Source organism: Ooceraea biroi, chromosome 10 (genome assembly GCF_003672135.1).
Source record: "Ooceraea biroi isolate clonal line C1 chromosome 10, Obir_v5.4, whole genome shotgun sequence".
Taxonomy (NCBI): Eukaryota; Metazoa; Arthropoda; class Insecta; order Hymenoptera; family Formicidae; genus Ooceraea; species Ooceraea biroi.
Genome location: NC_039515.1, coordinates 11,991,500 through 12,113,395, shown reverse-complemented (window position 1 = coordinate 12,113,395; position 121,896 = coordinate 11,991,500). Strand labels below are relative to the sequence as shown.

Sequence of the window (121,896 nt, the reverse complement as noted above, 5' to 3'; positions counted from 1 at the left end):
AAAACTTCGTAAATAATCAATGCGTTACTATTTCGTGTGAAAGTAAAAAAGTGGAAACCTTTTTTATTACTGATATTGCCTCGACCAAACAATTCGAAGGGTCATTTATTTTCTGGAAACGAATGGCCAGACTTTCGACTTAAAATACGAATTATACAGCGGATCTTTCGGACTAGATAGTGCAGTGAAATTGGTATCGGTTTCCGTGGACCTTTTTACCTGACTGCACTTTCTACTTTCTTTTTTAAATTATCCACCTGTTTCAGACAATCTGTCACTTCTAAAACACTTTCCTTTTTCTTTAATCTTATATATTTGACATTTTCGATTGTATAGCTACAAAAATCACGATATAAAATGTTGTAATATCGTCTCGCTTCAGAAGCATTTAAAGCAATAGAGATTCCTGCGTTATAGAACAAATAACTCTTTTATTTATCATTAGCAGAAGCGACAAAGTTAACACGACGCAATATTTCACTTTTGTGCTCGTCGCTCCCTCGGGATGCACGTTCAACACAAGTTAAACACACGCGAACAGCATAACTTAGGAAATTATGAAAGCACGCTTATACGCGGTTTATCCTCATTAAGCCCTCTGGCTAAACTTAATTTTAAGGCTGCTGCAGCTAAAAGCTCGAATCTCATTTTTAACGCTGTTTTTAACATTCATACGAGTATCATGTTTTTATGTATATGATCTTAACTGTTCACAATGCCTATATATGTCCTCTATTACTTTATGGACTAAATTGCAATTTTGTATCATGATAATAGCGGCAAACATGTGCAATAAAAATAATAGGTCATTAACTAAGTAATTCAGGTCGCGTCTAAATGGTGATATGACTGAATGTAGTAATGTTTTGGAGAATTTTGGTTTTTGTTTTTCCTATTCTGCTATAAAATTAATATACGACTACATTGTGCTGTCATAAGTACGTGTTTAATTTGATTAATCGCCATCTAGACACGATCCGGATTATTTAATCAATAACCTAATACATATGCATTATTATTAACATATTTAGAAATCCAGCTGAAGATATTCAATCACAACATATTATTTATTTGAACATTTTATGCCTTTCTCGTCGGTAAAAATCCATTTTTATAGGATATTCATTTTGAGTCATTTAAAACATTTTCGTGGGAGGTTTTCGGAAGCCAATATTTAGATAATCTAAGATATAAAATTATAAAACTATATAGTATGTTCAGTGTATTAATTTAAATAATCAAAATCATGTCTTGAAGGATTAATAAAAAGACATGAAGAAAAATATCACAAGTCACTCACCTTTAATATAGCTGTGTACATTGTGGTGCTAGTAGAGGGTGGTGTGGATTGGTAGAGGGGTGGTCAGGGGGGCTCCGATGCAGGGCGTACCCCTAGTTGCCCCCCTCTGGTCCCCCACCGCCCCCTTGCTGCTGATGCGCAACCGCTGCTGCTGCCGCTGCCTTTTGCGCCTGCGCTTGCTTTTCCTGCTCGTTCAGTTCTTTGATCGCCTGAATCTCTTTCTTCAACTTCATTCGCCGATTCTGGAACCAGATCTTGATTTGCCGTTCCGTCAGGCAGAGTGCGTGTGCCATCTCGATCCGCCTCCGCCTGGTGAGGTAGTGGTTCGTGTGAAATTCCTTCTCCAGTTCCAGAGTCTGATAACGCGTATAGGTTTGTCGACCGCGCCTGCGCATTCCGTTCGCTCCTGTGAACAACAAACCCAGAATTTGCAGTGATCCTTTTGGTTCATTTTTATGCAACTATTAATATGTGTATCAGTCACAAATAAAACACAAATTGAAAATATTGCATAAAATATATAGATGCACACATAATATATTGTTTTCCATCGATAAAAATATATTATATTGTGAACATTAAGTTAACACTAATGCAATTTCTTATTTTATAAAGGACATTTTATACGCGACTTGTACCTATGCAATATTGTAGACGTAATCACACTTTAAAATTCAGAAAAGATAAAAGACAATTAAAATAAAAGACAAATTATTCTTTATAAACAATGCTGGAGAGATAAGTATGCAATTGAAATACTTTGATGGGAGTCGAGCTTGTAGAATTCGTCGGCTCATCATTCCATCCCCGCTGCTTATCTTGTATAAGGCAAGTTGTTATCTTTATGAGCTGCCGCTTAAGATACTTATTAAAAGAACATTCTAATGAATTTCTGATATCCCGCAGAGTTCCAGAGTTGCAAATGTCAGACGCAGTGATACAAACGAGGCTCGTGCCGATAAAGAAAATGTGTAAACGGTTTAAAATAAAACGTAGCATGAGTTGTTTCGGACAAACGAGAGAAAGTAAGAGAGTATACGACAGCGAATAGGTACTGTCGAGCAGTCACTTGGGTACAGTAGCGAAGTAAGCCCCGACAGTGGGAACGCAAGCTCACCTTATCGGCCATTACTGCCTCGTAAAAACCTTCCCGTTTCACCTCTGCCACCGGTATCCAACCTAAACCAACCTTTCTCCTCGGCCGTAAGCACCTTCCTTTTTACTTCGGTTTTCCTGGCATACGGTGCATGGCCAAATGTATAAATATCCATAATATTATGATTTTCGCTCTATCGGCTTATTTTTCCGTACTATACTTCAATCGATCAAAATATGCAATTAGTCAATGCCCAAGAATGAAGATGTTGAAATAGAGATTATTTTATGTTTCTGATCATTTTTCTGATATTATTTATATTATAGTGGCATATCAAAATGCGTATCGGTATAATGTTTATTATCGTAATATGATCAAACGATCTGTCGTCCATGCAAGCTACTACAGGTAATCCTATAACGCGGTAGATACGTTCGTAGAAATCACCGCGTTGTAGGAAATCGCGTTATAAGAAACATTAACTTCAACAAAAATCGGGGTTCGGTTCTAAATAAGAAAAAAATGTTACTGATTTTTAAACCGATCCAAAATTTATATTTTGGTTTGAAGCGAGATAAATTTTCTTTTGGACGACGTTCTCTTTTTTTTCATTTGGCACTTTGATGACTAAAATGTTTTTTAGTTAATCAGTTTGGACTATAGAAAAAATTATAAACAAACTTATTGTGTATGTATCTTGAATTAATAAGTTAAATTGTTGATTGATGTAAAACAAAAACATGTTAGCTCACTCAATTATGTTTAAGAACTGGCTTCAACGCCTCGTGCTCCTCCCGTTAGTTCAGTTTTAAAATATTCGGCGATCGGGACAAATGCCGATCGCGCCGCGCGCCGCGCGTGAGACACATGTGTGTAAATTTTATAGCATGATTCGCCACAAAAATATAAATTGCGTTGTAGAAGTACCGCATTGTAAGAGGGTTACCTGTATCTCTTCAAGCACCTCTTTTCGCTCCTTTTACTGTTTTGAGACATCTCCATAATTTTCATATCGAGTTGTTATATCTAGCTCGTGCCGTAAAGAGGCGTTATGACACATTTTTAACGGTTATTTGTCATATCAATTATATCGAGTTTAACTTCTCTCTACCTTAGAGCTTAATATCGAATTATCTCCTTCTTATCGCTTCCTGATTTTAGCAGAATTATCCTTCATTGACGCAACTTTATTAAAGCGCGAACGCGAGTTAAGGCAGATGCAATTTCTTTTTCTTATTTAATATAAAATTGTTTATACTTCTTATGTGCGATGTATTGGGTCGTCCGGAAAGTTCATGCCGATTTTTAATAGATGACGTTGGAACATGTCTGAATATATCAATGTTATTGAAAACATACGATTTATATACATATGCTTAAAGGTGACATTTCAACGCATCTTTAGGAAAAAAGTTGTTTCAGATAAATTGATTCGTGTCAGTTTTGTACTCTTTTGAAGATGGAAGAAAACAAAGAACATTTTAGACACTTGATGCTTTTCTATTACCGGAAAGGCAAAAATGCCTCACAAGCAACAAATTCGATATGTTCTGTTTACGGAGAAGGCGCTTTAGCTGAAAGAACCGTACGTAAGTGGTTCGCTAAGTTTAGAGCTGGTGATTTTAACCTTAAAGACCAAGAACGCTCGGGCAGACCCTCTACTACTGATGATGACCAAATCAAGACACTGATCGAGAATAACCCGCGCTACACGACACGTGAATTAGCAGAGATACTGAAAATATCGAAAACCACTGTCCACGATCATGTAGTGAAGCTTGGTTACGTAAGTCGCTATGATGTATGGGTTCCGCATAATTTGGCCGAAAAAATTTAATGGATCGCATTTCCATCTGCGACTCGCTGTACAAGCGCAACGCAAACGTACCATTTTTGAAGCAATTAGTGACGGGTGACGAAAAATGGATCATTTACAACAACGTAGAACGAAAAAGATCCTGGGGTAAGCGAAATGAACCAGCATTAACCACTCCGAAAGCCGGCCTTCGTCCAAAAAAAGTCATGCTCTGTGTCTGGTGGGATTGGAAAGGAATCCTATATTATGAGCTCCTACCACACAACCAAACGATAAATGCAGATAAGTACTGCTCGCAACTGGACGAATTAAAGACAGCGATTCAGGAAAAACGTCCAGAATTAGCTAATAGAAAGGGCGCCGTGTTTCATCAGGACAATGCCAGACCTCATGTTTCTTTGACTACCCGACAAAAATTGTTGGAGTTTGGCTGGGATGTGCTACCTCACCCACCGTATTCACCAGACATTGCACCTTCAGACTTTCACTTATTTAGGTCTTTGCAAAATTCTCTTAGCGGCAAGAACCTCAACTCTTTGATCGACATAAAAAACCACCTTGAGGAGTTTTTCGCCGAGAAACCTAAGAAGTTCTGGGAGAATGGAATCTTCCAGTTGCGTGAAAGATGGACAAAGGTTGTGAAACAAAACGGTGCATACATAAGTCAATAAATATTTATCGACATAAAAAAATGTTGCCTTTGAATTTTCCTTCAAAATAGGCACGAACTTTCCGGACGACCCAATATTTTGGAGATATGTCTAGAAGTTTTGCGATAAGACTATGTAGATGAATTGTAATTATAATTATTATGTAATATAGAACTTATCTCCCTTTTCGCTCTCTTCATTTAATAATTTATTTTCGAGAACCTATTTATTTCAAATTCATGAACTACTGATTCTCACCCCGCGTGACGTCACAACCAAGAAATATTGCAGGCCTGACAGAATTAGGGATGAAATATCAAGATTATATCGTAAAATAAGAAGAGCGCATGATTCCTTAATCGAGAGGGTGGATAAACTTTATTCTGAGCCCCTAAAACGCTTTCATTTGAAGGAACAAAGAAGATCGGCAAGGTGCGGAGAGGGAGCAAAGAATAGCTTACCAAACAGTAACTCGAAAAAACCGTAGCGCATGTTAAGAAGAGTGAAAAATGTTTCGATCGTAATTCTTATTTTTTCTGAGGAATTCATATCCTAGAAAATTTTAACCCCACTTAAATGTAGACCTTTGTCTCATAAATTGCGCGCAGTTTTGCAGAAATCTAAACAACGAAAATATAAAGAATTATACATTAAGAAATATATAAATATATAAAATCAATTTCTTTTTATTACACAAACTTTTGAATTGTGCATTTTCCAAGACCTTTTCGAACAGCATACAATTTCTAATTCGAGTTTCAATCAATCTCCTTAAGTTGTTGCAATAAATGCGCACTTTCGAAGAAAATAATTCTACAAAATAATAGCAGGAAAGAGTAAAACGCGGGAGCTCGGTTGAACGGAAAAAGGAAATTTTGTCAAGTAATCAAATGCTTCTTTCGGCTCGTTGAGAACAACTTCAAATGCGAAAGGGGATGCCAGTTGAAAGAGAATCTGCCGAGTTTCGACGTATTCGACCATAAACTGAGGCAGGGAGACTTAACTGGTTGCCAACTCTAACAAGAACAGCCAATACGTTGATTGCTGCTGGGGATTTGCCGGTATAACTTTGCAAAACACGATGCCAAAGCCTGCCTTCGGTAACCCTCACTCTCCCCCTTTCCCGCTTCTCTCTACTACACGTACGCACATACGTAGTCGAATCATACACGAAGCCAATCAAATCAAAGTAAGTGAATTGGGTCCGTAGAGGACTTCCTAGATTTCCTCCTGAGATATTTCCTATAGGCTTTACCCCCCTCGAGTTTCCGCCACGTTAGATAGTTTTTGTACGGAAGACTAGCAATGCATTAGCTATGGACTGCCTTGCGTATCTGAACCGTTTCTGATTTAAACATTAATCAGAATTACTATATGTACATTATGAATGCTTTACGCGAACGTGATTCTATTTCTTAAACAATCTCCTAAATAATGTATCTACTAAATAATGTATTAGAAAATTAAGAGAACAAATAAATTTTAGAAGAAAATCATATATCTTTATACATTGTAATTTAATCATCAGTTAAAAATTTAAAAAAATTTACATCAGATTCTCTAGTTATGCCATTTGCGTACGTGGATATATGTGGTAACATCCCGTTTCTCTTTTAGGCGTACGAAGTAACGATATTCTGTCTCGTTTGAAGTCCTACAGTCTGTTCACGTATCACTAGTTTCGGTCTTCCGGTGCCATCCGGAGCGCGCTTAGGATCTCGAAAGAACCCTGTTTGCACGCGGCACGGGAGTACCGGGGACACTTGGTATGAGGAACGCGTAGCTACGCAGCAAGATCGTAGCTCAACGTGGGATATACCCTCCTCCAGCCTTGCCAAGGTAGGTAATCCTCTCGGGGGCGTGAGTTACTGCCTAGCGTCCCTCGCGCTCTACTCTCTTCTCTCCCACCTTCTTCCATACCTTCTAGGCCCCCTCCTACGTTTCCCCTCCTTTCACGCTCTACCAGGACCTTCGTCTCGTTTCTGCCGGGGCGTCTCCTCCTACCTATTCTCTCATCTTACTCTCTTTCCTCTCTTAGGGGCTGCCGAGAAAGTACCAGGAGAAAGTTGGAGGATGGTTGGTGGACGAAGGGGGAAGGTATGATGTTGCTACGTGGCACAGCTGGAGCGCATTAGTCAACCGTAATTAATAAGTTATATACGGAGACTAACGAAGAGCGCGACGTTACACTGCCGACGCCGTCTCTCCTTTAGGGGAAAGGCAGCGTGACTTCGCAGGGTATGACGACGAAAATCTTAACGATCATAAATACATGTTAAAAACCTAGCGATATAAATAAACTGAGGGTTGACGCTCGCAAATGAGAAACAGCGAAGACTTACATTTTCTCCACACAGTTACTATTAAGACCAGTAGCGAAATGGAGCGTTTATGGATAAAACTGAGCCGCTTGCAAATGCAAACGTATTCTGAACACTGTAATCATGCTTTTTAATGGGCTTGTTCATAATCAGCAGACGGGATAATTGCGATTCATCATAAGTAAAACGAAGGCCGATAATAAGTCGTGTCATCATTCGTGCTATTCATCAAGATAGAACTCATCCTGTGAGTTTTAATGGAGAACGTGATTTGGTATGCGAACGGAGTATCATTAACACGCTTCAGAGTTACGTTGTAATTCATTCAATGGCGCATCTGACGACATGGCGGAGAGATTCTGATTGGCCGACATTCTGTTGAAACGTGCAATTAATTGCGAGCAAAAAGTAACCAGCGGAGATCTTGACGATAATTTCGCGCGTGTGCTCCAAGAAATTTAATTAACGCACACACGCGAGCGAGCGACCCCTTTTTTCTCTTTTTCATCTTTCGTCTCATGACACTTAAACAACGAGTACGGGACAAAGAAAGAAAGGGAGAAGACAGGAAGAGAGAAAGAGATGATAGGACGTGGCTTTTCCGCAACGAGCCATCTGCTACTCACGGTAATCGTAATAATTATGCAAAGACCGAAAGGACGCAACGGTGCATCTCGAGCAAAAGGGAAGAGGGAGGACGTTCCATGGAACGGAGCACAAAAGGACCAAGCTGAGGTAAGATGGTGGTGGAGATGGCATGCAAAGAAGGCTTGCATGGGTAAGCGAACCGAGCCGGTTGTAAGGCGACACCTCGTGGCTTCATACATCCTTCTCTTTCTTCCTTACTTCCTTCTACCGAGCAGGAACGATAAGCTTTTCCTTTCTTGTTGTTGCTCATCTTGTCAAGATTTTCCACGCTCTTCCCGAATCACTATTGTGTTTTTTTCTTTTGTACAGAAATCATTCTCTTGTATAGAAACTTGTTTGACGTTTCTTTTATTGTTCCCGCTTTTATTATCTTAACTATCCAATGTTCAATGTTGCAATAGTGGATATTGTTTAATTGACAAATTTAATCTGTTTTATAAACAAATTTAATCTTCTTAATACATTTTATTGCGACAAATATTTGACAAAATATTCCGCTGAACGAAAATATCCGCTATAAAGGAGGCAACAACCTAAAAAAAGACACCTTAAACACAACACAGTGGTAGAGAGTGGGCCCGATACAGGTGGGTAACGTCCCGACACTCTCTAATGAAACGGATCGTCTGTCTTACTTACATCGCCATGCATCTATAAACTCACACGCCCGGTACACGCACACGCATCCAACACGTGTGCGTATCCGCTGTTGTAAGAGGAAGGGGGGACATGGTTACCAGCGGGCAACCGACCCACGAACCATCCATATATCTGCGTCCTAAAAGGAATCCAAGAATATATTTTACATATGCTTTATTGCCGCCTTATTTTCAACTCTACGAGCACGATTCTCGAAGAGATCACAGTGGGTGCGTGCAAATGCATTCTTTTTTTACAAAAGGCTGCGTGAATTCATGTGCAAAATTTCGCAAATTTTACGCCTCAATTTCATGCGCAATCAGTTTATTCAAATTATCAGATTTGCGTTATTCAGTAATAAACTCTGTAATAAAGATTGTCCAGAAATTGATGGGGGATGATACAGCCATATCATTCGCTTTTTATGATTGTCCGGACATGCTCACCCGAACACATCTCTTATTTAATAAACTGCTAAAAAGCGTCCCTGACGTTGAAGATGAAGCTATAATAGTTGGAGATATCTTCGATGTTCTAATTATAGATCCAGAAGAACAGAGAGGAACGATGTAAATCTCTCACGTATTCCCTCGTGGCTACGCGTCTCAAGGTAATGACTTAATTTATACACATTAACAAGTATCAGATTAGATGATTTTATAATTTGCAAGCAGGGATATGGATTGCTGGCTCCTTTTATCTTCTTTTGCTACACGGGGGCTCTTTCCAGAGCGGAGCAAGACATAGAGGGCAGATCCTTCGTACTTGTGATTCGACGAAGCCCCGGGGGGCCTACCAGTACGTACAAGCACAGCCTGGACAGAGGGTGGAGGGGAGAGCCGGTTTCGACGAATAAGACGCCATCGTGCGTTTAACTCGGAAGAAACTATGATTATCGTCTGGTTGAACTGCACTTTGATTTTCGGATTTTCGGAAACGATACGTTAGATGGCATCGTGATACGCAATTATTAGTGATTGCTACGGGCGGCTTTAAAATTTTTTCAGGAGAATAAATTACACTTGACGCATCGGGAATTTAAAACGCGGAGCGCGCGATAATGGCGGAGCACAAAACTCATATTTAACGAGCCGCAAAAAGCCGAGTGCCATCGCATATTTTTGCGACTTCGTGATTTTAAAGAACCATGACGCATTGCAAATATTGCAATCTAATTTTATCCGAGAATAGCCGACAATGCAACTAAACTATTATGTTTGTATATTGCTCCTGTCAAAATAAAATAAGCCTCTAATAAATATTCAATGTAAAATGCAGAGTTCAACAGAAGAATTCGCTTCATTATTCAACGTATTCGACTTGTAGTTTTCATTTCTCGCGTGAGAGTGGGAAGAACGGGGATTACAAACGGAAGTGCGGCAGAGGCAAAAGGCGCGATTGTTCCGTAGCGCGAAAATAATAATAAACTCGCGTAAATCAAGAAAGTTGGAGCAAACTAATTCGCGGAATACTCCATTCATTATATCCGCAGAAGAGAGCTGCCAAAAATATTCGCCACGTTTCCAGAATGACGGATGATAAACGGATGACTTTGCAAAATGAGTCTGAGTACTCGACAGACAGGTTATCGAACTATGCGCCTCGCCTGCATCTCGTCTTCTCGAAATGTTCAGGATTTCGGCTGATCACCTAGATATCTCAGGATTATCCAGATTCCGCGATCCCGCACAAAAGAGCGAAAAAATGGGAAGGGTTGATTCGGCGGACGGTTGGCTGTTACAGGTTGGCCGGTCTCTCGCGTTAAGATGAACGAGGCGGCGTACTACGAGATCTTATCCAAGCGCAGCAGCGGCCACTGAATCATCCGCTTTGAATAGGGTTCCGCTTCACTCCCTATATTATATCTATGGATACGAGAACCTCATACCTACGTCGGTGTCCACGAGACAATATACCCTCTTTCGAGTGGGTATATTGGGAGAGAAAGTGCGGGAGACAAAAAGAGAAAGGAGTGAAGAATCGAGAGTGAGGAGAGAGCAGTTAGATCAATCACGAACAAACGATACCTTTATAATGAAGTAATTCCCTTTTTTCAGAAACAATATAAAATATCCTTGAAAATAACGAAAAACTTTATTAATTAATATGTCCCATATGTAGTACTATGGTTTATAATTACACACAAGATAGATAGTATTTTTGATACTAGAATCTTAATTAGCATAAATCATATCGAATTTATGAAGTCTTTAACAAACTCTTGTGACTCTTGAAAACCGATAGCAAAGTAATCTTTTGGAAGAATCTTCAAGTCTGGAACTCTATAAAGGAGTTAAGAAATGGGTAACATAACATGTGAAATAGTATTGTATTACACTAGGAAAAGGAGCTTTAATTAAATATAATGGTGCATCACTCAATTACTGTACCTTTCATAGGAAATGTAACGTTTGTAACGTAATGCGTTGTAAATTACAACTCTTTACTACATATATGAGAAAGATATATGATAAGCAATCCTTGCAAATAGTGGACATTAATATTAAGTATATGAGTTCTTATCGCGTCATGCACGTGCATGAATCGTTTAGTATGACTCGATGACTTAACGCTTTGCGTTACTTCACCCAAGATCACTAATTAGTGATAAATTCGTTAACTCGGTGAAATATAGCATAAGATAGAGCCCCAATCTATGTCTTACTATCTCTCGATAGTAACCGGCGCAGGGAGAGCAGAGGGAATAACCCGCGCTGTGTGCTCGAAAAAGAGGTTCGTGCCGTAATTGTAAACATTGGATTAATGCAAATGCGCGCTTAAAAGCTTAATTGCTTTGATAAAGCATGGCGGTGCATTAAATTCAAATGCATGTAAATTAATTCAAATTTATGAGAAATAGGTGGACGCAGAGCACTTACTGGAAAAGAGGGAAAACAAAAATTAGTCCCCGCGGGGCCAGCCCTTCCGATGAGACTCTTTTTTCGTACTACCCCCTTCCTGCCCCCTTTCTCTCTCCCTCCCCCTCTTTCCCTCCCTCTCGCACTACCCCACGCCTTCCAGTTCCCTCTACCGCGTCCCTCGATTTCACCAACACGCCATGTTGCCAACCAGATTGGCTGTGGTGCAAGTCTCGCCGATAAATTTCGTCTTCGGCTTTCGTCCGATAAACGTCGAATTTTAACACATCGATCGGCCGCGTCGGTAATTAACGGATGCAAGCTTCTTCACCCAGCTGCTTGGGTTAATTGAAATCAAAAACCAATACGTGTTCCGCGATAAGGGCGATTAATTAGGGACTGTTTAATTATGCTGGCGACTGCAATTTCCTCGAACGATAGCAGTGGTATGCGTTTAATAATACTTTTAATGGCGCAGCAGCATCAAATGCATTCCTCTCACATGCGACAAATTGTTGCGCGTGCTCGTAACAACATGAGAAATATGAGACGAGTTTCCAATTGTGTCTTGAGATGAGCAGTCCGGATGTTCGATGCATCGTAGATATTTATCGATCTCAAAAATTAGGATTAAAAAAGAAAAAGATTAGGAAAAAGTCTTTAAAGTTACAGTTACAAAAGGAAGATTCTTTCTATTGACATTGAACTTTAAGTGAAGTGATAATGGCACGCATTCCATAACTGCGATAATGACGGCCTATCAATTTTGTTAAGGTCTAGATTAGATAGGATATGATTAATTGAACTGGTTTATTGTAACAAAAACACGACTTGTCCTGTTGAACACCTATCAACTATCGATATCACGGTAACTTTATCGTTATTACTCACTCGCGTGCCAGAGTTACTCTCTCCCTGGAGGGATTACATAACTCTCTCTTGTACCGGAATATTATCTCCGTCTATACAGGCTCGATTGACGATAAGCGCTAGAGTGTGTTAAAACACACTTAAATTAACGTCGCGCGATTTCTGGTGCTTTAAAATCGGATATGTATGGCAAAACTTTAATGAAATAATATATCATGATTTCAGATTGAAGAAATAATTTAGAGAAATATTTAAATTAGCAATAACAAAATTCTTAACAATAGGTTTCTTATATAATTTTCATTTTATTTTTACTTTCAGAGACGTAACACATCTAACAAAAGAAAGTAGAAATGTCAATAAAGATGATCATGACGACAAGTGCATGTGTAAAGATTTTTTTATCGTAAAGATGGTAGCTTTACGTCGTTATTATAAAACGTTATAAGAGATAAATATCAGATAATAGCGTAATGCTTACAAGACATGAAAACTGCACAGGCAATTTATAATGCTACGGGTGGACTAGGAATAACTTGATTCAATCGATACATAGTTAAGCATTAACAAAATTACTCCCATAAGCTGCTGTAATCGTATGCTCCGCGATAAGCTGCGTGTATCACGCTATTTGCTGTGATTATTGGCAATCTCGCTAATATTACGGCATGTACGAAATATTGCAAGGCCGCAATTTTACTCTGGTATAATTTTGGAAAACGAGTTTTTTATTTTATAGTCGGCTCTTACTTCGCAACATGTGAAGAAACAACTCGTCTCACGATAATTATTCTCGTTCTCGTCCCAGTTGAGCGCGACTCACACCATTACGCCGCTGTTCTTCCTTGCTTCCATTTCTCGCCGTCCCTCCGCAATTTCATTCTACTGATCTCGTGAAGACACAGCTATGCGAGTTACCTAACTAAAAGTCCTTCTCGTAAATTGCTAATTATCGCGCACATCACGTTATGTTTACCAATGCGATTGTCTTTACGCCGTTTCATCTTTCGAAACCTACCCTCCACAGAATTTTTTGGTTCACTTTAATTTTATGAATGCTTTATTGATGAGTTGGCATTCAATCCAACAAATGATACGAGTTGTAGTAAATTAAAGCTATTAAAGAATATAAAAGAAAATATATATAGGTCATTAACTGAGTAATTCGGGTCGCGTCTAGATAGCGACGAAACTAAATACTTTTAACTTAACTAACACTTTTTAGTTTAGAAGTTTTTTTTGCCTCTTTTGTTATAAAATTGATATAGGATAAGCTATGTTGTGCTGTCATAAGTATATGTTTAGTTTGAGTTGCTATCTAGACATGGATCATTTAGGCTAATGACCTAATAGATGGAAAAAGAGATTACCTTTTCCAAACATGACAAACTTACTTCTTACAAAGTTGATAGAAAATGATAGAGTAATCATGTAACCGCGAGGAAATGAAATGTTTCATCACTTCCTATATTATTTTATTCCTGGTTCAATGCAAAAAAATATAAGTATACCTAATTAATGTTCCATGAGCACATGTCAGTTAAAACGATGCGGAGAATAGAAACCTATCAGACCTATCAGACATAGAGGATGGCGAGAAAAATAGAGCACAACGAGAAGAAAAAAGAGACAGGGAGATCGGATACAGCGAAAAAGGACATCTAATTGAAGAGCGAGAAAGAGAAGTGAACGTTTGAGGAAGACAGCCATGGAGATGATGGAGGGAGAAGGGTAGACTGAAAGGCATCGCGGAGCGAAAGAGTGAAGCACATGTACGAAGAAGAAATAAGGGGGTAGATGAGGGAGGCAGGAAGAGGGGGGATATCGAGAGCGGACCTCCCAAGTTGCGGTGAAATGGCGGATCATCATCGTCGCATCATCCGTGAGCCGAATACTCTCGTACCACGGTTATTAAACTGCTTGAATATTATGTATTCCGCTCGTCGCCGTGTTAAAAAATTACTGAGTCAAGTATCCGAAATCCCCACTTGCGTTACAAACGGGTTTTACGTCGTTGTGGATCCTTTTTAACCATCGACCACAGACTTCCGTAGACTTCGTGATAATTGGACTTCGAAGCTGGCGTCAGCGAAGTTTTTGGAAGACGCATGTTTCACATAATTACAGGAACTATTATAAAGGACTTCACATTTTATACCCAAATTGTTAAATTTTTGTAAAAGTAGACAATATTATCTCTTACAAAATTTTTGATGCCATTATAAGATAAATAAAATTATAATATAAATAAAAAATAAATAAAATTCTTTGCTTTAACGAAGATCTATAATTTGCAACAACGATTCCGTGAATCCTCAAAGCATATGCTCAAAGTATCCCTTAATAAAGTTATAAGCAATACCATGCTTTCTTACGTTTCAGTACTATCAAGTCGCAAAGTTACTATAGGTACAAGCGGTCGATGGATGATATTGAACCAACAGATATTAATTTTGGGGATGTACGAAATATTTCCAGACTGGGGGATTCTGATCCCCAGGCGTGTAAGGGGAAGATAAGGCACGATGTGCCTAGCTCGTAATCAATGGCTACCGAACAAACTTATAGCATGGATGACGTGTAAGCTCCTGCAAATTTGCGTCTACCTAATGTCTCTTGTACAACAAAATTGAATCACTAGATGATTGGTACGAATACGATGCGACAATGTGACGCAATACAAAAGAATTAACGTGCATTATTAATAGCTAGCAATTGTTTGCAAAGTATACATAGATTTGCGAAAGATGCTAGAGCCATACAAGAGATAATTCATAACATTCTCTAAATATAATCCAGATGATTCTTTGGATGTCGCAATCGATGCTTTACGAGTTTCCTGAGTAAATTGGTAATTCAATGGAGAACTGATCAAGGAAATTGTGAACATGGGTCATCGCTATTGGTATGTGAAATAAGCGCGTAATACGATACACAACACCACATGCGTCTCTAAGCATGCGACCATTACATCGGGGCGTCTAAATTCCCTACAGATTACGTTTTTGGAACGTCAATGTCTGCATCTGGCACATACATCGAACAGTCTGAGAAGAGTCTGAGAGAAACAAGATTATTAGTTTCTCTTCAAAATCGCATTATCATATTCAGAAAAATTAACCGCTTAACTTTATTAACTATCTCTTAATTCTCTTTCTTAAACTGTTGCTAAGAAATTTAATATGAAAAGATAGAGTTTCATAAGCTTCTCCGATTCGATATATCGCATCTGTGGTTTTGGATTAAGCTCGTCCCTTCTCGCGACTGAAATATAGATTTTATGAGTGTAATCATTATGAACAAAATTCGGAAATCCCTACGGATGTCCTGACAGAATGACGTCAGGGTACGCCATATGCTGCCCATTTTGGTGAAATTCGTCCGCTATGGTGACCAGACGGCGAATAAATCTTGCGGTACCCTCTCAAAGGGGCGGGCTGATCGGAAAAAGATCGAAACTCCAAACGCAAGGAAATTATGGCCGCTCTTTCTTCTATTTCAAAAACTTTGAAGAGAGTTTTTGTCTTTTAATCATTATTAATAGCTATATTTTATCAAATTTATGCTTCAACTCGATAATTAATTTGTTGTTATAATATATTATAAATTGAAAAATAATAGAAAAATAAATATGATTAAAGTAAGTTTGTATAATGGTTTTGTTACAAAATATTCAATAGAATCATACGTATATTTCAAAACAATATATATATATTTCTAAAAATTATATCGGCTTTATAATTTCACGCAAGCTGAACCGTTTATTTACTCGATTTTCTATTTGCAAATTTCGACACACATTGTCGTCAAATAAACAACATTCTTTCGGCTTCTTATGAATAAGCAATAAGTACTTTCCTTTTTCGCTCTCCTCTTTTATTCTTAAACGTTATTCCTGTCGTGACCGAGCATTCTATTCCCAAGCGCTATTCTAGACTTGGATTGCCCCTACCCTCATAGTATATCTAGATACACTTCAATATTAATGTCTTTATTAACGATAATATAGTTCTCTCTTCTCGATCTCGCATCTCTAATCACAATAGCATACATGGAATCATTATTATTAACGCACAATTCCAATAATGCTGAATAATGTTACCTACAACTGTAATTACATTACACAAACACACGTACATTCTGTTAATGATGGAATCAATTAATTAAGTAGCTTTGGTGTATGTCATATCATACTACTGTACATCACACCATATCCCATATCATTGTCATTAGCATGTATGACATGATACACATCATTCTCATTTTAATATGCATACTCTTATATCCATCGTACTGTTATGTACTGTTCACATAAATAAACTGCATTTATTGCGAATCAACCATTCTTCTAAAATCCTTTTGCTATCGATCTTTGATATCTATTTTTGTCTTATTTTGCTCATTCCTGAAGAATTACGAGTTCAAGAACTGTGAGAACAGCACTATGGAAAGACGGCATATAAATACGCGGACGCGCCACGTATGATCATATTGCGCCCATTAACATGGCGAAAAGTTGCTGCCACTACCTGGAAAGCAAGGGAGCAGCAACCACGAAGCCTTTAAGCCGTGGTGCAGGAAGTTTCCCCACTGATCCTCGGTGCTAGGCGAGTTTAAGCCCCGGGATTCCGGAGTTACTGCCATCATAGCACACCATGCACCACCGCTTATAGGTATAAGTATAGCCTCTAGCGTGCCAGAGCACCGAGTGTACTTGTAGCCAGCGCCTAGCGTTTCATTCCGCCTCTTTTTCCCTCCCGTTGCCTCCACTTTCGTCCATCCCCTGTTACCAACCCCTCCCAGCAACCGCTCACCTCCCACTTGTTCCGATATCTCTCGGTGACTCTCTTTCTTTCTTTGTCCTCTTGTCTCGCTCTAGCTTTATCCACCTCCCCTTCGGTGTGCGCTTTCGTTGCTGAGTCGTGCAACCACGATCTAGTGCATCCCTATCGCGACAACGATCGTTCTCCGGACCACGGTAGCTGATATTTATAGCCTTTGCGGCGCGATGTTGAAGTAGTTAAATTGCTGATATTAAATGAGAAATCCGTGAGAAACTGCTCGCCCAGGGATAATGCTACATCCGCAAGGACTTGCGGGCTACCGAATGAGTATTCCGATAAATATTGGACAAATCATGCCGCCATTGCTTAATATAAATGCTAAGTAAGGTATTTCCTGTATCTAGAGTCAGATTAAAATTACTTTATCTGCAAAATTAAAATCGCGCATAGATACATACTGAAAGATTGGCGAAGTAAAAGATCAGTAAAGAGCGCAGTGTTACGCCGATTGCGCAGTTTCTAGTTTCAATTCGAGATCGAAGTCTCCCCTCTGCTTCTTTCTCTTCTTCATTGTCTCCATTGCCAAGGAAAAAGGGAGAAAGGACGAGAAACCAACCTGTACATCGTGAAACGAATTCCCGGCAGAAGCAGCCCCCTTTAAGCTTCATGCAAGGCAAATCAACTTCCAGAAAGAAAGACGATATCCTCGGATTGTGCCAGTAAAGCCTTTTACTTATATTTAAATTCGCGCATGGAATGAGTGAACGTGTTTCAACAAAGCGTCTAGGAAACATCCGGGATAATTCTGAAACACATTCGCACGCGGATATAAATTTCAAAGAGCGCCTTCTCTTGATCAAAGTAATCACTTGACTTTTCGATTAATCTACAGTTTCGATTAATCTACATTCATAAGAAGTAAACTTGATAAATAAATCATTTGACACTATTAGATTGAGTCACACTATTAAATTAAGTCGCATAGAAAAGATTTCGTCCGGTAACAACTTATGTAAATATCTGAAGAGGATTCATATAGTACGATATACTCAAACCGCTTTATACAATGAGCGCAATCGCTCAATCGAAATCGATTCGAGATACACTTAACCGAATTGCACCCAGCAGATAAATCATTGAGAATTGCGAGATTGATTTGCATATCCGACGGAGCATTCTAGTATAGCGCTTCCGTCTATGCGGTGAAAGGGTGAATGAAAAGAGGGATAGGACAAGGAGGAGAACGGGATGTAAACTCAGGGATGAGCATTCTCGAGATTGGCTATATTTCAGAGCAGCCAAAATACGGCTCTCATTGATTGAATGTGTACGTGACGGAGTGCGATGAATGCGGAAGGGTATTTCGCTCTATTGTATATTTCAACAATATATGTAATCTGTTGTAATCTGCGCATACGAAGTTATAGAAAGATACAGAAATTTTTTAAGCAAATTTAATCTAGAAATATATACGTAATTTTATAAAAATAAAGACGACAGCAGTAGCAATTCTAAGCTATTTGCGACAACGCGTTCAAAAGTTGCGTGAAAAACATTGGTAAACATTAATTAGTACACAGAAAGAAATTAAGGGAAGGAAGATTAATGCAGAGGGGAATCAGAATGCTCTTGGGCAAACCCGTAAAACGTGAAGCAATAAACTGACACAGGATGTAATGGACTGAACGTCTGAGAGATCGATGTTATTGGATGCTTATTGGATTACCTGTGGCCAGTATTTACGTACGTGTTCTTCAACAAGAAACATTTAAGATACTAGTCAACTTATAATAATTATTGCATCTTTGCGATTATTATTATACTATATCAGTTATTGTATGTACATTAGGAAATATTAAACAGATTCACAAATATCTCTCTTCTTCCTTTCCGTCGTATATCTGAGATATAACACACATAATTGATAAATTGTAATATAAAAAATAGATATATGCATTATCCACATATTTATTATATTTTATTTCTATATATAATATTCATTTATATATTTTTTCAATTTTTGATAGTAAACTATGCGCATAAATAAAATAATAACTAAATAAATAAATAATAAATGAACTTGTAAGCCAAATTCCAAAATATCAAAACATAAGCAAAATAATGGTGTAAAAATCCAACGAAATATATGAAAATGGAAGTCACACGAACACGGAAGCCGCTTGCAGTCACATGGTTGCTCATAAATATTGTCCTTTGTAGTCTCCTTTTTTGTCCCCCTTTTTTAGATTTGTGTCTAGCTCGAAATCGCGCAAAGCATGCATTGAAAATACAAGTGAAAGTTCGAAACAATACGAAGAACCTTTAAGTTTCCTGAACATTAAAGAGAAAGGTTGGGAAAGGAAAAAATAATCCATATAACAAAGGGGAAAGTTCATAATAGATGCAGTGATGTAAGCTATGAAATAACTAGAAAAACACATAAGTCGTAAATACTTTTCAGTTCACATTTTAAACATAAAATTTGCAAGCAATTATTCGGTTGTTAAAGTGAGAAACTTAATGAGAATTAAAAGGAGGACAATTATTAACACAAGTGCAACACCTAGGGTGAAAAGGTTGGCTGTTTAAGATTATTGATTCTTGGGTATAATCCAAGTAGTGGACGATATATCATAGAGCGCTGAACGGAGGCTCAGAAGAAGCGCTGAAGGAAGAACAGAAGACCAGTCCTTTAGCCTCAGGATTTCATTAATAGCGAGTACTACGTTCATGGTACCATTATTCACGCATCTTCACTTGCGTGGGTTACTGTCAGGCAAGATGAAATATGAGGACACTGCGACGCGAACCTGTTAACGATCGTTAATCGCAGACTTTTGCAAGGTTCAATATGGAAGAAACGCAATTCACATGAGTTATACTCAACAGTGTTTACCCAGAACGGAAGTTTAGCAATAATTACATGTATTCTGTTTAGCGAGACTGAAGAAAAACAAAGTATTAATAGTAATAGAATAGTGATATAATACTATATGCTGTATAAATCAAACATACTGGTGCAGCAATGCGTTTGCACAAAAGAACGCAAATCAATAAATAATCGAAGAAGTAGAAGCCGACTACTTCCAAGAGAACCGGGGACAGACATCACCCTCCAAGGAAACCCAATTAAGAAATGTTTTGTCCGAGCAGCGAGTAGGTAGTAGGCATTGAGGCAAGAAGAAGGAGAAGAAGAGCGACGCGGGCCGAATAAGAGCACGAGAAGGAATGAAAAAGGCCATGCCCGATCGAATATCCCAGCGTGAGTCCAAAGGAGAATCGAATCCTCGCGATCGAGAATTCGAGGCATATATACTTGCTGTATAAACCGGGGGTTTCGCATAGGCGGCAGAACGGCAGCTGTTTGAGCCCAGCAAATTAGTAGCCGGCGCGTGATTGGTCTGTTGCCGCCCCGTCCATATCGCAATACCACCGTCGCCAACACCGTTATACTTCCACGACTGTGAAGACGAGCCAAAAGGCTCAGTGAGTACCTCCTGTGCGTCCACCTTTATCCCTCGTTTCGTCTTTTCCTCTAACCCTCTTCGTCGCGCTCTCAGCGCCCCGAAACCCTTTCGCGGCAATTTAATCGCGATATCTTTATGCTAGGATTTATGAGCAGATAATTATCGGAGGGATGTTCCGACATTTTTCGATCAAATTATTATTATTTTATATTACAATGCCCCGCGGACAGAGATCTAATGCCTTCACTAGACACTAATTAACCCAGGCCGACGGCCGATATACCGGCGAAAATGACTCTATTATCAAGGTACTCGCTAAAATTATCCGAGGACGACAATACGCGCATCTAATACAAGTTTAGAGTAATCGCTGAGCACGTCAGATACATTTGCATCTACTCAAAAATCATGAATATATATATACATTTTTATAGTGCATTAAAAGAATATTGTAATTGTAAATAAAAATCAGTGGCTGTAGCTAACTCGATGTAAACTTCTGGTGAAATCTGACAATGCTATGATATACAGTCTATAGTGCTTTCACCTTCCTACAAAAAATACTTTATTTTCAAATATATTTCAGATAGCTATATATTCCCCGGCTGAAGTACATCACAGGAAAGCAAAAGATGTGGTGTTGCGCACAATTAAATCACTGGGATGCTTTATGATCCCCGCTGTTCCAACTGCCTCTTTTCATCTTGCTCCGGGTATCTGCCTACCTTCTTTCCCTTATCCCTGTCCTTCGACTAACTTCGTGTACATGTTTCTTTTTTCCTTCCCACCACCTGTCTGTTATTCCTTTGCCGTGGTGCGCGATGCTTCCCGGAATTGAGTGAAAATAAAACTCTGAAGAGTATCGCACGGAGAGGAAGAAAGATAAAGAGGAAGAGAGAAGGATTGTAAAGGGAATGAGGACGGAGAGAACGATCGTCACGGAACTCATGCAGCGTGAGTCGACCTAAGGCACGATCGCTGTTGCTGCTGATGCTGCTGTTGTTGGTGCACTGCGAGAAGCAGTGAAGCGATATCTACCTATCTTGATGCGATACAAGCAACCACTTTCTATGCGATATAATCCCATTGCCGATGGGATCCGACGTGTTGCGCTGTTGAACAAAACCGTGCTAAGATAGAGGGTGCCGTAAATCCTCACTAGCTACCGTGGCGGTATCAATGAGCTAGGTCTCTTTGCCCTTATAAAGTCTAGAATTCCGATTAACACTACATAATGTTTCTTTCGAGATGAACTACGAGTTCGACCGAATTTATTTGGTTTAATCTAAAAGTTTCGCAATTATAGTGTTAATCGAACATGAAATAATAAAAACAAAATTTTTAGGTAATTAACGTCAGTAGTGATGGTTTCCGGATAGATACCGCGTTCCATGACAGCTTGGTACCGACGTTTTTGGATAATTTCTTCATAAATTTGATAACAGGATATAAGTGCTTTTATTGAATTTAATTTTATTGAACCTAAAATTATTTGTAATTTTAGGTGCTACTTACGCAAATTGTGACAGCATATAGTGAACTCAGCGGAGGAACAATGCTTACCTGCAACAGTGCAAAAAATGATTGTTATTAGACAATTTATTAATAAAAAATAGTTTTGTTAGTAGTTTTATATTTTCTATGTTATTTGGGCGACCAATAAAGTTAATAAAAAAAAAACGACATGTAGAGTATAAGAAATTATCTGATCTGCACATACACGCATGCTTGTTACGCATTCTAGTAGCACGTATCTTTATCACAGTAGTTACGCATATTTAGCTACGCATCGTTAACGATAAAGACTTGTACCTATACCTGTGTGAACACCTACTTGTACTTGAAGAGTAAAGTTGTATCGACTATATATTTTTCCATGTAACATCATAAAACTATTATATCTATGCACAAGTGTATAAAATTAGTCTTCCAATTAACTTAATTTTAATTTTGTTTCTGTTACCATTTGTACGCTGCAACGCAGCTATTACTACGTTGTCTGTAAAGAAGAAACCAAATCTGGTATTTGCGAAATTGACCATATTATTCTCACAGGAAACCCCATTCCACGATGATCAGCATCAGAGGCGCATTCACGAGTAATTTCGGGGAGGCAACTCTGAACATGCAATATAGCGTTGCACAGAAGAGAAGAGAGAGGGGTGGAACACAGCCTTTCGGAAACCTGGTATTCTGGCCCCCTACTGGAAAAAGTAGTAGGTTGGGCCTGTTCGGTCGCCATCTCCGTCGGCGTCACATCACGTACAGGGCTTTCAATGGCGGGCCCGGTATAACGATCCGTCAGCATGCTGGCGAGAAAAAGTTGGACGATGCCTCTCGCGTACCATCGTGCCACCGATTCTGGCTCATGAGACGAAGAAGGGCCAGAAGAAAAACAGAGAACGAATAGAATGAAGAGCGAGAGCAACGATGGTAAGTGAAGGCAGAAGCAAAAGGGTAAAAATAGACCAAAACCTCATTGGAATGGCTTCCAGCTTTCGTTCCTGGCCGCATTCACCTAAGGGGAGGCCCCAAGCCGGGCTAATGGGGACGCAATTAAAAACGATTCGTATCAAAGAGCGCCGCCGGTCGCGCTCACGGGAATGTCGCGAACTAGATGGCGACGGGAGGATGCTAAGGATCCAGTTCATTCGCTCCCGTGGACGAGTCTAGAAAAATCTCGGCCACGTTCAATTCCATCTCATTAGTGGAGACGGCTGCTGATGCTTGTCTTCCTTGTGGTCCTAGCGCAAGAAAAGGAAGCCTTCGGAAGCCATGTATGGAACCGGTCTCCCTTCTGTCTCCCTGTCTATACACCTCTATATACTCCACGGTAATATACCGGGTGTCGCCCACGTACCTCGTATTTCTTCTCATGATACAAGCGGCTGTGAAGATCTAACGTTCTTGTACACTGACTGTACTCTAAACGGGATACGATGCAAAGGATGAGGAGATATTGAATTAAGCCGCGAACCTCCGTATCGAGATTCGAGATGCCGCGTTATCTATTCATCTACGTTACTCGTAAGCGAATCTCTATAGCAATCTTGCTACCTGTTCTGCTGCCAGAGTTCAATTAGTGATTTAGCTTTTGTTTCCATTAACTACTTAATAAAATTTATCAATACTGATTTTTATATCTTGATGTTCTTAATAACAAAAACGTCGTAGAACTCATACGTCAAACGATTTAAATGTTATCTGTAATTTTTGTTTAATATCGTATCATAAAACAAATAATATTGAGATAATATTATATAATATACAACTCTATTCTCTCTTTAACCAAAACACACCCCTTACACCTAGCTACGCTTATATTCCGTACGCGCATACATTGTATACTTATATAGCGTAACCCATACCTGCATACACCATGCACATGCATGTGCTACAAAACAAAGCGAGTTCGTTAGGAGGTACATTGCAACGACTGCACTCTTTGCTCTCTCGTGCATCCCACTGCTAGATCGATCTGCAGCTCCGATTTGTTCGACTTAGCTGGGCTTGTCTTTTTGAACGTTTTTCGCAAATAAACACAAAATCATAATTAAACCGTTTGATTTCGTACGAGTAATCGTACGAGTTAGCCAAAAAAGTTAATTATCTCGAAATTTTTCTTTGATAAACCATGGAACGTATATGAATGAAAAAAGGCGATCGTTATAAAAGTGGATTGCATAAAATACTTTTTGGTTAAGTATAAAATATATAGAATCTTCAACAAAATTCTCTAAAACATCGCTACAATATTTGTATCGAAATTGAGATGCGATCCGGATTATTTAGTTAATGACCTAATATATATAAATCATGGAAACTTAACTTGCAAATCATATAACATTAACATGTACAACATCCTACATCCGATCATACAAATATGTATTTTTACGATTTCACCATAAATTTATATTATCTAATATATTTATTATTTCAAAAAGAACAATTAAAGAATATTTGCCATCATTCAACGAGATACATTTGCAGTTACGACCTCAAAGAGATGAAAATATTGAAGAGCGAGAAACCAGTAGCCTTAAGGTCGAGATAAAATCCAAACACTGAGATATTGGCTTATTAATGCCGACCACTTCATTAACGTCAAGCCTTCACGCGTGCACGGTTGATCAAGGTGGTAATCAGTACCCCAATAAAATTATTTTCAGGCTCGCTTCACGAACGGAGATCGCTTTACTTATCGATAAAGAGCGGATCCTTCATAATCTCGGCTAACCACATAACTCTCGTGTTGGCAGACAAGCAGAATAAAACAATATGGAAGGTGATCGGCCTTTCCTCAAGGTAGAGTCATGCAAGCTGACTTGTAGACCTGGTTGTGAAAAAAAAGATGGAGAAGGGCGGCAGAAAAAGAGAAAAAGATCGACTAAGCTTAAGGTGGAATATGTGAGAAAGAGAAGAAAGAAAGAAGGAGAGAGAAAACGAAAGAGAAAGAGAGAAAGCTTCGAGAGAGAACCAACCGAGCAGACATAGCTCTCGAGTTTGCACGACGAGTTTATGCGATTTTTACACTCGATCTGATTTTTTGGCGGCGCCCCTCGCTCTCGCAAGACAGATATATGTCCCATGGCCATACAAGAGCCGCGCGTATAAAGACATCGAAGCGAAGCCAACGAGAATTTCTCATCCCATCCCCTGTGCATTTCTCTTCTCCCCTCGTCGGTCTCCTCCTCCTCGTTTCTCGTTGCCCCCATCATCCCGTTTGCCACCATACTTGGTATACCCTTCTTTCCTACCAACCGCTTCCTTTCACCTCCTCCCTTTTCACCTCCTTCTACTCTGGGCCCGAGATGGGATACAAGAAGACGAAGAATCAAAGGGCCTCGCCCATAACCGGTTCAGTCTTTTTCTCGTCATCGCGCTTTCCGACTCCCTCACGACTAACTGCCGGCCCAACAACATGCTGACCTGCTCTATATAGACTATAAGCAATCTACTTTTCAGTCAATTGCGTGTATTATTGAACATATACACATCTACTAACACATTGATGATAATGCGCGCTCATAAAAAGAAGAATCAATCTTGTTAAACAACCATACTACAATTGCAAAATTTTAACGACAATTTTGGATGTTATATAACTCGTTATATCTCTCTCGATATTTTTAAATACCCAATAGAAATTTGCGAATTTCGTCCTCAATTTTTAATTAATTTTTTTCGTTAAACATATTAATTTACATTTTACAAAATAAATATCTAACTATTGATATAATATTAATTTGTGCACTTTTTTATTTCTCGTTTACTTGTTTACAATATTTTAATGGGTTCAGTCTCTTACGCAAAACACAAAACAATAAATCGTGAATATTAGAATTGTTAATATCGTTCAATAACTGAAAGAAAGAAAAAGAGAAAGAACATAGGTATACAGACATGTACCATACGTATTACCAAACGTTTCTACGTAAATAACTGATGACAAGAGTGCAAAAGCGAGACCACAGAATTAAAAGAAGAAGCACATAGAACAGCGTCCACTCATCACGTGGCGTGTAACCGGCTTTTATACGACTTGGCGGTGAGAGCGAATGCACGCTTTTACAACTCAATGCTGAATACTGAAGGCTCCTCGAGACTCTCCTTTTCTCTTTCGCCTCCCTTTACATCCGTATTTTCTATGTCCTGTATCTTACTTCGACCAGAAAACCAATGACTCAGAAAGATTCAATTTGCACAGAAATCGAAACAGGTTGACAAAAAAAATCAATAGCTCAGCAGAATCCTATTATCTTGCAAGATTTCTTTTCTTTATAGATTTGAAGATATTCTGATATCTATCCTAAAATAAGTTGCAATCCCAAAAGCATTTAAAAATTTTCATCTCTTTTTTACCCTTGCGATAGTAATAAAGTGTTCGGTATACAACATGCTAAAAATGGATATTATTTTCTTTTGTTTTCAAACATATATCAAACATGCGTACGCGTGCAATAAACATAATCAATCTTTACAGATTTTTTCAAATAATAAATTAAAATGTCAATTTTCAAATTACGCATATGTGAGTAAAGCTAAACATACCTGTATATCTAACGTATATGTATCTAAGACTAAAAGCATCTTTTATAAAAGGACTTTTTAAAATATCTTTTCATCCATTTTTTACATATATTGAATAATGAAATAAGATTAATTGGCCATATATGAAACAAAATGCAAATTTTTAAAACTTAAGAATAATTTTTATTTTGTTCTAATTTTATTTTTATATCTACTTTGTGATTTTCTCGAATAAGATATTTTATTTCTAAATATAATTTAGAGAGAGAAAACGTTTAATTGAATAAATATTGCCGTAAAAGAAAAAACCACTCTAATTATATACATAATAAATATTTAGTAGAAAGAGAGAGAGAGAGAGAGAGAGAGAGACTGTATATTTAGGAAATGTAGTTAGATTTAAAAAATTAATTATTATAAATTTTTATTTTATAAATTCTAAGTATATAGCATGCAAAACTAAACAAAATTCAATTAAGTCACAATTTCTAATCTTAATTAATAAAAACTTCAATGTTTAATGTTTGCTCAGTTCGCAATATAAAAGATATACTAATATATTCAAGAAGAAACAATTTTAAAATCGTAACAAGTTTTAGTCAAAGTAAACGCAGTTTTATCGTTGTTTGCCACGATTCCGACTATCCAAATAAAACGGACTTTCATTTACATGTAGAGAATTTAAGAAAGCACGACGATAACTACGCAATTAAAATGCTGCAGCACGTATACAAATTGTGGACATAATATACGGAAGAAAAAGTTAATGGTTGTTACTATATGAGATTACGTATAAAATGCAAATAGCGGCATTATCATTCAACAGTACTTCTGCTAAGTTTTTGCGGGGTTGCAAATAACGAATGCATAATGAAACTTTTTGCAATCAATTCAGTTGTTTCATACCGCAGTAGGTACTAAATGCGATAACAAATTGTTTGGCGCTTACTTAAGTCCGGGAGAACTAATTACGTTTTTTTGCTGCTAAATTAAATAATTTATTTGACATTGATCTTAGTTTTTCAAACAATACATCTTCCGTTTTGCACTAATAATATAGAAATACACAAGTTTCACCCATATACACACACACGCACATGTACGCGCGCGAATTAAATGTAGGCGTGAACTCAGGTAAGATGGCTACAGCTGCTGCGTCTCACGCTTCGATTGGAAGTTTGCACGATCAAACGAATTACATACCACTGTCGATGTCCAATCAATGACGACATCGCGAGCAAGCCAGTAATCGTCTAAAATCACCGTGTGAAACAGTGAGAAAATTGACTCGGTTAAATCCGCGAGAGGCAAGTTGCCACAACGACACAGCGGCCATCTTGAAAAGCCTCGCCCCTCCCCGTTAACCAGTGACTGCTCGAGCTGCGAGCGATCATCCTGCCACGCAGCGGCGAACCGCAGCTTTAATCGCATCGACCGGGCTCCGTCCTGCTGCAGCAACAACTTCCATCCCATGGCACGCTTGTGGACTGGACGAGTCGCCATATTGGTAAAGTGCGATCATGCGCAGATTGGACGCTGATCCGAGTCAAGTGTCCAACGGATTATGCGTACGTCATGTGTCAATCATTTTGATTCGTTTGACAAGTCCTATACAAAACAAATGCCTCGCAATACGACATTCGCCTACTAGTGTTCTCATGAAATGCAGTGTGACCGCGTATACGGTAAAGTTCTCTGGAAAACAGCTGTCTGACACAAATGCATGCTATGGTTAGGACTATGTAATTGTGAGAGAATTGAGAGTGTACACACGCGTGCTTCCAAAGTGTTGTGTCTGCATTGTGATCTAATTGTCGCAAGTGACTTTATTTAGCTCCTAAGCGACATGTGAAATTTCGCATGGTTATTTCGGTGCAAGAACTATTTCTAGTATGGGAATCTCTAGCTGCAGATCGGACAGATGGTTGCTTCATATGTGATAGTACGCCTGCGCCATCGAGGCGTTCACGCACATAATAGGATGGACATAGAAAATTTGGTAATTCCTGCGAAATTTTGTTACAAACAGTAACAAATAACTTCCTCACAATATCTACAACGAAATTGCACGATTGTTTCGATCCAAGGAGATTTATCAAAAGAGAAATCAATTAATATGATAATCTTTTTCTTTGAAAATTAAAATTAATGAAGCTGTATGAACTTAAATACAATACTACAGGCGTTAACCCTTTGCGCAATTTTTACAGTTTCGTTTCAGCTAGTCCGCGCTACATTCGCAGTTTCCTACCGCAGCCGGTCAAAATATGTGACGCAGCTCTTATCTTATCTATTAATATCAAATTACATCAATATATACACAAAGTGTATACGACTATGACACTGGGAAATATTCTTAGAATAACTGCTATATTCAAAATGTGATGTCAAATCACACTCGACATAGGACTGCAAAGTGTTAAAGGTCGGCGATAGGCGTACGATTTTGAGTGAAACAAGTGCTTGCGACTACTTGTGTTAAAATAAGTTTATAAATTTATAAAAAGATTTTCGAAATTGATATCTCTCTTGATCAGTCAGATCAAATCAAATCAAATGCGGCTTAGTACGATAGTAAATTACATACTTATGATCTTGAGAAGTCACACACGTAATAAGAATAAAAACATTTCCATTAAATTATTTGTTAAAATGAATGATTACTATTATCAGCCCTAATTTCATCATGCAGAAAGTATTCTGTCAAATATGACAGAAGTAATACATAAACTTCTATATATCTAAGTTAACGTTTTACAATATTTTATCAAATAATTTGAGCTTGTATTCTCAAGGATGGGAATGTCGAGTCCACGTCGGAGTTTGTAGAGCGAAAATTCGAGTACCTGGCTCGTCTTCGGAAACAACGGTTATAGCTTCACCGCGAACGGAACCCACCGGATAGTTTCGCGGGCGGAGCTAATTTACGTGAAGTCGGGTAATAAACATCGCGTCTCTCACTAGAGAATACCGCCGAACGTATACATACACCAATACATATACTAATCCACGCAGCGAAGGAGCGAGAGAGAAAAGCATCGAAGTGCGTTCGTGTGTATGAACGAGAACCATACGCACGTAGGGCGCAACAGTAGTCGTAGCGCTGGTTAATTAGGGTTTAAGTTTATGAGGTGCAGGGCGCACGCCCTACCCCTACCTGCCATCTCTCTCCTGCCCTTCCCCCCAAACCCACCGCAACCCCAACGTCTACCCATCCCCTATGCACTAACAGCAAACCACCACCAGAAACAGTGGCGTCGCTCTTTGCATTCTATCCACGCACACCTACTGGCGCGCAACCGCGCGTATACATGCGCGCCCGGGATATCAACTTCACACGCGAGAGCAATAATAAATGTTGGACGTTCGCAGCTTTGCAGGTTTATCGCTGCTGTCGCAGATTTACGTGGATTCACAATGAAAAAAAAAGCGTTGGACGTATAGGACAATGAAAAGATGGTGATTACAGTTTCCGCTTGCTTGCTCGCAACGGTGACAAAATGAAAAACTCGATACGCCGTTGTTCAAAGCTCTTCGTTGTTTCAAATACTGGGCATTAGAATGCGATACAATCCTCGGTTCAAACAAACATGTTTTAGATACGAAAATATTGTTAGATTAATAACTAAATAATCTGAATCGCATCTAAATGTTGATGAATCAAACTAAACACATAGTTATGATAACACAACATAACTTGTCATGTATTAATTTTATAGCAGGATAGTTATCTATTAGTATCAAATTACATCAATCTTTAAAAATTGTTCTTTAAAAAAACCAAAAATAAAATTCTCCAAAACATCGCTATATTGAATTATTAGGAGTGTGAAAAAATTTTAAAAGAAAAATTGGCTAAAAACTGCATTTATTTTCTATAATTTTTTTTCTATTTTTCTGGCAATAAATGAATTCAGCGCCGATAGAAAGACTGATTTTGAAGTAATCCACTCATTGACCTATTAATTATTGATTTTGTTAAAACTACGAAAGTCTTCAAGGACATGTTGCATCGATCGGAACAAATGAAAATCAGAAAGTGCAATGTCGGGAGAATACGTGGGGTGGAATAAAACTTACTTTCCATCCCGTGTATAGAAAATTTGAGTTTTAGTAATGTTTGCTTGGCCACAGAAGTATGTAGCCGAGCATTATCATGCAGCAAAATCACTTTACATCGTTTACTAGCTATTGGTAGTCGTTTTTGTCCAATGTTTGCTTCAGTTTGTATAATTGTTGTTTATAATGATCAGTTGCAACAGTTTTATTTGGTTTTAATAAAGCTCATAATAAAGTACACCTTCCTGATTACCAAATACAAAGCATGACATTTTGACCATGAATATTCCTGTTTTGACATTGACATTAACCGGATTGACCGGGATTCACCAATGACATTTTGCGTTTAGAATTGTTGTAATAGATCCATTTTTTATCGCCAGTCACAATTCGATACAAAAAGCTCTTCCTTTTCTACTTATCCATTTTCCTTTTTTTTTAACTTTTCCCATGGCGTGTAAACATTTAGGCCCAATTCCACAAAATCGAACTTAAATCGGGCTTAACTGAATGACACATCTATATTAATTACATTTAACGCCATGATTATACTTGTATTGCGGTCTACATCATGTTTTTAACTGTAATTTAGCTAAACGTATAGTCTGTACGAAGAAAGTGTCAAAGGTTTCTATTTTTTTTTAAACATCGAATGTGATTAGTTACTACGTTGCTAATAAATGAAGGATAAGAAGACGAGAACAAGGATGCATACTGGAATTTTGTACAGGTTGTGTTTGCTCAATTTCTGCTAGCATTATAGTGACAGATTTTTTGGATAAACGAAATCGCACATGAAAATCGACGTCGTCAAATTCTTCTAAATATGATGGTCGTCTTCTTATAATTTTTGGGTGTTGATAAATTAAATCTTCATCTTCAGATGACGATAATATATGTTCTAAAGCCATACTTTTTAATGAATTTATTCCTCACTTTTTGTACATATTATTTTCTAATTATTGTTTGGAACATTATTCAATAAATCGCGATACTCCACCATTATAATCCCGAAAAGCTAGACAAATTTTGACGCTGAAATCGGTGGCGTACAGTATTAAATAGTTACAGTATTAAACTTCGTTTATATTCATTAAACGCCAAAAATTTGGCATTTAACTTTAACCACAGAAAATCGATGTTAACCGTGGTTTATAGCAGTTGTGAAACATGACATTTTCATACAACTAGGTTTAATGACTTAAACTATGTTTGAAGTAAGTTGTGGAACTGGACTTTAGTAATTGTGGTCCGATCAGTATTTAATGCCTTTGCAAGTTCAGAAGTAATTTGTGCCGGATTTTCGTTCAATGATGCTTACAATTCGTCATTTTCAAATTTCCATGGTGCTCAGAGCGTTCTTTGTCGTTCACATCAAAATCATCGGCTTTAAATTGTCTAAACCAATACTTACAAACTTTACTTTTCGAAGGAAAACAATCAATTTTACACATTTAGCAATTATAACGATACATTACCAGATGCAATCCGGATTACTTAGTTAATGACCTAATATTTACAAGTTTAAATCGAGATGTATTACTTTCTCATGAAAATCAAGACATGTTGGCTAATTACTCATGAAACTCGTGACCGTTCCAATTATAAAAGAGAAATCTTATATCTATGGATCTCAGAGAAGTCGTTATTTTCTTGGAATTACCGATTCTGCGAGCCGTTATCAAGCGATGGTGTTATTTGGAAAAACGTGATGCATAGGTGAACTATGTCGCCAGGTTAGTCACCATGAGGAACGCGGGCCATTCGAACCTTCTTATCAATCTTTCTTAGCTTGAACTCAGCGCGTTTGCGTGTTACGAGCCACCGCTGTCAGGTAGAAATCTCCTGTCGCAGATTGGTCTCGCGCGAAACGTGGCTTCGCGTGCTGCTATGCTACCGCAGACAGACAAAAAGCAACCAGAGATAAGCCCGCAGTTCCGAGAGAAGGACAGAGTTTTAAGAGACACGTAATATATTTGGCTTTCGAATGCAACGACGCAAACGATCCCATCAAAGAGACTTGGAGCAATTAGTTGCCCTTTTCATGTAACATCTTTAATATTCTTCGATCACACACACATGTACACATAATCGTGTTAAAGTATATATACGTTGATGCGCTTACACACATATACATGCGCATTAAATGTATCAAACTTTCATGAATATGGTGATGTTATCGAATATTTTTTTCCCGTATATATATAATCTGTGTGCGCAACACATATATACGAAGAAGAGAAGTCACCACGCCCTGTCAAGGGCAACAGGAACTGAGGAAGAGGATCGAATATTTTTTTACGTTAAGCGCCGTGCCGGTCACCGGTGACTAGCGGTGAACTTTCCGTTCAGACCGCGTCGGTCAGCGATGACCGGCGACATTGTATCGCTCAAACTGACGCGCAGCGTAAATGAAAAGATAAACAGAATGAGTTCGGCACTTAACGTGTGTTAATTAAGCTAATTCTATAAACTGTGAACTTAACTAACTTTGAATAAGTAAAGTATTACAATAAAATGTTAATATTTTTATAATTTTAATTTATTAATATAATCAAAATATATAGATATATATAAAATATAAAAATATATTTATACACAAAATCTCATAATGCGTTGTTAAGTATAGAATTTTTATTCAATACTCAAGAAAATGAGTACGCAATACAATACTAGAGTCCGATGCTTCACTTATTATTAGGCATGTAATACTTTATCCGGGGAGGATAAAAAAGGGGTTGTAGACGTACATGTACGCCTGGTACGCCATAATATATATCCGGCAACGTTGTACAGCGTAATTAAATCATGCCGACGGTTTTGCAATTAAGCTCGATTATTTGCTCGACGCTAGCCGTCCCACACGGCCGCGATTTAACTCTTTCAAGCCCTGCGTACCTACCCTTCGGCGTGCCTCATACATACTCAGAGGGCGAAATGATCTTTATACTCGATTATGCATGGGGTAATTTTAAACGTATTCTTTAGAAGGTTCAATATTGTCTGGAAGTGAAGTCTATTTGAGTAATTATAAGTAGCTCAATTTATGTTAGTTGACTCGATAATATCTTCTTCTCGATTTTATTCAAAGAATGCCAATTATGAATGCAATATTTCATTTTGCAAATTAAACGGATGCTATAGACATATTTTACGATATTTACGCGAATACAATTGCGTATAAATAATACATCCAAATGATAAATTTATTTTCTTTAATATCTTCATTACTACTTGATACAGCAAGTAACTTTTAATATACCAGTTTACCTTTAGGCAGTGATTTGCATTCTCGAACGTAACTGCGAAGGCTACACTATACCAGCGGGTTTTTACATTTATTTATGAAATGCCGAACGCGTTATAACGAGCAATAAAATATTTATGCTGTAATCTCATCAAAGCACGACAATGCTTTTAAAACATTTGTCAATAATTAATTACAGATATTTTAAAGGTATTTTAAAGGTAAATTATTATTAGCGTGTTGTAAATATATTAAAACCTTAACAATGTATTATAATAAGAATGACATCTGTTGATACATGAGTAAACAGTCTCAATTTTCATGGACCATTGACGATAGTGTTCCATGTTCTTCAACATCTAGGAAACATAAGATTAATGGCAAAACATTCGGAAAATAAAACACGAGCATCCTTTATAAGTTTCACACTTTCTCCTCGTTTCGTCGTATCCTTTTTTTGTATAAGAAAATGTAGAGTCTACCCCTATTAGACAGATTGCAACTTTCACTGAAGAGTCAGTTTTTGTCTTTTATGAGCCTTTAGGTAAAAAACTTTGACCGAAAGAAGTATCGAAAATTCTGCGATCATAAAAAGTAAAAGTTAGGATAGGCTTCCTGTTCATTCAACTCACTCCTCTCCTAAACAAAGAAATATATAAGAAATATGTTAATATAAAAGCGATATATGAAAATGTTCACATTCGCAAAGTCGAATCCTTTCTTATGTTTTACTGTTTGCATATTTTGGTATGTTTGTCAGTGCAATGTTCTTAGCCCGCTATAAAGACGTTTTGCAGCTGGAATATTATACATTCGACATTGGACGTGAACTTAGCGTCAAATTAATTAGAAATTCGATGTGATTTAATTTGATAGAGATTGATAACTTTGTCTCATATACCCAAACGCTAATTTAAATATAAAATAGTAAGTTTTTTTAGAGAAGTAAAATGCATACCGATTCCAAAAGATCTTTTATAGTATAAGATAATATAATCGACAGAACATATAATTAAATCTGCGACTGAATTCACGCTATTACATTCTGACCTGTCTTCCTATATTTTGTTCCAACAGCGTATCTCTTCCTTGTTCCGTTTTGCGGAGTCGAGAGAGCAAAACGGAGGATGCGACAATATCCGGCATCCCGGCGTCCGACAACTGATAACGCCAAGGGATGTTTATGTGCATGTTCATAATACAACCGCACATTTGAATACTGAAGTTAATACAGATTAGTTTAGAATGAATTTTTGATATTATAAAGAAATTAAAATTAACAGCTCGAAGAATCATTGACAGCTAATAAATGTGAAAAAGAGAACCATGCAAAAATAATCGAGTAAATAATTGACGTTACATAAAAATTGAAGGAAGTCTCATTTATACAGTGTGTGCTATTTAAAAGTAATATGACAAATACATGAATTTGCGAAATGACACAAACTTGATGATAATTTCGTGCAGGCAAATTTTATCGATGTCGAATGAATCAACCTATAAAAAGGGAAGTACTTTCCTCTACCAGCTCAATGGGCTTCGTATCTATATGTAAATAAAGTAGAAAGAGCTGGTGCGGGGGAAAAGAAGAGGCAGCTATTTCTCTCCACGGAGCGTCGCGTAATTTACGTGAGGACTGAAGATAGCGAAGGGACTTAATTCACGTGCCACCATCGAAAAAATAGGATGGTCCCCAGTGTGAGATTGAAACAGCATTCGCTACTCTTAATTTTCTCAATCGCATAAAATTAGCAGCTGTGATTCACGCCGTCTTTCTTGTATTAAATTTCGATTACACTTCAGAAAAGATGCAAGTATATAAGATTTTATGAAGATCTTAAAAGAGAAAGAGAGAAAAAGAGAGAGAGAGAGAGAAAGTGGCTGTGCTAATGTTCTCGTAAAAGATGAACAGTTTTCATTGCCAACAATTATTACATTCGACACAGGGCCAAATCACCATTCACAAAACATCACGCGTTTCGCGCACTCACAGAACTCCTTTTCCATTTATATTATCTACTTCAAATTCAAATTTTGTAACAATTTCAGTACAATAGAGAATTAATGGGCACCTGCAGTTTCCGAAATGACTGAAAGAAATAGCAGCTCTCTTCTTGCATAAAACGGTGCATAACTCAGCCATTTTTCACAATATAAGAATATGTAATGTACGTTTCCTGATGCCGGAGGATCATAACATATCTTTATATCGAAAGACTAAAATAATAATTCGCTATGGCTGCCACACCCAGTATTGTGGTGTATATACGTGTTTATATGCTCGTCTCACCTTATATCCTTGCTTTGGCATTTTACGTAGGATATGCCAATAATATATACACTACATCGAATATGTGCACACATCAGCAGGTACATAGAAAACTACATATAAAGATCTCGATATATATATATATATATATAAACAGGAGCGTAGAAGTTGTGGAGCATTCGAAAAGACAGCAGGATGCGAATGTCGAAGGGAAAGAGAGAGAATAAAGGGAGTTGAAGTCAGTCGTGGAGGGGTTGGTAGAGGGGATGGAAGGAGACGGAGGTTGGTTTCCCAGAGAAGAAGGAACGTGGCAGAGAACGAAAGAGGGTTGGCGGGGAGGCGGTGGTAGTTCTTCGTTCGTTCACGTTCGTTTCTACGTCCCCGCAGACGTCCGACTGCTGATCTACGATTCCCTCGCGCATAGCGAAGCACATAACTTTCGCCTTATACCTTCTCGTGAGATCCGTACGATGATATTGCTATCCACGTGTTCGAGGGCAACCCCAAAAACAGCAAGGAAGATACCGGAGGAGAAAAGAAGAATGACGATTTTTCGAATAGGAGTCGCTAAATCCTTCGAAAGCCTTTGCCAGAAAAGCGTGCATGCTGGAATCCAGTATTTGCCGCAAAACTACAAGCTGGAAAGCGACGATAAACAGCAAAAGCAATTTTAATGAATCATAAAGAAAATATATAAGAAGCATTGTAGATATTTGGTCATTTACTATAGGTATACTAATAAGTAATCTGGATCGGTCTAGATAGCGATACTTAATTTAACAATGTTTTGGAGAATTTTATTTTTTAAATCATCGCGTAAAGGCTATAAATTAATTATTAATTATTAATATACAACAAGCTATGTTGTGCTGTTATAAGTTTATATGTTTAATTTGATTCATCGCTATCTAGACGCGATTATTTATCCGGGTTACTTAGTTAATGACCTAATAGTATATTGCAATTGTGCATTTCCGCGCGCGCAAATAAATAAAAAACAGAGAGTCAACATTAAAAACACACGGAATATTGAAAATTTATTGCTTATTATAACACCACAAAGATTATATAGATCACAACCGCTTTTCGCAGACAAATATTTTCAAGCTGGTATTTATTAATTCGCAAAGATAATGCGAAAAGAAATACGAACATACAATTTATTTGAGGATTATTCTCTTCTGGTTAAGATGCGTTTTATGCAGAATAAGAGATAGCGTTGCTATTCATATTCCCTAAACTCTTGGAAAATCTTGGAGGTACAGAGCAAGCGTTTTGTTGCATCACCGAGGGAGGCAGAGAAGAGTGGGAAAGTGTCCGCCCCTTTCCTCGCCCCGGGGTGGGCTCGGGCAAGCGGTTAACGCAGCCATTTCACGCCTCGGGAAGCATCCAGCTTCCTCATCCAAATTCTAACCGAATCCACGGAAACCGCTCCACCGACCGGGGTACGAGGATTTCTATTTAGCAGCGACTGGAAAATGTTAGAGACAATTGAGCAAGATAGGAAATGAACACATTATCATTCTACAAAACCTTGGAAAATATTGCATCTTTGTGTAATAGTAATAAAGGTAATACTAACTATCTGTTATTCTAGAAATGCAAGAGCAGCACTCTTCCATGAATTAACAAATAGTCAAGGGACTTCAATAACACTATTTAGATATTATTAAATAATTTTGTGTAAAGATATCTCACGGGAAAGATAATATTAATATGTGTATTTATATGCGTATACATGAATATTATTAGTGAGATATTAATAACATATCTTTGCAATGTTCGGAAGCAAAATTGTTTATTAATGGATCGATAAATTACCTAGCTCTTTCAATAAATTACCATTCTATAACAATCCGATAGCTATTGCAAACTACTATCAATATCACTGCTCTGATGTGTTAACCAACAATAATTTATACATGGTGCTGTAATTCTCTGATGTTACAATGAAATTATCTCTTTCCTATATCATGAAATTAATATCAGATCCAGCAGTATTAAGTCACATTTTTGTTCAAATTTTTAAAAAGACCGTAGCGTTTATACCGAAATTCCGCCACTTTTTACAATTTATTCGAGTCGCGAGTTTTTTTCCATAAATTGAGTCGATTCTTGCCCTTCGCTCGGTAGCAGAACAGCTTAAAGTGCGTATCGATCACAGAAGCTGAAGGAATTACGATCCGTGAGCGATTCTCCATTGCCTATACCAAGTGGTTATTTCTGCCATACGTCGTGTGCCATAGGAAAGGGGGCGGCAACCGCAGCAGTATGACTGTCCTCTTTCTCTCTCACCCTCCGCCGACGTACTCGGCTACCCCAATTTCACCCCCGAGAGCCAATATTTATTGATCACCCTCGAAGGCATCGTTCCGTGCACTTTCTCTTTTCGCGCGTTCGGCGTGTATCCACGCGTTTTCGTGAAACCATTAAAAAAAAAGAGAACAGACGTCGTCCTGTGCCGTAGCATCGTTAAGGCACCCGTAGCTGTTTTACGCGATCCGTCTCCGTTCTCTCGCGAGGGAAGGTTTCGCTTCGACTCCCTAGGTTGAAAATTCACCCCACGATTCTTTATTCTTGGGAGCTCACCTCCCATGTCGCTCGGGAATGTCGGCTGGGATGGAGGAGAACGAAACTCGGAAACGGAACGGGAAACATAACATCTGCGTGGCTCCAACTCAAGTGGAATAAATTTCGTTGGAAGAAGCCGTTCTGAATTTTCGATCTTTCAATCAGTACGTCTCAGAAAGATGGAACAAGAAGGAGATGAAGGAATTGTGTTAGATAATTGCGTTATACTCTATAAAAGCAACACTCACCTTATAACCATGTCCAATGTGGCTTAGCAATATTATCCTTACCTGTAATAAAAAAAAGAAAACTTTCAAATAAAACGCTCTCGTATGTACGAGTCTCTGTCTACAAAATTTTCATCTTTTACTTTGTTTTGGCAGTGAATCGCTTGAATCTCCAAATGGAAATACTGCCTGCATCGTTAATAACGTCGTTGTGCTTTTACGACGTTAAATTATTGCGCATTAAATTATTACACGTTAAAAAACGCTCATCACGGCTGTATTTCACGGCTCGGTGTCACGATTCGTTTTTCTGGGTATCATGGACAGTCGCAGAGCGGATTATATAATCGTGATAGCGCATTGTTGCCGGTGCATGTGCGCATCTCACGGCCGCGGGCCGCCAAATGATCCAGAACACCAGTGGGAATTGGTTCAGCGATGGAGAGTCGGTGGAAGGGAGAAAGGGGTAGAACCGCTGTTATAACTAACCGAGCTGATCTACGACCTGTTTAGTAGTTCTATATCAGCCATACTATGCTCCACTACACGCAATCGAATCGTCTCCTACGCCGATAATATCTAACTTAAGTAGGCAACCACCAACGGGGTCCGCGCGCGCGCGCACACACACACATATACACGAGAGACCCATGGCCGGTACACCTTACCTTATACGTAAACAAATATATTTGATATGTGGTCCAGCCGCGTGCGAGGAGATAATGTCGACGATAGAAGATTGCAGCAATTTAGCGCATACACATACTATCGAATGCGAACGCGAAAAATTGCACCCTGCTATATTACACTTCGACTACGACCATTTCTGCAATTTAACCGTAGCCAAATTGTTTCGTATTTCGCGGATACCCAATTTATGTCCCGCACGTAATTTATATCTCTCATTAGAGCTGGTATCAACAATTTAGACAAAAAAGATACGTTGAGTAATGCTGTACTGATGACATGATACTCGTTATCTAAAATAGATTTCGATCCAGCGATCGATATTTCATCGCGCTTACAAAATTCTCATCAGAAAAAAATGCGAATGATTGTCAATAATATATAATCCCGCTCGATTGATAAGGTTAGGTCGCTAATTTCAGATATAAATGCTTCGTACGCAAATGTACAATTACATTTGTTGAGATGCGCGAACACAAAATAATATTATAATATAAAACAATTTTATATTTTAAAAACCAAATTTGCTGATTACGATTTCTGCGTTTTTCTCTCCAAAAATACGATTAGAATAAAAGCTTGGGATCATTACTATGAACATTGATTAATAAGAAAATAACATGTACATTAAACAGACAGTAACTTATTAAAAAGATAAAATTTGAGATAGAGATAAGGAGAATGTATATCGTGAGAGCTATCTATTCATTTATGGCGACCTTGGCCGTTTGAAAGCGCTCGCTGGTAACTGAAGATCGTAAATCGGCTGCGAAATCTCATATTCCTATCATCGCGCGGAACATCTCGTTCTTTCGCTGGTCCAGAAACCGTTCCTATCCGATGAATTGATAATCCAAAGAGATTCCCGTTATTGCTTCCGTTCTGACCGCTGGTGAAAATCTGCAGACTAGTGACTTACGACACATTGGCGGTGAATGGTTATTAGATTATTGACGGTATCGACAGCTCATGCGTTGCCTACTCGTGTAGGATTGGGGAGTATAGGTTGGTAGGGATCACCTCTGTTGGTGGTGTCACTGTTGGTGGCTCTTGTATATACCACGTATAAATGGACGAGTTCAAGAGGGGTACGAGGGAGGAGGTGGGATGGAGGTGCTGCAGTACAGTGGGGCAAAATGGGGAGACCGTGATAACGATAACGTACGATCGGCATTAGCTGGTGGCTTGCTGTGGCTGATGGATGCGCTAATTATCAGCAAGCAGGAGTTACAATGGTTCGCGTACATAGTTCGTGCGTACGGTAATCGTCTGTTTTCGGGTGTAACAACGTAAAAGAAGTACTCTCAAGAAGAGTTAAGATCTTTTTGTCGCGTTATATCTCACATGTCACGTGATGTGAAGGAATAGCGAGATATGTTTCTTCATTATGTTAAATAAATGGTGAATATCATATTCCAATCCTCAAAAATTAACATTATGATAACTTCCGAATGTCACTAAATGTTAGAGTACTAAATCGCTTTCGAGACAATTTTCAACAACGCGACCGGCCGGAATTGCGCGAGAATCGCTGCCCAGTAATGAACATCGCGCTTGTTTATTTAATGGGAAATTCGGTGACGCCATAAAGCTCGAAGAAGGGGTGAAACCTATTAAATTTATGCTTTTGGTTTACCCGGTCTGACGGATCGCAATGCCCGCACGCATCGACCTCCAATCCCCATCCCCATATAGCTCAACGATTCCCCTACCCTCCAAGTGCCATCTCTGCCATCTACTATCCTCTACCCACATTCCTGCACACACGTACAACCATCTCTTTCCCTCTCGTTTATTCCAATCCATCCTCTCGATATCTTTCTCTCTCTCTCTCTCTCTCCAACCCCTCTTTCTCTCTCTTCTACCCCCTCTTTCTCTTACAACTGTAGCGCATCGTGCTTGTGTTTATCCTATTGGTAGCTCGGTGTAATCCAACGGAGATATATTCTACTGCCTAGGGGGTACGGTCAGAGATTCGTGTGGTTCGCGCTACAGCGCCCATCATGACGGACAGCGACGCGTCAGCGCGTAAAACGTCGTCACAATTCTGCGGTTCTGAGTGTGCAGAATATGCGTTTTACCGACTATCATGTTGAGCATAGACGTAGATGAAGAAGTATGCTAGCTTAGAATCTGTTTTCGCCTTTAGTATCTTATCTTCCTAACAGAAATCGTTCGTATCTTGTCCTGACATTGTAAAATTATTTCGTAACTTTGTTGCGCGCGTCAAGAGAGATATTATTATAATAAACAAAGAAACAATGGAATATTGCTAATTCTAAAAACTATCGTAAAGATCGCTATAAAAATTCACAACTTTGCTCTACTTCTCCGGTTAAGAAGATCCTACTCAAAGTACCTGGCAACTCTCAAAGAATCTGGCGGAAGAAAAACGACCATTCAACTTTATCCCTTTTGAATCCCTCTAATTACCAAATTTTCCTCGTCCTTAATTTAGTGTTATAATTGCTTCCTACCCCTCGCAAGGGTTCGGCTGGTAACACGTCGCGGCTCGTGACTACTACCCCCTGCAATTCCTTATATCCAGCCCCGTCCTCGACATCTTATACGCCTGCGCTTTCTACAAAGTTTATCTTCCCTCTTTGTCCTTTATTGCGGTTCGCAAATAGGGTGATACATCTTCCCTCAACGTGCATTTCAATGATCTTGATAATTCCATTGATACTAACTGGTAGGCATAACATCAAATCATTCTGCTATTTTTGAGGCAAGTGGAAAGCGTAGATAATAAGCTTTAGAAAGAATTATCACGTATCGTATTATCGTATAGATTACCGAGAAAGATGCGTATACTTATTAACGGGCTCACGTTCGAAGCAAGCCTGTAAGTTTTGCACGAGCCAAGTATCTAATTATAACTTCATCTGTAGGTCAGAAACGCACTTAGTTACGGATATGCGAAAAGACGGTGCACGTGCAGCGCGTGCCGGTCTGTTAGCTGTACAGTCACGTTTCCGACCATTAATGTTTGTGCAACATCGCCACCGTACTTATGAGTACGTATGCGACTCGTTTTTTGTGTTGCTGAACGCGTGACTATAATAATACCCGCAAAAGGTTCTTCGTCAGAACGCTTAATACAATGGTTTCAACGCGCAAAACCCACGTATAACATCACTTTATTTCAAATTTTGACATCTTATGGACGAGGAGTGAATGAACGTTGTTACGACTTATTTTTGGAACCAAATAATAGGTCATTAACTAATACTCTGGGCGTTTAGGTGCCGATGAATCAAACTAAACGCACACTTATGACAGCACGACACAGGTTGTCGTATATTAATTTAATAACAGCATAGGCAACATTAAAGAACAAAAAAACAAAATTCTCCAAATCATCGCTACATTGAGTTATATCGCTAGGCAAGAGCCGGATTATTAGTTAATAACTTAATATGTGAACACGTAAATGCATAAAGTGCAAATAAGTTTATTTTTCTGCTATTTCGTATAAATCTGTAGCTAAATATTTTCTCCTTCTCTTTCAAATTTTTTCGGTTGTTGTTTGCGGCGGTTCCATTATTGTCCAACTTGTCTCATGGCTCGCTATGCGCGGAAGTAAGTATGCCGCGCAACTCCGGATACATTTTTGTCTGCTACTAGAACTTTCAGCCATTCGACTGTTTGCTTTGGTTTACTTTATATACCACGTATGTACGAAGACTCACGGTAAAGAAATAGAACGCTCGATCCATTGGCGAGTCGGAATGGAGAAGAGAGGCTGAATAGCGCCATATAATATATTATTGTGGCAGTAGCAGTTGCGTCTGCTTATCCTTCCATGTAACAAAGTAAACCGACTTTTATATAAACTATATCACACACAATACATTGCAATGTTATACCAAATAGCGAATATCCAAAACTTACGGCACGTGCATAAAGTGCATCATGTTTAGTGTACAATAATCTGTATGCTAAAATTATGTCGATCGCCCGGAACCTTCAGTTCTTTATGACCTTAGCATCGCGACGCTACCGCGTCGCTTGATTCTTAATGGTCTAAGGAAGTAGTAATAGTCACTTTTAATGACATATTTTCGTCGTGTATGCTTGTCTACTTTTCGCTTCATGCGACATACATAGTCTTTTTAGATCTTAGGTTTTTTAGGTTAGATATTTTAACTCGCGACAACTTTGTTACCAAGATAATTACAAAATTACAGTTTAGAACGTCTATATGATCGATTAAAATGCGAGCGTAATAACCATTTTCTTATGATTTTATTACGATGATTCCTGCAGTACGATGACGATAGTGAAAATCGCACAAGAAGTTAAACAGCCACGGATTACGATCAATGCGTCTGAAAATTATCGCTAGGATAATGCTGTCGCCTTTAGTAAAAACCCAGGCATAATGCAGCAGCATTGGAAAGAGGATAAAAAGCTCCATGCCGAGGCGAAGTTTCTTCGCGCAATGTTTTATTTCCCGACTGCAGGCGGTAGAAGAGTTAAAGCTCGCATCTACCGCCGGCCAGCAAAGATATACCCAAGTAAGTACCGGGCGTTAGACTCTGTAGAAGTGTATAAAGGGCCGTGCCCAGTCACCACAAACTTCTATTCTCACCCCTGCACCGCCTTGGGAAAGGGTTCGTAAAAGTTGGGGACGCCCGGGATATTTACGCGTTATCGTAAACTGTACGCGTCTTCTTATTTACTCTGGAATATAGCCGCGCCATTTTCAGTTGCCGTCAGATACAAATCGCTTTCATCCAAGATTATGATGCTATCAAATAACTCTATCAATTCTCAAAACTCAACTAAAAACATTTTAATACGATTAATGGAATGTTGTGAAGTAAGCATATATGTGTATGCGATTATTGTGTATAATTATTAACATAATGTACAGCTATTTGTTTTACAAAATTGATATCTTGAAATTTCATTAAACAGTTATCAATCAATATAAATTGTTTTAAGGGTAAATGAGATTGTATAGTATGAAAAATAAAGCATAGGAGAAATTTTTATAGAGCTATTAACCTTTATACAGTGGCGGAATTTAAGAAAAAATTATATCTGAATTAAAATTTTTTTTCATGCAAATTTTAGTAATGTTTTAATTGCATAAGAATGAGAAAATTAGGAGTACATGTTCTATTTATATAACATTATATAAATCGCAGGTGTCTTCTTCCTTACCCTAAGGTATAAGCATTCCTTTCCTAGAGAATGCTGTAGCTAAATCCCTTTTCTTCGAACGTAATTATCCTACCAAATGGGCACATTATTTTACATACTAGGGAGACTAAATTAAATGAAATCGCACGTGGCGCTTCTCACGAAATTACATTAACACGGAAGAGTAATGCTTATAAGAACTACACGCACACATACATAAACTATTTGCGTATTTTAAGTCATCTAAAAATGACACTTATCTTGTAAACTTATGGTATATTAAGATAACTTTTTCAATTTACCAAAATAGTTATAGGACGTGGCTATTGTTGCAGGATTTGATTCTTTTGAAGCATTATTTGCATTAGACACTATACATTCATATGTCCAAGTAATCAGCAATGTAAATATTCATTAATTGGTTTGCTTCTTCTTAAAAGACTCGGATAATTAAAAGATTGGATTAAATGACAAACCTTCGAGATAAGTGATTATCTCAAGTTTTAATAGTGGACATTAATTGTTTTTTGTCTATTCTATTCTAGCTTTTATTTCTAAAAATATAAATAAAAATAAAATATAAATTTTTATTAGTAAAACTTATGTTCATTTCAAATTTTTTAAATTTATTAAAGTTTCATTTTCTCGCATAAATAAATGTAGCGTTTAATTGTAATTATGTTTAAATGTATGTACATCAGTACTACAATATTCTGTAACAAAAATATTATTATATTTGTTACCTTATATTTTGTAGTAACTGCATCAAATCTGTTTTAATTTTGGGAATCTCACAAGAGTTAAAAAACAACACTACAGAATAATCACAAAGAGAAAACGGAATGATGACCGTTGCATTCTGCTAATGGAACAGTCGATCACACTACTTAAAACGTAGGGATATAAATCTTGTACGAATGGACTGGAGAGTCGGACTAACGAAGCGCCATGTCGCTTACTCACGCGGCCAACTGCGACTATCTGCTCTCTCACCTTTCGAATTCCAACGGTTGTATATGCATTGGGACTCGAAATGTACTGTCATTTTGATTCCAACCTACCAAGAACCCAATGTGCCCATGAAGAATGGAAAAGCCATGTTAGATTCAAGCATGGCCGTAAGGGTGTTTCCCAAACGAATGACCTGCCCCTTCTTTATTCTGGGATCCTCGAACAATTCAGAACCCCTCCTAGTGTATTCATAATACTCAAAGTACTTTACACTCCTTACACTATAACAATGTTAAAGTTTTTAGTTTGAGCTTGAGAAGAAAATTAATCGACTCATTTTCCAATTGCATTAATGCCGATTAAATCTGCCCTTATTGTTATATGTGTATTTCTTGGAACAATGATGTTCCATATATATATATATTTTTTAGATAATATTTTATGATGCTATTACTAAAAAGCCGAATTCTCGTAATAGTTCAAAATTGTTTTGCTTACATTTTTTAATAATGTTGTAAATGATTCATAAAATTGAATAACGTATTTATCAGAAATTATAATGTGCTGTTAAAATTGATGTAATATTATTATATCCTTAATTTATTATGTGTTACATATAATTATTTAAATGCAGAAACAACAAATATTTTTAAATCAATTATTAAAAGAGCTGAAAAATTTTAAGATAGTAAAAGAAAAAATTTTAGGTTTCTCACTTATTCTATATTCATTAAGTATGTGTATTAATACATTATAAAATATTTTTTCTTCACACTCCAGAAAAGTTTTCTTCCTTGTATTACAAGCGATATTACCGATTGAAAACATTGAAAGACAAAGTATGCTATAATACATGATAAACTGCATAGATGGCGCCTGTGTCTTCAGGCCACACCCGGTTCTCTCTCATTCGTGATACATGTTATTCGAAGCTTCTTTGGTTAAGGATTATTGGTTACATATCTATGATTTTTCATACAAATGTGACATGTAAATATTTTACAGAGAATTAAATAATTAGAATTAAATAATAATTACATAACAAAAATTATGTTGTAAATAAAAATGTTCCAAATTTATGAGACTTATATTTTCGCATGCCTAAATAAAAACTTTTTCATATTATTGCATTTGGATATTGTTTATGGATATGTTTTATAATGAACAATTTGAACATAAAAAACAAAAAGTTATTCTCCAGTTTCATACAAATTCATCGAAAATGATTGAAATGGTTAATATGTATTATATATGTATAAGAATTACTATATTATAAAAATTAATGAAGCCAAAATTCATAGCAATATAAATTCTATTAATTTTTATTCCATGAACAGTATTTTTGTGATTCTCGTAAAAGTAATTAAAAGTCATAAAAATCTTTCTCTCTCTCTCTCGTTCTCTCGAATGATCGCTGATGGTTAAGCACAAATCCATTAATGAAATCAATTAATAGAGATCCATTTATGAGTACTTTTAAGCATCCAACTACGGCGTTTTCAAGTTGTGACGAAATTAGGTCGTCCATAAAACGTAATATTATTTTTAGTTAGGCACCCTTCTATGTTCTCACCAACTAGCACTAACCATAACTTTTCGTGGGACCGCGTGGCGTGACGCTGGCTATCCATTCGCGCCCAGAACTATCACGCATACAAACTTCGTTCGCAATACTAACTCCGTCCTCTATCCACTCTCATTCGCACACATTTGTTTTTTGTTTCTTTTGCCTCTTTTTCTCTCTTTTTTCTTTTCTCTGTAGTATTTCATTGACCTCTAAACTAAGCATTAGCATTAGCGATTGTGTTTCTATCGAACTTATCGTAAATATTAGATAGAAATATTAGATCAAAATTTGGAGAAATTTGATCGATGAGTAAAACTTTTTTATTCTTGTTCTTATAAGCATTATTTAAACACGTGCAACACGGAACTAATATAACTCGAACATGACTTGTAAAAATTATTAATAGTAATTCTACAATATTTGTTATTGTCAAGATTTTATTATAATATTAACATAATGGAAAGAAACAATAGAACAGTAAAAAATTTTTTCATAGATTTATTAACTCTTTTTATTAGAATACAATAAAATAAAACAAAAGCAAAACGTATAAATATTCTTCGGTCAGTGATCTTCATCATCAGTCCTTGACCTTCCGCAGGTTTCGCCAGTGGCCGAAGCATACAAGTACATACTTTCGCCACTGCAAATAACTTCACTGCTTACCCTTCCTCACCCTTCGGCATTTCGCGTCGCGCAATTAACGCATGTGCGCAGGCACGCACGTTCCAAAGGGACTGGCTACGGCGATAAATCTCCAACGCAGGCTCCGGGGAGATTTAAAAACATCCGCGCCCGTCGCGATGCACTATGCGTTCTGGGATGAACATCCATGTGGTATACGTTTGGACCATCACGGCAAACGAATTGCTCCACGGGGCAAATCAAATCTCTTATCGGAACATCAATTTTTGTTTCCGCCGTTATTTGCCGTTTGATACTTATTATTCGATGATGGAAGAAATTATGAGAGACCAACTTGCTATCAATGCTTTAATCCGTGATGGAAAGTACAAAAATTTACATATTTGATATAAAACATGTTTAATTTTTAATTGTTATTTTATAAGCGTGTCTATACATTCTCTAAATTTATTACCCGACTGCAACGAAGTAATAAATATGGGTTTAAAGGATGCACCTTAAAAGGCATGGACCTCCGGGCCGATTTCGTGGGTATACGAACAAAGTATAGAACACGTCCACCAGATGGCACGATACAATGAGCAGCGTAATATTTATCGGATTTAAATGAACCCTCGTCGTGTAATTGCGGCGTGATGCATGTCGATGATTTGTGAGCCGTCTAAAGCCCGCCCTCTACTCCGCAGTGCTGCACTCCGGCAAGAAAGTGATTCTAGGTACACCTCGGACATGTTTGTTCCTTTTCTTACATATCATTCCCGTAATGGCGAGTTATTGCCTACGACGCGTGGAACGTTCGGCTTTCTGAAGCGCTTTCTTACTCTAAGGTCGAATCAAATTCATCGAAGTACCGTTAATCGATTTCACGATTAGTGGAATTGATAGAACGTAAGATTATAAGCAGCTAGTAAAAAATATTAAAGGGTACAATATTCTATATAAAGTAGCAAAATTATTCCTAACGTCTTAAATGTGTTGTAATTATAGATAATGGATTTATATCTGATAATAATATATGTATGTTCGTGTGTACTTGTGATATTAATATTTTAATAAATATTAATATAATAATAAATATAAAATTTTATACGTATTTTATATACGAAGATAGATTGAAAAGTTTCCGACCTAACTAAGAAAAAAACATTTTTTTGAACTAAATGGAATTTATTTCTCAACAAAGTCTCCCTTTAATTCAATACACTTGGTCCAGCGTTTTTCTAGTCATTCCTGTTAACCTGTCATTCCCTCAGTATAATAATTTTACCTACATAATTCATAATTTGCATTTTACATAAATTAAGTACATATCTAGATGGACGGTGACGAATGAAAAAGAGAAATAACGATATGATTATTTGAATACAAATAATACAAATAATATAATTTCCAAATTAAAAAAATAGCTAACTGGGAAAACATTTTCGTCAGATGCTGAAGTTATAAGTGCCGACTCTTTTTCAGGTTTAGGCAAAAATATGAACGTCAATGAGTACGTCTACACGGCAACAGTAATCCAGTTTAGTAACGCTGTTCCAATTATTGATGTTACATGACTAGTATAAACAGTCGTTTACGCCGATGTTATTGCACTAGTATGGTAATAACGTTACGCTAACGCTATAAATCCTTGCGTGTAAACGAACATCACTTATAACTACGATAGTTACTAAACCGGATTAATGTTACCGTGTAAACGTACTCTATGAGGTTAAGATCAAATCCTAAGTGAAGGTCTTCGTCCAAAGTCTCAAGATCCGGTTGAAAGCGGCCGGAGAATCGTGCGAGCCCTTTGATGTTGTGGCATATCGACCGGCCGATCGGCCGACGCATCCCTATAAACAAGGGTTACTCGAAAGAAATCACAATAATTTATACTGTAAGGGCTTAAGCGGCGATCGCGTGTCGCTCGGTACCTACCTACCGTGTGTTCCGTGTATGCATGCACATGTGCTCACACTGTCACGTGATTCGACCATTTTCGTTCCACGCAAAGGCGAAACACACTGGTGTTTCTCAGTTAAAAATCAATCAAGCGCAAACATGACGTGCATATCGGCACGAATCACTCGTATAATTTCAACTTCTTATCAACGCCTTTGAAAACCGTCGATTAATTTGAAATTATGCTCAAGTAACGATAAAAATATGGTGTAAGAAGACCATTAGATTGTAGTAGAAGATTATTATATTCTGCATATAAGCTCTAATATATAAAACTTTGTTATATAAAACATTAGAAAGAACAATATTATGATATTTTCTACTAGATAATAATTTTAGTAATGTACCGTAAAGAATAATGTATAAAACCCAAATATGTTTAGATTTCTTGTTGACGTTAATGAGAAAATTTATTGCGCGTTAATAGAGGTGTAATTTAATACGGATATGCATTATTCAAATAGTGTAGATGTTGTATTAGATATGTAATTTATACGTTGCATTACACTTCCGCATTTTAATTACAAATAATAGAGATCAATGATTGCATTTAAAATTTAAATAGTTATGAAGAGATATATCAGAAAAAAATATAAAACATAAAAATATTATTATGAAAATCGCAAATCAGCCCTCATATTTCCCGAAAGAGCATGGATATATGTAGAAAAGAAATTTATAACTCCCAACCATAACAAAATACAATAAAATATACCAACTATTTAAATGCAACAGTACTGTCACTCGTATTTTCCTTGATACGAAAAAACATTGTAGAACAATCGAGAATACGAAACTGTATCATACCGTTTTCAATAAAAATTTGCATTTGCATCAACGTAGATATGATCGTACAGCGAAATAAAATTCGAGATTTTAAGAGATGTGCACAATCAAATCATAAATTACGGGACTTCATTCGGATTCGTGAAAAAACAATATTTTTACCTTGAGCCGAATAAGCTGTCAATTTTGTCGACATTGGAATGCTGCCAATCCTTTTGGAAGGTGACCAAATTGTCCTCCGAAATTTGAAGCTCGCTTAAAGCATTCTGTCAGTCCATTAAGATGCATATTAAGAGAAGCAATGTCTAAAAAATTAGCGTCCGCTGCTTGTTTGTTTGATAGAGATTTAGATTACAAAATTGTACACCGATAACTTTCAACAGAAATGTACTTTTTTCAAATAGTATATTACTTGACCATAGCTCACACGGATTAATAAAATAAACATTTATACATATTGGAAAACACACGGCAAATGGTACAATAAATAGTATTTCTATTAAAATCCCATGTGTGCCATGTTAGTATCGTATTCGTGGTGGTCCGACGAGTTTCTGCAGAAGGAATGCAACGTAACAGGAATAGTTTCTCTAGTCTCCCTCCTTTTTGCTGTTTTTGTTATTATTATTATCGTTATTATTTTTGGACGGCTGTGTTCCGATGTTATAAGTCCGATGGAAGGTGGAGTTCCCGATGCCAGGTAGGAGCAGAAAGGAGGGCGGACGCAAGATGGGGACAAGAGGGAGAGAAGGGGGGATATATGCGTGTACCGCCATGCATCATCCTTCGTTCGTTTGAGAAACCAAAGGCCACCACAGGGTGCGTTGCCTCAGTTGCTTTGCCTATAGGCACCTAAAAGTGCTGCGGAATTTTATCTGCATGCGTAGATAACAGAATCGTAATAATCTCAGGAAATACCAAAAAAAGAAGACTAAAAAAAAGAAACGCGGAAGTCTCTTAAAGCTATAATAATTATTATAGCACACGCTAGATATGAACTCGATAATCCGTAAATATTAAAATTTAATCGTATTATAATTCACTTGCTATAGATATGCTAATCAACATTGTAACTCCTTCTCTCTTATAAAGAGAAAAGAGTAAAGGAAAACTAGTTTACCAGGAAATCACAGCTGCCAAGCTGTATTTTTAAAAAATGCAGAAAACTTCTTGGTTTCCATAAAATGTGATCGAATAACGAAGAAGTCCAGTGGGGAAGTTTAATATAGCACGTAATACTATTTCCAACCGAGTGCAATCAAAGTGAATTGTTTCGTATGTCGAAAGCACAGCAACCTATACTTCGGGATACGAATATAATACGAGTTCGACTATAGAGGGTTTGCGAGTTCGCAGCGTGGTACCATCAGGCCACGGATAATGAGACGGCCCCCGACCAAGAGAAGTTGATATGCCCGTGCCGCTATAGTCTCCAGACATAGCCATAGACATAGGATTGTGGCCCTATCTGCTGAATAACATACGCTAACGATTTCAACAGGCTTCCATATGTAAAATAATGAAGAACTGGGAGAACCGTCGAACGTTTTTCATCTAGAAGAAAACTCGCCTTAATCGCATTCGTAGCTTCACTATATTCGCGGGAATATGCGTAAACGCGTAAATGTAGTGAACTAATGCACATTCTGTGAAAGTTATTTCTTGTTAATTACGCTTGTGTAATCCATAATAAAACAGTGTAAATATTTTTTGCACGACCTTGTGGAGAAGCAGTCACCAGCGTAAATGGTTATTCCAACCCAGACAGGGACTAATCTGGTTAATCTCACCAGCGCTGCCCGGTGCATAAATACAACACGGCTCTTGGAATTGGACTAAACGCTGGCACGATCTTGTAATCGGCGTGACGCGAGAGTCCTTCGGTGATTATGATGCATTGACTACAAGGATACTGAAAAGAACTCCACTTCAAATTCAAAAGATTGCTGCCGCAATTGTGTTGGATTACAAAAAAATCACTAGAATTACCAGCTGTGTGCAATAAACGTGCAAATGACTAACAAACAACCAACAGAGCAGTTTGCCATGGAAGCTATCTTCTGAAAACGAAGAAATACTATGGTCAGACAGAGCAAACATTACACCAGCTCTGTAATTTTTCGATGATGACTGGTGGAATTAAATTAACCGTAATTGGCACGCGCATCGAAGCAATCAGTCGATGAAAAACAAAAAATATAATTTCGTCATTATTCATGAGCTACTCATGGACAAATCGTTCATGATTTATTATTCATACTAGAGTTATTCAATTCTCGCACTACTATTATTTACGTTTGATATGTAGATAAGCGAGAATGTCAATAAAAAAGGATTAAATGCAATTCTCCGCGATCAGCAAGGATTATTACGCAATATAATGGTAACGCAATCTTACATTTACTAAATATACATGTAAAACAATAATATGTAAATGTATTGTAGTGCATGACTTGTCTGACAATGGAAGGATAAAATAACGTTTATCAATACTGATCAACGATCTATTGTTACTTTATACCTCTGAAGTTCCATCGAAAAGAGCGAGAGACCAGAATGAGAATAATACAAGGTTTAAAAAGTGTAGAAAAGTCTAGTGACTTTAACCACTCTGCTATGGCCGAAGTAACACGTTCGGATGTGTACGTGCGGTTATTACGTCGTGCAAAAGCATGTCGAAGATCTTGTACTTCTTCCGATAATGAGCCCAGTAACTTGCCGAAGCGAAGAAAGCCGCCAGGCTTTTGCAGCAATTTGGTCTATGTTTAAGCCGCAAAAGTTATTGTTATCAGAACCTTTAGCTTTTCTCTAGAAAGATAAAATAGGACTACCTACTAGCCATTGCCGTATGAGTCATTCTCGATCCAAAGTTCACAATTCATGGAACTGAAGAGAATAATAATTACACGGATAGGTAGAGCGAAATATGAGTAATATATCGCAGTAACGCTCACCTCTTGGCACTGGAGGTAATTTATAACAAATCCGTTATTTTCGAACTTGGGCCAGCAAAGGCCAGCAAAGGCCAGTGTTGGCTTTATAAAGGTCGCTGGAATTAAGAAGACGCAAATGGAAAATTGTCATCAGTGTTTATTTTTATTTATGTATTCAGTATTTAGCATTGAGTAAATTATCAGCAACATACAAAATTATCAGCATTGATTTTATGCATTTTACAATGAAATATATTTTTATTATTGTAAAACTACTTTTGTAACATAGCAAAATAGCCATTAATGATTCTACCTTGCTCAGCAAGACGAATGAATTCATGACTATCGAGCCATGCACACGGGACCCTAATAAACTCAGCTTCGGCTTTAAGCGAATTTAAAGGGAGGATCTATCCCTCTAAACAGCACGATCGCACTTACTAGCAATTTATCCACCTCTTTCCTATCCAACGAGGGTAGTCACCTAAATCTCGTCGACCCAAGTTGTAGTCAATATTGTGACCGAAGGAATAACGTATCGCGTTTCACTTTCGCCTTTTGTTTCTCGCGCGCTCGTGTCTCGTTTTTCTTCCCGCCGTCACGTCGTTCTTCCAAGCGCAGTTATCCGAGGCGCTGATTTGATGCACGTTTCAGATACGAACATCAACCAACCGGACGTGCAGATAACGAGCTGCTAATATCGTGGCCAAGACTTATGGAGGAGCGTATTGAAACTTTTGTTTGTATGTTTTTAATACTGCGGATATTCCCATATTCTGCCGATGCTATTACTTACATGTGGAAGTCGCCGAAGTAGCATAAGTTGTGAACTCGACGCAAAATCAATTTGTAGAATCAAAACAACACTCTCATGAGTATATTTTTGATAATGTGTGATCGTGTGTACATAATAAATATTATCTTCCTAATTATATAAAATTTTCAAGAAATATAGTGAAACTATATATACTTGGCAGCAACCTAGCCAATGAAAATTTCAATTGTTTTATTTACTGTAACACTGTATAAATGTTTGCATGGAAAGTTATTTAAAAATAGCATCAGCAAAAAATATGTATACATATATATACACCAGTAATTTTATTCCCGAGGCTAATGGAGCAAACATCATTAAAGTTCCTGAATATCACGCACATAAAGGGCAACAACCATAACCTAATATAGGCCAAAGGACGCTCCCGCACGCAGATACGTTAGATGCCTCCACACATTCTGGCCGTTATTTTGTAGATTTAGTAGGCATACAAAGGACGGTCTGCGCTGATAATGCTGCTTCAACTCTCACCCAACTATCCGTTTGTATCCGCCATATTAGGGATGCGACTTTCCCAGATATCGTCCCAAATTAATCTCTCAAAATCCGCCTGGCCGATTCATCTACAGAATTTCACGCGGCAAGTTTAAAGTTGTTTCCATCCTACATTTAACTTAGCGCCAAAATATAGTTCAAGTTGAGATAAGCATATAATTTCCTATATATATGAGGAAAGAAAATATTTATGCATCAATTTCCATGAAAGATTTATTAATTACAAGCGAGAAGTAAATAACATGATAAAATTAAAATTTCATTAAAAGTAAGTTGCGCAAAATAATTTATGACGTCGGAAAGCTTTTCTTTGGTTTTTCGAATTATGTCCTCTTTTTCTACGAAATCAAGTAACGTTATCATGATGTAAGCGGTAATAAGAGCTAATAAAAAAAGATGAAACCACTGCATGAAGGTAGAATTATGCAAAATCCGTTTCCATAGATGAAGGGTTAGGTTAAGTGCAGCTGCATTCTAACCAAGATTAATTTCGCAGACATGAATAATAAGATGCACGTTCAATTTTGAGTGGCGTGCTACGGATCTATAACCGGTCCGAATTCTTTATAGTTATATAATATTTTATTTTAGCTTCATGTATGAAATGTTTTAATATAAATTATGTAGTATTACCGAGTATGTAAAATGTTAATCTAAAGTACAGTATTAGTGAAAAAAAGTTTTAACAATTCTTTTAATCATGAGAGACTTGTTAGAATTTATCATCCCACATACTTATGTTTCAATTTACAAAAATTAAACAATACTCCAATTATCTGATACTGGAAATTGTGTATAAATATATAAAGCGTAAAAAATATAAAACCTAAGAGAAAGAGAGAGAACATAAAGGCATGCTTGCGTTTAGTAATGGTTGATGGCTGTGTTTCGAATACCTGAAAGCGTGTGGAAGAAAGGATCTTTCAACCAGGTTAGTGGCGAAAATCAATGATGGACGGAACCTTAAATCGTTTCCTCAATGGTTGTTCACAGTTTCACAGTAATAAATTTATATATATAAGAAATATATAAAAAGGAAAAGAAAAATGTTATATTGATCGTTAAAGATGATCTTGTATTACATTGTAATGACAATGTCTATTTGTTACATTAAGAGTAAGATACATAAAGATTAACTTAGAAGCTACAAAGAATAAACCACTCTCAAGAAACAGGACTGCTTCTCTTCTGACCTCGGAGGTGCTTTACAATTATATGACTCCAACAATTTGTCTCAGTGAAAGAACAAAAAAGATGTAATAGGGATCGTGACCCAATGTAGTACGATAATATCGTTTAATATAAACCACATCCATGTACTATTCAATTCATGGAATTACATGCTTCTACGCGAAGAAACAATATATAAATTTATCAGTGCATTTCTTTTTTCTTCTGGAACTTTAATTTTTGTAGAAGGTATTATTATATATAGAAGAGAGAACAATGTTTTTCAAATATCAAATATAGATATTGATACATCGTAAAAGTCAAAACATGATATACACGTATATTTTCACACCTGCGATTTCATTATGGTCGCAAACATAGCTACTACATTTCACTTCCTTCCCAAAACACATGCCCATACGCTCGTACAATACTTTGCTCGACATAAACCGAACTTCGACCGGCGTGCGACTGGAACGTCCGCGGGTTACTTCCCCAAACTGGTAAAAGAGCAAATAAAAGATACACCGCTCTATTAGCATACGATTGGCACCGTCCATCTTAATTCTCGTCCCTTTCCCATACCTACCACCACGTGCCTCTTTGTTCCTCGTGCGTGTATCTTCCAACAATGTTTATGCCCATGTTCTCTTTGGTATGCCGGTTGTAAACCGCGCACGCGCCTTTGCCCACTGAGTTACTGATTGCGAGATCACCACCGTGAATATTTTCATTGCTGCACACACGTGCCCGGTTACACAGACATGCACACCGTTGCTTTTTCATAATAATCGATAATAAAATATAATTTCACTGTATCAGGTTCATAGGTGAAACGAAGATGATTTCATGTTTTTAACGATTATTATGTACATTTACGTATTACTAGCGAAAAAGTTATTTTAACAACTGAGTTTTCTGACAACTTAAGAAATAATGATCCTTCATCAATGCATATTTCCATTTTTCATATTAATAGTAATATTTATCTTAAATAAAAACTTTTTTCAAAGTAATTATTATTGCTATTGTCATAATGTCGCCATTCTAATCATTAAGTTGTTGCTTGGATACTCGTACAATGAAGCCTACATCCTATGTTTTCCAATACAAGATTCTGTAGAATAAAGATTTGAAGAAAGGTTTGAATCGATAAAACTATATATCATATACAAACTTCATCAACTAATTAAAGTACGAAGTCAAATTTACAAGCGACAAGATGCGATTATTAATATATAATACGAGTATATAATAATAATAATAAGTAGAATTGCCGAAGAGTATTCTTCTCAAACGTCTTGGTTGCTAGGACCGAAGAAGAGCCACTGTTGGCAGTTTGCCCTCTCTTCCGTTATGCATTCCTTATTACCTACATCCCTCATCCTCCCATTTCTTGTAGCAATTTCCGTAACCTTGCACGAATGCAATATATTAAGATGGTTATCATCAGTCATTAATTTATAATGCCTTTAATTCAGTTTATAATGATAGCATCATCCGATAAGATTCATTATATTAGAATAAACACCTCCTTCAAGTGAGTTTCTTATAATAAACATTTGCCCGAAGTTGAAGAATATTGTTATAGGAATATAATGTTATATTATAAAATAATGTAAAAGAAGTTATAATATAAAAGAATATAACTGTTAGGCGGAGCAATAATTGTTTCTGCAGATTACAATGAAGAAGAGTCACTGTCGATAATTTGTCGTTTCTTTCACCCTACACTCTTTATTATCCCCAATCTCTTCTGTCTCTTCTAGCGAGCTCCCGTGATTCTGTGCGAGAGTCCAACGTTTTGGGGTGGGGTTATCATATTATGTCGAGTCACGAACTCGTTATAACGCAGCAAGACAGATCGACGCTATAAAACCACTCAGTTTTGGTTTAACCAAAGGGTGTACACGGTATAACTGGTTTATATTCCACCACCTCTCTCTTTCTCTCTGCACATTGTGTTTTCCATAGCACCCAAGATTTGATTCTCTCATACAGATACGCGCGGTAGGTAGGTAGGTAGAGAAGCTTGGTGTACGGTGGAGAAAACGGAATAAAAAACCAGCAATGGGTAGGAGGAGAACCGCGGTTAGTAGAAGGAATCGAGATGCGAAAATACAATGTAGAGAGAAGGATTGGCCTGTGCTGCGAGAAAAAGAAAATGCAGAATTGATGGATATAAAAACAAAACAAAAACCGGGAGGATAATGAGTATGGAGAAGTGCAGGAAAGGAGATGGAGTGTAGAGACAGCAAAACAGAGTGGCGCAACAACAAAGAAGGCTAAGTATAAGAATGTCTATGGGTAGCATACTTTGCGGCCGAAAAAAGAACGAGGATGTGAAATACTCAAGCGTAATGGAGAAAGGAGAATACATTCCCCGGAGGGAATTGGAGATTAAAAAGACGCAAACGTAAAAATGGATAATAACGGACGCGGGGAATCCAGAGAAGCGTGCATGCGGGGGAAAAAACATTCAAGGAAAAAAGAAACGCACAGAATGATTTTTTACAATTCGGAGCCTATTTTACAAGATTTGCGCAGAGCGAGAAGCAGGAGGACTCACGAATCCGCGTCCAACATCATCCAACACCATCCTACAGAAACCAGCATTTTCGTTTCACGCAAATTTCAAGTTCCGCCGGTAAATTGGCGTTTAGCTCTGTGTTCAGTCTCACCCTGTGAGAAGATTTTCGATGGCGCGGCCTGATATTCCCCTGAGGATGCAGTCGAATCATATGTGCCGAACCAGTTCGTGATCTTGTTATTATCGCAACTGTTGCGAGGTCGTCAATAGTCGAAACGTTCGAATCCAAGAGGGAGAGAGATGCGTGTCAGGAAACGTCCGTATGCACGGCCGCACGCGTTTGCGTATGCACGTTTCTGCATGCCGTTGCGGATGGCCGGGAGAGAGAAAACGCGAGAGATGTAATTTTAGTTACGGAGAGTAAGTAATGAGCGATCGACAGTCTGAATACCAATTCCGATGCGCGATCATGCAGCGTAGGGCAACATGGTATCTGCATATTATATGCACGCATACACATTCTAACATCGTTGTAACAAATGCATCGATACGGGAAATTACAGGATGTATGGGTGGAAGCTTTTGCGTGATACTTCACTCGCCGATTCTGTGAGTTGAAATGAGAAATAAATCACGAAGGTTGTCTATGAATAAAATATACTTTTCATACTATTTATTATTAAGATAGCATTCATAAAGGAAGATTGTCGAAATCTGTTGTTGCTCAATACTCTCGCGATTGAGGTTATACATGAAATATAGCAAGCAATACGTTAACTGTGAGAAGTGATCTTGCGGATATGCTAAAATCATTTTCAGAATGATTTTAATGTATCGAATGTGCGTAGCAACAACGCATCGTGAAACGTGCACGACGCCCGGGTATCCCCGGGACTGTTAACAAAAGCAAAAAGCAAAAATCCATTTAACATGCCAAGGCGCGGCATGGTAAACCCCGCGGGGCGATTCTATCGTGTGCACGTCGTTTTTAATTTTTATCAAACGGAGATAAGTACGAAAAGGGAAAATTGCTACTTCGAAGATACATCGCGGGCCTGTAAGGATACTCTACCGGGCACTGATTATGCTGCGGGTTTGCGTGGTGGGAGCTGAAAGAGGTGTTTCCGATCTTCAGACCACCCACCCCCGTTACGTAAGGCTTGATTCGCGACGCTCGCGGGCTGAAGAAGAAGCGAGAATTCGTAGCCGGGCAAAACTGATGAACGATACTGATTATCACTGGGCCCTACTTTGTGGTTCCGTGTGGCTCCACTCCGATTCAAATCGCATTTGTGAAACCCATTCCTGTACTCACGTTTCTTGCACGCATATGCTTCTAACTTCACTCACATAGATTGTGTCGCAAACTCGTGGGCGGAGCATAATGTATTTGCACTGGTGTCTAAGATCATGTGTGACTTGGTTGAGTCAGCTCTATTTCCATGACAGATATTCGTGTAACATATCAACTACGTTATTCTCTTTCGTATGCTGGATCTTAATTAATCGATACAACACTTAATATATTCTCAAAACATTGTACGCACGATTTTTAAATGTTCAAACAAGCGTGCTATGACTTGAAAAATGGAATGGCGAAAACCTAAACAACTTGAACTAATTCACGAAGCGAAGCGCGTTCGTCTGCACTTGAAGAAGCACCCGTATAATTTCACTTCCTGCGAGATATAAACTAGCTGTTATTAATGACTTTCTTGACTCCCTCAACTACTTCATCATCATGTAAGTGCACAGATACAATCTAATCCGTTGATACACAAGTTGTTGAGAGGTGCTGAGATATGATAGATTAAATTCACAGCTACACGATCTTCTATAAGAAGTAGCGATCGATGAGGCATCGACGACGGATTGAGTTGGACTGACAAGATCAAACTAGAAGACGGACTGGGATGAATCCGAAGTAAGCCTAGAACGGAAGGTAGAAAATAACAGTTGTATTCATTGTCGTTAGCTCTGACCGCTCTTTTTTACGACTTTTTCGGTAAAAAAGTCCCTAACGGTTTCTATCTTCCTTCGTCGCTATAAAGATACCATTTATTGGTCAGAGCAGTTGGGAATATCAGTGTGTCTTAGTATTAGTTTCGTGCCGACGTTCGTCCTCGTGTCGTGTAAAATGACAGTATTTGGAGGACGAACGTGCCGACGCGCTCGTCTCACCAGTTTTATTGCTGACCAAGGCAACCTGCGGTAATATTCGGGACCTTACGCAATTTCGGCAGATTTATGCACCTATTACGTTATTTACGATAAAAAAGATCCTACTTTTTAGAACGAAATATAAATGTGATTTTAAATGTGATTGCGCTGTGGTGTAGAGTGTAATATATAATATATAATATATTGCGCACTCTCGGAGGCAAGACCACTTTTAACCGGCTTATAAATCAAGCAAATGAGTACGTGCGTTCCTAGAGAAAACCTGCTTCAGCAAATAAAAATCTCGTCTCGTATGGTGTTGCTGTATCATCTAATGCTGCTTCTAGCTTCAATAACCAGCTATTGTGTAACGATAATCCTTAATTGTTCTTAATTCTCGTCAAAGAACAAGATTACAGGAAATTTTATACGAATTCATCTTTGTTATTCTATGAAGAATTGTTTTCTACGAACAATTGTTGCAAAACGTAGAAATATATACACCGTCGGCGTTGTATTTCCTATTAGCAATACAAATTTTATCGTGAATCGTACGTGCAATTTATTGCAATCAAACAATAATCTTAGGATACCGTTGCTCATTATAAGAGCGAGATTGTAGAAGATTGTCTCGTCGAACTAGATATTATGTACAGAGACAGGACAAAGGACAGAAATAACGAGATGCAAAAACGCGGAAGCGGATGGAGGGTAACTTTAGACAATGCAGTAGCCGTAAGTTATTGGAGCTAATGGTGCACAACAAATACTTTTCCGTACATAAGTTCGTAACGGCGGTTCACACCAACTTAATATCGTCCGTAACGTTTAATAAATATGTCACGAAGGCGATATATCATAACTTTTACGCCTACGTACGCGTACATGAGCTTATGCATGACAGTCAAGCAACGTGACGTTGTTGAATTACATAATGCTGAACTCGAACGCTTAATCGCTATACAATGTTGCCGACTCTCTCTTTCTCTTTCTAGCTGCGTCTCTCTTTAACACACTCTCTACGCATACCGATAAAATAGGCGCACGTGACGAATACGTAATTTCACTACAAACGCTCTCATGCATCGTACATTTTCATTAGCACAAAAAGCACTTGCGGATTAGAATCTCGGTGCATTTCGTAGATTGTTCATTCATAATTGACGTAAGTGTATCAACTAAGGCTTTCTCTTATCAATTGGTTGACTTAATTTCTAGCACTTCAACATAAATCACTTTTTTTCACTATGGATTTATCAATGTATCGCTAAATCTAATAATTTGTCTGAGAAATTTTTCACTTCTAGATTATTTAATTTTTTATTTCTAGATTATACGATTCTACAGCCTGTACAGAAACTAAATCGGAATTTGTAATAGGCATTTACTGCCCAGCTATTGAACGCCAAACACCAAATGTGTGTGGGAAGAATGTCGGACATAATTTACCTGTCTGCAGCCCTCCGACCTTTTAAAGTAATTGCTTGGATGTTGCTGTAGCCAACCGAAGACTTCTTAATTTTAAAGTTCTTTTACCTGTCCTATTCAATATTGATATATGTTTTTAACTTCTTGGGACATTGCTCTTAATCAAATGTACTAGGAAAGGTTGTATTGATTGATCAATTACAAGTGTTAACTTCGTCAATTTTTTTAACATCTATAAGTAGATTATGTAAGATGTTTTCACATATAATAAATTTAATCATTGTTATAATATAAACAGTATAAAAATGGCAAATTATTTAGTAGGTGTCTTTATAATGTATAATTAGATTACACATATCAATAGTTCAGATAATGTTTAATAATTAAAACTAATCGGTATAATAAATACTACAATATTATAATAAACTATGCAACATTTATATGATATCGAATGAATATAAAATGTAATGTTTAAATAGACACATCACTACATAAAATTTATAAACTTGGAAAATATTTAAATTAAAGAAAATATAGTAGCAACTAATAACAATAATATAAAAATTCAATATCTATTTCATTATTATCTACTTTTAATTCTTGACCATTCTTGACTTTTTGTTAAATTACGTTGGTAAGATCATTGAAGACTGACAAGAACGTTCCCTCAATAATGGAGGCAGTAGTAAAGGCATTGTGGTCAGGTCGCAGCCAGGGTGGCAGGTGCTATCCGTAATGGCCGCCCATCGAGGCAGACGGAAAGAACGGTGGGTAAGTTTGTCGGCACAAAAAGTGCCACGTGAGTTATGGATGGGAAAGACTATTGGCAGCAACGAACCCGATTACATCATTGCGTATTAACTGAATATTAACATATCGAGTTCCGCAAATGGCAAAAAAGATAAGACAAATAAAGAATAAAGATGAAACAAGTAGAGAATGTGCTCCGAAAATATTTTTCGTGCTGTTGTCAATATAACTCAATTTCAATAAATGCTTTAAATTTAACAATCTTATTAATAAATTATTCAATATGCAATATCATTACATTTATTAACCGTTGCGTTTAAAAATAATTACTTTTTAATGTTGGTCATTTTATAAATGCTTTTCACAAACAGATGTTTCGAAAAACAAAAAGAAAAGCGATAAAATTATATTGAAGTTTCGTTTAAAATTGCTTAGCGATTTAGAAATATCATAGCTAAAATAAAATTTACTACACGAGTCCTAGCTTTTCTAGAAGATACCCACCTGTAGATAATATCTCTATCCATAACCGACAGGCAAGAACCGTGAAAAACATGTGCAAGAACGCTATTCGATTTAATTATTTTACCGTGTACCCATCTTTCCTCACGGCCACAGCTAGACATAGTCTTTGTCTGACGTGTTATAGTCGTTCCAATCGCCGAGCAACTAAACACGTTCTTCATACCTACGCAGCACGGTCGACCTAAAGTATGTATAATCTTAGCCTGAAGCAACGGAATGGACGGATGGCAGTATATATAGACAACTTCAGTCTATACATAGCCAACTATCCATCAATGCCAAGTTCCTAGCATGCCAATAGATGAATATCCAAAATTTATTTCTCTATTTGATTAGCAAATATTTTAAATTTCAACTAATTTCCTTGAAATAGAAGAGATACACACAATTGAGGACATGGACTTCTATGACAATGTCATGTCAAGAAATGCGTATGCTCTTGAAAGTGATGTTGAAAACCAAACTTAATTAATTGATCGAATACTGAGAATGACACTATATAAGGATCAATACTGACTGACCACCAATACAACAATAACTTCTATGGTATGAAATTTGCAAAACAGAGAGATAGTGTAGTGGCTGTTGTCGGTATATAAAGTCAGGCTAGCCCACCGGTTGTACATGCGAACAGCTCGTTCATCAAATTGAGAACCCTGGCAGGCAGCCGCTATGCTGGTGGCGCGACGTACCGATCAGCACCTCGGCACCTCGTGCGCGTTACGCTTATGTTCGCGTTTTTACGTCTTTCTTCCTTATTATTATCATGAAATTGAAAATCAAACAGTTCGAAATGAAACATTGGTTTCGTTTGGACACTGTACTTATCCAAATTTAAAATTCAAATGTTCCTATTCTAGTTTGCTGCAACAGTTCGGACCATATATATGTAAATTTTTTGCCTATTATATTGTACAATTATTTTATTATTCATAAAAAGTATAGTGAAACATAATAAATAATAATAACAATAATAACAAGCTCGCTGATGCCCTTCGAGGAGCACCATGCGGGTTAAAATTACTAGTTGTAAGAGGAAGAAGCGAGACGTGGGACAGGACGCGAGCGATACGATCGATCAAAGATTATACCTTAACTCGACTGCTATATACAGCGCGCGAATAGCGTGATTGGTCTCAAAGAGATGCTTGAATTAAAATGCGAAAGGTACGCAAAATGTACGTGCTGCGTACCTATACGCACATCTTCTTGGCTGATGGCGCCCAAGTTGAACTTCAAACTAGTCTACCTTGCTGGAATAACGTTAATTTCTCGGACGACTTGCGATGGTATTACGCCGCAAGGATTATGAAAATTGTTGTGTTCCTGCTAATAGCTTGTGACGCCGCTCATGACGTTCACTCCTCGTTTTTATGCATCCACTTGATGATACATAATTTTCTATTACCACCGGTTTTGCAAAAAAACAAGTCGTAAAAGCGAAAAATAGAAGAATCGTACGATGAAACGCTTATAAATAGGTCTAAAAACTGTGCTGGTAATTATATTTTACAATAAATGCATTCATTTATCCAGAACAGTGATTTCACAAAGGGCCCGATTAATAATGAGATAGGGATACAAATCTTTTTTATTATTATGGATTACTTAAAACTTCTGCTTAAATCTTATACCCGTACCCCGTTAATTAATTTCTCAAATGTTTAGCACATGAAAATTATAAATAGTCATGAGACATATTCGACGCACAGATCCACAGAAAAATGCGCGAGACAGAAACAGAACTGGAAGATGGTTTGGAATAATGATGATAGAACAACGTATATTTAACTGTCTGTCTCTTTGATGTTTCCATTTTGCATACGTTCAAAGTAGCAAATCTTAGGCATAATGTACATGTAGCAGTAATACACCAAAAGTATTTCCTTTATGGAAATGTATCTCTCGCACCTTTTCTGTATTACATCTCTATTCTTCTCTATCGAAGGCTACATATTGCAACTAAAAGGCGGGCCTTTTTTCGAGAAGGCCCCAATGTTTTTCGATTGAACAGTACGAAGGAGCGGCGGGCGTGGAGAAGGGAAAAAGGGCGTAGTAAGTCATATGGAGAGGCTCATACGTCATGCTTCATCCGGACCAACGGAACAACACATGGAAAGGGCTCTCCCCGTGTACGAAGAACGCACCCACTTGGACTGTCTCTTTAGGTCGCGACTCCATAGTGTGAGTGGCTGTTATATGTGTCCGAAAGAATCTTTCGTATACCTCTATACATGAAAGAGACCCGAACCATTTGATCACCGGTGTGCAACATGCTTATGCTGGACGCATATCCGTCATGTAATCCTTTAATAAAGTATGCAAAAATTGATTTTAGGACATATGCTAATACGCAAAAGCAAATTTTTATGAATAAATGTCATTTCTTGTATGTTATCGTATATTATCTAACATATTGGATGATTTCTCTAATTACCTGTATTTTTAATTAATACAAAAAACAAAATATTTAAATAAGTTTTTTAATAAAATTTAATAACGGTATATATATATAACATCTCCTGCACTCTTTAAAAGAGAATAATTTTATATATATATATATGTATGTGTATTTTGTATAAGCATATATGATGTATTTATGATCGAAGATAGTAATAATGTGAAGAAAATGAGTGATACAAAAAATGTATAAAAGATAAGTCAGTACTATGTCTGTGTGTACTTAGGAAGGAGAATCCCCAAGATGCAGGAACATCTTCGGGGCTGATCTTCGTCGATACCGGAATAGAGCGCTGTATTACCGACAAGCCTCGTAAGTGGCTATAGAGCGAAACACGGGGGTTCGCAAGGAAGGGATAAACGAGCCGAGCCACGATTTCGTTGTCGTAAACGTCAAAGTTACGGTTACAGCGTTGTTCCTAGCTGCTTTATATTGAACGAGGTTGCTCCCCGAGGTACGTAACACCTACTCGCAACCGTCGCACTGTAGAAAATAGCACTATACTCCTTTCCAACTTGGAAGCGACGTGGGCACCACGTGGCTTTTACGCGGGAATCTGGTAAAGGAATACAAGCTTGAGCTTGAGTTACTTTAACTGTACTGAATTGAATAAAATACTTAATCAATACTAATTGTTTTTCTAATTTAGTTAATTATGAACCTAATATGTTTGTCGAAGCATTTTAATACGAATTGTTATATATCTTTTATTCATTTTTTTACATAAATTACAACATTCCTTGTTCGCAATATATAATTATAAAATAAATTGTATTTATCTCTAAATAATATTTTCTTCACAAGTAATAAAAGTAAACGGTAGAAACTTTAAAAAAGGATAGTTATCACTAATAGTATGATTATCCAACATATTTATCTTGATTAATACTCTAGTATCAGTTTATCGCGCGGCTCTTAATGTAGCTTTAAAAAGGACCATTTCTCCGATCTCTGCACGTAAAAGAAATTCGCTCTCAATGAACTTGAATGAAGAGATGCCTAAATAGCACCCCAACTTCCACCGTCGCGCCCTTTAATTATCCTGTAGACGCAGTCAACCCCTCAATGAGGAGTGATAAATATTGTTCGTGTTTGGGTGAAAAAGTGATTCAACTCTATAAAGGAAGATATATTTGACATTGATATTAATCAGTTTTGCAAACTACAGATGTTCCAATTTTGTTGGTACGTATTTTCTAAACATTATTATCATAAATATTCAAAGAAAAAAGAAAGTACAAAAGGTATAAATTATCTATATCAATTTTTTAATGTTTTGATATGGTTTTAATAAGACTTTGATATTAATTATTAATATTATGATAATATTTTGATAAATCATTCATACTGTATTTATCTTCTAACCTAAATATGACTGCTTACACGATAATGTTGAAGTTGCAGTATGTAAATTGATTTACTATAAATAAAATTATTCATCGCACGACATGATAAATGTTTATCGATAGACATAACACACTACATTTAACTACAAATTTTTATCTACGATGAAATGATTTATAATCTTGTACCAATAAATTTTCTTACATGCTCGTTTGTACCAACAATACTGAAAAGCACTTGCTGGAGAGCGCGAAATGAGTCAATGACTTTCAATCCGCTAGTGCATAGAACCTGTTATACGAGTATGGAACCGATCAATTGCCTTTTCCCATTCCTGCGATTCCTCCTACGACCACTGCATTCCACGTATCATCGAAGCCATTTGTAACTCATAATCAATGATCTATAATATCTAATTAATCAAACAAAAATAAATGCACATTTTTTCTCCAAATATAAGTAGATGATACTAAAATGGAATTAAAGAACTGCAAACAACAAAACAAGGAACAGATATTCAGAAATCTTATCTTTTTCTCATCAAAGGATTATTTATTAAACAATTAACATGATTTATACGTTATTAATTTACAAACTAGGAAATAATGACAATAAAGATATATACTTAATTGTGTTAAAAAGTTACTCTTTTTATAGACAATGAATTTAATTTGTAGAGTTATACATAATACTGTATAGAAATCATTGAATACAGTAATATCGCCTAAAACAATTCTTTCTTTCATGTACCTAAAATCTCGTGTAGTTCAAACTAAAGAAAAAAATTGGTGACCCTTAAACCGGATCGAGGAACACGAGGAGGAGAAGAAAAATGAAAGCAGAACTAGAAGGAAAGAAAAAGAACAGAGATAGCAAAAAGGATCATTAGCTAAGGCTCTAGGATTTCAGCTGAGTTAGTAAAGGAACTCTATTCGGAAAGTGCGATAGAATTCGTGAGGCCTTGATGATTATATATCTACCAACGGCAATGCAGAAGGTTATTCGTGAGTGTCTCTCTCGCAACGAGAAGGACATCGCTAGAAACAGCTGACTACCGGAATTCGGGGTTCGGATGGGGTGAGTACAGTGGGAAAGGCACTTGAACCCCCAATTGGACGAGGACTTCCCCATTATATCCGGCGTACCCAACGATTTTACACGCACTTGACTCCATTCTACCTATCTACCAGACATAATTTTGCTAAGGTATACGGCCGATTTTCCACAACATAGCCCGCGCGCATTAATATTGCACATGTAGAAATAAAAAAGCCCATGGAATTTACATTTCGTGCGCAAACAGAACGCAAAGCCATCTACTTAAAAACGATGAGCACACATTTACAATGACATGGATTGCTAATGTATTAATATATTATCATTACCTATGATGATTTATGCTTTCAACATAATTATGATCTAGAAAAATTAATAATTAATTTAAAAAGTAAGGATAACATTGTACTATTAACTATGTACGAACAACAAACTTTAAAATAGAATAGCACAGAAATATAATTATATATTAGTAATAATTTAACATCGCTTTTTATGTACGTCGTTTCTATCTGTCAGCTCTAGTTACTGACAACTTTTTGTTATAATACCTATTCAGCCGGAAAGTGATGGTATGCTTTTAGTTTTCCGATGATTATAAATCTGTTATCTCGAATTTTTTGACAGACACGCCATATTTCAAACGGCGCACAAATAAACCTCACGAAAATTTCATCGCATTCAATGCGGTACCATGATAAGCTATATTCGACAAAATAGTATATATCTGTATCTTCTCTTTTTTCTTCTTACTTATTTTTGCAAGGAAATGATAAAATACTTTATTCTCATGTAGACCTAATAAAAAATTTTTTATCACGCATGTGCGTACAAATTATTCGTGATGTTCATGAAACTCTCTGTTCTATAATTTTGTTCCGGACAACTCTAGGCAAACTGATAGCATGGAAGCAATTTTAACTCCGGTATAACCAGACGGGCAAGCTTGATCCACCACGCCTTCTCAGCCACGTGGTCTTCGGTCCCCACGTTTACCCTAACCATAGCGGCTTCTATATTTCATCGCTGCTGTTATGATAATAGTCGTATAAGAGAGCATTTATGAATGCAAACTCACCTGCTATAGCCATCCAGGGATAGAAGGTATGGTTACTAGGTTGCTGATGTAGTTGTGTGGCGACCGGTTGACTCGCGGACGAGTTTAAACTGCAGGTGTTCCAAGATGTGAGGGATCTTGACGAACTGTTGTTACCGGGACTCGATGCTGGATCGCCACCTACGAGACCACTGTAGCTACTGACCCTTGTGCTCTCCGGAGTACACGCGGAAGGACGTACGACTGAATTACTCTGACTATTCGCTCCCGAGGTCGTTGACCAAACGTCCTTGACCGCTGCTGCTGCCATCACCGCAGCATAGCCATTTTGATGGGTTGACGTTTGATCCTGTTGTTTACAGTCTTTCGTTGCAGTTGTTGAATATGATGACGTAGTGTGACCAGTTGCTTCGGGTGTCGTTGAGTAAAGTTTGCAAGCCGTCGCAACGCTCGCATCATACGGTGAGTCTTGAGGTGGTCTTGTGTTACTTCCACCGCCGGGGTGTATCCCTAACGAAGAGGATGTGTGATGATGATGCTGCGTTGAGGCATAAGGTGACATACCCAATCCGAGTGGAAAGCTGCGATATGCAGCTGCAGTGGCTGGATCATGATGTTGACTTGCCGCTCCTGTTTGATGATGGTGGCTTCCATAGAAACCGCCCGCGGTTTGCTCGAAGTACGAGTTCATTATCCCGGGTATTTTGGATCACTTGCACTAAAAAACACGGGCACTAAAAAAAAGAGGCAGCAAAAGAAAATCAAGGGCGATTTGCTTGTGACAATTACATAGAACGCACGCGGCTAGTCAAATTTCACTAGTCTGTATCAACTTGGGAATCTTCACTTAAATTAACTCGACTTCGATTAAACAGAAGTTAATTACTTCTGATCGTACCAAATTTTAAGTTGAAAGGTCAAATATAAACGTCTAAAAAAGCAATATTCTGTATGACACAGATTACGATAAGTGTTGTTTGCGTTGACGAGGAACAAATAAACAAGCATTAAACCGTTTTAAGAGGTCGTAAAAGTCATCGGCAGGTATAGCCGGTTACACCCAAAGTGTCAATGTCAGTAGGCCATAGGAGTAATTCAGAATGGGTCTCATGACAGTGGCGGGGATTTTTATGGTCTTGTTATGGTTACCGCTACAGACAAAGCATAAACTGGTGGTCTGGACTATGGAAACAGGCGATGATCGTTAAATCGTTACGATGCAATAAACTGAGGTAATAAGACGGGCTATAAAATTGCCTGTGGGTCTCTCCACCGCGTGCGCGCCCGACGACGATTCGGTCAGCCGGCACGCGACAACCACCCTCGCGGGCGATTCTTTCTTTTTCTTTTAAAATATACAATTCGCGATTGGTCAAGGCCTGTTTGAAGAAGCTCAATCTGTCACGAAATCAAAGATGACTTCGCAGTCCGCACTGCACTAGCACTTGTCGTATTGTGACTTCGCTGATGACTGTGAGGTCCGGGTACTACGAATCGGAGTACGATGGGGATCGTAACGAATCACGGTATGCCAGTGCGGTGGTCCACGGCACACTACCGCTTTTCTCGCGCCCCGTGTACCGCCACTCTGTACCGTCGTCCGTCTCTTGCTCGCTCGTTCACCTCGTTTTGTCTCTCTTCTTCGCAGTCGACTTCTCTCACACTCTCTCCCGAATTTCCTTCTCTGTTCTACCAGCCATCGTCCCTCCTCGCACTCTCTCTTGCTCTGTCACGGTCACTCCTTCCCATTCGTGTGGTTGTTGCTTCTCACTCGCGCGTACTCTTCTTCGGGAGTACTATGTCCTAACTCGCAATGCTATGTCCCTCCTTGTTTCTCGTATACCATCCCCCTCCTGGTACGATAACCGAGTTCTCTCACTCTGTCTATCGTCGTTGTTGTCCCCCTCTTCCACCCCCAACGTTCCCCCCAGAATTGCTCTCTCACCCTCTGATTCTGTCTCGCTCCACCTCTCGACGATATTTCTCCTCTCCCTTCCATTTGATCTGTCCTCTCCCTCTTTCTCATGATACGATTCCTCAGCGCCCCCTATCGAGCGTTCCAGTAACTCAACGACGTACCGCCAGATTAAATTCGTACTCGCTCGCCGTAAGCATCACATTTGAGGCGCGCGAGCAGATAAGACGTGTGAAGAAGAAAGAGGAAAAAAGAATTCGTCGTGATGCAAAAGAAAGGGAAGAGATGATATAGAAAACAGACAGGGATGAAAAGATGCAAAGGCACGAGTAGAAATGAAATAGAAGATGGGGAAGAGAGAGGTAAAGACGAAAAGAAAGAACGTTATGCGCAATTGCAGTAGCTAAGAGCGAGACAAAACGGAGCGAGCACCGTTGCGATAGCAGTGAAGAGGGAGAACGTGCCACTAAGGGAGGAGGTTATACTTAAGGACCAATCAGAATTGAATTCGTCACGAATACCACGCTGGTATGGCATGAAAGTTCCTACGCCGTGCGAAAGTAGTTCCAAGTTGGAACGACGCCCATGAGCAGCTAGGCACCGCCCCGCTGACCCCCACCACTTAAACGCGCGAGTACCGTGGATACAGGCACGCTGCCAGTACCGTGAGAAAGAGAGAGAGGGAGAGAGAGGGATGATAGAGAACCACACAGCACGCGCGTCACGCAATGTTTCTGCCTTCTCTTTCCCTCTTTATGCTTGTCGTGAGGATACGTGCACTGCCACCTTTGAGGCTCATAGCGAACTAATCTCGCCAGATCCATTCAGACATTCAAACGACCAACATCAACGAGCTACCTTGCGATTATTGTTATTGTGAGAACGATGTAGTAAATTTGCTATGATGTAGAACGAGCTGATCGAAAAGTTGTACACGAAAAAGGAAAACAAATGCAGAAAAGGAAAACACGTCGTAAAATATTTTGATATCGCATTAAATTCAATCGTCTCAACACATAGGATGCTTGATAACGCAAATGCAAATATGAATAGTAAACATGTTACCATAAATTTCTTTTATGAGACACATTGATGTTTTACAGATCAATTAGACAACAGCCGTACAATTAAAATGTCGTAAAAGTAGACTTTGTGGGACCGCTATCCAAGCAAACAACTTCACGACGCACGACGCACGCCACACTAGTATCGGGAGTGTTTATTGGGATGTAAATGTCGTTGGATTATCGTCCCCGCGGTTCGCACCTCGTAAATTATTCCGTAACGAGCCGAGTAATGCCCATCATAAGCTGCTTTTCAGAGCTGACCCCGGTTATTTGCTTGCTAGCTCTCGCCTCATTTTCGCCATTATAAACGCTTAAATATTAGCCACCTGCTTTGCTTTTAAAAATGCGTAGAAAGAAGAATTCCTGTTTCGAATTATTGAATTGAATCGAAATCGCTGCAGAAGCAATATGTTTGAAGCATTCGTTTAATAAGATAGCGCATAAACAATATGCAATAATTCACACATCATATGTTCATTGTCAACTATATGAAAGCTAAGCAATATATAGCTTTCTGTACATGTTAAATATTGAATATGTATTTGTTATTATTACATAATTATGTACATAATAAATGCACACATATATAAAAGGATGTATTTAGGATAACATTGAACTTCTGTTCTTACTATAATATATTTCTACTACGTATGCGCTTCACTGAATGATACATTAAAAAAATTTATAAACTATATAAAAAGGTTATTAAGCCTTCGATTTGATGGCGCCACTGATGTAGTTTTCGCTTTTGCGAGACTCCGACAGGTGGCAGCCCGTTTGCTTGAAAATCATGACGGCAATAAACTTCGGTTTTATGACCACTTGAACAGAATCGTAAAAGTCAGGGCCTTTAAGCTTATAGCGTAGAAGGGCGCGTGTCGAATATGGTGGAGGCGTGAAGAAAGCCACCACATGAATAGGGAAGGTGTAACGGACCATGCGGGTACCAGAAATGGGCCTAAATATCCTTTTTAATGCAGTATTCATGATATAATCTTGATAGTCTAGAAGATAGATGTTCAAGTCAAATTATCACAAACATCCAAACCTGAATAATTTATTAATAAAATTTTAAGTATAATAATTGATATAGTAGAGAGACATTCATTTTGTAGATGTCAAATAAGATCGAAGCAACCAAGAGAGAATTTTGAAGACAGGATTAGGAGACGCAGTTATAGCAGAGAAGACTAACACGAAAGCGAAGGGACCGTTGAACCTGAATAGAACAAATCTGCACTCTTGCTAAACCAGCTAATTTTATTCTTCATCGCTCTGGTTGACTGGTGGGAAGTGTTCTGACTTCTTCATAGTTCAATGTATACTACTTCGATTCTCGTTAAACTTTCTTCCTCTTTATGAATTTCGCTTCTCATTATGCACATTTCTACTCTTTTAGTCTCCCACATCTTTTTTTCTTCTTAATAAAAAGTTATATACTTGTCTGTATACTTGGTCATAAGCAGATGTTACAATTTAGATAAATAATATTCTGTCTGATATATATGTTATGATACTTCAGAGAGAAGTTTAGAGTAAAGAATTTTATGAAGCAATAATATATACATTAAATAGTAAAAATCATATGCGTATAATAATCTTAAACAAACTGATATACAATATTTCCGTAGCAGAAACTTTAACTAAACAACATTATAATTTGAATACATTATCCAAATTCTATTTAATTTAATTTTAAAAAGCTTTATTAATTTATATGCATTACATATAAATACATACATATAATGCATATTGACAATTCAATATCGACAACAATAGGAATCACATAGCAAGAATTTAGAAGAAGCTTTCTTTGCCATCTGGCGGTTTTGTGCAGTACCTGGCTGCAAAAGATACATCAGAATTTTCTGCAGTTCTGCAGTCGATAGGAATTTTAGTGTATAGATATATTATACAAATGTATTGTCAGTTTTATTTTGTCGAATCCATAATAAACTATCGTTGATGCTGTTGCTATAACCACCAACGAAGCTATAATTATCGCTGCCAATTCTTGTAACATAGTTATGTTCATTACAAGATGGCAAATAGTGCTTCAGATTCTTTAATTCAGTATAATGTGAACGAGAGTATTGGCTTCTCCAAATATGATACTTGAAATAACAAAAGAGGAATAAGAAAAAAAAAAGAAAGAACTGCACAAATAAACTTTTTGTTGAAAAGAAACAATTAAAAAATTATCAGAAGAAAATGAAACTTCTAATAAGAAGCACAAAAAGCGCAAGAACAATTCTTGCAATCCAGTACTGACTATAAAATTATTTAATAAATATTCAAGATTCGTAAACTTCAGAGTAATCTACCTTACCGATTGAGAAACTTGTTCTACAAAAGGGACAAACGTTTCGGTATTGCTATCTGTTAAGCCCATTCTACAATGGCAGTAAGCAGTAAGAAGTGACCAATCGAAATCGATTATTTCACAAATTGACCAATCAAAATTCTTACTTCTTACTGCCATTGTAGAACGGGCTTTATATGTTTAATGGTATAAAAGCGAAGTATATTAAAGCTGTTATTCATAATTCGCCTTAAATCGCCAGGACAATGGACAAAGCATCATCCGTTCTTTTTAATATCATATTAAATATGATCCTAAGATATTTATTAACCAATAAGAAAACTTTATTAGTATCTAAAACTCATATTTAAAACAATCTTATTATAAGAATCGATTAAAAACACTGTTTAATGTGTTCTGCTTTACGTCCTTCATACTCGTCTCAATCAGTTAGAAGAAATAATTAATAAATAAATAACAATACACGTAAAATAACTCAGTTGCAATAATACAACTACATCGAAACATAAAACAAAATCTATGGGTCGTAAATATATAGAGAAAGGCTGACGTAGACCTCCTAAAGAGACATACTATTTCTCAAAAAGTAAATGTTACATTTTATCAAATCTAATATCAACGCGATCTATTTCGTCAACGTATTAAGAACTCATAGTTTATATATTTTTTGTTTGTTTATATGTTAAATAAGCTCGAGTTTTTGAAGTTCGAAAGTTTTTTTCCTATAAGATTTCTATAAGTTCTTTGACAAATTACGTAGTTTAAACAACGGTAGTTATTTGTTTTATAATCAAGTTCTTCTACATGCTTGTAGCTTTCTAAAACTATTTTATTTTTATTACTTTTTTTATGGTACGATTTCAAAAATTTAGAATTTAAATTTGAGAGTTTGCCGATATACCCTATGCGATATACGTGCACCATTCTGCGATCAACATATATAACTTAATTTCGATCTTTGATAGAATACATGATGTGACATGATTTGACATGAATTGTTATTTTTGTTATTACATATGTGTTTTGTATATTATTACGTAAATACTTTTATATATACTATTATTATTACATAAATACTGCTATAAATACTATTAAAATATAAAAGTTTTAATAAATTTATATTATATAACCGTTATATAACCGTTTAATGTGTTATTTGGATCATTTATTTAAATATATTATCATATTTGTAACATATTTCATAATTTTTAATAGATATGTCGGTTTTGGCACCCAGTTTCTCAGAGCTCAGTTTTCATGTGTCTTCGAAAAACATTATTTTCTTAAAAACTAGAAACGATATTATTTAAAATATAATACCATCTAATAGGAGGCAGTTTCTAGTATATATATGTGCACGCAAAGTTTTATTTTGAGTTTTAAGTTAAGAGATAACCTCCAAAAACAAAATGGTATGTCAGTCTTTTCTCTAATAATTAAGAACGTAGATAATTTATCATGAAAAAATTATTATGTTAGGACATTTTATATCTTTGTAAGAAATATTTGTCCATTTTGAAATACATATTAAAAGATATTTTGTAGACATGCAGTTATATATTAATATTGAGATCTTACCTTGTGATGTTGGAAAGAACATTTTTGTACTTCTTCCCTAACCAAAAAGTTAGACGAGCATCTCCATCTGAAACATATAAATTTTGTGATATAATTTTAAATTTATAGCAACATTTACTTTATTTAGTATATTATATAAAAGATTTCTTGGTTCTTATTATAAATTCTTTAATTAAAAAATTTTTTTACTAACACATTTATTATCAAAAATAAAAATTAAACACTCGCACTCTTTTGTCATTTATATTTATTATTAAATTATATTTTTATATTTATTATTAAAGTATCTTTTTAACATGTATTAATAATAAAATTAAAGTAGTGAATCAAATGTAAGGAGATATAGAAGAGAATCCAAGATATTTTAAATATAGAATAAGAGTACATGAAAGCATATAGTGTAATATTCTATGAATGTCTGGACACTGAATGCGTTTACTTTGTATAAATACTATCATCTTAGGCTTAAACTTCTGAATTCGCTGTTTGTACCAAATGAATAATGAATGCCTGATTCTGAGCCCTACAATGATATGCTGTTTGATAAGGACACTGATGTTCTTTGTGCTTTAACTAGTACGACGTTAAGATTGGAAGAGAACAGATGACCATACAATTCTTATTGCGTTAAATTTCAACTCTTACATCTAACATTTAAGTTTCTCATTTATGCTCTCAAAATTCATTTTATTCACGTATGCAAAAATGTACGAAAAATGATTCCTGCATAAATGAAAAATGTCAATAAATAAATAACTTTCTTTTTATTCTATATTTTAGGTATGTTTTTCCTGTGTTAGATACGATTTATATACATATAATAAATTGCAAGGAATTAAACACGTTGAATAATTGAAAATGAAAAATCAGAATCCTCACATTATTCGTGGAACTCATTTTCAAAAAAAGAGATAGAGCATTAATGTATGGGCTGAAACAATCAGCAATATAAGCATAGTACAATCACACTTCCTTTCAAATAATCTAAGAGGAGCATTATATTTAGATTTTTAATTTGCGTCAATTGTTAGATGTATCTTTACATATTAGACAACGATTAATTTTTTAACAATAGTGTTCCATCGTACTTCGTCAGAGAAGTTAGAAATTTACTAAATAAACGACATATATGTTGGATTGGCCGTGATAGAATCATAACTTAGTTACTAGATTTAGTCAAGATCGTCAGATATTGCTCTTAAGAATCGCCAAATTGATTTTCATTTATGATATCACATTAAAGAAATATTTTACAGTAAAGTTAATCAAAATCCTTAAGAAGTAATATCATACGAACTTTCATAGAATTAAAAATTCAGAATACTCGAGTTACCATTAGTTCATGATTTTGTAATACGACAAATACAAATTTGTATGCAGCAACGTGGGCGGTATTTCCACACACAGTACTTTTTGAATTAATTACTTATTAATAATATCTCGAAATGCATTATTTTTAACTGTATATCAATTTACATATTATAAAATTGTTAATGTTTATACAAATATGAATTAGAGAAATAATAATGTGTAGCATTCAATTGAATTAATCAAATATACGTTTTTTGGTCAAATATACATGTATTTCTACGAATTATTTTAAACCTTTTCTCGGAAACAAAGCCTCGTATAACAAAATTTTATTTTACATTTTCGATTTATTTTTGTACAAGGAATTAGTTCCTTTTCGGTTATACTATTTTTCGGCACGCTCTGTATAACCTCGAAAAATAATACACAAAATTTCCAGCAAATCTAGTAGCAAGACCATGGAAGTTAAACATTACGCAACATCGAGCATGTGTATTAATACTACCGTCCCGTTGAACCGTTCAGAATCGTGCCTATAATAACAGTAGCGCATTTCTTTGCAGCTCAGAGCTTTGGCATGCTGTGCCATAGAATCGACTATACGACGTGAATTTGCAAGTCAAACATTCACAAGCATAACGCAGATAAATTGCTAGAGGATATAAGGAAGATGATGAAAGAAAATGTAACAACAATTAAGCAATCAAGGAGGAAGACACACAATGCAAGAATTTATTGCACAAGTGCGCGAAAAATCGCACGTAGCATAAAAAACTTTTATAATACTAGTTATGCATAAACAAAATCCTATTTACTATTTTACAAATTCAATTTACACATCCCATATATCCCTTCATATCCCATAAATGTGTAAATTATATAAAATTTTTAGCGGTAAAACTAAACTGCACGTATAAATTTCTGATTTTTATAAAATTATAAAACACCTTTGTAATAAATAACATTGTTTTTCCTAAAATCAAGCATCTATTGATTCTTTTGTCGCTAACTGTGTCAAGCAGTATCTTTCTTTTTTAATAAAAACATGTACGATTCATTCCATGAATAACTACCACGTATCAAATTTACCTCCGCAGGATAATATCCTTCATGTCAGACACAACCCTTCAGCAAAACCCTTGCGAATGTAATAATGGCATAAGATCCATAAAGAATGGCGGCAGTGCTTTAACATAAAAACCGAATAAAGAATGTCTTTATTAGAACGATTCGCATCGAATTTAGGTCAGCGTTTTCTATCACGAGAGCCTCTTTAGACCACCATGATAATTCCTTTCGTAGAGGTCGATTGAAAAAGAGAGAGGGTACTAGTTCGGGCGGATCCTAGGAACAGAAGATGCTCTAAAAAGAAAAGGGGAGTGACTTCAGGTATTTGTATCCCCGGAATATCTCTCGGCAAGCCCGCCTCCAAAATAGTCTGTGGTCCATCTTGTCCAACACTGTCTTTATGGGCATCAAGGTTAAGACCGGATAGAAAAATATGTTATACCTTACATTAAAAAAATTACACACGTCCCTCGACATTCCCGTTTCGGTTGCGGCGTGACATACGATCTCTTATGATCTTGAGATATTAAATGTGTGTGTATATAAATACACATATGTGACAAGAATAAATTTCGTGCTAGATAAATATGTAATCCACATCAGTTGATTAAAATTCAAATAAAAATTTTACGCAAATTTTTATTGCACCACCGAATAAAACTTTTTGTACCTTGTTAGAATATAATTAAAAAAGTACGACGAAACATAAAAAAATATGTATAAAAGTTTGCAACTGAATCTCTAAATATCTGCGTGTTGCAAATAAAGTTCCACGGCTAATTGAAAGGACTAATAACGCGTAAAAATCTGTGTTGCGAGAGAATATTTATAAAGAGAATATGGACAGAGAGTAGGATCAACGGGCAAAACTGTACCGAGGTCTGGGGAAGAGGGTGATGAATAATGGATGATACGACGTGACCATCTCGCGTCCACCATGGCCTGTAGGAGTTAGCCGTAATGGTTCGTAAATTGGTAAACCACAGGGACAATGAAATCGCCGCGCTTGGTTCTATAAACGCTTCGTCATTACGCATTTCCCTACCTACATAATTACATCAAGCATGGTCACCATGGTCATGGAATATTTGTAAAACATTTGTATCGTGAAGTAAGTATAAATGTGTAAAGAAACAAATGTTCTCTACTATCGCGCTATCTAAAATAACAAAAAGATTTGGTTATTTATTCTAACTGATGTTAATTAAAAGTTATAGTCAGAATATGCTTCGAAAATAGCTTCTCGATGTCATTTTGAAGAGCTAAACATGTCGAATTATATTCCACGTTGCTATATGTTAATGAAGTTAATAGATAAATCTTTTCTACTGTTACATGTCGTAAAACTGAAATAAAGTCGTGACCATCTTATCTCCATTGCTTATATCAGGTCAAAAATATTTTATGCTGATTTCCTGACGAGTCCTCGAAAATATTTTGCATTCTAGAGTTCCGGCTTTTTAACAAAATTATTAGTAGTGAAATTTAATGTATTAGACGAATAGCAAAGTTTATATATTAACGCAAATTCATTAATCTTATAGAATCTTTTAAATAATTTTAAATATATGTATAAAGATAAATTTTCAATTATAAAAATAAAAAAAAGATACTATAGAAATAAACGATATTAGTTTCTAACTTTGTTGTGGTTACTTGAAATGTCATAACAAGAATTGTCTCACATTGTAAAAGATTAACAATAAAGTACAAATTATTGACAATATAAATTTCGTTACAATTTTATGAAGTACAAGAAAAATAAATAAGTTAAAAGAGAAAAAATATATATATCTTCCTCTCTCTTTCTATAAATGAGTTTATCATAAATGAGTTAACACAAAGTAATTATGATATTACTAATTCTTGCATATCAAGTATAGATTACAAGAGCGTTGTTCTACAGGTAATTATTTATAATTGCAATAACTGCTCTATAATAAATGTATTTCTTTTGAAAAATAAAGTTACTGAAAAATGATATCAATCCAAATTGTTTTATATTTGTGTATTATATAAACAGCACAGTTTAAATCAATAATTACAGAAACGTTATAATTTCTGGCGCAAGGTCCTACCAATTATTCCACGAGAGCTGATTTCTACCTACTTAAAGCAATGACGGGGCATGAACATAAACGACATCACGCACGATAACCTTAGGCGTTAACAAGTTCAGGCCGATGACTGAATATTTTAGATTAGAGAGATAGGTGAGTACATAAGTGAGTTTTCGGTGCATGTGTAAATAACATAAAACCGACAAATACAACGTAAATGGCGATTGTGAACAGCAAAACAAAACGATAGCGATCATCCTATGGCAGTATATTCCATCACAAACCGGTAAGAGAAATAAAGCTTCTTCAGCTAGAATTTACGATAGCTTAATCGGTGGATGTCAACGCTTTTAGTGCACGTTACATACAACGATTGATAATAACGTCCAATAGATAACAACATTTAAATCAATTAAAATGCAACGTGTCAAGCACGATAATAAACACTTTGCAATAGCCGCGTTTAACAAGTGATAAAAGGTTTATCACAAACTTAGGTTACATCAACAAGACTTTCCAATCACATCTCATTAAAATTTAACACGTTCGGTGTTAAAGTGGCGATTTAATAATTATCCAAGAAAAAGTTACTGGAATGTTGAGTGACAGATTTCACATGTATTATTATAATTCGAGACTTCTCTGTACTGCAAAATTTTGTCTTTTTTTCAAAAACGATCTGACAAAATAATTGTATTTTCCGCTTATTTTTTACAAATATATAGGGTTGCAAAAACAATAGACTTGCAGAGTAGCGGCCATGTGAATTGCCTCAAACTGTATTAATAATATATACCTACCATTGCTGCACACGCAGAGTATATAGCAACTGCATGCATAATCCTAGTTAAACGCAGAATGCGAACGTAGTGTCTTACATATCGTGACACTCACACGGCGTTAAAATCAAGAATTGAATACCTTTCCTGTTACATAATATCTAGCGGCGATGTACAATTTTTATATTAAGTTATATACAATTCTTGCGAGACTAACAGTGTACGTGAGGTGCAAACGTTGCAGCATAGGACAATAGGACCAGATAAGATCATGAAACAGAAGTCGTAGATTAGTTCTAGATATCCTGAGCGTAGGCTTGGACACAGGGGGTCACATGGGGTACAGAATGTAAGAGTGAGTGTACGTGGGCTACGCTGGTAAGCCTTTTCATCAAGTGAGTTCATCGGGGCCACGAAGAGATCCGGGGAATGCATACGCGCTGAAGAAGTGCCGAGATGGGCCAAGTCGAGAGAACAACTACCGTGACCATACGGGAAGCGGATGAGAGCGCAAGCCAACACGCCCTCATCTCTTTGTCTGGTTTTTGAAAGGTTTTCCTTTCTTTTAGAATTTCATCATCACGTCTGCATTCTTAAAGTACTTCCTGCATCATCATCAGCGTTTTCTGCTTGAATTTGTTTCTTCTTTATTTCTGATTGTATCGCCGTCGTAAACGAAAGCTCGTCGCATCTTTAGGCCGTTTCTAAAACTGCGTTTTAAGGAGATGCCAATTTCTCTCTTTTAATCTTTTATTTTTAAGTTTTATTTATAGACACGGTCCTCCACTCTTTCTCAATTTGCTATCTTTGCTGTGCTGTCGACCATTTTTCATCTTCTATTTTTACCTCGGCGCAATGCACTGTCGTACCTCTTTACTCTCGCATTTCTTTCTCTTTCTTTTGCTCTCATATTTCCTCTTCCTTTCCCCCCACGCACATTCTCTTCTCTTCTTTTTCCCGCTAATAACGTTTGTCATTTTCTATTTTTATCTTAGACCAATGAACAATCATCTTTCTCCATTTCCTTTTTTGTTGAATAATTCCTTTTCCCTTTTTTTGAATCACTTTTTTCTATTGCACGATAACGATTTCTCTCTACATATTTCTTTTTCCTTCGTTGAGACATCTTTTTCTCTGGACTACAATTTTTCTTTCTTTCGGACATACCAATCTGAATCTTCTCCTTGACCTCCCTTTATCGTATGAGTCTCACGATGTCACTTCTACATTATTGGCCTTTCACAGAGACATCATAAATAATCTTTCACATTGGCTTACACATTTTCTATTCTCGTTTATCTCTTTACAAATTTCTTATCAAAATATAGATAAAATGATGATTCGTGATATGCATTTTGATAATACTACATCATGTTTTGTTGATTTTTTAATATATATTTTATTCCCATAATACGAATATTCCATTGTGTAAAGTAATGCTGTTTCAAAATATTCCAGTTTTCGAACTTTCCAACTTTCATTTTATTTATTAACAATACCAATCGCGACAATAATTCGAATTAAGCTAAAACCGCAAAATCTCCGAATCCATAACTTCATCTTAGTTTCATTAAAGATTTTATCAGAAATCTTGCAATCATTACTATACTCAGTTTCCGCTACTTGTAAGCAAATACGGCAAAAGCTACGAAAGGAGAGAAAACATTTATCTGATATATACTATGTTTATATAACGTGTGCGGAGAAGCCGAAACGTACCGTGAAACTCGAGCCAAAGTACTCAGTGTGTTAGGCAATGAAGTGTAAGTGGATACGTTTTGTGATCTGCTAAAATGCGATGATATCAACGTTCTTTTACAGAGAACAGTGGAGAACGTGATCAATTATTCACGAGACAGTTATAAGTTGTGGGCAACGAAATGTCAAAGAGCAGATAATGCTCGTATAAAATTTAAAAAGACTAAACTATATCTTATGCGGAAAAACAAAATAGATAAGTAAACAACTGTTGTAATAAGTATGTTATATTATAAAAATGAAGTATTGCTTGCATGTTTATTAATAATACATTTCCAGTATTGAAAATAAAATGTAACTAAAATAGGAAACAAAATAAGAAGCAAAGTTTTAATAAAGTTGCTTATTATAAATATTTGAAATTGAACTTTAACATACGGAAAATATTTAACTAATTTACTTTGCTAATATAGCTACTATCATTATATTTATAATATAATCTTATCTGCTATATCTTAAAAAATATATTATAATAATGATTGCTAAAGAGAGAGAAGACGATCATGTATAATGTTTAAATAAAGACTTAACATATATGTTTCTCACTCTCTCTCTCTCTGTCTCTCTTTGTATGTGTGTGTCGGTCTATACATTTGTATTATTCGTAGATATATTGCAGCTCAGCAAAAAGGACAAAATTACGGAAATGAGGAAGATATAAAAATGCTCAAAAGTGTGAAGATATGCAGAAAATACCTGATGGCAACAATAAAAGTTGGTAAAATGAGCGTCTGTTGCTAGGGTTGCATCACTGGCTACCATGATGCACTGCGCTCAGCTGACATTGCAAGATGGCCGCCCGCGGCTTGGGCGTGGTCGCGTTTCGCGTCAACTGAAATTTCTGTCCGTAAATTCGTCAATGTATCTTGAAGAATGTCTGAGAGGACTGATTTAATACGTAAAGAAAGTAGCACCATGGCGCGATTTGCACTACCACTTCGAGAAACGCTTGATTCGACGCAGTTATCACAGCACGCGATGTGAATGCCACCGCTTCCGTGGCAGCCATCTTGGTTATACTCCCTCCATCATGCGCGTACGATCCTCGTGTCACAGCCTCCGCTTTTGCTCTTTTATCTCTTTTCGCCTTCGCTGTGTACCGTGTTTCTTCGATTCGCTTTCCTGCATCTTTAAAGCATATTCTTCACGACAATCTCTCTACCAGTACATTATTTAGAAACATTTTTCTATCTTTTAGCGCACGAGATAGGCATTGCCTTCTGATCAATACCTAACTGTATTTATTGAATTTGATAATTCATATTTCTAATACATATATATATATATATATGTGTGTGTGTGTGTGTGTGTGTAAAAGCTTTGAAAATTTATATGAAATACAATATTACAACATTTCTGGTATAACGAAGAATGGAATTTTGAAATTTTATGTGAAAAACGTAAATAGGAAAATATACATATATCGCGAAACAGTGCTTGCAAAGTGAAATCGAGACGCAAATATCCAGTCATAATTTTAACGGAGAAAAACGTCACCAATAAAATTTCTGCGCGATGCGCCCCTCTACATCTCTCCCCTATTTTGACTCAGCTCGCATACATCCCTCATACATCTTCGGGGCTACCCGCTTCACAACATAGCAACATAGAGCTGTAAGCGTCCTGAACAAAAGTACGGGAATATGTAAGCGTGCGCGTGTTGCAAGGAAAATCAACGACCACGGCGACAGTGACGACAATTTTGAAATTCGTGCGTGTCGCGAAGCTGAGATCGTCGAAAAGTCGAGGCGTTAACAACCTTGCCGTTGAGGAGCCGAAATGAAGAGGAGGACGAGAGGAAGATCATGCGTGTCGGAAACGTTTGTGGTAAGTGTAAATACACGCGAGATTGCACGGCTGTGTGAGTGCTCTGTTTGGCGGTATAAAGTTGGTTTTCGTCGAGCCGGGCATTCTGCGTTCCGAGCAGCGCGTAAGAAGAGCCGAGGAAGTTGATCCCGCCATCTTGGCTGTCCGTATCATCCCATCTTCCTCACATATGCGCTTCTCGTTACTCTGTCGCATCTCGCGCCTGCGTATCTCAGCACAGCGCCACTGGTTTTCTTCTCCTTTTTCTTTGGCGGCGTGTCGTGCTTTTCCTCTTTCTCTTCTCTCCTTCTACTTCTTACTCTACTCCGTCCCTCCTTTGACACGTGCCGCCGGTTCGATCCCCGCAAAAGTGCGATACTAATGGCGCGATCAAAATCTAAAGTACATCCTGGCTACCTAAGACTTAGTGTGCTTTAAATAGGTTTTAATAGAAAATACTCTCTTATCTTTAAACTCTCTCTTATGAAACTTTAACAAATGTAAATTTGTTCTGTGTGTATTATGTGCAGCAATATTAATTTAACATAATATTACGTAACGTCATACATTTGAATATTATTGATTTATTAATGCTTACACAATATGGATAAGATCTGCTATGCATTTATATCATAATACATTCCATTTAGAAATATTTTATAAGTTTATTAATGCTTTAAATGATGTACACTACGAGATGAAAACGCGGTTGGTTAATTACTTTCATTTACTGCGGCCACACTAATGCTGTGGATGTATATGTTCGATAACACGGGCATTTATTATGCCGCTGATAATATTCCAATACTGTTAATTTATCCCATCGCGACTAGCATGATTGCAATTTAAATATATGGCGTTTCATTGCAAACCGGACTGATTCGATATGCATTTCGGATCATTAATAAACGATAAAACATTAATAAACGATAAAATCGTTAAATAACTCACATTCGTGAGTGAAAACTGCTTATTTAGTATCTGCTAATTGCCATACGCATAATCTTATTATTTCTAGCGATGAAACATTGCTTTAATATTGTATTATAATTTCTAAAGTTGCTGTTATATTAAAGTTCGAATTGCTTTAAATATAAAATTCAAAAATACATGTAACCCTTGATTAAAAAATAATAAAATTTTCTAATTTTTATTTGCTTCCCGAAGTTTTGCCATTTATTACTTTAATGTATGTAATTAGTATTCTTTATATGTAATAAAGCAATTAATAATCCATTGTGTTTAAATTAAATATTACGCGATCATAAATGTTAAATTAAAAATCGCTTGTGCTTTTTCTACAAATAAATTGAAATATTTATTTTTATCATGCACGAAGAGTATGAGACTTTGGATTCCTTGAGATATTATCAAAACATGTTTGTACATATCGTGCATGTGTACTTGTGTAACGTTTGCAATATATAACGTTCCAATTTAACTCACTGATGAAAATTTGTTGCTTTTGTTACATATATTTGTTCACGTTGCGAAATCGAACGTTATCGAAACGTACATCGTAAAACCGGTCTTGTATCATATTCTGACACAAGCGATAAAAATCGAGAATCTACCCTGTTTTATTCGCGTTGTAAATATGAAATTAAATTCGATATGATTCAAAGTTCCATCGCTTGATATTTTTGTCTTGTAAGGAAAAAAGAAATATTGTTCTACGCGTCATTAAATTGTCAAGAGATTTAAAGAAATCTTAATATAAAATAAATAAAAGTTCAATAAATTCATTTTTTGTACTACAGTTATATATTTCTAATATCGCATATTTTATATATTTTTCTGCAGCTACATACAATATATAGAGTTCTCCTCGTTATAATATGAGAAACATTTTGCATAAGCATTGGTTATAGTGGCAAAGTTTTTAATTTGAGTATAACGCAAAGATATCGCGTTAAAATATTTCGCACCAAGTGGAACGTTAAAGCTTCTTCGCAACGCGTCTCCGCCATTAACTCCGAACGCCGTGCTCAGACTTACTGCATATTGATCTCATCAATCCTATCTTCTACCTTCCCCCAGCCTTCCCCTTCATCTTCTCTCTCTTCCCCTCTTTTCCCTTCCCTCGTATCACAACTGACGCGACGCCAAGACCCGTAAGTTATACTTGATCGATATTCTGAGAATGAATGTGACACAAAATTGGAGCACAGTATTTCACGAAACAATAAAATCAATTCTGAAAATATCGAAACTGCAAAACGAGAAGCAAATAAAAATGATTATGATAACTATGGAATTATGATTGAGCGTAACGATGCGCCATATTAAACTTAAGGTCGGAACGAGTTCTCGACGATTTAAGGGTGCATAAATTTGACACTTTTGCTTTCGCGTAGATGCGTTTAATATACTTTATGACAGATTCTAAGGTCGTATCTGATTCCATTATAAATCGAATAAAAATAGATTAAAAGTCGATTAAAAATCGAAATTTATAGCAGCTGCGATCGAATTTATGACTGTTATTTAATTAATTCTTATCTAGATTTTATTGGATTTTCCTGACGTGTTTTGATTCTGAATGATCCATTAAACATCAACGATGTTACGATTGATGGAATATATATATATATTTTTAATTATTTCGGTACACAATTCACGCAAAATATTGAAATTAAAATACCTTTTAAACAAAACTTCCCAAAAACTTCGTCATTTACGATTAAAGTGCATAATTACTAGTCCCATTTTTATATTTTAATAATTACGACGATTACAAGCAATCGTTATATAATAAACCAAAATTGAAGAAAAACATGGGATAAATATTACAGAAAATAAATCACATTAGGACTTTAAAAACAGTTGCAACAATTTACAAAAACTTAACATTCATTAATAAATAATATATCATAGTTTGCATACGCATTTACTAAACAGGAACAAAACCGCAGAGCTATGACGTTTTATTTCGTGAGGTGCTTGCAGATAATTCCGAGCCAACAGGCAGATCCTCGATTCTGTGGCGCGAAACATCGCGAATAATCCGTGACGTGGTAACGACGAGAACGGCCAATCTGGTTGCACTTTTATGCGCTGTTTGGCACACGAAACGCACGTCGCGCCTATAAAACGCATAAAACGTCAGGTATAAGTGGCCGGCGCGGTCTCTCCAACCGAACCTCTTAAAATGAGCGCGCGGGCGCGTCGCTGCCTTGGCCGGATCCAGTAAAAGTTGCCTTTTGTTTGATAGCCGGCTAAATCGGCTCGGCAACCCCCTAATGCGTCATTACTGTCGGACTTTACTGCTGCCTCGTATCATTTCACTTAGGTATATTGATATGGCAACGAGTTCTCAACCTACCCCAACACCGACAATCTTACCGTACTTACGTTAGCGGTGAAGATATTAGTCACATATTACGTTTTACGTAATTTCCGTTACGCACAGTGCGGTAACGGAATGATTATTTATTGTTTGCCTAAACGGCGATCTTTTTAGCTTTATTAAATGCCGAAGGAATTTATATTTATGCGTCGTTAGTTTCTCGGCGTATGTATAAAATATCATTTGAGACACAGACACATACTTATTTATAATATGTATTTGTTATATATATCATGGTTATCATAATATAATCCTTTTATTGAAAGGATTATAATAGGAAAATTGAATATTAATTATATTTTTAATATTATGTAAACTGTGAGATTCCTTTTGCGTTTAAAGGAGGTTGGTATAGTAAAGTGCATTATGATATTAACAATAATTAAAACCATTAACATCAATTTTATAAAAATTAGGAATCTATTTTATAAGGAGAATTAAGAAATTGAAAAAAAATTTAATTGAGAATTAGAACATATTTTTTCGCTTTTCTTTAAAAAACAGGATATTTATTACGTGCATTATTCTTTGCATTACGTATTACTCATATACATAGTTAATGTCAATTTTATAAAATTGAATAGATATATATATCATAAAAAATATTTTTTATATAGACATTATTTGCCTTTTAATCACACCTACTCTACCAATTTCTGTTCAAATAATATGTATATAAGTTAACACGTTTTTGGATTAGTGTGATAAAGTGGTAGAAGTATTTTTCACGACTAACATTTTTACTGAAATGTTATTGCGAACATTCCAGAGGTCGTTGTCACTGATGCACGACGGATAAATTAATGGTCTGTTTTGTGTTCCCGATTGCTCAGGAGCCTCGTACATTTCTCATTTAACAGCTGCTTATTTATCTTGTACCAGACATGACAAATCTATAAATACTCTCAGAATATAAGAAATTTTGCGTTGGCCTTGCGGCAGTTCCGTTGTAACAATCTAAACATTTATCAACATTACTTACTCCTGATTATACACATTTAATTATGTCATCGCATCACCATGCAGATGTATATTTAAAAGTCATCAGATTATTCTCAAGAAAGAAATTTATAGTTTCACTGTCTCTCGTACGTTCATACTGATTATATCACTTGTTATCACCATGTCATTATCGAAGGAAGCTAAAATGCAACACTACACATATGCACATATCAAAAGTTCAGTCAACGGTCATCCTCGACTTATGGGAGAAGTGTTACACACGCGTAGGTCGGAAGAAAACTGACTTGTGCAGGGTTAAGCCTCTAACTCTTCAGACCCACAATCGAACGCTGCCCTTGAGGAGAAAAAAAACGCACAACTTAGGAAAGGATGCGAGCAAAGAAGCAAAAGCCTTCTAAGACAGGCAATTGTGGGGTTTACGAGGTCGTAGTAGACATAGAACGCTTTAAGCGTCGCTACGAGCGTTGTATCCGACGGCCCGAGAAACCGATTTCTGTCCGGCGGATTGATCCTACAAAGCCCGATTCACCTCTTACAGGGTTGCGGCTGCCTATAAATAATACTATCATAAATCTGCCATTCAGCAAGCTCTAGCATAAAAGGATTACGTAGTTGTAGATGCTTTTCTTAAATCCATATTATTTAACAGGCGACTATTTCGTAAGCGGCCTGTAAAGTAAAATTGTTTAGTTGTAAAGAGCTTTCATGCAATTTTGCAAAACGTTGTTTTAAACAATTGATCAAAGATGAGCTTTATTATAAGATATGTATTAGAATTTTGATAGATTGAGCTCCACAAAGCAGTGTACTCTGTTCTTGTGTACTCTGCACGATGCGATTCGTGATAATGGATACGAGATGCTTTGACAAAAAGTAAGACAAATGTTCAAGACTTTGATACTTGTCAATAGAATAATAGGGTAAATAATACCAATTTCAATGGATCGAAGCGCGACCGACGGCCTTGCAAATCCCCGCCATTTTTAACCCCGAGTCTGACTATGACCTTTTATGAGCACTCCTGCCATAAACCCCCTGCCTTGTCACCCCGTTAAATGGTTTTTTAGCTAAAGCTCCCTTTTTAACAACCCTTGAGAGCCTCGTGAATCTCTGCCCTTTTTAAATACGACATGGACGCCCGCGCCGTGAAGAAAAAGCCGCACTATTGCAGGAAGTGGCGGTGGTCATTCTTTCTCGAGGTTTTTAGTAACCAACCTTGGAATTCTTCGCTATTTCGTGACTGCGGGGTTACCGACGCGACGCATTTTCAAGATCTTGCTGTGACTACTATGTCAAAAAATATGGCGCGCGGGACCCTTTAAAATCCTTGAGAGACGGAGATTTTACACCCTTTCATCTCGGCAATTCATCTCCTTCCAATGTTAGATAACGTTTTAGCAGATAAAAATTTGTTTTTTCCTCAGCATTTGTACTTATTAATGATAGGAATAATACTAAATGTAGGCAGAGAATAGACGAATAATCTTATAAAATCTGTTTATTCATGAAAACAGATAAGGTCTATTATATCTTTTTCAAACTTCTTAAATTAAAACGTATTCATAAAGTATTACGTCAGGAATGACATGCATTACACAATCTTCTTTACTGTGAGCATATCAACATAAATCACTCGAGACTTTTGCACTATTCTACCATCGGATTAAGACAACACAGGAAGTTGGCAGATATACGAGACAGATCATAGAAGCTGAGGAACGTGACAGGAATTATTGGTAGAGCTGTAATAACTTGCCGTACGAAAGTTTAAATAAGGCAACGATCGCTTAAGATTATTAGACCTGCACAGCGGGATACTGTTTCTTCTGAACATTCTTTTCTGATTATCTAGTTGCGCAAGTTGCTTCCATATGTAACAAACAAAGAATCGTTTGTTTTATCATTAATATGAATTTATAATATAAGAGTTGATATAACAAAAGAGATAAAAATTATAATACATATAATAAGAATTTTTTACAATGTTATTGTATTATTAGATAATTTTTTTAATTATTCACATTAATCACTCTCTCATGCTAATGTGCTAAAAATGCTGATGTGCTAAAAGAGAGAATTTATAGATATGAAATTATTGTAATTCATGACAAAACTGTGGTACTGTGTAAAGCAATTAATTCTACGGTAATATTAACAATTATTATTATTTTCGCCAATTTATAAATTTTGATTACCTCTGTTCTCATACAACTGATAATTTATTATAATTTCAAGCACCCTTGTTTTACTCGATGATTTCTTCCGAATCTTTTCGACTTTTTAAGGGCGATTTAAGAGCGATTTAAGGGACAGTTCATCCCGCTTTATTTTCCTGCATTCGTTTACTCAACCACGGTTGAACGTTTATCTAAAAGAATAGGAATCGTCGCTCTTGCGCGAACAGGTAAATACGTATCGATAGATGCATAGAGCCGTTGGTAGAGAGACCGCGGCCATTCGCGTTGTGCTCGTCGCTAGGGTGGAGCTTTCCACGGTCGCGGAGGGAGAAAGATAGGCAGAGGAAGGGAGGAGGCGAAAGGACTAACGAGGAAGAAAGAGAGAGAAAGGCAAAGCGGCGCGGTCCATAACGCGTGGCAGTAACTAACCGGATTCCGGTGGGCTATGCGCGGCAGCGCCATCGCCCCATACGGCGTAGAATATGGGGAATCTATGGGCTCATATCCACGACCCAAACTGTACACTAGCCAAATGGACGCGGCAATAACGGCCCGTTAACGCTAATTCGCGGAATTCTGATTGACGACGGCCACAGGGAACGGGTGCGCCCCTCAATTTCTGTCTCTCTTGCCTCATTCTATGTCCTCTTCTCTACTACTCTTCGCTTACGCGTTATCTCTATCCCTCTCCTACTTCCTCCAGTTTTGTTGTCTAAGCGGCGTGTAACCCTAAATTGTCATTTCATAGGCGCCAGTGATGTCGAAAACGTCTTTCACAAAATATCCAGCACGTAATATAAGAGGATATATTAGATCATTAACTAAATAATCCGGGTCGCGTCTAGATGCCGATGAATCAAACTAAATATGTACTTATGACAGCCTAACATAGCATAGGTATATCAATTTTATAGCAGGATAGGCAATCTTTAAAAAACAAAGAACAAAATTCTTCAAAACGTTGCTACAATATTTTTATCATCATTTAGACGCGACTCGGATTACTTAATTAATGATCTAATATAATACATATATTTAAAATTAACGTGTATTAATCCAAGAGGCAAATTCTGTTAACGTCTCGTGAGTTACCGCCTGAAAGTTGTCAGGACATTTTTAAAGTTATAACATTCCCATATTTTCAACTTCTTGTATACGTGAAACGATGTCAACGCGTGATGCCGCCAATAATTTATTAAAAATATTTATTTCTTATGTTGCACGTTGCACAACGTTGCACACTTCCGTTGATCGCAGTAAAAGCGATTTCATCGATGACCGTTCCGACGCCATTGCATCACCCCTTTCCTCCCTCTCGATACTCTCGGGTTCTCTCCGTCCTCTATGGGTTTTCCCTCTTTATCTCGTATACATGGTTGATCCGCATTTGCCTCCCCGAGCGTCACGAGTCTGCAATACGAGCTCAAACATCAGCCAGCTCTCGCAAATGCCATCCCCGAAGCGTAAGCACACGCACACGCACGTGGGCGTGCACGCAACAAATGTGACGAGACGTAAATCTATTGGCATGTGGTAACTTGTACATCACGACATGGCCCTCGCGATGGGGTGGTGATCAGAGTGGCTACCCGATCAGCGATGTCCAATCTTTCTCATTCCTTTTCGTTCTAATGCTCCAGTTAATTTAGCACCCTGTGTGGATACAATTTACCTTCCCTGTTTCTCTCAGCACTCCATTGTCCTTCCGAGTCTTCCGCGTCATTCTGTAGTTTCTTCCTCTTTCTGTGTACCAGAGATGGGTGACATTTTGATTTCAACATTCTCGTACTCTTTGTGAGTTCTTGATCGAGCTTGTAACACATTTTCCTTCAAAGTTCTTATGGATACATATGTATGTGTTGCTTACGGGAAGAATGAAGCCTTGTGTCTTTTTGATTCGGTAAGATCATCATTCTCATTGCGTTGCTAAGTAAAACTTATCCTAACGAACGTTGCGTACGTTCGGACTTTCCAATTAAAGCCGCGTGTTTGCCGCATTTCATCGTTTATTTATAGACGCACGATTATAGCACGCACGCTTTTGCCGTCGGATGCTCACCCTCGTAAACGTGTCGACGTTTCGGAAAATGCATGGCCGCCAGAGTTTGCTAAGAGCATAAAATTACGTTTGCACTCCTTTCACTTTGCTAGTCGGCACTCTAAAGATGAGATGCGTCTGTCTAAAATTAATACGAAGATAGCATTAGATCATTGTCAATTAAATCAAGCGTTGTTGCTTTCACAATTCTTCAATGTTCAAGAGAAATACTTAATACATAACATCCATAGAAATTATTTTACATATTCATATGAGCAATAAAATATTTCAGATAACTTTAGATGATCGCGATCGAGGAGAAGATTTAATTTAAACAAAGGAAAAAGGAATGATCTCTTATTTTACTTGCAGCGCAAAGCAAAATCGGGGAAATAGTGCAATAAAATTTTTATTGTATATTTGTATAGTTCTAAAACGCCACATTGTTTATACCACACGTGCCACGCGATAAAAGATTCGTAAATGGAAAAAATCACCGTACAATGAGATCCGCCCAGCACCTTTTCCAAACTGGTAATTTTGCGATTGCCGCCGGCTGTAGATTAGAACCCCTATTTTGGTAGTAGCGCCGGTCTTTACCCCTAGAACATCGCAGGATAAGAGACTGGACCCAATTAAATAGCTAATAACAAGAGCTGTGTCCAACCGATTCATTTCACTTTTTTCTTCGAAAATTCTACTGTGAGATTTGCGTATATTTTACAATGGCGATAATATTTTGTCTATTCCATCAGTCACTAGAGTTTTATCCTATTATTACAGTTAACTTATTTATTTTTATTATTTATATTAGGTTATTAATACTTTATATGCGGGATATTTTGCACATCTACCGCGGGCTACTTTTGGCGATTCCGTGAAATATACTTGTCACAACTAAAAGTATTGATTTAAAAGTATTCATTTAAAAAACAATAAATTAAATAAAATTTGAAGGAATGCGTCGCGCATAATTAAGTTAATTTTATGCACATAAAATTGCCTTGACTCTCCCAGAAAACGCAACAAACGAAGTAAAAACGGAATTTTCCGTTGTTTGCAGATAAAGTGTTAACTAAGTAATCCGGGTCTAGACAGCGATATAATTCAATGTAGCAATGCCTTGAACAATTTACTGTTTGGTTTTTAAAGGTTACCTATCTCGCTATAAAATTATTATAACATACGATAAGCTACGTTGTACTGTCATAAGTATGTGTTTAGTTTCATTCATGGACATCCAGACGCGATCCGGATTACTTAGTTAAATGACTTAACATTTGGAAGCAATTATGACTCCGATAAATCTGCTAATTAAAATTAAAGCTTGTATAATTGCAATGATATGGAGAAAATGTATCTTTCTCTGAAGCAGCGAAGCGATAATTACGGACTCGCAGATTGCAGTAGTACGCGAATACCCAGTAGCGGTATGCACAAAGGACATTTCACAGTAGCTTAAGGATTGGATACAAACGGTTCATTAACATTTCTTACCTGTTACTGTCAGCACAACAGATATCAAATTATAGATTTTATGAACTTCGAAACGGCCTATAATGACTGTATAAATGTCATTCGACTACTATCTCGACCGAGTGTATGGTATACTCTGACCTATACGGTTTCTCCGCTTCTTTCCATCCTTTTCCCATGTGTACACGAGATTATGTAAAATATCACATGTATCTCTTACTCTTGCATGCTGAGATCTCCATGCTTTCTAAGATTACACGGTAAACTGCGATTGTCTTAATTTTCTCACAATTAAATTGAATGTTAATAATGACAAATATACGTAGCAAGCATCTCGCTTCTTCAGAGAAGCACACATTAAGATACAATTATACAGCTAACATACATCAATATCTGTTACACCAGCATGCAGTATTATTGATCTCTAGATTGATCAAATTTATTAGCCTCTTATTCATCGCTGAACTGAATCGAAGATCTCAGATCTGTAAGCAAATGGCAAAAGGCAATTATAATTCTAATGCTAACACGATTGAAACATTCCGACAGTTGCAAGTGGTAAATTATTTCGCACAAGCTTCCGAGTAGACCAAAGTGCTTTGGTCTACCGTAGCTGACAAATGATACCGTCAATTCCATCAAGTCGTTTGCTTGGGTCGCATCAAGCGATCTCAAGAGCACGCCTCGACAACGTCGCATAAGAGCGCCACGAAATCAGATATCTATGCAAAACTTCGTACGCGCACACACACGCGCGCGCACATTGCCCATATATCATAATACCCGCGTGTGTGTACCTGGAAGCACGAGTTGGAAGGAAGATTCCCGAGAAGATAAAAGGAAGAAAATCAGCAGTGCACGTGCAGGCAACCCAATTCCCCGTGCCTCGTACTTCTTGTCGTGCGCTGGCCCACGTTGCTCGAATGCATTAATCACTTCGATGGCGATGCATGAGCATGCATTGCCTTCCACCGAACTTCTCTCTCGGTGCGTATAGTCACGCGCAACACGAAGATATAAATCTCCGCGGCCCCGAAAACTGGATGTCTTCGTGACCAGTTCAAATAAATTACTTGTGCGCAAGTCCGAGCTGATTTAGCCCATTACAGCTTGCTACGCGAGAAGAAACAATACAGACAGAAAACGTGATGTGTATTAGATGTATGCAAAAGTTTTAGTCATCTTTTGCACGTTTCCGCTTTAAGTGCGTAAGATGTGTAATACAATTCGGTCATCAAAATGTTTGCCCTCGTTTTGTACGATTTTCTCCCATCTCTCGGGTAAATCTCGAATTCCTGTACGAAAAAAGTTTCCTCGTATCTCAGCCGTATCGTGAAAGTACTACACTTAAAAAGTACTGCGTCGATGGGAACAAGTGGTAATCCGAAGGCGCCAAGCTGGGTGAATACACCATCTGCGGAGGAACTTTTCAGTCCAAATCCAAAATGGTTTGCTGAATATGAAAAGCGTATGCAGCCTTTCATTGTTCATCGCGTTCACTACTGTTTTTCGAATTTATCTTCCTCGTTAAATCATGACACATGGCGTTTTATAAGCTTCGATGCCAATCCTCTTCAAAAACGTAAAGCAGCGAGAATTGATTTGAAATTTAAATATTAACACCAGAACGCTGAAAAAAGACTAAACTTTCTGCACATTCTATACATTTTACATCGATGAAACACGAAGTAATCGGTAACTACCTACCGCTCGCAACAACGTGATTGATGGGGCAGATAATCGCGAGCGTAAGGGAACCAATTATCACTACTCGCTGCATCTTCTGTGGAATTTAATTGCTAACATTACGCGGAACAACGGAGCGTCTTGTGGCTGGTGTGATGCCAGACGCTTGATACAGTGCCGGCGACAAAATGCAACGGCACCGGAATGAATAATTCAAGTCGCCATGGCGGTGTGTAACGCGCCGAGAGCTCTACTCTCGTGCGAGAACGTCGAGCATTCCTGCACGCATTTGCTCCCGCGATTATAAATCTCGGGACTGCGGGATTATAGTGAATGTTATGCACCAATGAGGACGGGGGATGAAATACGCGACCCTGCTTTATTATATTGGCTTTGTCGCCGGTCGCTTACTCTCTCAGCTTCTTCACTTTTATTGCTACCAAGCGCGCAGCAAGAGAAAATTGTTTTTGCGTTTGAACGTGAGACTTCGCAGATTTTCTAAGCGAATAAATCATCCTTGCTTTTAAGTGACGCTGCACGAATGATTTCGCTACCGTCGAGATGCAATCTGAAATACAATGTAACGTCATTCCCAGCGAAATTGAAGTTGACACGTATGTTAATTGACAACTTCTTGTTAATAATTTCTGCTTGCGTCAGGGACAAATAAATTATTTCTCTCGCCAATTTCCGGCTGTACTGGAACCGCCGAACACGGTTGGACACGCCGAACGTTGGTTGGAAGCGAAGGCTAAAGTAACACGCGCTTGAAGGAGGACGACGAATGTTCGAGTGTATCAACGGTTTCGAAGCAATCCTCCCTAATAAATAATCGAGTTGCAATGGCTTGTTCTCAAGGATAAATCGTGCAGAGCAGGCTCATCCGTCTGCGGCGACGAGCAAGAAAACATATAGAGGCGTTAACTGTACAAGCAGCAAGGCGGTGAACGCTTGACGCTCTTTATGGTGGTTCGTTATACGCTGATGAGGTGTGCGAAGTTATATTAAGGTGGTGGATACGCGACCATGGTATCTAAGAGGGGCAGTAGCGATCGTAATTCACAGTGAACCGGTGTGTTCTTTCGCACCGTTCTTGGCGAGGTGACACTTGGCGAAGTGGTGTGCTGGTACCTGGTCAGCGTTGGCCGAAGGTAAGCCCGGATCATATTCTTAACGAGAGTGTTTTACGATCCGAATACCCTTTATCTACGGCGGTGTTGTTGGCGTTATCCAAACCGAAGAAAAGTAAGGGAGTTGACGCGGTCAGAAGAAAGAGAGAGACGAATCAGAGAGCTGCTAGGGTGGCCGTGATGTATCTCGCACTTAGCTTTCTGTTCCATACCACGCCATGGTCGGTTAGCCTCGACGTTACGCTTTGTCACGACATCACGCAGCATGTACACGAGTTGTACTGTCGTTGTTTGAGATCTCGTTCGTCGGTGATTGTCATCATCGTGTATACATGAAGAGGGCGGAAAGCAGAGTTACGGTGTTTAATGATCACTCGCATAAGTTACCTTGATGTGAAAATCAAATTTGATTTCTGAAATTCATTATTTTCGTCAGCCTCTAGATAATAGATAATAAAATTATTTCCACACAGATGTTTCAGATATAATCGATTAGGTATTATAATTTAATTTTGTTTCAATCTAATAGCTGTTCGACTCCATTGCTTCAACTGTTACTTTAGCTTCGTTGGCAGATGGCATTTTCTTGCGTGCAGTCTTTACAGTGGAACGTTGTTCTGGATATTACAACTATCATAAGAAAGAACAATTTCTTCTACAGGTTTTATTCTCTTTTTTTTTCTACTACAATCTTAATCATTCATTTCAGCTGCGTATTGTTATATATATAGAAACATTTATATAGTTATTAGAGAAATTATATAAGCGCGAAATATATTTTTCTAAGAAACATCTGAAATGTACAATTACGCGTTTAATAACGATTGTATGATCAAATCGCATTGTAACATTGTTGATCATGTTCGTCTAATGATTATGAGACACATTTATCTCATGCATACTGGATGCCCTCATCAGTTCATCAATTTATCTTGCTTGGCCACTTATTCAAATGAGGATGTTTGCTCAGAACACGATATGATAAAGAGATAATTCAATATATAAGTACGTCGTTATCACAACTACACAAGACGATTACGCGCTCGATCATGTAAATGACGATCAGAAGTACATCAGGGACAACTTTCATCAGTATTTACTTGCTGCACGTACCCTCATGTGCGTACCTTCTTGTTTAGTAGAAGTAGCCATTAGCATTTTGCTCATAAACGTAATCATGATTTGAGGAATATTAGTCTACTCGCAAAGGAGATTCTCATACATTAAAACGTTTGGCAAACAATGTGCTTGGAAAATTTGAATTTCTTCTCCTTTTATACACACACGCGCGTATAGTGGTACCTCTTTTGGTGGAAGATCATCACTCTATGCACGTGCATGCGGATAAGATCCCATGAATACATATCTAACGTTAACCGATTTGCATATACCGGAGAAACCTATCGTATATACATAGCGTATACATACATACACAAACATACAGGGTGTTTTCCTCTCTTTCTGCCTTTGACTATATTCAATTCACGATGTCGACTCGGATGTCCTGCGACTGTTGTGAGTTCAGCTGATAATTAAAGTCTCAAACTGGAGAGCAAAATGTAAATATCGAATGTTCAGACTATAGATACTCTTAAATGGAAAACATATACCTGACAAATCAGATAGATCAATCTTAACTTAAACTGAAGTACACATTTTGGATAATGGTGCCTCGTGGTGCTAATCAAGTTTCGACCTCGCCACTCTCTAGCAAATACCACTCCACCATTCAGCGATCTTTTATTGCATCGAAATATTTTCGGAACACCCTATACATATATGCACTCTCGTAGCGGCCTACGTGCGAGCAGTGGACCGACAGAACATCGCTCACGGCGCTCCCTTCGTCCTAAAGCGCTATGTTACAGGGGTTGGGGGCACTTACTTCGTTCTCGTACTCTTGTATACCTTCGTTATCCACTCCCCATTTATCCTTCATACGATCCCCACGTACATGTACGCTATCCTCTTCTGGTTCTATGTAATCGGAGAGCTGCGAGCGCCATTACACCGGGCCAGTTGAAAACGGAGTTGGCGGAGTTGTGGCCGAGATAGTCTCCCATAGCGGTGTCACTCTCTTTAGATATGGCGGACAATTCCTGGTTTTATGAAAATTCAAAGAGCTGGACCTGTTGAATACGCGAAAAGTTCGGTCGTCAAATTCTGCTGTGTCCCTACAAACTCTCTTGGAGAACTAATCGCGGATATGTAGAGAACTTCTCCTTCCCAGTTTCTTGAGAAACATTAATATGCAGATTTCGTTTACAAAATGCTGGTAAAATAAACAAGAAAGAGAAGAAAGTAAGCAATTTAACATGGCTTGTGTGTTTACAACATACGGTCTGTCCGGGCTCTGATGCGAAAAAAATACAAAACATCAATCACTTTTTGTTTTTCTTCCTTTTTATTCAAAATGCATTCTTACTGAATCAATATAACGCTGGAAGTGATTAAAAAATTTTCACTGTCATTGTATTGTCATTTGATAGTTGACACTGTCACTGTTAAACAGTCGCTGTACTCCGTTTTTGAAATCGTCTCTAAAACCGCGATCGGTCGAAGCCCTTTGAATGTCTTGAATGATATCGTATCGCTTTCCTTTCATCGCCAACTTTAGTTTTGATAATAGCCAGAAGTCACACAGAGCCAAATCAGACAAACACGAGGGATGTTCGAGAACTGTGATGTCTTTTTCTGGCCAAGAAATCGTACAATCTTCGATTTGTGTGCCCGTGCATTATCGTGCAGAAGTGACAAAGATCCTTGCTTTCAGTATTCAAGCCGAACTCGGAGAATCCTGTTCCACAAACAATTCAGAACATCCAAATAATGATCAGTATTCTGTTTATGATTTCCTTATTAGCGATTCCTTCCAAATCGAAGAGAATCAGTGAGCAATGTCTTGATTTGGCTCTTCTGCATGTGCACTTTCTTCGGTTTTTCTGAGCTCTGCCATTCCTTATTCTGTCGCTTTGTGAGCTTCTCATATTGAAAACATCACGTTTTATTACCAATTAAGGTTTTGTTTTTCATGAAATCCGGATTAGCATCGACCGCTCTTAGCATGTCTTCGCAGTGCCCCATTCTGGCATTTTTTAAAATTTCCGTCACATGTGCAATATAAAGCGTACATGCTGTCCAAGTTCTGGATTATAATTTGATGTACAATGCTTTCAGGTATGCCAGTGAGCTCCTTGATAAATTTTGCAGACACACAGCGGTCCAATTAATGGATTTCAAGCATTTTTTGCACGTTTTCGGAAGTACAAATTGCTTTTAATAGCGATGTTCATGGAATATCTACGATGTCTTCTCTGCCGTCACAAAATCGAGCATATCATCTAAAAACATTGGAACGATCTAAACAATCATTACCGTACACACTTTTTATCATTTTGTACGTTTTCGCCAGCTGTTTTGTCCAGTTTAAAACTTTAATTTGGCTCTTTATTCCATAGCATTTTTTCGACGAGCGTCAATAAAATACTGTCACATTTAACGTCAAAACTAATGATGCAAACATGCTAGCACCTTGAAATGTTTGGTGATCATAGCTGAAATGTCAAGCTTCATAACGCAACCATTCATCATAAAGTGGCTCTACAGGAAAAGTTTTTAAAAATTAGTCGCACTAAAGCGACTAATTTTTAAACAGATCGCGTAGATAAATTTTTTTCTTTTAAAGGATATATAAAATCCTAAATGTAATAATGAGTGGTTGCGCGATTGTATTGTTATTTTAAAATATGTCCAAAAGTCAGTTTCATACAAAAAGGTTGTTGCCCTGATGAAAACTTGACAATGCACCTTTTGGACGATTGCAGCATCAATGACAAACGGAACCACGTTTAAAGTTATTTTCTAATGCCGCTATCGGTCCGCCGAAGTTTACGAGGCAATAAACTCCACGTCACAATACTGGAAACCGTCTTGTGCGATGGATCATAGTGTTACGGGTGCAAACGGGTGCCACCACTTCATATGATGGATTCATGCAGGCCGTAAAATTAAAGGTCCGGACAAATTTACGACCATTTCAAATGTCACAGAATTCAACATGTTGACTTACACTGCGGTCGCGCCTTCCTTATACCTACAGAAAAGCAATTTAATGCCATCAAAGTCTCATCAAACTTTTTTACACATTCTTTTTGGAGTAGCAGTGCAATGCACATAGTAATTATTGATTATTTTGATCGAACAATTTAACGTATTGCTTGATTGAAATAGGAAAAATCTTTTTTCGGTGCTTGCAAAAGTTCATATGTTAAAGCTTTATTTTCATTTATTAATAAAAATAAGATGACATAATATTTTAATCAAATTATTGGCCGTTACATAACCTTTTATCATATTTCAGATAATAGTTTAATCCTGTACCGATAAAATCTATTTGTGACCTTACGAATTTTTGCAAACACCTATAAGAGAAATGCTACAAATAAAAATCATCAGATTTTTATGAATCATTTACTGTAAGGACACAAAGCATTTATTAATTTCGATTATACTTAAGTCTAAGACATACCGTACAATACAATGCTTCGAAACTCACTGGAAACCATCAGTTATTCTAATTTCAGCATGACACGGATAAGAATAATAAGATGTTGCTTGCAGGATTGAAGACTTGCCATGTTGTATTAAGACTTAAATTAAATGTAGAGAGGGAGAGATTTCGAAGAAGAAAGAATGTGAGCGATCGAGATCAAAAAGGGTGCATTCAGGCATTATGGCCGCCGCTCCTTGAGTTTGGAGGGTCCGCGATGAACGGCTAGCAAGGATGTAGAAGACTTCAGCTGGAGGGGAGTTGCGGATCGAGAACATCCATCTTCCCCCGCTGCTCGACCCCTCCCCTGTCCCCCATACTCTGCCCTCTACACGTACAGGGTTCACCGTACCGACATACATCTCCTGTCCAAGGGAAGTCCCCCTTCGTCTTGTCCTTTACTTAAGTTAACTTTATACTTCTTCCGTCTCATTCTCGATCCTTTCGTCGGTCCCCTTTTTCCTCACGACACTCTCTTGCTTTAAGAACGAGACGCAAACTACGAAACAAGCATCGGCGAAGAAAACACAAACTTAATCCTACGCGTGATTCATCTGGGCAACCATAGATCTGGATTATCTCCCATCATCTGCATATTTACGAGCATCTACCCCGTCCTGATTGAGCGTACGCTCCACGCGCTCGTATAACCGCGTAGGAAGTAACACCATTAAGACGATAAACCGGCAAAAGGTATCCTGTTATTTTGGAATTGCATGTACGAAACGAGAGTAAAACATTTCTTAAGCATTTTTTCTTATGGCATTTTCTCAACATTTTATCTCAAATAAATACTCTTCATGATTCACTTATATAGAAGTGTTTAAATAAGGGTGGATCTATGGAGTATCGCAATATCGATAATAATAGAGGAATGTCCGCCGAGTATATGTTGCCAAGTATTCCTGGTAGCGGAATATCATATGAAAAGTAACCTCCTTAAATGCAGAGCGCCTCAATTTCGTCTTTAATACGGTTTAAGATTACCACTGAAGAGCAAATGAGTCCTGAACGTATACTGTGTGGTAAAGAGCATATTTCTGCGCTGTTGACTTGATCATAACTGGTTATACGATCGATACTTTGGTATAAAGTCGCCTGCGGTTTGGATAAAACGAAATCGTTACTTAGGGAGAAAAACGTGATAGTTCCTCATCTTTCCTCTCTCTCTTGCTTCCCTTCCCTTCCGTTACTTCTGCTTTCTGCCGGCGATCGTTGCTGTGGTTCTTTGAACACGGTCTCCATCCCGAAGCGAGACTAAACGCTGCGCTCAAAGCTCAACTCTCTCACCTGCCGCGATGATGATCGCTGATTAATTCGCAATTGGTCGTTGCGAGTTATACGCCGATCGACTATCCGCAAATTACCTACTCATCGCGTAATAGCAGCGACGTGCCTCGAGAGTAAGTGACCGTGTTCTCTTCCTTCTATCCTTCTCTTTCGTAACGCTTTTACCAGTCATTTCCGTATCGGCAGTATATCTTCCCCACTCCCGTTTCATCCTTTTGTTCGCATTGTCCATTACTCTTCCATCATCTCAGTCTAGAAACAAAGAGACGATAATATTTGCGATCTTCCTCCATCGAGCGTGCTTCATTAGGATGCACTTAACGTTTAATAGAACGATCTTTTCACCCGTGTTCCATTATGAAAAGAAAATGTCCAATTTCCGAAAGTTTCTTTTTGTACTTTTTGGGCAATGCTCGTTACGGGCATTGCGTGACATATATAGATCTGACATACATGATCTGGTTGTTTGATGATCTCAACGATATTTAAATCAATAAAAGATTTATGATATCAAAAACTTACAGAAAATATTTTGAACAATATTATGATCATAAAGCATAAAGCATTCTCACAAGTTCGCTAATAACATAATGCATATAACATATGTTTTGTGTATGTAGTTTTATATATTCATCAAAGCGTATTATTATTTTCTAGTTGGTTTTCCACTTGTAATGGACGCAGTTTAGTCAACATTCGGAAGCCATAGCATTTTATCACGGCCATTCAAGCCCCATTAGCCGTGCAGTAGAGATACCGCACATGTCTATATATGTGTATATATGCCTAGGTCTACATCCAGTGTTTCTACCGGGTGACCAAATAAATAGTTTAATTATGTGAATATAACAAATATAATATTGTAAGACATTAGTAGTTAATAGCGTACAATCAAATTTATAATCAATTCTTTTACAAAATTTTACCACAATCATATTTTATAATAAAATTATTAGAGCGTGAAAATTAATATAATATATCTATTATTTAATCAAGAAGAAAACGTTGTTGTCTTTCTTCTTAACGGCTTTACATTATTTGACAGGAATTCTTTTTTAGCCATGTTATGTAAGTCCCAAAAGTAATATTAGCTGCGTGAAAGTAGTTGGTGAAGAAGCTTTAATATCAGCCATGATACTATGGCGATGGTAATGGGGAGACCACAAGCAAGAGTGGGGTTGACTGCTCAAGGCCGACTTGTTGGTTGCCGAAAGCGGACCCAAAGTGGGGTCTCCACCCAGAGTAGGGATTCCACAAGTTTCTTCTTCTTTTCTTTCTCTCAGCAGCCATAAGAGAGAAGAACATGCACTGAGAGCTGGTTGCGTGTGGTTACCATCAAGGAATGTGTCGCCCACCGATTTGGTAGCAAATGTTAATGCAACAGCAGTTTGCTGATAGAATCGCAACAGTAGATTATAGTGGACACGTATGTTACTGTTTGTCTTTAGATTAGCGTGCTATGAGGTTTAAAAGATAATGTATTTTTTCATGATAAATTATAATTACCTACGATAATAAAAATCAGATCAACATTATTATAAAGAATATTGGTTGATCAAAATCACAAAACCTTGGTATTTCCTACAGCGTCAATCTATTTGTGAATAAAATAAATATGTTGTTTACTAAATGCAGATAATTATATTAAAGAATGATTTCTATATTGTATGCAATACGCTGTATAATAAAGGATTAATAATAACGTAGCTAATAATGTACACTTTATTGCACATTCGGAAAATTTGTATTCACGAAGTAATGGTGCAATTTTAGCGTTGCTTCCTCACTTGGCACGGATATTCAGCAGAATCTCGTCCCGCAATTGTCTCGGGAGCACAACGACTGCGGTTTAGGAAATAGTGTAGGATCGTAAGGAGAATTAGGCGTCTGAAATAGCAAGGCACGTAGCTCCTTAACGACGTCTCGAAAGGTTCGTGATTTTACCGAACTACTGAAACAATCAATGGAAGAGGCGCAGAAAGAAAGCTGATCTCTTAATATTAGATGATACGCGATATTAGAATGGAAGTCACATTTTCTAACGTGGCTAGTAGCTTTCTAATGTAGATTTAATTATAAACTTACAGATATGACGTCAGATATGAGATAAATTTTTAAAAAATATTGGCAAATAATGAAGCCAACGTCCACATTGAAAGCATCATTTTATACAGGGTGTCCCGGGTTTTAACCGACAAACTGCGGGAGCATATTCTACTAGTGGAAATAAGAAAAAATTCTTATATCGAGTTTGCTTAGAAATGCTTTATTACAAAGTTATAAACCAATATTGAAAAGAAATATGAGATAAGTAACAACGGATTTTTTCACAAAAATAAAAATTATCTACGCAATGATTTAGTGACGCATTTCAAAATGTTGTCCTTGCACATCGATACAAGCTAGACATCGACGCAGTACAGAATTTGTTACGGTACGACATTCCTGAAAATTTTGTTGCATCTCAGTAACTGAATTAGTAATTCATTGCTTTAAATCTATCTGGTACTCCTGTTAGGAAATCTACGTTGATACTCTCGTACGGCAGCTCGTGCATTTCCGTCACAGAATCCGTACACGAAATGAATATCAGTGTATTCCTCATTTGAAAACACTTTTGGCATTCTGATAGTAATTGCTAGTTGACACGACGATTGAAATCTAACAGCTACTGTTGTGAAAGTAACAATCATACTGAATCGTTTCAACATAGTGAACATGAATACATGTGAATACACGTAACATAAACATCCTCGACCTTCCAAATTCTACACTATGTTCCGTTGTTACTTATCTCATATTTCTTTTCAATATTGGTTTATAACTTTGTAATAAAGCATTTCTAAGCAAACTCGATATAAGAATTTTTTCTTATTTCCACTAGTAGAATATGCTCCCGCAGTTTGTCGCTTAAAACCCGGGACACCCTGTATATGAGATTTAAGCATTCTCGTCCGATCACTGAAGTTAAGCAATGTTGGGCACGGTTAGTACTTGGATTTATTGGGAAATAATGAAACACTCCAAACTTACTTAAATGACAAGTATATGTGTATCTCTTGTGTTTCTATATTTGTTAATACAGAGTCAATGCAATTGCTCTTGCGCCTATAGATAGCAAGCAGTTCCCTTTCGATATCCGGTACCGGTAATTCAATACCAACCCATAGACTTGTCCTATACGTACTCGACGAGGGATTGAAACGCTTCGGCGATCATTCGTCGACTCAGAGATCGAGCGAGGGAGAGAGCCATTTCTCCCGCCGGAAGCTAGACACCCCGAGGTCTCCATTTCTATCGATACGCGACGACGTGCCACGTCAGCATGGACCGTCCTTCTTTGGTTTTTCGTCGGACCGAGCGCCTGCATCGTATTTATTTTCGCCATCGGTGAAATATTCTATCAACACTACCTTCACATGCACATGAGTTTTCTAAGTCCACGAAACACTTGGTACCGATTGGGGCAGAGTTCAAACGTATAGATCCGTCGACCGATTAATACTCAAAAGTTTCTATATTTGAATCGGATGAAATATTCGAAGTACTAATTATAGTCACTAATAATTATAGTAACATATCTGTAAATAAAACTACAGAGATATATCGGAAATATGTTTTCGCCAAAATGAAATAAGCCACAGATTGTAGTATTGTTAAGTGTGTCACTTAACAATACTATATTTATTTATCTCCTTTTCATATATAAGATTTAAGTGTAAGGAAATTTTGATTGGGGTTGAATTCTACTGAATGAATTAAAATTAAGTTCCATACACACACACACACGCGCGCGCGCGCGCGCGCGGAGGCAGAGGAAAATATTCATATTTAAAATGGGCGTGCCGCAACGGACACTCTGGAGGTTCATTGCACCATTTAACGGCATGATTGCCGTTTACCACGAAATTATAGACTGAACGATCCACAGGCAAAGCGATCGAGCGCGTTGATTAACGTCGCAAGGCTATCTTTAGGACGAAAAGCATTCGTGGTGATCAACAGGCGGGGCCTGTGCATAACGATTTTCTCGATTGCTCTCGAAAACATGGTTGACAATCTGTATCACTCCGCAACATCTTGAGATTTAATCTAATCAGGATTTAATACTACCTTTATATCTTGCCCTCTTTAAAGTATTCGGTTGAGTAATACTCTCGAATTATTATTGAATTATTACATTTCGATTATCGATCCAAGAAATTTTAATTATATTTATTTATTTATAGATACATAATAAATATCATTTTCATAGTTCTTTGTGCTTTACAATAATTTAGAATTAATATGTTTTCTAAAACTAAATATATTTAAAGCACTCATGTAAAAGGACTTTATCGTATATTTACTGTGTCGTTTTTATTTCATTTGATGAACTCTTGTTCATCAAAAACCAATGCAATGCAGTGAATAGAGGATCTCTGTTATGGGACATTAGGCACATTACAAAATCACATCTAGCACAGATTAGGCACAACACGAAAAGCGTAACGACATCAGATCTCAAGTGGCGCAAGTTTAAAAAATTGTTTTGGGTCATCAGTCTCGCGTATAAAGGAGCGTCCGTGGTTCGAGAGGATGGGTGGCGGGGCGGAAGGTGATATTTGCGCGGGCCAAACGACCTAAATAGAGAACAAACAGCGAGGGTGCACACACAGAGAGAATAACACAGGAGAAAAAGGGAGGAGGCCATGGGGGAGGGTATGGAGGGCGAGAGAAAAGGGAGGAAATGGCGCGCGTTACGGAGAAATGGCGCGGAAACTGGGGATAGTGACGGGCAATGGGCGACGGTCGACTCTTCTAACCGAACGAAAACTTGAAGCGGAGATCGTGGGAGGACAACCACTCCCTGCACGATCTTTGCAGCGAGCCGTACCACCGTGGTACGTACCGTGGAAGCAGGACAAAGGAGAAAACGTACTAGGATACCTTACGAACGGGAATCGTGCGGAAAGGACGAAGGGAGGCCGGAGGGCATGCGAAAGCGCGCTACGACGAGGAAGAGATCGTCGGTCTCTCCTTTCGGCCAATTCCTTTCTTTATCTTTCTTTTCCTTCCTTCAGCTTCTCGAACTGCGCGCGGAAACTGTTCGCGGGATTAAACTAACTTTGCCGACTTGCTGACGGCCTCCGGAATTCCTATCGCGAGGGCCAGTAAGGACCTTCTGCTCTTAATGGACCGCAAATAACGAGACCCACTGTTTTGTAGCTGGCAATTTGACCTTGAGATTAATGTAGTCACTTCTCGTTAATTCACTCATCATTCGCCTCTCTATGACGCGAACTTCTCACCTAACAATAAGTGTTCTTTTGATTTTTCGAGTATTATCGAATTAGTAGGGATTAGTAATTTTTAAGTAGAGAGTATACATACTAAGAATTTCATATAAAAATTTTAAATACTCTTATTAAACTTAGAGAATAACGGATATTAAAATAATATTAAGTACACAGCGAGAAGAAATGACAATAAAAGATACAGCCAACGAAAGTTGGCTCGATAAAAAACTCGATAATCGAATCGAGTTTCTTTGAAATGATCTTTGATGTTTCTTTGATGATCGAAAAATATCTTCTTTTTTTAAGTATACAATTTCGCAAGTACAAGCTTATATGGCCTACTGTACGCTTCCGATACAAAATAATTTTAACCTAAACGAAAATTAATAATATTATTACGCAGTAACATACGTATATGGTACGTTCTGTCCAACCAATCGAGACGTAATCGAAAATCTTTTGTTTTATCATAAATATGGTACAATGCATAAGCTTACAATGCATGACTTACCGCACATTGCCGATACAAAATAACTTTAATCTAAAAGAGAGCTTGATAATACTATTACTCAAGAACGGGATCGAAAACCGTTGCATATAGTAACAGTGCCGGCATCTAGCGGTAATCACGACAACTTGTCAGTACTATCTTTATTCAAAACAAACAAGTAATCTGTGATAATTGGCATACTACAAAAATCATTGCAATGAAATATTTTCGTGTTAAATCTTAAACAGCAATTCACAAACAATTAAATATTGGCAATAACATTTTAATAATTTCAATTATTTCAACGGTCTCTCAGTCCAGAGAGACCATCGTATTCAGTGGTATATTTTATCCTCATCATACAAATATATTTGCGCATATATAGGTGCACATATAACGTCCCAAATTTATGATAATAATTTATGATAATAGCGACACACACACTTTTATTATGTTCCCGCGTTAGTAATTTATAAGACATAAAGTTTTATTTAATTCCCCAGGCGATCCATTATATTTGGTGCATCAGTTTATGCGTGGCGTGTCCCATGCTTCTAAAAAATAAACCAGATCCGGTATTTTCGATTTTCCGATAACGTAGTATGAAGAAACGACGAGACCCAAATTGAATGACCAATTAAAGGTTGCTCCCGCGGCAACCCAAGAGTAATTTACATGCACGTCGCATAAACTTATTACCGAATTATTTATGGGTCAAATTGCTTGTTGCCACCACGGATGTGATGACTCGAAATTATTATTATATTTAATTATTTGTGATGACTCGAAATTATTATAAAGAATTGTGGACGGGTATCTTGCCTACGTTATCGTGAAACGAGATCTCTCGTGACGTAAAGTGAAAGCCTTTAAACACTCAGAATCGTAATGAGGCGTCGCAAACGGCGATAGATTGAATTAAGATTGCGGAATGGCCTAATTATATGTTAATTAGGCTACCGTGGCGATATGGACTTTTATATCTGGTTACATCTTAACGACATATTGGAGGACACGTATCTTTCATCGGTTTTCCGTTCTTCAATGATTGCCATTTGGTGAATGAAATTACCAACATTTTCCGTTTCTCTTCTTCTTGATTCAAAGTGTCGTGTGTCGTTATAAGGAAATCTAAAGGTAAATCTAACTGCCATGTAAGTTAACATAACTGATTTGTTTCACTCAAAATCTTCAACACAGTCCACGTATTAAATATAAGCAAAGTGATATCAAAAACCGATATAATGCTAATTTATTTTTATGTTATAGACATCATTATGTCTTCTGACGTCAGTTTGCGACTTGGAAAGCTTTCTTATTTCATCAAATAATATCACGATTGAAAGAAATTTATAATACTTTAACTAGAAGATGAGAGAGTCCTGCGATACATTACCAAACATTGTTCGTGTATTACAGTTTCCCTTGAATCTCCTTGTTCATAACATTATCATATATGAGCATGTCCTACCCTTAAATGTAAACTCCCCTACGCAAAAGGACTGAGAGGTTTTTGTGGTGCAAGCCGTCAGACGCAAAAGTAGCGTAGAGTTTCTGAGGCAGTAATTACTTGTTAGTTGACGATAAGAGTTTGCAGTTACAACGACTATGAAGTAATACGATTATTTCCGTCTTGTCTAGTCTCGCAAGAAGTTTTTAGGAATTTCGATAATCGTTAAACAAGTTTGAATTTGTAATCGCACAAATAATATACCTGTAAAATAAAAAATATATTTATATTATTATATTATTGTATAAATTTTTAAATTTAAATAAATTATTGTATAAATATTATTATATATTATATAAAATATATAAAAATATATTTACATGTAAAAATGTAACATTTGATAATATCGCAACAAGAAAAAGATAATATATATAATAAAACAATTATTAATATTTTGGAATAAATAAAAATGTCTAATATCTGTTATGCATTGTTGCATCGCTGCGAGTGTGAACTTTGAGTAATTACTTTCTTATCCAATGCGAGGATTATTAATCGCAAATAATTTACGTCGGAATTTCGTAAACGGCGTGAAACACCGATAACCATTTAACATTCACGTATTATCGTGTTACTAAAATAATACATTTTATCGTGCAAAGACTGATGACCGACGCAATGTTGATATCAGAAATATTTACGCAAAAGCATTCGCTGATTCTTTTATTTTGCTGAAAGTTTCCCACTATAATCCGTTGTTGTTGCGACACTGCGCTTAAAACTTTTTGACTTTCGTTAAAAGGAAAATTCCTTAGAAGATTTATAATTCAAAATTCAAAAATGATGTAATGTTTTCGTTATTGTTATAAGATTGCATATAATATCAGCATAATGATATAATAAAAAGATAATGGTATAATAAAATAATAAAAATATAGATGGGACTCCTGATAGCATAAGATCATAAACTGTACAGAATGTCTTTTCTTACGTAAACTGCCCTCTCTAAGACGATGGTGTAAAAAATATCAATGGCAGGGCGTTATCTAGGAGAAGTCCGTATATACCAATACCTATACTTTTCTTAGCTACATGCATACTCTTCTTTACAGGAGAGTATAGTGGTGCAGACGGCACTAATATCCGCCGTTATTCACGATTCTCATTTACAAGATTGCCTATACATCTTAGGACATCCTATCACCACCGTTCTTTTGTACAAGTTGATTCGTATGTAGGTAGATATAACGGGTGCACCGAATAGTTAGATCAAATCGTATATGCAATTTATTAAATTTAATGCTATTTATTAAAAATAGTTTGTCAAATAATTATTTTTCTCTCTCTTTCTGTCTCTGCTCGAAGATTACAAATTATTTTAATGTTTGAATCTTTGATTCGATGACTCTTTTTAATAAAATTTTTATTTCTATTTTAAATCCCCAACACGCAAGATCCAATTTTAATATTGTTATAATTGTACTTTTATTGAAAATATATTTCGAAATATGCAACAGGTAAAGCTATGCACTTTTATGACAAAATCAATTCGTGGAAGATAGGATGTCTAACTATGCGTATCGACAATTTACTGTACCCTTCTGATAAATCCCTCGACGAGTGATACAATACTCTGCCGTAAAAGTGTCACTGTGAGAGTCAACGGCAGTCACTCAAATTGCCGTAAAAAAGTCAAGGCTGTATTTCTAGAGGGACAACAACGATGGGTTGGTTATAAAAAAGCGGTCCATGGGACGACAATACAAGCAGGAAATGTTGTAGGCAGCGCAACCCTTTTGAGTTGAATTTTAAACCCTTCGCTCGTAGGAACAATGACTTTCTGATCCTTTAGATTCAACTCTGTCTTTCGAGGTTCGAGCAAGATTATTTTTATACCCTTAATCCTGAATTTTCTTGTAAAAGCTGCATATTAAGCCATTCTTATTCCGCATAAATATAAGATATAAAAAAGTTTTATCTATCTTTTTGAGAGAAATCTTTCTTGAATTACTCTGGAAAAAAAAGAATTCACAGATCTGTGTAAAAGGATAAATCAAAAGACTTATTTACAAATATTTATCGAATTTATGAAAACTGCTATTTGGTTGTATTAATTCTTAATATTAAGTTTCGCGTTCAAATTTTGCTAAAAACATCCGCACGGACTTCCCGGCAACGCACAAATTCGTATTAATTCCTAATATAAACTTTTGCATTTACATTTTCATAAAAAAATCAGCACGAACTTTTCGGTCAAACTAATATACTGTACTTTTTTGCTCAAAATATAGGAACATGATTTCCTTCACTTGTGTTAAAATTCGAAAACGGAACGATGTACCGATACAAGACTCAGCGATAATGCCTCATGCGGGGAATAGCTGTGTCGATTATAATAATGGTCTTATAATTAGTCCGCTGTCTCACAGGTTGGTGATTCCTGCAAAAGGTGGTGCATGCAAAATGGTCGCTCTCGATCACCTGCAACAAGGACTGGCGTGCGTGAACGCCGTACTCAATAATGGCAGATATGCCTCCAGAATAACGTAGTGGTACACGAGTACGTTACACGATCTTTCCCGCCACATGTATAACATTACGGTACCTCGACTAGTAACCCAACTCAAACTCGAACGAGCGTAGAAATTTCGAAGGATCGACCGTCCAGAAGCGCCATAATTGATTTGTAAAAGTGATCATGGGCAAGAAAAATTATACCGCACGAATAATTTCGTGCGTTATGCGTTATGTCGGCACGATACGGCGTAACTGAAACCGTGTCCTTGCAGGATAAACTCATATGCGCTATGTGTATAAAGTAAAATTTGCATGCACCGACAATAAAGCTTAGATGCGCGCGCAATAAATATATTTAATATGTAATGCATGTAAATACGTGCGTGAATGTCGGAAATATTGGATGCGTCGGCTCGATTTATACGCACGTTAAGTACCGCTGTTCCGCACGTACGCAGATTCTGTTATTTAAAATTTTCGAACGGTCGCACAATGTAAATGAGCGACAGAATTCTTCTCGTGCTTAGCGTTCCGCGGTTTGCAGTTAACTCTAACATTTCGGCGCGCTATAAATTTCTACATACGTTGTCCAACATTTGAATTATTCACAAGTTGGTTTACTTTTAAACTGCTATGCGTACAGTAGAAAAATCAATATGCGAAAGTCAAGTTACTCATTTCTTCGCAGTGAAAGCTGAAAGTAACTGTCGCATCCTTGTTTGCGCGCACTTTCATGCGATTCTCTAATTTCAAAAGTCATTGGCAAAAGCCATTGGTTTGACGCGAGATCTGTATTAGTTATGAATCACGTGGCTACGTAGAAGCCGAGATTTTAGCTGCGTTAACAGAGAAGAGCATTTATCGCCTCAGATAGGATAGGCACTCTCCACCACGGCACGCGGCTAGCAACACAACTTCTCTCTAAAGCAGGAAACCCTGAGGGTTGCCTCTAAGATAAAACACCATATCGCACACCATACGCCACGTATACGTACTTGCACCGTACCGGTACACCCTTGCCGTCGTGTCCGCAAGCTATACACAGACGTGCTCACCATACTTCGGCAGGGTTGCATTGCCCATTGGTTGCTGCAACTATGGTCTATTTCGCTCGAGAGTACGACCCATTCCCCGTGAAAGGGTCGTCCGTTTCGACCTCTTCCCTTAGCGGGCTAAACATTCTTTCGGTGTTTCCTGCAACACGAGGATCCCGCCACTATTCGCACAGAACTATTTACCAGAGATGATCCCCGCCTAAAACGCGATCTCTTTCACGCCGCACAATGACATAGAATGATGGTAACCGCTCATCAACAAACGCGACAACTGCGAAGTAAGATTTAAAATTTAATAAAGCGAAAATGATTCTACGTCAAGTTTGGTATTTTATTTTTATCTTGCGAGTGGAGTTCTATCATCACAGAGCACGCATTTCAGTTAATTTCCACCTAATAATTGTATTTTATAATTGCCGTCATTATATACTTGCATATCGTATAACATAAAATAAATATATGGTACGAGTCTGTATCATAATTATTATAAAGATATATTTTCCATAAAATTCTGCTCGCAAAATATAATTTGCTGGAATTTCTCCTTCCGGCAAACGCGTGAGTGGCTTCTGACTACTGATTACAGACATTTTTTAATTATGCGCTAATTGGAACGTACAGGCGATATTATGCAAATTGCATCTCCTTGAAAAATTTACATGCGATATAATTATTCCAAGCAAGTAGGCACACTTAATTTATACTGTAGACGAAACGGTTCATGAGTCACTATTAACACAAGATTATAAACAAGACTACGTCGCATCATGACGTTAATTCTAGAAGATCGAATTACGTCGCTTCTTTTAAAACGCGTAGATTAAACATTCCATCTTAAGTAATACATATTGGGTCGTCCGGAAAGTTCGTGCCGATTTTTAATAGATGGCGTTGGAACATGTCTGAATATATCAATGTTATTGAAAACATACGATTTATATACATATGCTTAAAGGTGACATTTCAACGCATCTTTAGGAAAAAAGTTTTTTGAGATAAATTGAGTCGTGTCAGTTTTGTACTCTTTTGAAGATGGAAGAAAACAAAGAACATTTTAGACACTTGATGCTTTTCTATTACCGGAAAGGCAAAAATGCCTCACAAGCAACAAATTCGATATGTTCTGTTTACGGAGAAGGCGCTTTAGCTGAAAGAACCGTACATAAGTGGTTCGCTAAGTTTAGAGCTGGTGATTTTAACCTTAAAGACCAAGAACGCTCGGGCAGACCCTCTACTACTGATAATGACCAACTCAAGACACTGATCGAGAATAACCCGCGCTACACGACACGTGAATTAGCAGAGATACTGAAAATATCGAAAACCACTATCCACGATCATGTAGTGAAGCTTGGTTACGTAAGTCGCTATGATGTATGGGTTCCGCATAATTTGGCCGAAAAAATTTAATGGATCGCATTTCCATCTGCGACTCGCTGTACAAGCGCAACGAAAACATACCATTTTTGAAGCAATTAGTGACGGGTGACGAAAAATGGATCATTTACAACAATGTAGAACGAAAAAGATCCTGGGGTAAGCGAAATGAACCAGCATTAACCGCTCCGAAAGCTGGCCTTCATCCAAAAAAAGTCATGCTCTGTGTCTGGTGGGATTGGAAAGGAATCCTATATTATGAGCTCCTACCACACAACCAAACGATAAATGCAGATAAGTACTGCTCGCAACTGGACGAATTAAAGACAGCGATTCAGGAAAAACGTCCAGAATTAGCTAATAGGAAGGGCGTCGTGTTCCATCAGGACAATGCCAGATCTCATGTTTCTTTGACTACCCGACAAAAATTGTTGGAGTTTGGCTGGGATGTGCTACCTCACCCATCGTATTCACCAGACATTGCACCTTCAGACTTTCACTTATTTAGGTCTTTGCAAAATTCTCTTAGCGGCAAGAACTTCAACTCTTTGATCGACATAAAAAACCACCTTGAGGAGTTTTTCGCCGAGAAACCTAAGAAGTTCTGGGAGAATGAAATCTTCCAGTTGCGCGAAAGATGGACAAAGGTTGTGAAACAAAACGGTGCATACATAAGACAATAAATATTTATCGACATAAAAAAATGTTGCCTTTGAATTTTCCTTCAAAATCGGCACGAACTTTCCGGACGACCCAATAGAATTTGATAGATGGCCAATCTACTTCTGATGAGTTTGGAACACGTTGAATGTCTTGATTATAGTCCATCATGATGACATCTGCATAGAAGCAAATAGGCAGATTTATCTTCGAAGAGCTGTTTCTAATTCCTTAAAAACTGACTTAGCATTCATAAAGAATCAAGTATTCCTTTATTCCCAACAAAGTTTTAACGTATTCAAAGATAATGAAAATAAGTCCCTTTGCAAACGATTTTTTGTCAATCTGAACCACGACCATACAACGAGGTGCGTATACATTGCAACACTACGCTTTATTTTCGAACCTACCCGCCCACGTTGTTGTACGTGCGACTCGCCACAGTTTATGTGAAACATTATCCCGGCATTACCTGGCAGCGCTCGCCCGCAGCCTCTCGTACCATGTTGGGAAAACCTAACTGCCACAGGACTGCCCTGTTTACCAAGATAATGGAAAATGATTAATTACCTCGATCAACCTACGCGCCCGCTGTCAGTTAATTAGTCGGATATCCCTAAAATTTGACCCCGTGCTTTGACCAGCCATAAGATGTGACCGACCTATATCAAAATTCTATATACCTCTTGTCTAAATGTTGTGTTCTAAGATTTATAGGATTCGCGTACCTATGATTATTTATTCGTGTCTCAAATTATTCATCGTGGAAATGATATTTTATATATGAGTTTTATACTTCAAAATATAATAAATTTGCGTAACGTTGCGCAAAAGAAACCTTTATATATTAATATTTACTGTTGCGTACATCAATTGCGCAGCAATGACATTTTTGATATCAAACCTCGGACTTTATCTGATTCTATATTCTATGTTATTCAAATGAAAATAGAAAAAAAGAAACAAATTATATATATATCCATTTAATGTCTTGTATCACACTCGGATAAATTTGGGATGAACCAATTTCTATGTAAATCAGTTGGAATCCAATATATTCATGTTGAATTTAGACATGATCGATATTCGAAAGCGACTTATGCTCAACGCTTGCCGGGAGAGTAACTGTCCGCCGATATAAATTTTCTATGGTGTGACATCAAAATCGCGTCTTAAAATTTCCTCGTTTGCATTATATCATATTCCAAAATATAAGAAATATCGAAAGGAGATTATTACCGGGCTAGGACACCCGGCACAGAGCATGCTCGTTGTATAGTTTTAGCCGTAGTTTCAGGAAGGATGGATACATCAAGGGAGAAGGGGGGGAAGGGAGATGGAAGTTGGCGCGATTCAAAGTCGTAGGTTGAGGGGAAAGAACGAAATCCATAGCAGTAGCGAGAGGGATCCCGGTGCATGTGGCGGCGCAGGGAAGGAAGGGAGTAAAGGAGGAAGCGAGAGAGAGCGAGGTACAGTGAAAAGCAACGGTACGAAGAGAGAGGGTAGGGTTGAAACGGCGTTGAAGTCGTTGAACGGGGAAGGGAGGCAGCAAAGGGGTGGGAGATGGCAGCGGACGGCAGTAGCGACGGCAGTTGAGGCGCATGAGCACCACTTTTATTGATTCCGTAACTGCCGCCATGACTGCCGTGGCGCTTCGCTGGAGGGTAGGGGGTTGGCTGGATCCGGGGTGGGTCGGATACGGTTCGTGCCGGTAGCGGAATGAGGGCGAAGGGAACGGCGCGCACGGGGGTGCGATAGGGTGGCGGGGGCTCCGAGGGTGAGGCTGATGGGGTGGAAACTCTGCGGAGATAAAAAGGAACGAGGGTTGGTGCCGTGCCGGAACCGGCGACGGCGGTGGAAAGGGTGGAAAAGAAGGGTTTAGACGGGAGAAATATCAATATATCTTATTGCGTACAAACATACAGCCGAAGTGGGAATAAACTTGAGATTCTTCGTGATGCTTGTGTAAATAAAGTCGATGTATATATGTGCACTACATACTTGATACGCATAAACTTTTCAAGACGTCGAATTTCATGGTGACGTAAAGTTCCTATATTATAGTAACAAATCTCTTACTCGAAAATCGAACGAATTTTTCAACCGTTTTCCAGCTTAAAAATGAAGACATGTTGTAATACACAAAAAAATTGTCAAGAAGCTAGATAACGACACAATTATTTAAAATGCGTTAAATAATAAGAAAATTGTGATTGAAGTTAACAAATGTTAGACATTTTTATTAAAAATATTTAACTTGGATAAACAGTTGACACAACATCAAACTGCTCCACGTATTAACGTGGTTCCATTGTTGCTACACACTGATATCACACATTTGCTTATACTAATCCGACTTTATGATAATAAATCTTACTTTATGTAGCAAAGAGCTGACTGTTCGCGGATTGGCTGAAAGAGGCCAGCTTCCGGACGAATGCGGGTGTAGAACACCGATTAGAAGGGGTAGGTAGTGGTGCGTGGAGATAATTAAGCCGTCTGATCTATGGGCGTTTCACGAATTCGCTCGTTATCTCCTCGGTACCTCGGTGTCCCCTCGGTGTATTTAGTTCAGTTTCGGATATACGCTGGATCCGTAAGCCAAAACCGATGGTATCCCGCGTCCCTCCTGCATACAGTAGCGGTTATAAACCGGGAAAGTGCAGAGCCCAGAGGTCGACGTTCAACAATCAACGGCTTTCCGTCTCCATCCCCGATCCTTTTCAGTGCCCTCTGTCCCTCTCAGAGACGTGTCCTCGCGTCTCTGTCTTTTGCTCATCCTCCTGACCCCTCTATCCCATCCTTTTACTCCTCCTCCTCCTCTTGCGCTCAACCTCCCTCTTTCGACTGCTTTATTGTCTGGAGTCGCTCCATCGAGGGTGCATCCCATTCCCGGTTTTAATTGAGACATAAATAAGGTTTGTTTGGCTTTGCCATTCGACCAGTTAGCTATCCCTGGGAATTGGGATTGAGACTCTGCCAATTCAACTCGTTCTGCATAATGGCCGCGTTAAATTTTGCCTTCGTGAAGAAATGCAGGGAACATGTTTTCTCATTGAACAGAACAAGTACGCATCTAGTTAGCAAACGTCTAAATTAACTTAGAATTGCGCCTTTTTTACTAGAGAATTTTTTTAGCTTCCAAAAAAGTTATGATTTCATTGATAAATAAACGTAGTGACACAGTACATTAAAGTAACTAATGTTGTTTTGCGTTCCATTGTCAAGCAAGTAATTCTTATTTTAGGCACTATTCCATCCGAGTGTCGACAAGAAAAATATCTCGCCGCTAGCCGAAGCTATGTCATCATTTTTGCTGAGATATCGACGAGAGCAGGTAGAGTTATTGCCACGTGCATCGTGAACAAAATAAAAGGTGCGGCTGGACCAATCCGATGCGCTCGATGGTCTGGTAGGCATATAGTCGTAGGCGAGAGGGCAGCAAAACGGCCGAGGAAACTAATGTGTGCTCGTGCCGCAGGATCTTTCACTACTAAGATCGTAATTCTCGTTGGCCAGGTATCTCCAGGAACTTACGAGCAGCCTTTGTACACTGGCGGCAGACGCCTCTACATGGTACAAGTTAATCCCACGAGCCGACATGTATATGAATACCCTCCAGCCTGAGGGGGTATTCATATAATTCCTCCCTGTAGCTGTGTGATCCACTCACGATGCATATATCTAACTGAAGTGTATCGAAAGTTTTATACATTGTATTCCTCAAGGTGCTTTTAATTTTCTTTTGTTGCGAGCTTTCTTATAAACTTTGTTAATATAATCGTAGAAAAATATGAAGGATTTATTATCTGCAGTTTGGATAAGAATAGTATTTTTTTATCAGACTTATATTTTAATGCTACAAATATGTAATCAACAAAAAGCATTTTCTTCTTTGTTAAATAATATTGCTTTCTCCTCTTCTTTTTCTTTTCTTTTCCAATTCTTTTTAGGTGATTTCGTTATTTAGTCATTAGACTGTCCATTCTCTCTTCTACTTCTCTTTTCGGATATTCCGTTGTATTCAATCCTATCTATTGTTCCAACAGCTTTACATGTTTTCCCCTGCTTCCCCTTCACTCTAAACCTTCCTTCCATACGTAAAGCGGGACTCGAAAAAACGGCGAGTTTAAAAAATGGTAGTGGTTGGCCATGTGTAAAGCAACACATACCATACGTCACTCCCAGTTTAATCTTGCCTCTCATTTATGCTACTGCGAAACGGCCGAACCGACGGTCATGGAACCCCGTGAATGTCGACCGCTGCGGCTCATGGCGATTTCGCTGACGTATCTCGGCCATCCGCTCCCCCTTTTGTCTCGTCGGTTCGCGAGGATGTAAATGTCATTGGCGCCATAGCGTCGCGCGAGGATTCGAAAGCTCGGATTAAAGTCGCTCGATATATAACTGCGAAAACATCCAAAGCTCTATAACGGAATAATCAATTTCAATAATCAATTGATCCTCGGAGAGGACGTTTAGATTATATTGCTACGAAATATGTACACTTACTGTATACATAATAATCAGATAAATTATAAGGTAGAATATTATACAGGGTGTCCCGGGTTTTAACCGACAACCTGCGGGAGCATATTCTACTAGTGGAAATAAGAAAAAATTCTTATATCGAGTTTGCTTAGAAATGCTTTATTACAAAGTTATAAACCAATATTGAAAAGAAATATCAGATAAGTAACAACGGAACATAGTGTAGAATTTGCAAGGTCGAAGATGTTTATGTTATGTGTATTCACATGTATTCATGTTCACTATGTTGAAACGATTCAGTATGATTGTTACTTTCACAACAGTAGCTGTTAGATTTCAATCGTCGTGTCAACTAGCAATTACTGTCAGAATGCCAAAAGTGTTTTCAAATGAGGAATACACCGATATTCATTTCGTGTACGGATTCTGTGACGGAAATGCACGAGCTGCCGTACGAGAGTATCAACGTAGATTTCCTAACAGGAGAGTACCAGATAGTTCTGTGTTTAGTAATACCCATTTGCAATTACGTAATTTGGGTTCATTTCGACCTATGAATGAATATGATGATATTCGTTCAGCTCTAAGACACCGACGACGCTCGGAAAGAATCTTAAATCTGTTTGATAATACTCCTACACAAAGTGTTCGACGTGCTTTAGCTCAACTGCAGATATCACGAAACACTATTTGGAGAACATTGCGTGCTGATGACAGATTCGCATATCATTACACACCTGTACAAGAATTACTTCCAATCGATTATCAGAAACGAGTCGAATTTTGTAACTGGTATGTGAATGCAGTAGAAAGGGACAATCTTTTCTCATCAATGATATTATGGACAGATGAAGCGACCTTTACAAGACGAGGCATATTCAATTCTCATAATAGCCATGTATGGGCTCATAATAATCCACATACTAC

The 121,896-nt window shown here is 37.4% G+C and overlaps 1 protein-coding gene across 1 annotated transcript; it reads right to left on the bottom strand.

Annotated features, from left to right (window-relative positions):
• Positions 1-1,309: 1,309 nt before the first annotated feature.
• LOC105282173 (homeotic protein ultrabithorax) lies at positions 1,310-70,876 on the bottom strand. Its single transcript, XM_026973159.1, has 2 exons — positions 69,349-70,876; positions 1,310-1,706 (listed from the first exon to the last, which is right to left on the bottom strand). The coding sequence occupies exons 1-2, from the start codon at positions 70,016-70,018 to the stop codon at positions 1,393-1,395; spliced, it is 984 nt and encodes a 327-aa protein (XP_026828960.1). The 5' UTR covers positions 70,019-70,876; the 3' UTR covers positions 1,310-1,392.
• Between the last annotated feature and the right edge of the window lie 51,020 nt (positions 70,877-121,896).

What these genes read in the sequence shown, in the direction of transcription:
- LOC105282173 (XM_026973159.1), bottom strand. Translation starts at nt 70,018, where the DNA reads ATGAACTCGTACTTCGAGCAAACCGCGGGCGGTTTCTATGGAAGCCAC. An exon ending in TCCCTGGATGGCTATAGCAG is followed by an intron (nt 1,707 to 69,348) that starts GTGAGTTTGCAT and finishes TGTTGTTCACAG; the next exon opens with GAGCGAACGGAATGCGCAGG.